The following is a 144,179-nucleotide window of genomic DNA, read 5'->3' as shown; positions in this document are numbered from 1 at the left end:
TATAGCCGATATGTTCCGTACTGATATAGTGGCCTTGTTCCAACACTGTCTATCCTCGACCTATTTTCAGTACAATGGTGAATTTTATAAAACAGATTGATGGGGTAGCCATGGGAAGCCCCCTAAGCCCCGGAATTGCGAATTTATTCATGGAATATTTTGAACATCAAGCACTGCAGTCGGCCAAAAAAAGCCCCTCGAAGTGGTATCGGTATGTTGATGATACCTTTGTAATATGGAATCATGAGGAAGAAGACTTGAATGATTTCCTGGTGCACTTAAATAGCATCAACCCAAAGATCAAATTTACTATGGAAAAAGATAAGAACGGACAACTTAACTTTTTGGATGTATCAGTAATCAAACGGGCGGATGGGACCTTAGGCCATAAGGTCTACAGGAAAGGTACACATACTGATCGCTACCTCCATTAGAACTCAAACCACCACCCTAGGCAAAAGAGGGGGGTCATAAAAACACTAGTGGATAGGGCCAATAATATTTGTTAACCAGGCTACTTACAAGAAGAACTAAATCATTTACGAATGGCTTTTGCGAAAAATGGTTATACGAAAAACGAGATTAACCGAGCACTTCACCGAAGCAGAAAAATGCCTAAAAATTGGAGACAGCAACAACCATCAGCTGGAAAAGTATTTCTTCCGTTCATCCATAACATCACTGATCCCATTGGAAAAGTACTAGCCAAGTTTCAGGTGGAGACTATTTTCAGACCTACTAAGAAAATTAGTGAATGCCTGAGATCAACAAAAGATGCTCGTCACCCCCTAGCCACCCCAGGGGTATATAAAATTCCGTGTAGTTGTGGCAGGGTCTACACAGGAACTACAAAAAGAAGCAGCAATACACAGTTGACGGAGCACAAAAGAAACTGTCGCTTGGGACATATCGACAAATCAGCGGTAGCGGAACATGTTTTTAAGGATGGAGATCACGAAATAAAATTTGGTGAGACAAGCGTGCTAGCGAGGACATCGCACTATTATACACGTATGTACAGAGAGGCAATTGAAATCCATAAACATCAATACAATTTTAATCGTAAAGAAGAAGAATTAAAATTGAACAATATATGGCGGTCGACGTTGCATCAATCACGTGACAATCGATTGCCTGCAATCGAGAGAACGGACAATAGCCAGAGATAGCCACACATCGACACCACGTGACGTGCGGTGGCGCCCTCTACGATCTCCATATAAGCGGCAGCCCCAGCTCCTAGCAGCCAGTCGTCGACTCACATCGGAAGATGTTCTCCGTAGTTGAGAACGAAACGTCAGGGAGAAGAATTTCTACAGATCGACCATGGCAACTTAGCCCGGAAGTGTTTACTGATATATACAGAATGAACTGATTGTATAAATGAGGAGATTTGTGAACATATATATTCAAGTTTGGATAGAACCTCATTTTTATGGCTGCATTGTGGGTGAAGGAAAAGACGTTTCAGACAAATCACAATGCTTTATTGTTGTGAGGCTAGAGGACTCCAATGGCGAGATTCAAGTACATTTTCTATGTTTTCATGATGTTAGTCAAGCTAGAACTGCTGCTGCTTTATTCTCTGTGCTGAGTGGCAGGTTTCAGAATTACGATATGAAGAACGAACTAGTGGCCCAAACCTATGATGGTGCTTCCGTTCTGGTGAGGGAATTAAATAGCCTGCAAGCTAAGGTGCGTGAAATATGGGCATCCCCCCAAGCTCTTTTTTCTCACTGTTCCACACAGATTTTAAACTTACTTTTGCAGCAGAGCTGTTCTTGTAAAAAAACCAGTAAGAGTTTTTTTCTCCACACTTCAGCTGCTTTCACACTGGCGATTTCGTCACCGCGATTCAGCCACGCGATTCAATCGCTGCAATGCGCGACTATCGCGCTGCTGAACCGTGCGACAGAATCGCCAGGCACGCGGCTCAACCGTGCGGCAGGAGCTCTGTGGTGGGAGCTGCCTGTGTGCTTGTGCCAGCCAGTTCCGAAATGGATTATGACGACGAAGTGTTGCTTTTCGCTCTGTTGTTGAAAAGGAAATACAGACGCCGCCGACATCAAAGAAAATACTAGATTCATCCTCTACTGAATACTCAAGAGAAACATGAACATTTTTTTACAATTTATTATGAATTAAGAGAAAACTCTGCAAAATTCATAAACTATTTCAGAATGTCTGTGACATCTTTTGATGAATTATGTGCTATGCTGAGACGAAATCTCACACAGCAAAATACGCTAATGGGGAACAGTATTTCACCAGAGGAAAGACTAATGATTACTTTAAGGTAAATAAAATGCTTATTTTACATATACCTTGAAACACGTATGTTGTGTGGCGGCGATGGCGAGGCATTGCAGAGTCTCTGACCAGAGAGCCATTTATCGTGGCTAGTCTGCGCTTGACCACGCGAGAGTTGCGAGCGGTACTCTGTCAGTAGTAGTCGTGCAGTACAGTTGCGAGCAGCAGTCTGTCCGTAGTAGCAGCCCAGTGCAGTTGTGTGATGTAGTCTGTCGGCAGTAGTGGTCTAGTCCTATCACGGTCGCGAGCGGGACACAGTTGCAGGCGTCGACATGGCACTCTGGTCAAGATTCGGGATGAGGTATATTATTTTTAAATGTGCTCAGCTAATAATGTAAATTAACTGTAACTAATTTGTGCAATAATCGCCCCAATAATAATTTTGATTTCAAAGCAATATTTTTAACAAACGAACTATTTAATTGAACGAACGATTCCCTTCCATTTCCTTTAAAGAAAAGTTTCAGTTAAATTTCAAAAAAATATATATAAATATTACTTGCGATGCAGTTCCTCCAAGCCATGGCCAACAATAAGAGCAGAAATTTGACATGCAGTTTCAATGAGGTAAGAAATTAATTATGATTTTTTGTACAGGGCCAAAGACCAATAGTTCGGTTTAATTGAGTTATCATTATCACTGAGATTTTATTATCACTGAATTGACTTTCATTTTTTTTGTGAGGAACTTATACTTGGGTCAGATTGCTAATTTTTGTTTAATTGTCATTGTGATTGAATTTATTTGCTGGGAGGTTACGTTAGGTTGTATTCTTGTTAACATTCAACTATTGTGTTTCAAAATTTCTCTGGGGAGCTTACACTTAGCACAATGTCCATTATCATTTATAATAATATCTTTTAAATTTCTGCGGGGAGGTTACACTTGGCGACCCTGCCAGGATCGTATTTCGTTGAGAATCTTTTGAAAAACAGTCAGATATCTGCACTTATTTGCTTAGATATAATTAGGATTTGGTGCAACGCTTTTACTAATCTTGTGACTTTCTTTCTACAGGTCAACGGCAATTCGTTGCTCTGTTGTATTTGTGTGTGTTGCTTTTGCATTTGTGCTTATTTGTTTTGTGAATAATTGTGACTATTGTAAAAATGCCGCAAAAGACTGTGAATAGTGTATCGCGAGGTATTATGAATGAAATTACCGACTCAAACAACTTTACCGATAGGACATGTGACATGCAGTGTAATGATGACAATCCTGCGTTCACTAACAATCAGTGCATTCCAACCGCTAATGATGATATTTATCTTAATGATGAACAAACGAACTCGGTTATGTCCTGTGTTGATTTGACGACAATCGATGACGCGGGACGCTCTATTGTAATGAGCGCTGCCCAGCCTAACAGACCCGGTTTACTAAATTTACGTGATGAACACACAAATTTGTCTAATGAAAATGAACAGGATACACAAGATACGACGGATTTATTTAATTCCGAAATAGTGACTGACAGTGTACGTTTGACTGACAAATCCTTTTGCAAATTGCAGAATGACCAAATGGTCACACAAAGCGCAACAATTGCGGGTACACCACTAAACAGCACTGAGAATAGAAATGCTAATTTTGGCTCAGATCAAATTATGGCACTATTGCTGCAACGAGTTAACCAAATTATTGAAAAACAAGACAACCTTAGTGACGGTAACAAACAACAGAGTGAAGATCTCAAACAACTTAGTGAACAGGTCAAACAATAGAACGAAAAACAAGACAAGCTAAATGAAAAATTAGGCAACAGTTCCAAAAAGCTAAATGATAAATTAGACAACAGTTCCAAACAGCTTAATGAAAAATTAGACAACAGTTCCAAACAGCTAAATGATAAATTAGACAACAGTTCCAGACAGCTTAGTGAACAAATTAGAGACGTTGCCGCACAATGTCATGACACTAAGGAACAGTTACGCGAGGAAATTGAAGCTTGTTCAAGAAAAAGTAGCGAAGAAATTAAATCTGTTGCTCAAGAATTAAGGGAAATGCAAACAGCCGCAACAGAAACACTTAGAGCGGAAATTAGTACAGTCGCTAAACAGTGCTCTGAAAGAGCTACACAATTACGCGACGAGTGTAAAGCAATGACAGCAGAACTTTCGCGCACAATGGATGAAAAGATTGACGCGAAATTCGAACAACAGAACACTCAAATTAACGAACGTCTTAGTCTTCACATACAAAAGAGTGATACGCGTTTCCGCAAATTTATTCAGGATCAAAATAAAGTCAAACGTCAAGTCATGGAAACAATCACTGCTCAGAGACAAGAAGACAAACGTAAAATGTTTGCGAAGGCAAAAATGTATGTAGACAATAATATTGCCACAGTGTCCGACGAAATTAATACCATCAAACAGTCGAACACAGAATTACGTGACGAAATTTCGGATCTTAAATCGAAAACAGACACATACACAACCGATTTTCAAGCAGTGACCGACAGACTCGAACAATTAGAACTAACAGAGGATTCTGATGTCGTCAAAGCTGACGTTAAAAAACTGAATGAAACTACACGTAAATTGCAGATACAGATTAATGCCACTGACACTAAAACTGATGATCAGGTAAAAATACTGACTGAAAAATGTGATGAACTGGCCAGTCGTATTGACGTCATTGAAGGTAATAATGACAGCAAATCAGACGATACTTCACTGGTTTCATTTAATCAAACACCTGAATTTCAAAATTTACAGCAGACAATTAATGAGATCGATTCGTCTAACAACACCTTGCGTAGAAAATTGTCAAGCTTACAGCAAGAGGTAACAGAGATGAAAAATATTTCAGTTAATAATACATCACAGCAGACGCCACTTTGCGAACATTTGTCAGACTCGCGCAGCGCGTATAATTTGGGTAATCTACAGAGAGTACAGGACTTAGATTCCGAACAATCACAGTTCAATAGATTTTCTTACAATCCTGATCCTGTTCCATCATACAGAGACGATAATTTCGATTACGAACATTTTCTGTCAGTGAGAAAATTTAAAGTGTTTAAAAATGATAGAACACAGATTCATCCACTGGATTGGATACAACAGTTTAGCTTTGCTTTTCCACCGACTTGGCCCGTAACGCACAAACTCGAATTTATTTGCAGTTTTTTGGAAGGCGAACCGGCAACTCGTATGAGACCGATCGCGAGACAGTGCTATTCGGTAGAAGAGTTTCAGAATGCTTTTCTATCAGCGTACTGGTCGAAGACGACACAGCGCGGAATTAAAGATCAACTAATTAGTTTGCCAAATTATGAGAACTCCAATTTTCCCAGTGTCACGCAATTTTTTGAGCATATGGTCCAACAAAACCAGTACTTAAGTGAACCGTACAGTGAATCTGCACTTATTCAATTATGCATCTCTAAATTACCACGGTCATTAAGAGTGTCGCTTCTGACGGGTCAACAAAAAGAAAATATTTCGGCGTTCAGGGATCTGTTGCAGCTTTTAGAAGTGCAGCAATCCGATTATTCTTTTGTAAGCAAAAACTTTTCGTATAATAACCAAGGTCAACAAACTTACAGTAATTATGATCAGGGACGTAATTTCAATAGGAAAAGTAACAGACGCTTTAGGAACGACAACTACCAGAACTTAAATCACAGACAAAATTCTGATTATCAATATCGTCAAAATTTTCGGCAACAGGAAGCACATTTTGGTAACAATAGTCGTTTTCCACCACAACAGCATGAAAGTCAGCCGGTTAGCATACCTAACCAACAATGGAATGCACAAGGTCAACCTAACTTTAATGTTTCGCCGCGTGGACGTATAGTCCCTGGTCCAATAAATAGTAACGCACGGCAGCAAAGCAACAACTACGTACAGAAAACACAGTATTTCAATTCCTATCGCAATGCACCGTATAGGAATGACCATTACGACAGACATAAAAATAATGAGGACAATTTTCAGCGTACATCTAACAACAGTCGGTCATACCAACAGCAGAATTATCCGCAAGAACCTATTCTCATGAATGAACCCGACAGTAGGTATCATCCAGAGCGTAATACGTCTGGAAGAAGTAATAGAACTGTTCAAATAGTAGAAATGCCACAACATCCAGCTGAAAATAGTAACACATCAGATAGAATCTGACTAGATACTGTACAGGTCGCATCTTCCAATAATACAAGCACTACTTTAGACACGCAAAATGTTGTTCACGAAAATGTAATTACTTTTGACGATATCAGAGACACTCTCTTGCAGGAAAGACCATTTGTTCAAAAAACCATTTCACATCCTGTCATCGAAATTAAAATTGGTTCATCGAAATTTTCAGCAGTAATTGATTCCGGATCACCTATGTCAGTTAGAAATGAGGAAACTTTTAACGAGTGTAACAAAGAGAATACCTATCCCACATTACCATTAGGCAAAACAAAAGTGAAAGGAGCGGTACCGAGTAAAGGAGTAGACGTTAAATTACAGACGCATTTATCATTTTGTATTGCAGGTCATACTTTCCACTCAAATTTTTGGATTGTTCCTTTATTGACAACAGACGTTATTTTAGGTACGAATTTTTTGGTACAATACGACGCAGTCATTGATTTTCAGAATTCTTATTTAATGTTAAAGGATGAAAATGTACAACTTGCTTTAGAATTTCAGCACTCACTATCTGCGGAAGAGCAAACAATTAACCGCACAGAGGTCATTTCCGCAACACGTAACACTGACTGTAATTCCACATTGTTCACCAGACGACGAACGCACGCAACTACGCAAAATTCTTTTACAGCAAGCTCCAGTTTTCGACAACATTCCTAGTACTATGTCCGGCTTTATGTATGAATTTCAAGTCAAACAGCACGACACATTTAAAGCAAAGCATTATCCCATTCCATATATTCACAGAGAACAAGTTAAAAAGGAATTGCAGGATATGCTTGACCAAGGAATTATAGAACCGGCAGTTAGTCGGTACATAAACCCGCTACATATTGTTAAGAAAAAAGATGGCTCACTTCGCCTTGTACTTGATTCACGTCACATTAATGACATTATTATTAATGAAACAGACCGACCACAGAGACTAGAGGAACTTTTACAGAAATTTCACGGTACTGCTATTTATTCTACACTAGATTTGAAATCGGGATTTTGGCAAATACAACTTCATCCGAATTGCAGAAAATACACAGCTTTTCTCTGTTTTGGCGACTGTTATCAATTTTGTAAATTACCATTCGGCTTAACTATGTCTTCAGCAGCTTTTATTCGCGGTTTGAATACAATACTTCCGACAGAACTTAAAAACAGAATTACGACGTACGTAGACGATATTCTTATTGCAGAAGCTAACTGGTCTGAACACAATGTGATTTTAGAACAACTGTTGCAAACTTTTCATGCACAAGGACTCACAGTTAACCTCAGTAAATCGCACTTTGGCAAAACTTCTATAAAATTTCTTGGACACGTAATTTCAGCAGAAGGCATTGCGCCTGATCCGGAAAAACTTCAAGCTCTACGTGACATTACTATTCCTACAACGAAAAAGCAACTACGCAGTTTTTGGGCTTAATTAATTTTTTTCGTAAATTTATTCATCACTCCGCTTTAGACACGCCTAGATTATGCCAATTAACAGGTAAAAACAGTATTTGGTCTTGGGATAAGCAAGCACATTCTGAATTCATGAACCTGAAACATGCTTTGTTGAATGCACCACTTTTATCGCACCCAGACCTTACCAGAAATTTTTCCATTGCCACCGACAGTTCTAACACCGCTTTAGGCGTACATATTTTTCAGGAAATAGAAGAAGATGGGTCTACAGTAATTAAAAACATCGCATTTGCAAGCCGCATTCTGTCACCTGCTGAACGAAGTTATTCCGTTACAGAATTGGAAACATTATGTGTTGTATCGGCTTTTACGAGATTTAGGCACTTTCTTTATGGCAGACATACCACCGTCTACACAGACCACAGAGCGATACAATTTTTACTTTCGGCTAAATTCACTCACGACAGATTAAGCAGATGGAAACTTTATTTACAGGAATTTAATTTTACGATTGTTCACATTCCCGGCACACAAAATGTTATAGCAGACGCACTATCGCGTTCTCCGAGCAACAATCAGCAAGACATAGCAACCAACTTCTGCAAAGCAAATTTCAGTGTCATGTACATTCAGCAAGTAGCATTTGAAAATTTTATTTCATCGTCATTACAGGACATAGCAAAAGAACAAAATAAAGACAACGTGTGGAAAGAAATTAAACACGTCTGGCAAGATAAGAATAATGTTACGATTAGGAACCACTACACTGTACGCAATGACATTCTGTTTCGCCGCTCTCATCCTGACAGCAACAACTGGTTATTATGCATTCCTGACGAACTGGTTAACAAATTAATCTGGTACACTCATTTAAGTTACGCACATTACGGACCCAGAAAGTGTTTTCTTATACTGAGACAGAACTGTTATTTTACCAACATGGAGAAACGTATACGACGAGTTTTAGCGTCTTGTAAAATTTGCCAGAAAGTTAAGTCAGACACCACTTCACATATTCCTCCTTTATATCCCATCGTACCTGTTAAATTAAGACACATGGCCGCTGTAGACATTTTTGGTCCGATTCCGAGAACTAACAGAGGTTTTTGCTACATATTTGTCGCTATTGAGCTCACTTCAAAATTTGTTACTTTCACTCCGTTACGCAAAGCTACAGCTAAAACTGTTTCGAAAGCATTTGTAAAACATTTTCTGTTTCATGTAGGGCATGTGATGAAAGTAATTTCTGACAATGGATCACAATTTCGTTCTGCTACATGGACACGTACGTTACGAGCTAGAAACATTTCTCCGATCTATATATCCAAGTACCATGCTTCTTCGAACCCCTGTGAAAGATTAATGAAAGAAATTGGTAAGCTGTGTAGAATATACTGCCACAAAAGACATATTGATTGGGATACACACATACTCTCATTCCAAGATGTAATTAATTCCATTCCAAATGAATCCACTATGCTATCTCCGTCTGTTATACTGAAAAACGTTGAACCACCAAACAAAATTAAAGAATTAGTAAACTTCCCTACCTGTCGTCGACTAAGACACCACGAAATAATTGACATTGCGCTGAACAACATCAAACGTGCCGCAGAGCGCCGGAGAAGACAGCAAAAACAGGTTTGTGCACGCCGCGACTTTCACATTGGACAGAAGATATTAGTGCGTACACACTATTTATCCAACAAAATAAAAGGTAGGTGCAGTAAATTTGAACTTCTATACGCAGGTCCATATCGGATTCGCAGCATTCCTCATCCCAATGTGGTACACGTCGAAACTTTGAGAACCAGAAAATCGAAAGGCAACCACCATTGGTCAAATATTAAACCCTTTATTGAATGAAGACACTTTATGATTCAACACACTATGATGCCATTTACTAATTTTTTTATGACCACTTATGCAATTATATTCACATGACTAATTACTGATGATTATCGTATTTTTTCTTGGCAAGTGCCCGACAAGGTAAGGTTAGCAGGTCGCTCTTCTTGTCGTTACACATCAGACCGTGCACATTTTCCATTTTTTTGTGTGTATGATTGTATTCCAGTTTTGTTTGTGTGCACTGTGAAATAGTTAAGATATAACACACACCAGTTGACTTTGACATTTTTGTTGCCCTATGACATCTCAAGATCGTGACTGTTTTACATTTTTTGCTGCTACATTGTATTATTCTGTGTACATTTTTGCATCTGAACACTGTCTATGCTATTGACATATTACGTTTTCTGTCATGTTATGCTGTACGCTTAATTGTGTCACCATTAACCAGTCATTATATAGTGGGTATATGATTTAAATGCAAGGCATTAATCTCTGTTCATCAATTTCAGAAAGAAATGATGCGTGTAAGAAATAAATTCAACAGAAATGGGAATTTCACCTACGGAATAAACGAAAGAAGATGCAATAACTTTATGAGCAAGAGTAAATGGATCAGAATTAACAAGCATTAACAAGAATATACTATACACATCGTAGAATAGCAGTCTTAACTAATTTTTTCTTTCAGAATACAAGGCGATTGATGCAGGCTGTCAGACAGAACTACACATCTTAGTTTTAAGTGCTGAAATATGGTAGAGATAAGGAATAGTTGTGTAATGAATAATGAAGTGATTTTTGCAGATGATAATGAATGCTGATGAAGAGTAATGATGAAGAATATGCTACTATGAATAATGAAGTTTTTCTTTACAGGTGATGATGATAATGGAGTTTTTGATGATAGGGATAATGAAGTTTTCTGTGGAGATGAGGATAATGTTGAAGTTATATTTAGGCTATGTAGTTATTTAAGTATTTGTTGCAGTTTGTTTTGACAGCAGGTGTTATATTGCACAGTATAATGACTGAAGGTTTTGGAAAGGACAGCTATGGAACACATTTTTATACACATTTCACTACCTGTTAATTCGAAGTTCACTACTTTTCAGCATAAAATGCATTTCTCTTTTCAGCTTAATAATCCATTTTTATATATTTTTTGCAGGAGAAATTATTTATGAGATTAATGTACTATAAGCAGTTGTTCATTAAATCTATGAATGTGGTTACATATACTCTACTTGTTTCATAATCTTGCCACAGTTGACTTATGACGAATGACGTTACACATTTTTCATTTATACCAATAACCCAGAAGCAAATTCTTCTCTCTTGCTTTCCCCTATAATTACCCTAAGCAACGCATTGCTAACAAAAAAATGTATTACCAGTCCCAAATAATGTTACTAGTTTAAGAGAATTCTGAATAATACTGATCAGCTCTGAACAGTATGTCACTTCAGTAATGACTTCTTAATGATACAAAAAAAATATATATATACAATAATGCTTTGTAACTGGCAAATAACTGCCACTGTTTATTGTAATGAGACTACTTATAATGCCCATGATTATTAATACTATGACTGTAATTAACTGATTTTTAATCATGACTTCTTAATGGTGTGTATCACCAGTTTCAAATAATGCTACTCATTTAAGAGAGTTCTGAATAATACTGAATGATGAACAATGTTTTATAATATTCAATACTTACTGGCCACTGAGTGCCAATAATTAATCTAATTAAATGAATTATGACCTTTCATGTTTTGGTAACTGGCCAATGAGTGCCAATAATTAATGTCACTAAATGACTTATGTTATTAATTATGCCATTAATTAGCTCCTGTTTTCAATGATGATTTTTCATGTTTTGGTATCTGGCCAATGAGTGCCAATAATTTGTGTCACTCAATGTATTATGTTAATGCTAGGCCAATAATTGACTCTCCTTTTCAATTAAGACTTCTGATGAACATTATTCTGTCATACTAAATATGCTTTGTAACTGGCCAAGGACTGCCACTGTTTATTGTAATACGATTACCCATGATGCCAATAATTTAATTTTATGAACATTATTCTGTAATACTACATACTTGGTACAGAAATGTTCAATAACTGGGCTATGAATGCCACAAACTACTACTATAATTCTCAATGAAGCCTATTATGTGACTTAATGTCCTTCACCTTATGAGCTAACTACCCTGAATCACTGCAATGTCCATTTGTCCTGTCCATCCTCATGATCATGGAGCACTATATTTGGTTTTTGCACTAATTCTACGTTGGTGTGCATTGTAAGAGCGTGGTGTTGACACGACATGCTGTCCACCACCGTGACCGATGAAGACGTTATTATGGTCCCACTGTTTGGTGTACCTAATGTACTGCCAAAATGAAAACATGGAATATTACTACGACAGTTCAGTGTCTTGGCTACGCTGATAAATTCTGATGGGAAAAGAACTTCAAATTGTGTCACTTGGTGTTGTACTTCTGTGGAAAGATATGGACTTTCAGAACAGCTGTGTGCAATCTAAAGTGCTACAACCATGATGCAATCCTTCCCTTTCCTATCCTAATTCTTGTCACATAGTGAAAACATTTTTTGCTAACATCATTTATGTTCATGGGATATACATTTTTTTCGATTTGCTGAACTCCAGTGCGAGTACAAAATGGTTCAAATGGCTCTGAGCACTATGGGACTCAACTGCTGAGGTCATTAGTCCCCTAGAACTTAGAACTAGTTAAACCTAACTAACCTAAGGACATCACAAACATCCATGCCCGAGGCAGGATTCGAACCTGCGACCGTAGCGGTCTTGCGGTTCCAGACTGCAGCGCCTTTAACCGCACGGCCACTTCGGCCGGCAGTGCGAGTACACTTATGTCACTTGTCGACATGATTTTTTTTGCCATTATGTTTATTTGTTGTGAAAATGCTAAAGACATTTTCGATTTGTTCTGAAGTACAGTATATGTGCACTCTTGTCTTTTATATTGTATATACATTTTTATTTTGATGATATGTTCTGAACTACAGTGCATGTGCACTTATGTTATGTGTTAATATGTTTTCTACTGAACTTCAGTGCCTGTGCACTTTTCTCATTTTTCAATATAATTTGTACTCATTCTGTATGTTCAATACTTCAGTGCGTATGCACTTATGTCATTTGTTACTCATTGTATATACACTCCTGGAAATGGAAAAAAGAACACATTGACTTCGGTGTGTCAGACCCACCATACTTGCTCCGGACACTGCGAGAGGGCTGTACAAGCAATGATCACACGCACGGCACAGCGGACACACCAGGAACCGCGGTGTTGGCCGTCGAATGGCGCTAGCTGCGCAGCATTTGTGCACCGCCGCCGTCAGTGTCAGCCAGTTTGCCGTGGCATACGGAGCTCCATTGCAGTCTTTAACACTGGTAGTATGCCGCGACAGTGTGGACGTGAACCGTATGTGCAGTTGACGGACTTTGAGCGAGGGCGTATAGTGGGCATGCGGGAGGCCGGGTGGACGTACCGCCTAATTGCTCAACACGTGGGGCGTGAGGTCTCCACAGTACATCGATGTTGTCGCCAGTGGTCGGCGGAAGATGCACGTGCCCGTCGACCTGGGACCGGACCGCAGCGACGCACGGATGCACGCCAAGACCGTAGGATCCTACGCAGTGCCGTAGGGGACCGCACCGCCACTTCCCAGCAAATTAGGGACACTGTTGCTCCTGGGGTATCGGCGAGGACCATTCGCAACCGTCTCCATGAAGCTGGGCTACGGTCCCGCACACCGTTAGGCCGTCTTCCGCTCACGCCCCAACATCGTGCAGCCCGCCTCCAGTGGTGTCGCGACAGGCGTGAATGGAGGGACGAATGGAGACGTGTCGTCTTCAGCCATGAGAGTCGCTTCTGCCTTGGTGCCAATGATGGTCGTATGCGTGTTTAGCGCCGTGCAGGTGAGCGCCACAATCAGGACTGCATACGACCGAGGCACACAGGGCCAACACCCGGCATCATGGTGTGGGGAGCGATCTCCTACACTGGCCGTACACCACTGGTGATCGTCGAGGGGACACTGAATAGTGCACGGTACATCCAAACCGTCATTGAACCCATCGTTCTACCATTCCTAGACCGGCAAGGGAACTTGCTGTTCCAACAGGACAATGCATGTCCGCATGTATCCCGTGCCACCCAACGTGCTCTAGAAGGTGTAAGTCAACTACCCTGGCCAGCAAGATCTCCGGATCTGTCCCCCATTGAGCATGTTTGGGACTGGATGAAGCGTCGTCTCACGCAGTCTGCATGTCCAGCACGAACGCTGGTCCAACTGAGGCGCCAGGTGGAAATGGCATGGCAAGCCGTTCCACAGGACTACATCCAGCATCTCTACGATCTTCTCCATGGGAGAATAGCAGCCTGCATTGCTGCGAAAGGTGGATATACACTGTACTAGTGCCGACATTGTGCATGCTCTGTTGCCTATGTCTATGTGCCTGTGGTTCTGTCAGTGTGATCATGTGATGTATCTGACCCCAGGAATGTGTCAATAAAGTTTCCCCTTCCTGGGACAATGAATTCACGGTGTTCTTATTTCAATTTCCAGGAGTGTACATTTCATCATTTGCTGATATGTTCTCAACTGCAGTGCATGTGCACTCATGTCACTTGTCAACATGATTTTTTGCCACTCTGTTTATTTGTTCTGAAAATGCTAAAGAATTTTTTCAGTGCGTGTGCACTTTGTTATCTGTCAAATAATTTGTATATACATTTTTCTGATCTGCGAATATGTTTTGTACTCATATCTTGTCTTTGTCTGAAATGTTTTGTACTCGGTGCATGTAATTCATATACTACATCTAAATATTCCGTAAATTGTAGAAGTTGATTAATTAAAAAAATAAATTTTGCGTGCTTGGCAAGTCCAAATGACTCACCATCGCTGCCAAATTTTTGCCCCCCCAGTGGAGGGTTATGAAACACGTATGTTGTGTGGCGACGATGGCGAGGCATTGCAGAGTCTCTGACCAGAGAGCCATTTATCGTGGCTAGTCTGCGCTTGACCGCGCGAGAGTTGCGAGCGGTACTCTGTCAGTAGTAGTCGTGCAGTACAGTTGCGAGCAGCAGTCTGTCCCTGTCCGTAGTAGCAGCCCAGTGCAGTTGTGTGATGTAGTCTGTCGGCAGTAGTGGTCTAGTCCTATCACGGTCGCGAGCGGGACACAGTTGCAGGCGTCGACATGGCACTCTGGTCAAGATTCGGGATGAGGTATATTATTTTTAAATGTGCTCAGCTAATAATGTAAATTAACTGTAACTAATTTGTGCAATAATCGCCCCAATAATAATTTTGATTTCAAAGCAATATATATATATATATTACTTGCGATGCAGTTCCTCCAAGCCGTGGCCAACAATAAGAGCAGAAATTTGACATGCAGTTTCAATGAGGTAAAAAATTAATTATGATTTTTTGTACAGGGCCAAAGACCGATATTTCGGTTTAATTGATTTATCATTATCACTGAGATTTTATTATCACTGAATTGACTTTCATTTTTTTGTGAGGAACTTATACTTGGGTCAGATTGCTAATTTTTGTTTAATTGTCATTGTGATTGAATTTATTTGCTGGGAGGTTACGTTAGATTGTATTCTTGTTAACATTCAACTATTGTGTGTCAAAATTTCTCTGGGGAGCTTAGACTTAGCACAATGTCCATTATCGTTTATAATAATATCTTTTAAATTTCTGCGGGGAGGTTACAACCTTTATTTTTAAAGTAGGTTTAACAGTAATTTGCTCCAATGTGTAACATTAAAATAGAGTAAGCCAAAACTGTGATATTTCGCTACCCAGAGAATAAATCAGTAACAACTGATGAATCAGATGATACAGGTGGACGTGTGGCATCACAGTTTCATGAAGATGGGCTTTGATTAGATGCCGGTACAGTTATGGGTGAATTTGAGTATACAGGCATTGGTATTTGTGAATTGAACTTAAAATTATAGTTGTCTAGTCAACTGTAAGAACTGCTGCACTTCCCCAAAACTGACATTATTTCAAATTTAGCGTCCATTTTCAAATGTTGTGGCACAGATTTCAAATTGTCTAATAATGATAGTAGAAAATGTATGTCAGGGTCATCTGCTTCAGCCATTGATCGTTTTTTTCTTGATGTTTGCTGCAAGTACCTGAAATAACTTCTCCTCGTCTGTCATCTTTTGTCTCTTATGGGAATTGGAGGTAACTCCATCCTGTACATCAGAATTATTTGCCTCTTCAGTATGTGCATCAGCTTCATCCATCTCTGGTGGTTTAGTGGCAGTTACAGGTGATAGGAAATTACGCATATCGAAATATACATATTTTTTGTGGGTTTCTGCAGGAGAACCACTGTTTGAGGCTTTTCTCTTGTTGAGTTCTCTTGTGTAACCGTCACGAATGTTCTTCCACTTCTTCTGTAACTGAGTTGCTGCAAAAAATTAAACTCTCTGATTTCAGGTACCTTGCTACAGGCTGTACGTTTACAGAGCTACATTATTCTTCCAAATGTGGCATTTCAACTATATCCAAAATCGTGCAAGACACTTGTCAGGAGATATGGGAAAATCTACAAAGCATATGCATGCCACCCGCATCAGAAGAAGGTTGGATTAATAAAGCAGAAAAATTTAAAGTGTATGCTGATTTACCGAACTGTCATGGTGCTATTGACGGAAAGCATGTAAGAATTGTTAAACCTGAACACAGTGTCTCTTTATACCATAACTATAAACACTTTTTCTCAATAGTGTAACTAGTAGTTTGTGATGCTGATTATTACTTTACATTCATAGACGTAGGTTCATATGGCAAAAGTGGGGACTCATAAATTTACAAAGTCAGTGAGCTTTACAAAAGAATGAAAGACAATAATTTAAATTTGCCAGGGTGTCGACCTTTGACTGACTCAGGTGAGTCTCTTTCATTCTGCTTTGTTGGAGATGAAGCATTTGCACTTGAAGGAAACATGCAACATCCGCACAGTGGAACAAATTTGACAGAGAAAAGAAAGGTTTATAATTACAGGTTATCGAGGGCGCGATGTTACATTGAGGGCACTTTTGGAATCCTGTCCAACAAACGGCGAATTTTTCATCGCCCTTTAAATGTGGATGAGGTCTACTGTGCAGTAATAATTAAAGCGTGTTGCCCTCTGCACAACTACGTTCACAAAAGAGATGGGTTCAAACTGGATGAAACTTTAGAAATAATTGGGTTGGACGATGTACAGAGCATCATGCCTGTAAGAAGCCACTATGCCATGAGTGCACGAGACAAATTTGCTGATTGTTTTGTCAGCAGTGAAGGTGCTCTTACTTGTCAAATGAGCAAGATATAAAATGTATTCTAATTTTTATAATAAAAAAAACAGTCTAGAGCGCAAACTTTTGAATTTATTAGCAACTACTGACTAAGCCAGAGATTGTACAGAGTTTCAGGGAGAGCATAAGGGGACAATTGACAGGAATGGGGGAAAGAAATACACTAGAAGAAGAATGGGTAGCTCTGAGGGATGAAGTAGCGAAGGCAGCAGAGGGTCAAGTAGGTAAAAAGACGAGGTCTAGTAAAAATCCTTGAGTAACAGAAGAAATATTGACTTTAATTGATGAAAGGAGAAAATATAAAAATGCAGTAAATGAAGCAAACAAAAAGGAATACAAACATCTCAAAAATGAGATCGACGCGAAGTGCAAAATGGCTAAGCAGGGATGGCTAGAGGACAAATGTAAGGATGTAGAGGTGTGTATCACTAAAGGTAAGATAGATACTGCCTACAAGAAAATGAAAGAGACCTATGGAGAAACGAGAGCCACTTGTATGAATATCAAGAGCTCAGATGGAAACCCAGTTCTAAGCAAAGAAGGGAAAGCAAAAAGGTGGAAGGAGCATATAGAGGGTATATACAAGGGCGATGGACTTGAGGGCAGCATTATGGAAATGGAAGAGGATGTAGATGAAGATGAAATGGGAGATACGACACTGTGTGAAGAGTTTGACAGAGCACTGAAAGACCTAAGTCGAAACAAGGCCCACGGAGTAGACAACATTCCATTAGAACCACTGACAGCCTTGGGAGAGTCAGTCCTGACAAAACACTACCATCTGGTGAGCAAAATGTATGAGACAGGCGAAATACCCTCAGACTTCAAGAAGAATATAATAATTCCAATCCTAAAGAAAGCAGGCGTTGACGGATGTGAAAATTACCGAGCTATCAGTTTAATAAGTCACAGCTGCAAAATACTAACGCGAATTCTGTACAGACGAATGCAAAAACTGGTAGAATCCGACCTCGGGGAAGATCAGTTTGGATTCCGTAGAAATGTGGGAACACGTGAGGCAATACTGACCTTATGAATTCTCTTAGAAGAAAGATTAAGGAAAGGGAAACCTACGTTTCTAGCATTTGTGAACTTAGAGAAAGCTTTTGACAATGTTGACTGGAATACTCTCTTTCAAATTCTAAAGCTGGCAGGGGAAAAATACAGGGAGCAAAAGGCTATTTACAATTTGTACAGAAACCAGATGGCAGTTATGAGTCGAGAGGCATGAAAGGGAAGCAGTGGTTGGGAAGGGAGTGAGACAGGGTTGTTATTCAATCTGTATATTGAGCAAGCAGTAAAGGAAACAAAGGAAAAATTCGGAGTAGATATTAAAATCCATGGAGAAGAAATAAAAACTTTCAGGTGTGCCGATGACATTGTAATTCTGTCAGAGACAGCAAAGGACTTGGAAGAGCAGTTGAACGGAATGGACAGTGTCTTGAAAGGAGGGTATAAGATGAACATCAGCAAAAGCAAAACAAGGATAATGGAATGTAGTCGAATTAAGTTGGGTGATGCTGAGGGAATTAGATTAGGAAATGAGACACTTAAAGTAGTAAAAGAGTTTTGCTATTTGGGGAGCAAAATAACTGATGATGATCGAAGTAGAGAGGATATAAAATGTAGACTGACAATGGCAAAGAAAGCGTTTCTAAAGAAGAGAAATTTGCTAACATCAAGTATAGATTTAAGTATCAGGAAGTCGTTTCTGAAAGTATTTGTGTGGAGTGTAGCCATGTATGGAAGTGAAATATGGACGATAAATATTTTGGACAAGAAGAGAATAGAAGCTTTCGAAATGTGGCTCTACAGAAGAATGCTGACGATTAGATGGGTAGATCATAAACTAATGAGGAAGTATTGAACAAGATTGGGGAAAAGAGACATTTGTGGCACAACTTGACTAGAAGAAGGTATTGGTTGGTAGGACATGTTCTGAGGCATCAAGGGATCACCAATTTAGTACTGGAGGGCTGCATGGAGGGTACAAATCGTAGAGGGAGACCAAGAGATGAATATACTAAGCAGATTCAGGAGGATGAAGGCTGCAGTAAGTACTGGGAGATGAAGAAGCTTGCACAGGATAGAGTAGCATGGAGAGCTACATCAAACCAGTCTCAGGACTGAAGACCACAACAACAACAACAGTTTCAGTCCGTAGGTGGATCATCTTCAGGCAATACCACAGTTGGGATGGAGCGGAGAAGGTGCTACGGATGCCTCCAGGTGCTGTTACAACTTATGAAAACTGAAACAAGGTTTTCGCTCTAGACTGTATAAAAATTGTGAGAGGAAAAGAGCACAGTTTACCCAAAATGTTCCCAAGAATATAATATGTATTCTAATGAGAAATGAACAGAATAATACATACCACTTTCCTTTTTCTCCGATACTATTTTATTTTCAAAGTCAGGAACAAATTTCTTACACTTCTCCTCCCTAGCATTACGTTTTTCGACCTTATTACTGTATTCGTTGCTTCTTGAATCCCAAGTTGCAGGGCGATGTTCTACTTCTATGATGAAAAGTTCCACGGTGAAAGTCATTTTTGTAGCAAAAATAGCACAATAGCATGCAAGTCAACAATCACACTGGCGTGGCGAGGCGTCAGCTGTTTACCCCATCCCCAGCTGCGCAGCGGCGCTGGCAGATGGCCGCATGTGAAAGGCTCAAACGCGCCTGAATCATGCGACCAGTCGCGGCGACCAGCGGGCGCACAGCGGGTGCGCAGCGATATCGCCAGTGTGAGGGGCCTTATGGGAACTGCGTGTTAAAGGACGGACATGGCTCCACCTAGCGGGCAGGTCGCTCGACCAAATCGCCAGTGTGTAAGGAGCCTCAGGGTATTTTTGCATCCTTCCACTAGTCTTTCAAACACACAGCAATTCTCCACAGTATTGTTGGTAAACACATTCCTTCAAACAGTGAAACAAGATGGAACTGTAACACCATAATCATATCAGCCATTCGTCTGGGGTAATTGCGGTTTTAAATGAAATACACACTAAGACAAAGATGCACCATGAAGGAATTACCTGAATTGGGTTGTGTTATTTGGGGGAGGAGACCAAACAGCGCAGTCACTGGTCTCATCGGATTAGGGAAGGATGGGGAAGGAATCGACCGTGTCCTTTCAAAGGAACCATCCTGGCATTTGCCTCGAGCGATTTAGGGAAATCACGGAAAACCTAAATCAGGATCAGGATGGCTGAATGTGGGATTGAACCGTCATCCTCCCAAATGCGAGTCCAGTGTTTCTCTGAATTGGATGCAAATTGCCAGATGTGATTTGCATGTGCAGACAAACAAATAATTACAACTTCAGAAAGACTGAATGATGTATTAACGAGAGCTTAAAAAAATTGAGCAAGTCAAAAACGAGTTGGTCCATCTCTGGCCCATATTAAAACAGTTGTCCGGCTTGGTATTGATTGATAGAGTTGTAGGATTTTCTTCTGCCAGACATCGTGCCACATTCTGTTCACTCGAAGTGTTAGATCATCAAAATCCAGAGCTGGTTGGGAGACCCAGAACTGGTTGGAGGGCCCTATCCATAATGTTCCAACAGTTCTCAATTGTAGACAATCTGGTGACTTTGCTGGACAAGGTGGGGTTTGGAAAAAACGAAGACAAACAGTACAAAACTCTCAACATGTGTGGGTGTGCATTATCTTGCTGAAATGTAAGTCCAGAAGGCACTGCCATAAGGGACAAGAAGACGGGATGTAGAATATCGTCGACGTAACGCTGTGCTGAAAGGATGCTGCTAATGACAACCAAAGGGGTCTACTATGAAAAGAAATAGCATCCCAGACCATCACTCCTGGTTGTCAGGCCATATGGCAGGTGGTAGACAGATTTGTATCCCATCACTGTCCAGGGTGTCCTCATACACATGTTCGTTGATCATCGGGACTCAACTCGAAGTGGGGCTCATTACTGAAGAAATTCTACTCCAGTCAATGAGATTCCAGGCTGAGGACGTGTCTGGAGACGCCTCGGACGGTGGTGGGGTACCAACCTGACTGTAGCCTGCCATACAGCCCGACAATCAGGAGTGATGGTCTGCACTGCCATTTCTTTTCACAGCAGTAGCCCTTTGTTTGTCACCCATGGCACCATTACAGAACAGCGGTATGATGACAAAATTCTATGCCCCAATTTGTTGTCCTTCATGGGAAGCCATCCTGGGCTTACATTTCAGCAAGATAATGCCCATATGTACAGACCGAAGATTCTACTGCTTGTCTTTGAACTTGCCAAACCCTACCTTGGCCAGCAAGTCCACCAGATCTCTCCCAAAGTGAGAACTTTTGGAGCATTATGGACAGGGCTCTCCAACCATCTCGGCATTTTGACGATGTAGCGCACCGATAGGACAGAGTTTGGCATGGTATTCCTCAAGAGGACATCCAAAAATTCTGTCAATCAACACCAAGTCAAATACTTGCTTGTACAGGAGCCAAAGGTGGACCGACGCATTATTGCTGTGCCTAGTTTGTGAAGCTCTATCTATTGAATTAATCATCCAATTTTTCTGAAAATGTAATCATTTGTTTGTTTGCACATGCACATCACGTCTACAGATTTCCGTCCCAGCCCAAAGTGTTGTGCAGTGACTACACTTTCAAAAATAGCTCCTAGACCCTTACTTTGTTTTCTTCCCTCTGTTTTTCAAAGCATAGTTTTAAAGAGAGAACTGCCTTTAACATGTTTGAGGAAAGAACAAACGATGCACAATTTTGCAACAATGTTGTTTGCATGAAAAAGTTGAGAATGAAGATAAACTGATCGACTTTTTAAATTCCACGAAACGCTCGACTAACTCACAACCTGAAGCTTCCTTGAATAGATCTGAAATGATGGATACATACATTGACAATCCATTGATGTTCAAATACAAACAGGTGTTCTTCGAGGTATTGGATAACATTGTTAACACAACTGGAAACATGATGATCATACTGGGATAAACTGCTCTTATTAAATTAAGCAATACTACCCAGTTCGCCAGTTGTTCTCAGTATATCCTTGTAGACAGTGAGCATCCATTACTACAATCGTTTGGTACTTCTTTCAGTCACTTGGAGTTTCGTAGAGAACTGGGGACTGTATTTTCAGCCAGCACAAAAAAATGTCACTCTGTCAGTTTGGGAGACATAATCAAAAGAATGACTGACAATGAAACGGAACAAATTCTTTCAGAAGCTTTCAAACTTTCCTGTCTAATTTCTATCATTCCTACAACAACTGCTTCAGTTGAACGGAGTTATTCTTGTCTTACGCGTGAAAACGTATTTGAGGAAGAGTATGGTCCAGGATAGCTTATCAACTCTTGCTCTACTTCGATTGTAAATCCAGTACTGCGAATACTTGGAAGATAACTCATGTGGTATAACGATATCACTGAAAAATTCGGGAAGAAGAAGGATCGTTGAATTCATTTATTTTACAAGTGAGAACTCTCAAACGCCGAACCTACTACTTTGTTTGTAAATACAAGTGAGTTTAATTATTATTATTATTACTATTATTAGCAGCAGTAGTATTAGTGGTAGCAATAGTAACATTAGTAACGTCTTAGTAGATGTTGTATTGTGACAACGGTGGCAACGCTGAAAATACAGCATTTCATTACACAATGTATACCACAGCTATTGGGCGAAGGGAATTAAGGGAAAAGAAGGAGAAAGCGGGAAATGATGTGGAGAGAATATTCCGGTGAAGCATCGAAAATGAAGGAGAGCAAATTTTCGACAACACAGGTTGTTTATTAATGTAGACACTACAACATTTCATTTAACAAAAACAAAATGAGGAATATGCGATCTGTACAAAATTTACTAGTGACTTACACAGCAAAGGTTCTCAATTTATCAGTGCACAAGGCCAACTCACCCAATCTGCCCTCAAATGGTCGTTGTGCGACGGTCCTTGAGTACTCGTTGAAAGGGCTAGTCCAAAACGAAAGCACTTTTTCACAAATGACGAACTGGTTCACATAATGACAGCAGTGGTTCACAACGAAAAGAGGAGCATTCAGACAGGTGCTGCGCTGACTGTTCATTACTTGCGCACACTGAATAATGCTTGCTTTTCATGCAGCTGGGAATTCTGGATGGAACCACCCATAGGCAGATTGCAGTAGTGGGGGAAAGGTGTTCTAGGCAGTAGGTGTCCACTATGGCATGAATGCTCTGGAGAGCATCTCGGTATGGCTTTAAGAAGAGAGTCTCGTCTGCTGGGGCAGACTGTGAGACTCATGAAATTTTAGAATTTAAGGAGTTGCTACCAGCAGTATTAGCGGTGATAGTAGTGGTAGTGGTGGTGGTGGTGATCATTAGGTACACTAAGCATTTGTACATTCAAAGTGTCGTAAAGGGGATTTCCTGATACGTTTCCTGGCCTTCCCAAAATTTAGGCCGATGATGCGCCACACAATTTGTGTACAGTGAAAAATTTTATTGAAAGCGAAAATGGATGTACAAAATTTTTTCGAGTTTTCCATTATAATTGTCTTTCAAATGATGTGTCGCACTGCCTCTTTGGTAAGACATTGACTGAGCCTGGGCCAGCATAGTACCAGATGTTTAGTGTAACATCTGTGCTCAATCTATGTGAACATTATCTCAGGGTTATACTGCTGACACTATGTTCAGTATGCTGAAAGAGGGATGTCCATTGAAATACTCTCTGCTCACCAATAGGACTGACTGGGGGGGGGGGGGGGGGAGGGGGGACAGTCACATGGGCAGCACCATAGAGGTTAGTGAGAGTGTATCGGTATTCAGAGCACTCTTACCTGCCAGCTTGGTTCGCAACCAGATGTTTCCACTAGTTCCTCGCTTTTGGAGTGCAGAGCGTCTTGATTTAATTGTGGCGACCTGTTGCTGTAGCGAGTTTGAGTTCACTGTACCCCTTAGGCGTAGGCTTTCGCATGAGTAAAACCTCCATCAGTGACTGGAAACAGTCTTTTCTTTCGAAGGTTTTCTCCCAACTCCACCGGACTCCCCACTTGCAGCTCATTTTCCCATCCTGACCAATTCCAGCATGCACAAATTTTGGGAATAATAAATAGCGACTTAAATTGAGTGCAAACTCGACTAAATTTGCTGGATGAAGTAATGGTTGCAGGCAGGTTACTACACTCACTGGGGAATAGTTTGAGCAATGCAAAAGCTGAAGTAGCAACGTTGCAAGAGGCAGTTCGTCACGCAATACATGAACCATTAAGTTATACATTGCTACCACAAAAACAACTCCTAACTGGAGCGGCCAGATTTAGTGTTCACATGTACAAGAGATGTAGTTGCTTGTGCGGATGTGTGGGTGAGTGTGTGTGTGTGTTTTCCTTTCAGAGGAAGGCTCTGGCTGAAAGCTCTATGTATAAGTATTTTCGTTGTGCCTATATTCAACTTAACATGCCATATTTATTATGAGTAGCAATCTGTCCTTTTTATAATAACCGAGCGAGGTGGCGCAGTGGTTAGCACACTGGACTCGCATTCGGGAGGACGACGGTTCAATCCCGCGTCCAGCCATCCTGATTTAGGTTTTCCGTGATTTCCCTAGATCATTTCAGGCAAATGCCGGGATGGTTCCTTTCAAAGGGCACGGCCGATTTCCTTCCCCATCCTTCCCTAATCCGAGCTTGTGCTCCGTCTCTAATGACCTCGTTGTCGACGGGACGTTAAACACTAATCTCCTCCTCCTCCTCCTTTTCATAATATTGTTGACACTCCAACGTGGACATCCCATTGTTTGATTCTCACTGTAAAAAGTACAGCAATGCTTAGCTGCAAAGCTACAACATGTACTGGTACCGAGTGAACTAAGTTCTGTCGCTCCTCTACCGCATGTTAATGGATGGAATTGGCACACATGGGGCAAGATGACATTGACTGGTGCGATTCCAAGTGGTGAGCATGGATGTACACTACCAATGCTTCTCAATACATCCCTACCCAATGAATTGGAAAGCTAAAAGACAATTGGTATGGGTGAAGACAGTGACTGGTGGCAGTGTTTCCTGCATGTAGTCTACAGCGTGATGATGAGCACACTGGTCCCCCACTTTGGAAGCCACTTTGCGCAGTGCAGACAATACTGCACACTTCTGGTGCATGGCTGTAGGCCTCGTGACGTCACTCGAACTGATCCCACTGCTATGCACCACATCTACATTAGCATATACCAGACAGGTACACCAACGCTAGCTGCCTGGTATGTCAATACTTCGACCATTGTATTGTCTGAACAATATATGCTTGTTGTTTTAAATTTTTTTATCTAACATCCTGAGGCAGCAGACAGGAATCAGCTCATCAATCTGCTACCAACCCACATCTGGGATGGTGGTTGGACGGCCTCCTTACCTCGACCTGCTTCAACTGCCCAACGCAATTTCTGGAGCCAATGGCGTTACACTAAAAACTCAGCATCTGGGAATGTGCTTTAATTCCTGACTGAAACCTGAGTATTTGTTATTCATAGATGCAACCATGGAGGTAAGAATAAGGGGAGATGGCGCTACGTGTCCCAGCCGTACTACGTTTTGAAGCCATGGGGGCGTGGCTCGCTGCCATGACACTCTGACCAAAACATTGCCAGTGTGCTATAGCGCTGCGTGCATTACAGTCGCTAATTGCACCATATACGCATGTAACGTCATCAGATTGGTTGTTTCAAAGTTTTTGTTTAAAATAAAATCTCGTAAAGGCGAAATTCCGTGTTTCTTCTGATTAAAAATAGTTTTTAATGTAATATTACGAATAGCTAGCCTTCAATGTAAACGATACGATTTTGTTAATTCAGTAATAAACGTGTATCACAAACTAAACAATAGAAACTGAAAACTAAGTTAGCTATACCCTCCCTCCAAAGCCCCATAAATACACCTTGTTTGTAATACGTACTGGGACATTTCAGTTACGTTACACTACTGGGAAACACTGTTCATTACCACCAATATTTACTGAAACACCGTACATAGAATGGCAAATCTACACAGTGTCCTGTTTAGGCTTATACTTTACGCCAGTTAATGTAGTGTTAGCTTTTAATTTGGTATGTGATGAAGACAAAGTGAGTTACTCAACACTTCGATTATCGACGATACGTACGTATTATACTGAAACGTGAACTTGAAAACTAAGAATTTAATTCTTTGAATTAACATAACTTTTGCAAATGTTTTGGGTGTGTAGGGAAAACTGATGGTACAGCATTTTCTCGGAGCCTTACTGTTCAGTCTATGTCCTCTTCTCGGAAATGCTAAGAACATATAGTGCTCCATTTAGACGCACGCCAATTCTTCCTCCTCATGGCATTCTCCCACAGAGCTTTCCGACTTTCATTTTTAGGAAATCTAAAATCATACAACACGCTATAGTACAAGTACCGATGTAGCACACGTTCATTCACAATGAAGTTGTAAAATCACACTTAACGAGACAACTTACACATGAAATGTTATTCCCTTCGATTTCGCATCACAATCAGAACGATTCGTACATCCGAACACCACACAAGTCACCATAATAGCGCAAAATCCTTCCAAAAGCGAGCGACAAGCCTATGCACACAAGCTTACAGCAGCAATGTTTCGGTCGGATTGAGATGGCTACCCTCGGCTTCACATAGCTTCACAGCTGTGACGTCACGGCGTCTCCCTCTATTCTTACCTCCATGGATGCAACACCATCGTATACATGACCTCTGCACCTATCCAGTTGTACACTGATCAACCAGAACATCATGGCCACCGACCTACTATCGATATAAACCCGTTCAGGTTATAGCAGCGTCACCTGACGAGGAATGACTGCTATAAACCGTTCATCATAAGAATAAACCTGATGTAAACATTGCACTGTGTATTCTTCCGCATTTGCTGTAACCTCATTGGATTTCAGTTTCACGTGGGACTGCAGCCAAGCTGTCGCGAGTAGTGTCAAGTACGATAACAAGGGTGTTTTGTGCTGTGCGTTATGCGCACATCTACTTAGCATGATACGGGACAACAGCTTTACCGGTGCATTTAACTTAGCACTGGCCGGTCAGCTGATTACAGCTAGCCTGCAGTGACATGGCCAGCTGCAGTTCACACATAAAACGAGACGAGCAGAGGAGCAATACAGCTTCGAATGCCATTTAATTTTTGAGCAGTATGAAATAATACACTGCAAATCTCCCACAATACGCTCCTTAGACGACTGGTCGAAAACTGCAACACGTTATCGTTTTTAGCTAACGTACTATTGTAACTAAAAACAAGAATGATGAAAATTCCTGACTTAACCACAGGGTAATTTTTCTGCATAAGCTGTGTGTAATGTAAGAGAGTATTCAAGGACTTCCCCGTATAGTTAAATATTGAAGCCACTGAAGGTATTCCTTATCCGAATCCGAGAAATACATTTCAATTCTGGAAGTGTCACCTGCTACGTGGATAACGAGCCTATCAACAACAGAATCCAAGAAGCCAACCAGGCGCAGAATTTTCTCTTCTTCTTTTATGACGAGCCGCTCTACATCCCACCAGCGTTCGGCAGTGACGTGTGAAAAAGCTGCGTGCGTTAGTTCCAATACGTCTGGCAGATTGTCTTGTTACTTCTCGGGCCAAATACCGCTTCTTGGCTCCAGATCAGTTCTGTTGGGTTCATATTGTAATGGTACAGTAGCAAATGTAAAAATGCAGCGCTTGTATGATGTGCTTGACACTGTGAAAATGATTGTTTTTCATGTTTCTATGATAGTTATCTACTCCTGTGTTATAAAACGATGGACATAGTCCAAATAAAGAGGATTTAGTTTTTCATTTTTGCCTTAAAAATTAATTTTTTTTTAATTTAACCAACTTTTATGAACAGTCTTTCATAAAACATCGATAATTAAGAATTTATATTTGAAACGGAATAAGGAATTTCGCGTCTAATATGTAATTAGAAGCAAGAAGACGTGCATTATTCATAAAAAATGATGATGAGTTTCATAATTACGCGGGCCGGGGTGGCCGAGCAGTTCTAGGCCTTACAGTCTGCAACCGTGCGACCGCTACGGTCGCAAGTTCGAATCCTGCTTCGGGCATGGGGGTGTGTGATGTCTTTAGGTTACTTAAGGTTTAAGTAGATCTAAGTTCTAGGGGACTGATGACCTCAGCAGTTGAGTCCCATAGTGCTCAGAGCCATTTAAGTTGGCAAAAATTCAAAGCCGATTGTCTCCGTAAATTTATGGAAAACATTAAGAACAGCCTATTTCTCGGCACTTTTTAATCGCGTTCCACGTGCATGTTTCACTATGGAACAGAAAGCAGTCTCAGCCATTTTCATAATACGCATTAACAGAGCGACAATTAAAGTACAGCACTGTAGAGGCTGTGACTGTACACGATTTTTGAAATAAAAACTATGTGACTAAAGTGTGATCAAGAAAATCATTGATGGCTTTTAAAACATTTGAATATCTTAAAGTTTCATTTGTTGTTGTTGTGGTCTTCAGTCCGAAGACTGGTTTGATGCAGCTCTTCATGCTACTCTATCCTGTGCAAGCTTCTTCATCTCCCAGTACCTACTGCAACCTACATCATTCTGTATCTGTTTAGTGTATTCATCTCTTGGTCTCCCTCTACGATTTTTACCCTCCACGCTCCCCTCCAATATTAAATTCGTGATCCCTCGATGCCTCAGAACATGTCCTACCAACCGATCCCTTCTTCTAGTCAAGTTGTGCCACAAACTTCTCTTCTCCCCAATCCTGTTCAATACCTCCTCATTAGTTATATGATCTACCCACCTAATCTTCAGCATTTTTCTGTAGCACCACATTTCAAAAGCTTCTATTCTCTTCTTGTCCAAACTATTTATCGTCCATGTTTCACTTCCATACATGGCTACACTCCATACAAATACTTTCAGAAACGACTTCCTGATGCTTAAATCTATACTCGATGTTAACAAATTTCTCTTCTTCAGAAACGCTTTCCTTCCCATTGCCAGTCTACATTTTATATCCTCTCTACTTCGACCATCATCAGTTATTTTGCTCCCCAAATAGCAAAACTCCTTTACTACTTTAAGTCTCTCATCTCCTAATCTAATTCCTTCAGCATCACCCGACTTAATTTGACTACATTCCATTATCCTCGTTTTGCTCTTGTTGATGTTCACCTTATATCCTCCTTTCAAGACACTATCCATTCCGTTCAACTGCTCTTCTAAGTCCTTTGCTGTCTCTGATAGAATTACAATGTCATTGGCGAACCTCAAAGTTTTTATTTCTTCTCCATGGATTTTAATACCTACTCCGAATTTTTCTTTTGTTTCCTTCACTGCTTGCTCAATATACAGATTGAATAACATCGGGGAGAGGCTACAACTCTGTCTCACTCCCTTCCCAACCACTGCTTCCCTTTCGTGCCCCTCGACTCTTATAACTGCCATCTGGTTTCTGTACAAATTGTAAATAGCCTTTCGCTCACTGTATTTTACCCCTGCCACCTTTAGAATTTGAAAGAGAGTATTCCAGTCAACTTTGTCAAAAGCTTTCTCTAAGTCTACAAATGCTAGAAACGTAGGTTTGCCTTTCCTTAATCTTTCTTCTAAGATAAGTCATAGGCTCAGCATTGCCTCACGTGTTCCAATATTTCTACGGAATCCAAACTGATCTTCCCCGAGGTCAGCTTCTACCAGTTTTTCCATTTGTCTGTAAAGAATTTGCGTTAGTATTTTGCATCCATGACTTATTAAACTGATTTTTCGCTAATTTTCACATCTGTCAGCACCTACTTTTTTTGGGATTGGAATTATTATATTCTTCTTGAAATCTGAGGGAATTTCGCCTGTCTCATACATTTTGCTCACCAGATGGTAGAGTTTTGTCAGGACTGGCTCTCCCAAGGCCGTCAGTAGTTCTAATGGAATGTTGTCTACTCCCGGGGCCTTGTTTCGACTCAGGTCTGTCAGTGGTCTGTCAAACTCTTCACGCAGTATCGTACCTCGCATTTCATCTTCATCTACATCCTCTTCCATTTCCATTATATTGTCCTCAAGTACATCGCCCTTGTATAGACCCACTATCTACTCCTTCCACCTTTTTGCTTTCCCTTCTTTGCTTAGAACTTTGTTTCCATCTGAGCTCTTGATATTCATACAAGTGGTTCTCTTTTCTCCAAAGGTCTGTTTAATTTTCCTGTAGGCAGTATCTATCTTACCCCTAGTGAGATAAGCCTCTACATCCTTACATTTGTCCTCTATCCATCCCTGCTTAGCCATTTTGCACTTCGCGTCGATCTCATTTTTGAGATGTTTGTATTCCTTTTTGCCTGCTTCATTTACTGCATTTTCATTTTTTCTCCTTTCATCAATTAAATTCAATATTTCTTCTGTTACCCAAGGATTTCTACTAGCCCTCGTCTTTTTACCTACTTGATCCTCTGCTGCCTTCACTACTTCTAGCTACCCATTCTTCTTCTACTGTATTTCTTTCCCCCATTCCTGTCAATTGTTCCCTTATGCTCTCCCTGAAACTCTGTACAACCTCTGGTTTAGTCAGTTTATCAAGGTCCCATCTTCTTAAATTCCCACCTTTTGCAGTTTCTTCAGTTTTAATCTACAGAGAGTCCACATCTGCCCATGGAAATGTCTTACAATTTAAAACCTGGTTCCTAAATCTCTGTCTTACCATTATATAATCTATCTGAAACCTGTCAGTTTCATTTAATGTAGCTTAATAATAAGATATCCAGTACATAAGTAGGATCTAATTCCAGGAGTGTAACAATACCAGTGTGCATGTGCTATGGCTTCTGACCAATCATCGCGTTTGTGTTTGTTTACATCAGGTTTACTCTTATGATGAGCGGATTATAGTCATGTAGCATCAGTGAGTGTGTTGCCTGTGTGTACAATGTGAAATGTGTGCGATCTACCTGAGAGCAGATTGTAATGGTCCAGAGGCTCAGCCTGAGTATTTCAGAAACTACACAATTTGTCATGTGTTCGAGAGAGCTGTGGGGAGTGTTTTCAACACGTGGTGAAACCAAGGTGAAACCAGACCCAGACGTCCTGGGGTTGGGTGGCTACCCCTCATTACAGACATCGGACGTCGTAGACTGGGCAGTTGGATAAAACAGGGCAGGCAGCGAACTGTGGCAGAACTAACATCCGACTTTAATGCAGGGCATAGTACAAGTGTGTCTGAATACACAGTGCACCAAACACTCCTAACGATGGGCCTCTAAAGCCAACGACCCAGGCATGTGCCAATGTTAACACCATGGCATCAGCAGTTAAGACTGGGCATATGACCATTGACACTGGACGCTGGTGCAGTGACAAAGCAGCAAATGGTCTGACGAATCCTGATACCTTCTTCGTAATGTCAATGGGAGGGAGTGTGTCCGTAATCTTCCAGGGGCGCAGCTCCTTGAAACCCGCACTGCAGGACAGAAACAAGCTGGCAGCAAGTCGACTATGATCTGGGTAACATTCATGTGAGCATCCGTAGGTCCAGTGGAACTCATGCAAGCACAAAGACACAAAGGAGTATCGTACAATGGTTGCAGATCATGTACACCCCTTCACGATGATCATGTTTTCTGACAGCAGTGACATTTTTCAGTAAGATAATGAGCTATGTCGCAACGCCAGGAGTGTTATGCAGTGGTTCAAGGAACACAATGGAGAGTTCCACTTCATGTGGTGGCCCCGCAAGATACCGTATCTCAGTCCAACCGAACACATCTGGGACGTGATTGAACGTGGTGTCAGGTCTCATCGCTCTCCTTTCGTGAATTTATGGGAATTAGGTGACCTGTGTGTGCAGATGTGGTGCCATCTCTCTCCAGCGATCTACCAAGGCCTCACTTCTTCCTTGCCATGATGCTTCGCTACTGTTATCCTTGCCAAAGGTGGACATACCATCTGTTTGGTAGGTGGTCATAATGTTCTGGCTGGTCAATGTAGCTCGTGTTGTGTCCCCTATGAACTTACAAACTGTCACAGTCTTCCCCCTTTTCGTTTTTGCGACTGTATTGACTTCCTCTTTCAACTCTTAAATCGTCAGACGTCACTCCAACTTAACTTCCGTTACTAATTCTAGTATTTTCCTGTTCAGAGTGTGTAGTTGTTCACTAGAAGATTTTATCTATGCTCATTGTTTTTTAAGTTTTTCGTCCCTGCAAGCTTTTATTTTCCTCTTCTTAATACCGCATAAATATTATCTATTTGACTTACTGATAACGTTTAAGGTGCGCCCATATAAGAAACACCAGCAATACGTTTTCATTCATGCAAGCACAGCTAAGATGAAGACGAAATAAACTGCATTATGCCGATAACTGATGTGCACAATTGCAATGTCCGAGGTATTATCAATCAGCACTCTCCTTGTACTAAAACACTGTCCTTCACAATAAACAAAAAAACTTAAGGGATTGTTGGTAGCAGAGCCTATTGTTGTTAATACAAATTGAAGGAAACGGCTTCCAGAGCACTCACTGGCGTACCGTCCATTGTTAGTGTAAAAAGTGGAACTGAATCTGTGCGCTGTGTGCAATGCTGGTAGTTCACATTAAACAAGAAAGGGTACGACATGCTTACTTGCACGCTTCTGTTCGCTTCTCCTTAAAATGTTTCCATGGATAAATGAATAGACCTATAAGAATACATTTTTCAGTAAATCATTAAAATTAGTTTTGAGCATCCCCACAATACGGGGGCGGGGATTAGCATGGCTCACCACCACAATGAGTAGGCTTCCTCGCCATCATTTACGCAACTGGTTGCGTCAGATTTGGACTAACTAGTGAGCTAGTCTCATTTTTCAGATCGACCATAAGACACATTATGAACCATAAATTAGTAAAATACCTGGTTGTATGTTATAAGTGACACAGTTAAAACCTTCAATAACGCACAGTATATACAAACTGAGTTTACTGAAATGATGGTAGAGTGGTGACAGTCAATTGGCACCAACAATAAGTGTCTAAAGCATTTCACTTTTACAGCGTATGATGCAGATACAGTTCTCTTTCAGTTAATTGACTTTGGCCATGTGATATGTGTTTATTTTCATGAGATATGGATCGGGATTGAGTGTTTTGCTAGATGGATCTGCTGGTGAAAGCGGTTTTGTATTGTTCTTTTGCGAGAATCATGTCAGTAAATTGTATATACGATGCTAATAAATGAAATGGAATTCCAACCAGAAAGTGACATTATCTTTCATTTGGAAACTGTTGTTTCTAATTTTCGAGATGATCCCGAATGCAGATTCTATTCTATGAAGCATATACATTTATTGTTGAGTCATAAATGATGGGGAAGGATTTTATCAAGCCTAAGAGGAGACATGTTGAAGATAGGTGATGTATATTGCAGATAATTTTTAAAATACATGCAAGCAATACTTGTTATGTTGTACTGATACCATGTACCGCGCTACAATGTAGGGGGATACATGCAATGGAACTACTGATATTAGAATATAGCCCGTCAGATATGATCAATTGGACTAATGTACAATCACAGGTATTTTTAACTTTACCTCTGTTTCCTATTATCGGGACCCTCATTGGAATATAGAGCTTTTGCGTGGGTATGTAGTCGTTATTAACGCCTTTAAACAAATTGAAGACTTTTAATCAGACCACAGTGAGAAAATCGGTTTCTCGATTTAACAACAGATTGCAGTTACATCTAAAAAAAAATTGTCATAACATACTCATTGGCTTCACTGGTAAAACTTCAGTAATAGACCCCCTTGCATTTCTTTAGTTTATTTGCTATATTCATACATAACACGTTTGTTGATAGTTCGTCAAGTTTGAAGGATCACTGTGAAATTCTGTACAGCAGTCTTTCTGTGAAAGCTGTTTTCTGCACCAGTTTTGTCTTTAGTAGTGGGCATTGTATGATAATTCCAGCTGTCTTGTTTGGAATGATGGCAAGTTATTCTCCATGTACCATACAGATATACCGTGTCACACGATGGAATAATGCAGGCTATGTACAGCTGTGCTAATTAAGGTGATGCTGTTGACATGATGTAGTACTCTCTCTCATGTGGTGGGAACAAGGCCCAAGTCTCCTTCTGGTCTTCCAGATTGAGGGTATTTTGGTGGCCTTGAAGCAGTTAATAGAGAATTCCAGAACAGTTCCTGTGTAAAGGACGCTGCCAATTTCATTTTCCATATTTTTAAGTTCTTAAGTTGTGATATGTCACTAATTGAAGGTACATTAACTATTGTTTGGCTTCCTTTGTTTGTGCAAATACCCACACACCACATCCTCCCCGTTTTTGGTTGATTGCCCACTGAAAGTTGTCAGTTTCTTGATGATTCTATTTGGTGTATAAGTGGTGGTGTTTAAAAGTGAAGATAGATTTTTCTAGCCTTGGCTACTGTTTAAGTATGATGTAATACCATTACAAGTTTAAGGACTTCTTGTTTTCTAAAGGCACAAAAGCATATTATTTGGCATGTAGACCTCATACTATGATATAAAATGAAAGGTTTTTGAGAAATTTTTCCTATTGGTTGTAGAAAACCCCCATTTTTTTAGCACAAAGTATGTGATAGAAAGGTAGTATTATTGTCATCACCTTAATGACAGCCAAAAGTCTTGTTTGTATTTTCGTTGCATGCAGTGTCAAGTGATGAGATATGATAGAATAATGTAACATTAGTTTTGATATTATTTACCAACTTTTTCAGAAGTACGTGTGTAAAAATAAGCATGTGTACAGCATATAAATCCTTGTCAAACATTGTCTGTAGTTCTTTGCTTCTGTGTGTGAATTAATTAGCACATGTAGCTAATAACATATTGATGAATGAACACCTAACTAAGGTTCCATCTCCTTATTTGCCATATTGTCATTCCCTTATGTCTACAGTGATGATCTTGGTGGTTGTGACTGATCTGTAGCACAGCCCAAAGTCTAGGTTAGGTTGGCAGGTGACAGTTTCATTGTGACTTCACAAAGCCAACAAATGTGAAAGGAGAATATCTGGACGTGTTAACAAATTGACCGGTCGTGAACCATAATTTTTATGTCCATCCCATACTGAAAAATGCATGGGGGGAGGAGGGTCCAAATGTAACTTTGCAGCTTATAAACTTAGAATTATGGATTAAAGTGTCTATAAAAAAGTGGAATCATCTGAGCCTACAGTGATAAGGTACAGGCTTTTTATTGTTAGTTGTATGCCTGACAAGTTTGAAACTGTTACAACTGATGGACATGAATATTGCTCTGAATTAACAAAAATCAGGAAATGGAGGTAACACACTTGCAAAGTTGATGTGTGAGTTTCAGAAGCTGCAGTTTCTCTGCAGGCTTTGGAAACTGATTGTGTAGGAGTTTACACAGCTGCTCTGTTGGTGCATTTGCTATATCTGATATTAAACTTGCTGGTATTGTCATTTCTGTATTCATTGTTGCTTCTGTTGTGTCTGTAGCTGTTTTTTAAGCATTTACTGCTGGAACGACAGTAGACACATGAATAGATGGATCCATCGTTGTGTAATGAACTCATAAATTGTTAAGCCCTTATGATCGGTTTTCTGGTGTATGTGGAACTGGAAGACTGGTACAGGTCCGGTGAACAACTTTATTCCATCCCAAACATGTTTTCATTTAATAGCTGTTACACAGCTACACTGCAGTGAGTCCACATGGATGGTTTCAGTAATCCATTGCATACTGTTAACCAATCTTAGAGGAATGGTGGCAATACCTATAACATCAGCAAGGGTACCTAAGCATCAGTCTTGTAGTGTTGAATGAAGTTTCAGGATTACTGTAGCAAAAATGATTCAACAGTGGCTTTGGCAGAGCTGTAGAGGCATTGTGAGTATCACTATAAAGCCTAAAGGGAGTTGTCCCACTTTGTGTCACATGGCTTTAGTCTCTAGTTGCCATCTTCATTTGGCAACATCTCACTATCTGTGTATACTGTTCTGCTGCTATTAGACTATTTTTTAAGCAAGTTACATTTGAAATAACATCTGAAAAATTTATATTTAAAAACATTCTTAACCTCCATCACAATGAGATACTGCTCATGTATACTAAGTTGCTACTCAGTGCAGTGGCTGATGGTAGTAACTGAAAATGGGAAATGCCTTTGCGGTCACTCCCGTCAGCCAATGCGCCAAGTGTCAGCTTGGTTTGTGCTGACTGTAAAATTCATTTGGATTTCAAAATGACTTTCTATCAGAACTGATAGTTGGACATTCATTAGCCACATAATGTAAATTTTAAATGACAAAATGTCACCTTTGTATTGGTTTTAGCCAACATACCTGATTGTGTGAATCATCATTCCCAAGGATTACATATATTTTCATGGGACTAACAGTTAAGCGTATGGCCACCTGAATCATATAGTTAAATGGTACAGTGATCAGTCAGATTGATCTGGCTGTAAAACTAGCTAGATTGTGGCATCACCCACATATATATATCAAAACAAGAAATGAGCATTGTGTATAAAAATTACTTCAGGTAAAATATCAAAGAGCAGAAATGAATGTATATCAGGAGCAGAAATCATAAGTAATGAGACAGCTTGACAGGACCTGGGGTCAGAACCAGCTGCAGGTAAAATTAGTGACTACCCTAACACTTGGCATAGACATATGCAAAGACAGACAGAGTAATTTGTACCTCTCGAATATCTGCACCTAACACATCCACCCCTTACATAATATCCATGATGTACTCACTAGAATCTCCCAGAAAGAAACTGTGACTGGCTAAACACCGAGACTTCAAACACATTAATTTATCTGAATTGCAACTGAGGTGCAAGAAATAGTTCGGGGGGGGGGGGGGCCATTATCTATTCCCATCTCGCACATAAATGATAAACTTCATGGATTTACTAACAGACTTATTCAACTATATGACAAATATACTCTACTAAAGACCAAAAATTGAAGAAGGAAACCTGAGGCTTGGCTAACTGAAGAACTAAAACAGATCATGAATAATCAGAAACACTGCACAATGTGCTTACAAACTACACCCCGTACCTGAAAATCATACCGTTTACAAGCAGAAATGGACCAGAGTCAGTCAAGCTGTGAGAAATGCAAAACTCAGGGATGCCCATACATTAATTGACAACAGAAACAGACTGGCTATCCTATAGAGACCGCTGTGTGGTCTTGGTGTAAGCAAAGTAAAAGCTCAGATGATCCCATTATCCCATCTGGAGAACTAAACAACTGCATACATCACCTACAACCACAAATGAAACAGAAACCCATTGATTACTTCATGGGGATAACTACCTGTAGCCATAAAAAAAATTCAGTCTAAAGCATGTTACTTCAAATCCCTGGGAAAAAACCATCATGCATATCGGACCAGCATCACAGTGCAAATGATGAAGCTTATTAGTGGCCCACTATAATTGTATCTTCAATCACTCCTTAACCACAAGTGTTTTCCCAGAGACCTGGAAGCAATGACTAGTTAAGTCACTGCCTGAAAAGGACATTGACACAGCACCCTCTGCATACTGACATATTTGCATTCTTTCTGCTCTGTCCAAGGTCTTATAATACATAGTCCAATCAACTAACAAACCACCTAATCACAAACAATCTACTAGATGAATACCAGCTAGGTTTCCATAAACATCTTTGCACATCATTGCCTTAATAAAGCTAATAATGATAACAGATGACCTGAAGCTTGCCATGTATGCGCAAGAGACAACTATCATTTTCTTCTTAGACTTCAGCAAACCCTTTGCATTTTACTTGCCAAACTTAGCAGCCTAAATTTCTCACCAAGAGCATTGCAATGGTTTGATTCATGCCCGACATCTTCCCGGCAATATGTCATGTCCAGCACCATAAAGTCACAAAAGAGGCAGGTAATTTCAGTGTCTTTGGGGTTTAGTATTAAGTCCTATATTCTTCTCATTGTATGTAAATGAGTCACGATCAGTTTTGCCCTGCTGCAAATACCACACAAAGGCAGCTGACATTTGGTTCTATCTAAGTTCAAAACCAATAAACCTGAGGACAGCTATCGGGAACCTCATCCTATGTGCGGTATCAAAGTGGGTGCAGGATATAGGGTTGAAGCTCAACCCATCCAAAACGCTAACCATACTGATTAGCCCAGAATATCATCTTTAACCCTAAATGGGACAAGTATCAACGTCTCTTCATCAGCAGAGGATCTAGGAGTAATAACAGATGAAAATCTAAATTGGACTGAGCACTGCAGTGTGCAAGAAGGCATACGCATCTCTCCAAGCTCTACAAAAGTATAAAAAGCTCTCCCATCTTGACCTGAAGAAGAAACTTATACAAACACTTATACATCCAATTATTGATTACAGTGATGTTATCCTCCAGTGCCTTTCTCAGGAAAGCTCACCGTATCTGGAACGGGTTATGAATGCCCGTGTTTCTTATATCTTTGATGCTCAACTCTTTGATCATGTTTCACCATCATATGCACAGTTATCTTGGTTGCGAACAAGCACAGAGATTTCCACACCCTCCATGTTCTTGTCTTTCTTACCAACAGACGCTGTTCCTCCTATCTCTCGTCAGTCTTAACACTCCTGTCTGAAAAACATGATAGAAACACCCATTCCCATCAAAGTAAAATCCTTTCTGTCCCACTCCATCACTCAATTCAGCCACTTTCTTGCAGTCCTTCTCAGCATCAAGAACCTGATTCTGGAGTAACCTCCCACATTATATTAGAGAACTGAATAACATCTCCAGCTTCAGAAGATATATAATGACATATCTACCAAAGCAACATTGAGGATTACCATTGTCCTTGTACACACTCGTTCCCCTTGTACACTCCTGGAAATGGAAAAAAGAACACATTGACACCGGTGTGTCAGACCCACCATACTTGCTCCGGACACTGCGAGAGGGCTGTACAAGCAATGATCACACGCACGGCACAGCGGACACACCAGGAACCGCGGTGTTGGCCGTCGAATGGCGCTAGCTGCGCAGCATTTGTGCACCGCCGCCGTCAGTGTCAGCCAGTTTGCCGTGGCATACGGAGCTCCATCGCAGTCTTTAACACTGGTAGCATGCCGCGACAGCGTGGACGTGAACCGTATGTGCAGTTGACAGACTTTGAGTGAGGGCGTATAGTGGGCATGCGGGAGGCCGGGTGGACGTACCGCCGAATTACTCAACACGTGGGGCGTGAGGTCTCCACAGTACATCGATGTTGTCGCCAGTGGTCGGCGGAAGGTGCACGTGCCCGTCGACCTGGGACCGGACCGCAGCGACGCACGGATGCACGCCAAGACCGTAGGATCCTACGCAGTGCCGTAGGGGACCGCACCGCCACTTCCCAGCAAATTAGGGACACTGTTGCGCCTGGGGTATCGGCGAAGACCATTCGCAACCGTCTCCATGAAGCTGGGCTACGGTCCCGCACACCGTTAGGCCGTCTTCCGCTCACGCCCCAACATCGTGCAGCCCGCCTCCAGTGGTGTCGCGACAGGCGTGAATGGAGGGACGAATGGAGACGTGTCGTCTTCAGCGATGAGAGTCGCTTCTGCCTTGGTGCCAATGATGGTCGTATTCGTGTTTGGCGCCGTGCAGGTGAGCGCCACAATCAGGACTGCATACGACCGAGGCACACAGGGCCAACACCCGGCATCATGGTGTGGGGAGCGATCTCCTACACTGGCCGTACACCACTGGTGATCGTCGAGGGGACACTGAATAGTGCACGGTACATCCAAACCGTCATCGAACCCATCGTTCTACCATTCCTAGACCGGCAAGGGAACTTGCTGTTCCAACAGGACAATGCACGTCCGCATGTATCCCGTGCCACCCAACGTGCTCTAGAAGGTGTAAGTCAACTACCCTGGCCAGCAAGATCTCCTGATCTGTCCCCCATTGAGCATGTTTGGGACTGGATGAAGCGTCGTCTCACCCGGTCTGCACGTCCAGCACGAACGCTGGTCCAACTGAGGCGCCAGGTGGAAATGGCATGGCAAGCCGTTCCACAGGACTACATCTAGCATCTCTACGATCGTCTCCATGGGAGAATAGCAGCCTGCATTGCTGCGAAAGGTGGATATACACTGTACTAGTGCCGACATTGTGCATGCTGTGTTGCCTGTGTCTATGTGCCTGTGGTTCTGTCAGTGTGATCATGTGATGTATCTGACCCCAGGAATGTGTCAATAAAGTTTCCCCTTCCTGGGACAATGAATTCACGGTGTTCTTATTTCAATTTCCAGGAGTGTACATCCTTTTTTTCAACCAGAACTTCATCATTTCCCAGTATTCTTAGGTGATGCACTCTCCTTAAATTTCCTATCCCCAGAACTCACTATATCAGAAAACGTATCTTGTATACCTAAAAATTCTTTCTATATCTGCCACTATTATTATTATTATTATTCTTTCTTTCTTTTCTCAGACGTTATGTCTGGTCAAAAATGGAAAGTGATGCGGACCTTGATCAAGCGTGACTTCCTTTTAACTGTACGGTGTATGTTATATTGCATTTATGAACTTTTCGGGTAATTGAACATGTATCAATAATTGCGGATTTCTGTAGCTGTATATATAAGTTTGGATGTAGCTGTATTGCATTGATGTACTGGTGGATATTGTGTGGTATGACTCCTGTAGTTGATAATATAATTGGTATAATGTCAACTTTATCCTGATGCCACATGTCCTTGACTTCCTCAGACAGTTGGATGTATTTTTCAATTTTTCCTCCTGTTTTCTTTTGTATATTTGTTGTATTGGGTATGCATATTTCGATTAGTTGTGTTAATTTCTTCTTTTTATTGGTGAGTATGATGTCAGGTTTGTTATGTGGTGTTGTTCTATCTGTTATAATGGTTCTGTTCCAGTATAATTTGTATTCATCGTTCTCCAGTACATTTTGTTGTGCATACTTGTATGTGGGAACGTGTTGTTTTATAAGTTTATGTTGTAAGGCAAGCTGTTGATGTATTATTTTTGCTACATTGTCATGTCTTCTGGGGTATTCTGTATTTGCTAGTATTGTACACCCGCTTGTGATGTGATCTACTGTTTCTATTTGTTGTTTGCAAAGTCTGCATTTATCTGTTGTGGTATTGGGATCTTTAATAATATGCTTGCTGTAATATCTGGTGTTTATTGTTTGATCCTGTATTGCAATCATGAATCCTTCTGTCTCACTGTATATATTGCCTTTTCTTAGCTACGTGTTGGATGCGTCTTGATCGATGTGTGGCTGTGTTAGATGATACGGGTGCTTGCCATGTAGTCTTTCCTTTTTCCAATTTACTTTCTTCGTATCTGTTGATGTTATGTGATCTAAAGGGTTGTGGAAGTGGTTATGAAATTGCAGTGATGTAGCCTATGTATTTATATGAGTGATTGCTTTGTGTATTTTGCTAGTTTCTGCTCGTTCTAGAAAGAATTTTCTTAAATTGTCTACCTGTTCATAATGTAGGTTTTTTATGTCGATAAATCCCTTTCCTCCTCCCTTTCTGCTTAATGTGAATCTTTTAGTTGCTGAATGTATGTGATGTATTCTGTATTTGTGGCATTGTGATCGTGTAAGTGTATTGAGTGCTTCTAGGTCTGTGTTACTCCATTTCACTACTCCAAATGAGTAGGTCAATATTGGTATAGCGTAAGTATTTATAGCTTTTGTCTTGTTTCTTGCTGTCAATTCTGTTTTCAGTATTTTTGTTAGTCTTTGTCTATATTTTTCTTTTAGTTCTTCATTAATATTTGTATTATCTATTCCTATTTTTTGTCTGTATCCTAGATATTTATAGGAATCTGTTTTTTCCATTGCTTCTATGCAGTCGCTGTGGTTATCCAATATGTAATCTTCCGGTTTAGTGTGTTTTCCCTTGACTATGCTATTTTTCTTACATTTGTCTGTTCCAAAAGCCATATTTATATCATTGCTGAATACTTCTGTTATCTTTAGTAATTGGTTGAGTTGTTGATTTGTTGCTGCCAGTAGTTTTTGCTCATCCATGTATAGCAAATGTGTGATTTTGTGTGGGTATGTTCCAGTAATATTGTATCCATAATTTGTATTATTTAGCATGTTGGATAGTGGGTTCAGAGCAAGGCAGAACCAGAAAGGGCTTAATGAGTCTCCTTGGTATATTCCACGCTTAATCTGTATTGGCTGTGATGTGGTATTATTTGAATTTGTTTGGATATTAAGTGTGGTTTTCCAATTTTTCATTACTATGTTTAGGAACTGTATCAATTTAGGATCTACTTTGTATATTTCCAATATTTGTAGTAACCGTGAGTGGGGTACACTATCAAAAGCTTTTTGGTAATCAATGTATGCGTAGTGTAGCGACCTTTGTTTAGTGTTAGCTTGATATGTCACCTCTGCTCTTTACATCCTCCTGCTCCTGTGCAACAGTCTTTTTGTTCTTCATTTATAATTTTGTTCTGTGTTGTATGTGTCATTAATTTCTGTGTAATGACTGAAGTTAATATTTTGTATATTGTTGGTAGGCATGTTATGGGGCGATATTTTGCTGGGTTTGCTGTGTCTGCTTGATCTTTAGGTTTCAGATAAGTTATTCCATGTGTAAGTGTATCAGGGAATGTGTATGGGTCTGCAGTGTAACTGTTAAATAATTTATAAAAACAAAGATGAGGTGACTTACCGAACAAAAGCGCTGGCAGGTCGATAGACACACAAACAAACACAAACATACACACAAAATTCAAGCTTTCGCAACAAACTGTTGCCTCATCAGGAAAGAGGGAAGGAGAGGGGAAGACGAAAGGAAGTGGGTTTTAAGGGAGAGGGTAAGGAGTCATTCCAATCCCGGGAGCGGAAAGACTTACCTTAGGGGGAAAAAAGGACAGGTATACACTCGCACACACGCACATATCCATCCACACATACAGACACAAGCAGACATATTTAAAGACAAAGAGTTTGGGCAGAGATGTCAGTCGAGGTAGAAGTGTAGAGGCAAAGAAGTTGTTGAAAGACAGGTGAGGTATGAGTGGCGGCAACTTGAAATTAGCGGAGATTGAGGCCTGGCGGATGACGAGAAGAGAGGATATACTGAAGGGCAAGTTCCCATCTCCGGAGTTCGGATAGGTTGGTGTTGGTGGGAAGTATCCAGATAACCCGGACGGTGTAACACTGTGCCAAGATGTGCTGGCTGTGCACCAAGGCATGTTTAGCCACAGGGTGATCCTCATTACCAACAAACACTGTCTGCCTGTGTCCATTCATGCGAATGGACAGTTTGTTGCTGGTCATTCCCACATAGAATGCATCACAGTGTAGGCAGGTCAGTTGGTAAATCACGTGGGTGCTTTCACACGTGGCTCTGCCTCTGATCGTGTACACCTTCCGGGTTACAGGACTGGAGTAGGTGGTGGTGGGAGGGTGCATGGGACAGGTTTTGCATCGGGGGCGGTTACAAGGATAGGAGCCAGAGGGTAGGGAAGGTGGTTTGGGGATTTCGTAGGGATGAACTAACAGGTTACGAAGGTTAGGTGGACGGCGGAAAGACACTCTTGGCGGAGTGGGGAGGATTTCATGAAGGATGGATCTCATTTCAGGGCATGATTTGAGGAAGTCGTATCCCTGCTGGAGAGCCACATTCAGAGTCTGGTCCAGTCCTGGAAAGTATCCTGTCACAAGTGGGGCACTTTTGTGGTTCTTCTGTGGGGGATTCTGGGTTTGAGGGGACGAGGAAGTGGCTCTGGTTATTTGCTTTTGTACCAGGTCGGGAGGGTAGTTGCGGGATGCGAAAGCTGTTTTCAGGTTGTTGGTGTAATGATTCAGGGATTCCGGACTGGAGCAGATTCGTTTGCCACGAAGACCTAGGCTGTAGGGAAGGGACCGTTTGATGTGGAATGGGTGGCAGCTGTCATAATGGAGGTACTGTTGCTTGTTGGTGGGTTTGATGTGGACGGACGTGTGAAGTTGGCCATTGGACAGGTGGAGGTCAACGTCAAGGAAAGTAGCATGGGATTTGGAGTAGGACCAGGTGAAACTGATGGAACAAAAGGAGTTGAGGTTGGAGAGGAAATTCTGGAGTTCTTCTTCACTGTGAGTCCAGATCATGAAGATGTCATCAATAAATCTGTACCAAACTTTGGGTTGGCAGACTTGGGTAACCAAGAAGGCTTCCTGTAACCCGGAAGGTGTACACGATCAGAGGCAGAGCCACGTGTGAAAGCACCCACGTGATTTACCAACTGACCTGCCTACACTGTGATGCATTCTATGTGGGAATGACCAGCAACAAACTGTCCATTCGCATGAATGGACACAGGCAGACAGTGTTTGTTGGTAATGAGGATCACCCTGTGGCTAAACATGCCTTGATGCACAGCCAGCACATCTTGGCACAGTGTTACACCGTCCGGGTTATCTGGATACTTCCCACCAACACCAACCTATCCGAACTCCGGAGATGGGAACTTGCCCTTCAGTATATCCTCTCTTCTCGTCATCCGCCAGGCCTCAATCTCCGCTAATTTCAAGTTGCCGCCACTCATACCTCACCTGTCTTTCAACAACTTCTTTGCCTCTACACTTCTACCTCGACTGACATCTCTGCCCAAACTCTTTGTCTTTAAATATGTCTGCTTGTGTCTGTATGTGTGGATGGATATGTGCGTGTGTGCGAGTGTATACCTGTCCTTTTTTCCCCCTAAGGTAAGTCTTTCCGCTCCCGGGATTGGAATGACTCCTTACCCTCTCCCTTAAAACCCACTTCCTTTCGTCTTCCCCTCTCCTTCCCTCTTTCCTGATGAGGCAACAGTTTGTTGCGAAAGCTTGAATTTTGTGTGTATGTTTGTGTTTGTTTGTGTGTCTATCGACCTGCCAGCGCTTTTGTTCGGTAAGTCACCTCATCTTTGTTTTTATATATAATTTTTCCCACGTGGAATGTTTCTTTCCATTATATTGTTAAATAATTTAGTTAGATGTGAATGTGTTGAGGTGAACTTCTTTAGCCAGAAATTTGCTATTTTAACTTTTCCAGGGGCTTTCCAATTGTGAGTAGAATTAATTGCTTGGGTGACTTCATGTTGCAAAATTATCACTTCAGGCATTTGTGGTATCGTCTTGTATGTATCTGTTTCTGCTTGTATCCACCGTGCATGCCTGTTATGTTGTACCGGGTTTGACCATATGTTGCTTCAGAAGTGTTCCATGTCTGCTATGTTTGGTGGATTGTCTATTTTAATGTGTGTGTTATCTATTGTCTGGTAAAATTTCTTTTGGTTTGTGTTGAATGTTTGGTTTTGTTTTCTTCTATTTTCACTTTTTTGTATCTTCTAAGTCGTTTGGTCAAAGCTTGTAATTTCTGCTTCTTTTCATCTAATTGCTCTATCACTTCTTGTTGTGAGATTTTACCTTTTTCGTTTTTTTTTTTTCTGACATTTCATTTCTTATAAATTGTGTTCTGGCCGATGTCTTTTCTCAGTTTTTCTATTCTGATCTGTAGCCTGTGTTGCCATGCTGGTTTTGTGGGTTTTTTCTGTGTGTTGGTTGGTTCTGATCTCTGCCTAGTGTGTATATTTAGTGTAGTGAGTGCTCCTATATAAACCAGTAGTTGTAACTCCTCCATAGTTGTGTTTTCATTTATTTTGTTGTGTATGATTGTGTTGATAGTTTTTATTGTTGTTTCGACTTGTGGGTTATTTGGCGGTCTATGCAAGAATGGTCTGAAGTCTGTATTTCTGTCTTTGTATTCTATATATGTCAGCTGAAATTTTTCTTCTATATCTAACATGTGTGTTACTTTGAGTTCTATTTGTGCTTGTTCTGGTGGCTGTCTTAAGATTTTGTTTTCCTCTGATTGTTTAATTGATGCGTGTTGTTCTTCGTTTGTTTGCTGTGGGATGTTTGAGTCCATTACTGTATTTTCTTCTTCTTCTTCTGATTGCACATTATTTTGTTCCAGTATTTGTTGTTTGATGTTTTCTAATTCTGACTGGGGTATCTTGTTATTTTTGATTATTACACGGATCTGATCAGCTAGTCGTTGTTCTGTTAAAAATTTTAATTCTGGGTATCTGGTAATAAATGTTGTGTATACTTGTGATCTGTATCCAGTTGTGTTGGTTCCTAGGTTTGTTGCTTGGTAATAACAGAACATGAGGTGTCGATTAACTTCATCTGACCATCTCATCCTCTGTCTTTGTTTTCCTTCTAGGGTGGTTGCAGGAAGCATATCCTGCAAAACACCCCTATTTGGATTTAAATCATTTTCCAGTTGGCTAGCAGTGTCGTTACCATTGTGGGCGGGCATAGGGTTCAAACGTCGTCCACGACCATGACGGCGCTTGTCTGAGGCTTCTTTAGTTCTGTCCTGAACCAACTAATCACACTAAAAGGGGGGTTGGCCCTATTAGTGGTTTGTTCTTTTCGTCGCCTTTTACGACTGGCAGAACATACCGGAGGCCTATTCTTTTCCGGGACCAACACGGGGTTTATTATTATTATTATTATTATTGGTCAAGTTGTGCCATGAATTTCTTGTCTCCTCAATTCTCTTCTGTAACTCCTCATTAGTCAAGTCATCTACCCATCTAATCTTCAACATTCTCTTGTAGCACCACATTTCGAAAGCTTCTATTCTCTTTTTATCTAAACTCGTTATTGTCCATGTTTCACTTCCATATGTGGCTACATTCCAGACAGATACTTTCAGAAAACTTTGTGACAACGCTCGCCTAATTTGTCCGTTCGTTTTTTGTCCTCAGTGTCAACGTACTAGCTGCTACACTGGCTGAAAAGTGGGTTGTGGAAGTACAACTACTGTCTACTGTAAATGATGTAGCCAACAGCTGCACAATTGCGTTTCACAGTCTTTCACTTCCACTGTTCACAGCCCCTTCCTTTAACGATACTGTTAGTTCATCTCCCAAATGTTTATAATTAATACGGAATTTATATTTGTTTATATATCAACAATAGCATTTAAGTTACAAAGCAATTACTGATTTCACCCTATAACAAAAAATACTAACTAGGAGTAGTCAAAATAAATTAGGAAAGCAATTACATACATAAACCTAAGCACAATATTAGTTCTGGCGTTATATTCTTTGAAACTGAGCACCAACCCTTCTCTTTTATGGAAATGCAGATTATACTCGTGTATGTTAATAGTAATCAGTTATAATGACAAAAACGAATGTAAGGAGACAGATGGCAAAACAAGAGGGGAAGTAAAAGTACCCCAGCTTGCTTCGTCTCAACTTCCTAAAACTTACATCTGTAGTTGATGTTAACAAATTTTTTTTCTTCAGAAATGTTTTCTTGCTGTCGCCTGTCTACATTTTATATCGTCTTACTTTGGCCATCACCAGTTATTTTACTGCCCAAATAACAAAACTCATATTCTACTTTAAGTGGCTCATTTCGTAATCTAATTTCCTTAGCATTACCTGAATTAATTCGACTGCATTCCATTATCCTTGTTTTACTTCCAATGATGTTCATCTTGAATGAGATTTTCACTCTGCAGCGGAAAGTGCACTGATATGAAACTTCCTGGCAGATTAAAACTGTGTGCCCGACCGAGACTCGAGTTCGAGTCTCGGTCGGGCACACAGTTTTAATCTGCCAGGAAGTTTCATGTTCATCTTATATCATCCTTTCAAGACATTGTCCATTCCTTTCAACTCCTCTTCCAAGTCCTTTGCTGTCTCTGACAGAATTACAGTGTCATCTGCAAACCCTCCCCCTGCGGGTCAAGAAGTTAGAATAGGCTCGAGGTATCCCTGCCTGTCATAAGAAGCAACTAAAAGAACTCTCACACTTTTTGGCCCTGTAGGTTCAGGTCCCATTTTATGGTTTGACCTGCCACTCTACAGAAGTGCAGGCCATATGGGGAAGGAAGCCTTACATGGTGCATGAGTTAACAATTGTACCCTTAGATTTGATCTCTTGAACATCTTGTCGTGGCTTTACTTCTCCACCTGCAATTCAACTATTTGGGCGAGGACACTTTCTGGGTTATGTCATCTTCTTCCGTTGTCTCCTGTCGTCTTTCGCGCCCATGACAGCATTGGATTTCTCTGCGCCCAATATCCAGCATGGTAGCCAGTCCGTTGTGGTGGGGCTGTCATATACCCATTTGGTGGTAGCCCCCTGACAACACAGGGATCGCGCTGCTGTTGCCTGAGCTGTAAACTCCCCACGTATGCCAAGGAGTAGATGCCTGTCTTCCTGGGGCATCAGGACTCCCAGCAACAGCCATCATGCCAGGTGGCCTTTGGTGTGGCCGGATGGTGCCCGTGGAGAGAGTCCCTGATCGGAGTGGGTGGCATCAGGGTAGACGACCAACAATGAAGCAGCCTACGTCATCTCTTGCTGGTGACCGTATGGCACCAGCAGTCTCTAAGAAGGGCAAGATAGAGTACAATGCTGACAGATATGAACCTAAATCGTTTCTGTCCCGCACTACACCATGGGAGGAATGTAGGGCTACAGAAAGAAGAGAGCAATGTTCACCTCGGTATTTAGTTTGTAGCAGAATGGATGGGGACTCATTTCGACCTATGAAGCCTCAGTTTTGAATATCTTCAGGATAAGTTTGGGGAAGTGACAGTGCTGTCCAAGATGAGAAGTGGTGCAGTCTTGATTCAGACAGCATCCCCAGCCAAATCCCGGATGTTACTCGCTTGTGATCGGCTGGGTGATTTTCCTGTTTCTGTCACTCCCCATAAAAGCCTCAACATGGTCCAGTGGATTATTTTCCATCGCAACCTCCTCTTGCAATCTGATGACGAGCTCCGCACCAATCTAGAATGGCGGGGTGTCCATTTCATGCAGCGTAATTACAGGGGACCCAAAGACAACAGGGTTGCTACTGGTGCCTTCATCTTGGCTTTTGAGGGTGAGTCATTGCCTGAAAAGCTCAAGGTGATGGTTTATCGCTGTGACGTTAAACCATACGTCCCTCCCACTATGCAGTGCTTTAAGTGCTGGAAATTCGGGCACGTCTTCCCGCTGAACTTCCAACGCCACATGTCAAGACTGTGGACGTCCACTGCATCTAGATGCTCCTTGTGCGCCTCTTCCCACTTGTATCAACTGCGGAGAGCAGCACTTCCACTGCTCGCCAGACTGCACGGTACTCCAAAAGGAGCAAAAAATCATGGAGTACAAGACCCTGGACTGGTTGACTTACCAAGAGGCTAAACATAAATTTGAATGATAAGACCCCATTCGGTTGACGTCCGCATATGCTGCAGCTACATTATCGCCACCTTCACGCGTACCAGTCATAGCACACTCTGTGCTATGATCCCTTGTTCTTTAGGGTGTCCCTTGTGAAGGTCAGTACCTTGGTGGTCGCCAGAAATCGCTGAGGACATTATAGAACATTGGCGAGATCTACAGTGACATAAGTGGCACCCATCCCTACAACACCTAATAGCTTTTAAACAGCTCCATGCCGGCATTCGCCAACTTATAAAAAAAAAGAAACAGGAGTGTTGGGAGAGGTACTTCTCGACCAGTGCGTGCCATACATCACCTTCCCAAGTCTGGACGAAGGTCAGACTTGTTTGTGGGTACCAGACCATGACAGATGTTTTAATGGCATGTTATCTACCAACAAACGCAATTGCTGAACACTTTGCTGAGAACTCTGCTCGAGCCTCCATGTCAGAGAATTATCGCCCAGCATTTCGCACCCTCAAACAGCGGGTGGAAAGCAAAGCCCTCTTGTTCACTGAACATCACAGTGAACCCTATAATGCTCCACTTACAGAGTGAGAACAGCATCCTTGCACATTGCCCCAACACAGCTCCTGGGCCAGATCGGGTCCACAGTCAGATGATTTAACATCTCTCGTTTGACTACAAGCGACATCCCCTCATCATCTTCAACTGGATCTGGTGCATTGGTGTTTTTCCATCACAATGGCTGGAGAGCACCATCATTCCAGTGCTCAGACACAGTAAAAACCCGCTTGATATGGATAGCTACCGGCATATCAGCCTCACCAACGTTCTTTGTAAGCTGTTAGAAAGTAGGGTAAGTCGGCGGTTGTGTTGGGTCCTGGAATCATGAGGCTTACTGGCTCCATGCTAGGGCGGTTTCCACCAGGGTCACTCTACCGTTGATAATCTAGTTTCCTTTGAGTTTGCCATGTGAACAGTCTTTTCTAGATGCCAACACATGGTTGCCATTTTTTTGATTTACGAAAAGCTTATGACACAACCTGGCGACATCATATCCTTGCTGCTTCCTGTTTTCAGCCTTGAAGTCGTGTGTCGTGCACTTCTGTCAGATATGTACTGTTCATCCGGAACCAGAACTTTACCTTAATGATGATCCACTCACTGTAGTGGAGACATATCGATTCTTAGTGACGGTTTTCGATGCCTGATTGACGTGGCTTCCTCATGTTCATCAGTTGAAGCGGAAGTACTGGCAGCACCTCAATGCCCTCCGCTGCCTGAGCAACACCAACTGGGATGCAGATCGCTCTACACTGCTGCAGCTCTACAGAGCCCTTGTTCAACCCCACCTTGATTATGGGACTCTGGTTTATGGTTCGGTGGTGCCCTCAGCATTGCGTTTACTTGACCCAGTGCACCACTGTGGCATTCGACTGGCAACAGGAGCTTTTAGGGCGAGTCCGGTGATGAGCATCCTGGTGGAGGCTGGAGTCCCTCCATGCACAACTGCTCGCCAGTTACGCTGTACACATTTGTATATCTCCTGAGCATCCAAATTACAGTCTCCTTTTCCCATCCACAGTGATTCATTTCCTGCATGGGAGGTCCAGGTCAGGGCTTATGGTTGCGGTTCGCGTCCAATCTCTTCTGTCTGAAGTGGAGTCCTTGCCTTTACCACCTATACTCGAGGTCCACTCACATACACCTCCATGGTGTACACCTAGGCCGAAGCTTCGCCTGGACCTTTCACATGGTCCTAAGGACTCAGTTAACACTGCGGCTCTCCGCTGTCACTTTGTCTCAATGCTTGACATGTACCGGAACCATGAAGTGGTTTACACTGATGGTCACGTTGGCTTCGCATATGTTCATGGAGGACATATTGAACAGCACTTCTTGCCAGATGGCTGCAGTGTTTTCACTGCAGAGCTGGCGGCCATTTCTCGTGCTCTTGAGCGCATCTGCTCATGCCCTGGCAAGTCGTTTCTCCTCTGTACTGACTCCTTGAGCAGCCTACAAGCTATCGACCAGTGCTACCCCCCGCCATCCTTTGGTAGCGACCATCCAGGAGTCCATCTATGCCCTGGAATGGTCCAGTCATTCCGTGGTGTTTGTATGGAGCCCAGGCCTCATCGGAATCCAAGGAAATGTACTTGCCGATAGGCTGGCCAAACGGCCTACACGGAAACCTCTTTTGGGGGTCAGCATCCCTGTAACTGACCTGCAATCATTATTACGCCACAAGGTTTTTCGGCTTTGGGAGACGGAATGGCATAACCTCAACATGCACAACAAACTGCATGCCGTTAAGGAGATACGAATGTGTGGAAGACCTCCATGCGTGCCTCTCACAGGGACTCTGTGGTACTCTGCCAGCTGCGCATCAGTTATATGTGGCTAATACATTAGTACCTCCTCCATCGCGAGGACTCACCTCGGTGTCACTGTGGCTCACATATGACTGTAGTCCACATCTTGCCGGACTGCCCACTTTTAGCCACTCTGTGGCTGCCTATTAACCTTCCCATCGCCCTACCTTCGGTGTTGGGCGACAGTGCCTCAACAGCAGATTTAGTTTTACATTTTATTCGTGACAGGGGTTTTATCGTACCATCTAAGGGTGGGCATTTAGCCTTCTCTCTGAGATTGCCACCCTCCCTCCATTTTAACTCTGTCGCACTTTCTTTGCATTTGTTTGTCTTGTTGGTTGTCTTTTGTGTACATGTGTTCATCTCGCCTTGTCTTTCTGGGGTGGACATTTTAATGTGTTTCAGAGAGACTGGCTCATCTTCTTTTGTTATTGTGATCAGCCAGCCCAAACCATATGCTCTATGGTTTTAATACCTTCTTCTACTTTTCCTTGTGGTGTATGTTTTTCCCATTTTTTGTTCATTCCATTCGTTTTCTTTTTAGGTGTGGTGTTGGGTGTTTTTGTACGTTTAGCCTTGCTTGTATCAGGAAAAAGGGACTGATGACCCTGTAGTTGGTTCCCTTTACACCCCAAACTAACCAACCAACCATCACCAGCTTATTTCCTCGTGTTCTTTGATCTGTTATGGTCTTCAAGAAACACATTTCACTGATACTCATTTCCATACCTTTGAAGTTATTGTGCATTGTATCAAAACAGTAGTGGCCCCAGAGGAACTGTGGACATGTATGTACATTGGGTCACAATGATTTCAGTGAATGGATTCTCCTGTACACCAAATTGAAAGCAATAGCAGTGTTGAGTGCAAAACACCCCAATTACCACCATTTGTAACAATGATTTACCTCCAGGCAGATTGATTACCAACTGAGCTCTTTGAAGAGCCAACTGGCAGTCATATACCTCTGTTGTCACCTTTGTCGCCACTGTCAAATTGTATTGATGAAGTTGTGGGAGACATATCCAACACTATCACGCCGCCCTTTCTACAGGTCTCCTCTGCTGTTGACTGGTCCCATCGAGGGTCAAAGACATTGCAGCAGCTATTCAGGATCATTGAACTGACACACTTCACAGACCACTCTCATCACTTTTAAGTGGTTTGGTGCAAAGGTTTGCTAGCTGATTAATCTATGGTAGGAATGCTTATCTCCTCCTGTGGAAGAGATGTATAGCACTCTCTCTTTGTTCCAGGTGTGTACCAAGTTCCATAGTCTACTAGGCCACCAAAGGGCAAAAACTGTTCCAAATGTCCTCCTTTGTGGTAGTATTTCTACCAATGTGAAAACTGTTCCAAATGTCCTCCTTTGTGGTAGTATTTCTACCAATGTGTTGGTTCTTGCTGAACACCTTGTGACCCATTTTGTAACTGTGTTGGCAACCTTGTCTTACCTTTCTACCGTTCAAATGCATAAAAGACTCAGATGATGCAGCACCAGGTCCTGATTTGATTCATCATCAGGTGACCCAACATCTGAGTGTAGATTCCATCTACACAGCCTTCAACTGCATTTTGCTCAAAGATGTTTTCCCATCACAGTGGCAAGATAATATCACTATCCCAATCCTTGAACCAGGCAAAAACCCAATGTCCATCGACAGCTACCTCCAAGTAGTGCTCATGCTCTGCAAACTGTTTTGAAAGGGTGGTAGCCCAATGATTATACTGGGATGTGGAATCACGGGACCATTCTCTCTCTGTCAGTGTGATTTCTGTGAGGAATGATCCACAATCAACCATCTGATTTAGCTGGAAACTTCAATCTGACAGGCTTTTTCTAAGCCAGCCTCTCATTGCAGTCATTTTTTACCTAAATAAAGCATACGACAGTGCATGGGACTATCACATTTTTCTTACTCCCACTCCTGTCATCTTACCAGAGTCCATTCTGAACCAGAACTCTACTTGGATAACCAGTACTTGGATGTTGTTGCACAGTTTCAATTTTTGGGACTGCTCTTTGATAAAGAGCTGACATGGCCGCCCCACATTCATCAACTAAAGACTAGCTGCATGCAAAAGGTAAATGCTCTCTATTTTCTTGCCCGCACCTCTTGTGATTCAGATCACCCAACTCTAATTCATATTTACTGGGCCCTGTTCTTGTCACCACTAGACTATGGTTGTCAGGGTTATGGTTCAACAGCTTCTTCAGCTTTGAAATTACTGGACCCAGTCCATCATTGTAAAGTAAGACTGGCTGCAGGTCATTTTCCAGACTAGTCCCATAGAAAATTCCCTTGCAGATTCTGGCATCTTACCTCATTAATTCTGATGGTGCCAACTCCTGCTCATTTAGGCAATCACCATGTAACATACAATATAGCAGTTCTTTTTGCAAACAGGAGGCATCGGTCCCCTGTCATCTACCCTCAGATTGGATTAGTCATTGGTATCTGTGTTGAGGCCCACTGCTGGAACCTGTGTGTAACCTCCTTACAATTTTCTCCTCGTGTTTCAGCCCCCCCCCCCCCCCCCCACCTACCTCCCCTCCAGGAACTAAGACTGATCTATTATTTCAAGGGCTTAAAGTTTCAGCCACCCTTAAGCATTTGCTCCTCTTAGTTGTTCAAGAATATTAGGGGGCTACTGCCATTTACACTGAAAGCTGTAAAACAGTTAATAGGATGGGATATGCTTTTACATCTGCTGCTGGCCAGAACAACATTTGTTGCTGGGAACATGTAGTGTTTCTACAGCAGTATTGACAGCTGTGCACAGGCCCTACATTTTATTAAACAGGCAACCCTCAACCATATTTTAATTTGTAGTGACTCAGTGACTAGTCTCCTAGCTATCGATCAGGGTTACTGCTACCCTCGACCATATTTTAATTTGTAGTGACTCAGTGACTAGTCTCCTAGCTATTGATCAGGGTTACTGTTGTCATCGTGTGATATATGCCGTTCGTGAGCTTCTCTGTGATCTGTCTTACTACATGCTCAGCTGTCTTTCCCTGGGTTCCAAGTCTTGTGGTTATCCCAGAGAATGAACTGGCTGTCTGTCTGGCTAGAGAACCAGTTACTTGCTCAGTGTTCATTGTGTTGATCCCAGATGCAGCTTTGCTGATGCAAATAAGATCTCTCCTCACTCGAAGATGAAATACCGTCTTGTGGACTACTGCCCTTTCTAATAAACTCTGCACTATCAAGGAGACTGCTGCTGCTTGGTGCTCCTCTCCTTTTTTCTCCTGGAAGACATCAACCATTCTGTTGCCCTCTTACTGGTAGTACCAGATTAATCCTTAGGTTTCTATTATGTAATGAGCCACCCCCACATTGTGGTTGCAGAGCCACACTGACAGTAGCTCACATCCTGGTGAAATTCCCCCCCTTTCTGGCTCTCCATACTAAGCAAGCATTGTCTTCTAGATTCTTGGCCTCTAATATTGATGGTTGGCTTACGGACAGTTTAACAGGTTCCTCATTTTCTCCAAGAATATGATTCTTATTTCAGATACAATGTTTCAGACTACTTTTTGGAGCAGGGACAAGGTGGGTGGAGTTCGGGCGCCTCCCATTGCATGCGTAGGCTGGGGGACTCTTGATTCTACTTCCTCCGCCAGCTGCCTCGATCATCCCTCTTTTACTGTGTTCTAATTGCTTTTGCATGCAGTTAGCTCTTTTTTTGTAGTGGATGATGTTCCCATATTTATCATTTGAACTGGAACAGTTTGGAACAGTTGTGGGAGGGTCACACCCCACTGCATGTTAAGCCCCAGAGCCACACCCCACCCACCTACTGACCTGATTATTTCTTGTCGTACTTTACTACTGTAGGTCCAACTGCTGTCCATTACGATTTGAGTCTTCTCACTTTCACTCTTAAGAATTTTCCGGCTAGAAGAGATTCTGTACTCCATAACTGTCTTAGCTCTTAATCATGTTGGCGGGAGGGGGGGGGGGGGGTGGAGATGCAAGTGGTGAAGTTTCTCTCGCCATAGGTAAGCTGGCACTGTTATGACGGTGCTTTCAGTGCCTTGATTTTACTACTCCTACATACTTCCACAATTCAATCAAATTTGTGTGTAACGTCATAACACCAGATGACCTTTTGCTTAGCTAAGGAACCAATGACCTCGCTGCTTATTCCCTTAAGCCCCAAACCAACTGACCCAGATGTACTGTCTTCACTCCATATTCGATCATTTCATTGGATCCTAAACAGTCTCTTGTAATGGCATATTTGAAAGTAATTTCTTTCTTCTCTGTTTACATTTTTTTGCATTCAAAACATAGCTTTCCATGAAACCTTCTATCGGAAGCTCTTTGCCCTTTGCGACACTTGCTGCTTTCCTACACCTTTCTTCTATATGTTTGAGTTCCAAACAATTGTTCACTCCTCAAAGAGCCAAGTTAAGAAATAGCCATTCAATATGTACACCTGTGACGCACATCCTTACCATAGATTCATGTGTGTTGATGTGCATATTGTAGCCATCAACTAGTGTAGGTTTCATTTCATCAGCCAAATGACTCAGTGTCTTTTCAGTTTCATCTTGTGTACCTTTCCATTCACTAATGAGTTACAGAGCTGTATTTGGTGTAAACTCAACTTACAGTGATATTATTTTCAGAATACAAAAACCTATTATAAGAATTACTAGGGTTGTTTTTTAAGTAAGGGCCATTTGTGCGTATAGTCCCGTAGTTCGCGTGGATGCCGCAACAAGCCACCGCGCCACTTGCTGGCATCCTTCCCGTTCACGCTGATGCAAGTTGCAGCTCTGTGACTGACGTGTACGCATCGCTGTGCTACTTTATAATGTTTACGATTATTGAATCGCCTGCCGCGTGTGAGATACGGTCAGTGAAACGTTTTTTGACCACGAGAAGCCTATCAGCTGCAGAAATTCATCGTCAGTTAACAGAAGTTTATGGCTTGAATGCAATGAGTGAAGGTAAAGTGCGTCAGTGGGTTAGAGAGTTTAAAAATGGCCGTCAAAACGTCCATGATGAAGAACACTCAGGCCGGCCCTCTGTGATCACTGATGATTTGGTGGCTGCAGTCGAAACAAAGATTTGTGAGGACAGAAGATTCACAATTTCCACTCTTTCTTTGGAATTTCCACAAGTTTCAAGATCGGTTTTGTAGAAAATTGTGTCTGAAAACCTAAACTTTAAGAAACTGCGTTCTCGGTGGTTACCCAGACTCCTCACAGAGGACCACAAAGGGAAGAGATTTGTCACTTCATTGGACTTTTTGATGCGTTACAAGGAAGAAGGGGATGACATGTTGAGTCAAATTGTCACTGGAGATGAAACATGGGTATCCCATATCACTCTCGAAAGCAAGCGACAATCGATGGAATGGCGACACACAACCTCACCCGTCAAGGTCAAAACCAAACAGACGCTGTCAAAGCGCAAGATTATGGCAGCTGTGTTCTGGCACCGGCGCAGTGTTTTGCTAGTGGACTTTATGCCACGAGGAACGACAATCAACTCAGATGCCTACTGTGCAACCCTAAAGAAGCTCCGCAGAGCAATTCAAAACAAAAGGCGCGGCATGCTGACAAAAGGAGTTTTGCTCCTGTACGATAACGCTAGGCCTCACACCTCTCAAAAGACTCTGGATTTGATTGATTCTTTTGGCTGGGAAGTTTTGGACCATGCACAATACAGCCCCGATGTTGCTCCTAGCGATTTTCACCTTTTCCGGTACCTGAAACACCATCTTGGCGGGCAGCGCTTCAATGATGACGATGAAGTGAAAGCGGCCGTGAACTCTTGGCTGTCGGAGCAGGCGGCCGAATTCTTTGAAGAGGAAATTAAAAACTTTGTTGTACGGTATGAAAAGTGCTTCAGTAAACAAGGCAACTATGTAGAAAAATAGGTAAGAGTGTGTAGAATCAGAAAATAAAAGTTTTTTTACAAAAGTATTTGTATCTTTTTTTTAAAAATGAAAACGGCCCTTACTTAAAAAACAACCCTCGTATAGCTGGTTGTGTCTCATTCTGGCCTGTATGATCAGCTTTGCCATTTTAATCATCTCACTGAGGGAGGAAATTATCATCTTATTTAATGTAATATGATTGCACATAGCCTTATGAAGCAGTCATATTGTGTTGTATATTGTGTATTGACGACCCTTTTTAATTTCAGCCAAGCACAGATAACTCCACATACTAGACTGTACATTGAAATTCGGCATAACCAATGGCCTATTGTTTATAGGAAAGAATACAATGTCCATTTTCTTGGTGTAGAAAAACTTCATCCATTTGATGCTAATAAATGGGGTAATATATTCCAGGTATTATACTGTCTGTGTATTAGCTTTGAAACATGGTGTTAAATGTAACTATTGAAGAGTACAACTCGTCAGTGCTTTATCAGAATTTGATGTTATATTTTTATCTGTGTAGTACCTGAAAGATGAGCTGCACCTATCAGAGGATAAGGTGCTACAACCAAATGAAGCTTCACAAGAGGACCTCTTGGTAGTACATACTGCACGGTATCTTCAGAGTTTGAAGGTACATAATTTGAATTTTAAATCTCATTCTTCACCACTTACATTGGATTTTAGTTTCATTGGATACATGTCTATGTTTCATGTGGAATGCTTTATAACAGTGTAACAGTCTTTTTTTTCTCTGTTATATGTTGATATTTTTTGCTGACTACTTACAGCACTGTGTTTATGGAGTGTGTACATGTTTGAGATGTTGTCAGATGTGTGAATGAAATGCAAATTCTGAACTTAATCATGTGCCTCTGAAAAGAGTTAAACATTAGTTTAGCTGCCAAGGTCCACATCAAAATAGTTTATAAATGCTTTATAGTTGTGTAAGTTTTATGATTTTGGACCTGAATGTGATGTTTTAAAGTTGAATGAGATAACGTGATGAAAGTATTAACAGTAGCTGTTTAGAGAACAGCCGCCATAGCAACAACCAATGGGGAAAGGTACTTAGTCACACTTACTGTTGTGTTCACTGTTGTCATGTCACTCTATTAACCTCAGCTGTAGGTTGCTCCAGTCACTTGCTGACCAAATACTACACACATCACCATGTTTTCATTTTCTCTTTCTGAAAGCTCATTAGTTTTCTTACCAGTATCAATATAACCATGAACTGATATGTGATTTGTAAGAAGTTACCATATGGTATGCTCCGTGGATGCCCCACGATATTCTTCCATACTGTTGCAGAACCCTGGAAGTAAGTGGCAGGAATCTGCATGTTTGCATCAAAACTCTTAATAATTCAGTTGATTCCTCTCAGCATTATAATCTATTCTTTTCACTTATTATTTCTGCAATACCTCTTGTCACAGATTCTTATGAGTATCATAATGATTTTCTGTTTCTCAGAAAATTTTATTTCCAAGGGATTCTTTCCTGCTCATATCCACTTGTGACCTAGTTACTTTTCTCATATTTTTCATTTTATTACTATTTTTTTTGTGTTTTCCTTCTTATTGCTAAGAAATCAAATGTGAGTTATGGAATTAAATTCTGTAAACTTTCTACTGTTTATTCCAGCTCTGAATCTGTGTGTGACTAGACTAAGTACAACTAATTCCTCTGGTTTGATTGCTTTGCTTTTTTCCATGTCAGATTCCTTGTCGTGAGAGATCTTGGTGTGTTATGTATATTTTGACATAAAATGTCAGCATATTTAATTTGAAATAATCACTGTATCTCTATGTAAAAATGACTAATGAAGAGTTTTAGTGGCACATATTGTAATACAAATATTAGTAGGTCTGAATGATTCATTTGACTAACATTACAGCTTAATTTCTCATAAAAATAAAAAAAAGTGAATGTCTCAAAGAGCTTTTAGAAGTTAGGATTATTAATTGCTCATTTTTCATATCATGGAGTGTAACCTTTTATCTTTCATGTTTACAGTTCAGTTTTAATGTAGCAGCAGTAGCTGAGATTCCACTGCTAGCTTTGGTACCCAACTTTTTTGTCCAGTCACATTACTTGCGACCTATGAGGTATGATAAATATAGTCTTAGTTTATCATATTTTCAGATTTTTGTAGTGAAAGTATTGGATACTCTTGACACATTTGTTGTTAGTATTTTGTTTATTGTAAACTAGCGTATTTCTTATTATATATGAGAAACAGGGAGAGTTGTACATTTCCTAAGGCTTGCTCAGTTTTTGGTTGTGATCAACAACAAAGAAATGGATACCGTATTTACTCGAATCTAAGCCGCACTCAAATCTAAGCCGCACATGAAAAATGAGACTCGAAATCACGGAAAAAAAAAATTCCCAAATCTAAGCCGCACCTGAAATTTGAGACTCGAAATTCAAGGCGAGAGAAAAGTTTTAGGCCGCATCTCCAAATCGAAACAAAGTTGGTCCATTGTAATACGAGACACAATTTAGGTTGAATGAATGACGCTACAGTAGTTTGGTTCGAGTCGTAAGCTTAGCAGTTAAGCTTTACCAGGTAGCCATTGCTATGCGTCAGGCGCTCCGTCCGTATTTATACGGGTACCCTTCCTTATTCACATGCTTCGTCTGGTTTGAATTGATTGCTTATTTTTCTTTGATCTGATAAGTTCCGTTTTCTTTGTTATTGGTGTTTATGTCACTCTAAGCTGAAAAATCATTAATGAACTGTGTCATGCATTGTTTGTCGCATTCTGATAGTGCGTGTTTGCGGCCTGTCGCCGCTCGCGACATGGCTTGCTTTTGTACGCGCTACCGCCGCTTTTTTTTAAAAAAAAAAAAAAAAAAAAAAAAAAAAGAGTGAGAGAGAGAGAGAGAGAGAGAGAGAGAGAGAGAGAGAGAGAGATCGTCTCATTAGCGAAACAATGGCAAGAGACTGTCATTTGTTGCTACTTACACCGCAGCTTTCTTTGATAATGATCAACAAGAACCAAATAATAGACTGCGTATGATAGATGTTCTGAACGAGAGTTTAGCGAAAATTTTTCTCCGTTTGAAAATCTTTGCAGGCGCCTCTTTAGTACATTACATTCTGCACAGAAATTAGTCATCTTAGATTTAAAAATCTAGTCAATTGCTGTGCTTCATTTCTGACTGTATCACTATTAGGCATAAGAAAAATACGAATATAAACATGACATGTATATTCTTCCGCGTTTGCTGTTGTCTCACCCTAGTTTCGTAGTTTATTAGGCAGACAGGATTTAAATGAGATAGCAGCAAACACGAAACAATACATGGCAAAATGTTTATATTCGTATTATTCTTACGGTGAAGAGAATACTGCATGTGATTCACAATTCATAAAAGTTCCTATTAGCAACCATCTCTTCCCACAGGTAGGAAAAAATTCAGAACGTAGAGTTGGCCATATTGACGAGTAGAGTTGGCCATTTTGACAAACATCCCAAACAGTCTTGCCAGTCGGATTTTTGTAGTACATTAAAATGCTGCTTCATTCAAAGATGAACGATACGCAATTTGTTTTTACTTCGTTGGATAATGTATGAAAATGCAGTGGTCGAAACTCTGGGCGGAGAAAAAAAGCTTGTCTTCCACCTTTTTTTTTTTTTTTTTTTTTTTTTAATTTATATACTGACGCAGAGGATTTGGTGCCAGTATTTAGCTTTGTGCCTACAAAGCATGCCTGTGTTGCGCTACATACATTCGACGGTAGAAGTTAGTTGTGGCGGCAGCCACCAACATTTTTTAGAACTTCCGATTGCTTTGCATTCGATTCTAAGCCGCAGGCGGTTTTTTGGATTACAAAAACCGGAAAAAAGTGCGACTTAGATTCGAGTAAATACGGTACTCAGGGTGGAGTATAGGTCAAGTTACGGCTAAGAGACAACATAAGACATACATTTTATTTAATATCAATAAAACTTTTTAATATTTGTTTACATTTTATTATGTTATCAGTATAAGACTTTTGACCCACTCTTGTAGGGAAAACAGATAACCTGTATTTGTATACCTATTAATTTCCATCTCTTACACTCTACATAAACTTGAGTGATATAGGCACGAAACACGCATACTGCTGTGTGATATGAAAATTATGTAGCCTTATTACAGTTGTATTTTCTGCTTGTTTTCAATATTTATGGCAGAAATAGCAAGCCATTTCAAAATTAACAGAGTGAATGAAAGAAAGTCTGTGATCCATAAAGCAGTCATTATATATACTCATCTGCTCAACTTGGGATTACATTGGATGTGGAATTGTAAAAACTTCAATTTTTTTTTATTACTACACTGAGAAATTAATCTTTTATATTGTATGTCAGAAGATAAACAATACAACCAATAGTTTTGGTCCTTTTGCTGTTCCATTTAAGGCTAATGCATGGAAACAAAGACTAGCTGTAAGCCTCTCTGCATTTTCTATGATTTTACCACTGGGCACCGAGCGAGGGAAAAATCCAGGAATTTTTTTTCTCCTTGTCCTCATATACACTCTGAGTGTGTTCGGGAGATTGCTGCAGCATTTAAATGCTGCAGAAGGGCACTCCAACAGTGAAAGCACCATCCATCGGAAGATGCTCTTCTTGCCTTCAAATGTGTCAGAAGCTGCAGCCATATAAAAGCACAAAAGCAGCAGCACTGGGAAAGCTTCCTATCCACCATCAAAACTTGTACCTCTCTCACAGGCGAGGACAAAATTATGGTGTATTTGTGATCAACAACAATAATAATAATAATAATAATAATAATAATAACAATAAAACAATTGATATTGCAGTCCTCTGTAAGGATTGGATAGTGAAACATGACTCCACTGTCTTTGCTGACCATATGGTGAAGCTCTGAGAAGAAGTGCCTGACAACAGCCCACCCCCTTCCATCCTTGACTTCTGTCTCCACAGAAAGTGAGCGGAATGTCACCCTGTACTTCAGTGTATGTTTGGAATCCTACAACACAACTTTTTCTGAGTGGTTACCCCTCAGCATACTTACAATGTGCCAAAATGGATCAAATACAGGGTGCTTATAATTAAAGTTCCAGTTTCAAAATACTGTAGAGAGAGAGAGACCTATTGCTTAGAATGACAATGAATTTGAACAGCATATTATTAACACAGGGGGAAGCATCATGGAAAAAAACAAAAGTTAATGAACATTTGATCAATAGATGACCCTGTAAACAACAGTATGCAAGCCAACAGATACGCAGTGCATGGCTGTTCCTTAGTTTGCATCTGAGATGCCCAACATGACAGTCTCCTTGAAGGATCACACACTGCTGGTAAAGCTCTTTTACAAGAATGGTGACTGTGCACCAGAAGTCGTGCAGAAGTTCAGGACACTCAAAGGTAAAAAAAAAGGTATTGGTCTCATTTTTGCTAAGGGCCTGGACAAAATGATAACAAAATTCGAAAAGACAAGTTCTTTTGAAGTTTAACGTGGGGGATTGTGGGGTGGGGATTGGGAAAGCAGTTGGTCCAACATCTGTTGAAGATGTGGCCACAGCATTGCAGGAGGGGTCAAGCAATGACATGAGAACATGCTGCGCATGGGAAATTACCCAGACGTTGGACATGCCTGCGAGCTTGTACATAAAATCCTACAAAACACCCTGCATTGCTATCTGCACAATTACCCATCTTCAGGAGTTGCTCCATGTTGACCTGCCAGCAAGACAAACATTCACTCTGGAATTTTGTGCTCGCATGAAAATGGACAGCGAATGGCTATTGAACATTCTGTGAACAGACAAAGCCCGTTTCCATCTCCGAGGTCATGTCTATAGGCAGAACTGAAGAATATGGGCAATGGAAAATGTACATGCACATCCACTGTTACAACTTCATTCTGTAAAGGTGACTGTGTGGTACAACTTGACAGCACTGCTTATCATAGGGCCATATTTTTTCAAAGAGGTGAGTCCCGGGGGTTGTGTTACTCGTACTGTCGCTGGTAAATGCTATGAGAATGTTTTGCCCACTAACAATGTTACAAATCTTCAATGACGTGAATGTGAGAGTAGGATCATTTTAATGCAAAATGGCACTCCACTGCTAATTGTAGATCCAGTGAAGTGGCTGCTACAGATATATTTTCGAAGTGCTAGAATTATCAACCATCTAGATTACCTGATATTAATCTGTGTGACTTCTGGCTGTATCGTTATCTGAAAGATGTTGTGTTCAGTGCTCCAGTTATGAATGCAGCTGAATTGAAAGTATGCAGGGCACAAAAGTTTCTGAACATGAGCACTGAGACACTCTGATCTGTTGTGGAACATACACTGTTCCTCGGTTTTTTCTTGTGGCAGAAAATGGTGGAGAGCGTACTGAAAATGTCTTATGTCAATCTCACAGCATTTAGAATTCAATCGCTGTTGATCCATTGTGGATATGGGACAGTGCCTGGAGCCTGAAGATGGCATTGATGAGGTGCCGAAACTGGTTGTCTAAATAAAAGTCTCAGCTTAAGAGTGCCGGGAATTTATACTATTCCTTGTGAATGCGGCAAGAATTACGTGGGCCAGTCTGTAAGAACCGTTGCCGACCGCTGCATCGAGCACCAACGCCACCTGAAATACAGGTATTTGGAAAAATCAGCGGTGGCTGAACATAGCCTGCTTAACAAGCATAAGATTTTATTTGAAGAAACCAGAGTAATAGCCCACGCATCGAATTACTGGGACTCTGTGATCCGGGTAGCAGTCGAAATTAGACTTAGCGATAACAACTTTAACAGAGACAACGGCTATGCACTTAGCAACACTTGGAAGAGTGCACTGGATAAAGAAAAATCGCAGAGAAAAACTTCTCGCACTTTACCTCCTGATTCAAGGGATGGTGCTGCAAGCAACACGGGATAGTAACTACATCTATGGAAGTAGAGGGCACCACTTCATTACGCGCCATATCGCTGCTGCTATGACGTATTCCAGCCAATCAGAAGCCGTCTTTTGCATATAAAAGTGGGAACCTCGCTAGTTCACGACAGTCAGTTTTAGCCCTGACGACGACCATGGAGGTAGTGGTCGAAAGCTTGGAGTTTTATCCTGAATTGACGCGGCATGTACACCGAGAGATTTTTACTCAAGAAATACGTTGCGAAAGACTTCGTAGCCATACCAGCTATTCTGGATTGCACAGGTGATAACACTCTCTCTGCAATATATCCTACATTACCGTAACCCTCCTGGCCTCATTCTTCATTACTCATTTTCCTTCACCCACATATCCCCTTGCCTGTTCCCACTCCAAAAACTACACTGCCTGCTGTTCCACAAGTGCATCCACAGTCTTTTTACTTCTAGCCTTCTCTCCCCTCCCCCCCCCCCCCCCCCCTCCTCCTCTGTGCCGCTCCGTGTAACCTCACAATCTAGCTGTCCTACCCTCTCTCCACCTCGTCCCTGTATGCTCACGCAAACAGCACTTCACCCTCCTCCACCCATACCCTGCTATCCCCCCCCCACCTCCCCCCCCCCAAAAACACCACCTTACCACTACCATCCATGCTGCTTCTTCCATCACGCACAGTTTCTCTCAGACTGGTCTCTGCAGCTAGAAACAGTGGTCATGTGTATGTGAATGCGTGTGCTTTTGTTGTCTGTTTCAGAAGAATGCCTTCTGACTGAAAGCTTATGCGCTTAATAGTCTTTTTGTTGTTCCTACGTGCAATTTAACATCTCTACTATATGGTGAGTAGTAATCCATCCTTTTCATAATATTGTCATTTTTCCATCCTGGATTTTCCATTGTTTGACATACAGAAAACAGTATGTTTAAAAGAAATAATCAAATTTCTTACCTAATCTTTAAACTTTTAGTGACAAGTATAAATTATGTATATGTCAGTTTTAGTGACAAGTATATGATTATTTTTTTAATAATGCATTATTTGTTACAGGTATCAGGTGGGTGGGAGTATCCTGGCTGGAAAATTAGCACTGGAACGTGGATGGGCCATAAACATAGGTGGTGGTTTTCATCACTGCTGTGGACAGAAAGGTGGTGGGTTTTGTCCATATGCTGACATTACTCTTCTCATACGTTTCTTATTTCGGCATGGGCGAGCCAGAACAGCTATGATTGTTGACCTGGATGCACACCAGGTATATTGTATTGTACAGTATATTGGCTTCTGCGATGCTCTTTTATCACTTATTTTCTCCTTCTTTCTTCTTCTTTTCAGTCTAGCTTCCTTTACTATTTTTATTTAATTTTCAAAAGTCAGGGATATGAAGAGATCAGAGATACACTTGATACAATGATTGATTTTCTGTCTCTTCTTAGTAGAGGTTGATTGGAGTACATGGACAACAAAAGGCATGGTCAGATCTACAAACAAGGGGGCAGAAAAATTGAAGCTACCACAAAAATCAAGCAATAAACAGAAAGTGACAAGCATAAAAGTCCAAAGTCATATTAATATCGGTAAATAGAAAATGTTCATTAGATGCAGAGGAGGATGTAGGACAGGGCTAGAAAGACTGAAGTAGAGAGGTGGTGGACATTTGTGTGGTGTGTTGATGCCCATCACACTCCACGAACAGCTTTTGATTTGAGAGATACCCCACTCACTTGCCACCAAACATACCCATGTCCTAAAAGGTTTTCTGTCAAAGCAGTTACATCATGCAAGAAATTTGTTGCAGTCACTGAGTAACAGTCTATGTGGACATAGTTGCAATCAGTTTTCTACTTGAATAGTTCTTCTTTTCTGTTTCGGTATTACAGTTATTAATAAATGTTGGCTACCTTAGCGGGCCATGTGAATAAAAAAAGGGAACATTCTCCGAAGAATTTTCTCAAAGCAAAAGAACATTCCCTAAGAAAGTTCTCAATTTCATATGAATAAAAAATTCAAAGTGTATTCTATGATGAGGAAGTTCTTTCTTGTGTCATCTGTTGCGTCTGGCATAGAACATATGTGTAATCTTACATTTCATTCATCTCACTCAAACAGGTAAACTATTCATTGTATAAATATGGAACTGGCATCAGTGTGTGCTGCAAGACACATTTCGATTTTTCTTTTATGTGCAGCAACAAATTATTAAGGCAATTATGGACAGTGTACAAAAATGCATTTTCTGACAATGTTATTGAATTTTTGACATGCAGGTAACTTTTTTTGTAATTGAAGTTAGGTGAACACATTATGCAAACAAAATTTTAAGAATACATCACATTTTCATGTACTCCAAATTTGAACAATGGTCTGCTAAATAACACAAAAACATTTTCATTTTAACATCATTTAAAAGGTTGCCTACTTCTTTCATGATTTTTGGGAGGAAAGTTCACAAGCCAAGTAATGTTTTTATTGTTGAACCTCTATAAACTTCTACAGTTTCTCTCTTCAGTATGTCTTTGGGGTAGGTATGTCCTTTTTTGCATGTACCATAAGTTCTGAAACTTAGCCTCAATAGAACTTACTCATCTCTGAATATACTACAGAGCTTCCTTTAAAAAATGAGAAATGTTCTCTGCTTGTGAGAAATTTATCTAAGAAACTTATCTAGTTTGAATATGAAATCAAAAAAATGTTCTTTGGGTTTAGCAACTTCCTCCACCCTTTCACTCAAGCTAAGAAAATTCTCAAGTGAAGTATATTGTCTGACTCACTTTGTTCATGCAAACCTGAGAATGTTCAAAATTCCAGTTATAAAGTACATTCTCCATTTTATTCATAGGACCCAAAGTTCCTCCATTCATCTCTGTTTCACCTCTTCCATTATATCCTCTGTATTTGTTGTCCTTTTTCTTCTCTTGGCTGTGTATTGTCTACCAGTTACTGTGAGATATTTGGTCTTACTTGGCATTCCATTTATTCTCAAAGTATTCGGCCCAACTCTAATTGTGTTTATTCTCCCTTAATTATTCTACTTTCTCTGTTCTGGCTTGCTGTCAGTCATTATTTTTTCCTTTTTTATGCTTTCAAACGATACAGTTTTTGTTGTATATTGTTGTTTTAGATTTTGCGTCTCACAAAGTAGTGCTCTCATTCATCCCTGTATGTGCATGTATTTCATTCTTGTTATTTTACCCGACTTATGTAGATAGTTTACATTCTTTGTCAAATCATTCTTTGGCATTTATACTTAAGAATAATAGTGATCATTCTTCTCAGTACAATATAAACAGCTTGTTGAATCATGCTATATAACCTTACATATTGAGTATTGGTTCTTCTGATTGTGTGTTAAGAATGGTCTTTCATCCCCTTTGGTGGCCTGAATAGCCATTAGATCTATGTTTCTGTATGTGCCCGTTCATCATTTGCCTTTCCTGTTATTGTTTCCTTAGTCTTTTATACAACCCCAGAGGATATGAAACAACGTATTGTGGCAGCCTGCGGCGACATTACACCAGATGTACTGTGGCGTGTACGACATTCATTACGCCAGAGATTGCAATTGTGTGCAGCAAATGATGGCCACCACATTGAACATCTATTGGCCTGACATGTCGGGACACACTCTATTCCACTCCGTAATTGAAAATGGAAACCATGTGTGTACGTGTACCTCATCCCTCATGGTAATGTACATGTGCGTCAGTGAAAAAGACCAATAAAAAGGTGTTAGCATGTGGACATAATGTGCTGTTCCAGTCTCTTCTGTACCTAAGGTCCATCACCGTTCCCTTTGGATCCCTACTTAATTCGGTGCTCTCCGATACACACGATCGAACAGCGGAGGAGTGGAACTCAAGCATCAACTTTAGGTTACAATATGTCCGGATGTAATTAACATTTTACAATGCAACAAACGGCACTGATTACGTATTTGTTTATATGTTCAGATGTGCTAACAAAACTAATGGGGTTCCATTTAAAGAAACGCAGGTTTGTGTTAAAAAACATGCTTCCGTGCATTTGTTTATGGTTTGTATTAACAAATTACGCTAGCCCCTCTCCTCACGTTCGGTCTGTGGAATCGATTCCTCAGTATTTGATGTGGTTTATGAAATATATCCTGCGGTAATGTTAGGTGACTCACCCTGTATACACACAATTCATTTTTTTCAATTTTCATTTTACTTACTTTGCTCAACTTTTTCATTCTTTTTTTTCCATTTAAGACCTCCATTGTTTTCCATCTCTCTTATCCTGCTTCTTACTTTTATTTACTTTTCTGTCTCTTTATCTTCTCTTGTCTCTATGTGCTCCCTGAAGGATTTACAACTGCTGACAGCCAATTCTTGGAGCCTGCTTGATATTCATTTCACACATGCACCTTGACCAGTTCCTTTGCCTCTCCCAGTGGAATCTCTTCCCTTGATACATCAAGAATTTGAGAGGATTGGAAGTTTAATCCCTGATCTGCTACCCTGATATAAATTGTTCACAGTTTTCCTAAATGACTTTAGGATCATCCCTTCTCCATCATTGCTCAATCAAAGCTTGTTCTTCATTTTAATGACCTCGATGTCAGTATAATGTTAAACCTCAACATTTCTCCCTTCCTGCTTCCTTGACTCTGGGTAGAAATTTGATTTATGGGTATTGTTCAGTGTTTGTTTGGTTTTTTTGTTTTGTTTTGTTTATTTACGATGTACTCCATTACCACTTTTTGTTATACTGTGTGTGTGTGTGTGTGTGTGTGTGTGTGTGTGTGTGTTGTCGACTGTGATCGTTTGTGTTCCATGATGCTGACAACGATGATGATGGAAAGGATAGGGTGAAAACTGGTGCCAGCACATAGCTTACTACTAATGAATAGCACCAGGAGGGCCACCTAGCTTAACTTCCTCATCCAATTCACCATCAGCAGTGTCACGTGCCCTAACTTTGTGAGACATTGCTGCAGAGAGGTTTCGTATTTAAACCAGGACATTGGCGTAAAGACTGGTGGTCAGGGTTCTTATGCCACCACCTCTCCTCCCCTTGCCAGGAAAATAGTAGAGGTGAAAATTTTTCCACCACCAAGATTCAAACCAGATTACCCCCAGGTAGAGCACCACCACACAAGCATGCTTTAGCAGAGATTGTTCAGTGTGGAACTTATCCCTAATGCTATTCAAAGTTGGCTTTTCCTTTGCACATTTTCGTCGTTTAATAATGTACCCAGTTTCTGATGGCAGGTTCTAGGATCAAACGTTAAGAAAGCAAATCGGACAACCACAAAATTTGCATCTTTGTCATCTCTAAGCTAAGAAAGAATTTAATAATTTTTAATGATAATCACTGTATTATGAATGCATAAACTACCAGAGGTGTAATGTAGGAAGGTGACAAATGCCAACCAGAATGGATTTAGAAGTCACAGAGCATGCGAAAGCCAACATTTGATTTTTCACATGATGTCATTTTTAAAGCAATAGACGAATGGCACCAGGTATATGCAATATTTATTGGCTTCTGAAAAGTACTTAGTACCACACTGGCACTCATTAGCAAAAGTGTGATCATAAGGGCTACCAAGGGAAATTTTTGACTGGATTGAGGATTTAAGGAGCAGCAGGTTATTTTGGATTGAATGACATCAACAGCACTAAAGAGGAGATAAGAAAAATGTCTACAGCCTAGGGAATATCACTATTGCCCATTTCATGCAAGGTCCTCCTTGAAAGTAACCAATACTGAACTGACTGTTATCTTGATATGAAGATTGAAAAGTCCTATGTTAGGTTCACCAAAGTAAAGCGGAAGTTTCAAATTTCGCATTTAAAAAATCATTCACACAGGAAGATTGTACAAACATTCTGTCGTTTCACTGTCATAGACACTCCCACTTGAAGGACATACTAATAGACATCCCTGGCATAGAGAAGCATCTGAAAGATGGAGTCCCGATTCATTTTTACAGAGAGTAGTCTATGGCATGGCATCATACATGGGTTGCATTTACCATAAATCTCCCACCCATCACAAAGTCCCAAATGACTGGAAAGAAGCACAGGTGACTCGTTATATAAAAGGATAAAAGAAAGGACTTCCCCCCATGAACCATGCACCTTGCCGTTGGTGGGGAGGCTTGCGTGCCTCAATGATGCAGATAGCCGTACTGTAAGTGCAACCACAATGGAGGGGTATCTGTTGAGAGGCCAGACAAACGTGTGGTTCCTGAAGAGGGGCAGCAGCCATTTCAGTAGTCGCAGGGGCAACAGTCTGTATGATTGACTGATCTGGCCCTGTAACACTAACCAAAACGGCCTTGCTGTTTTGGTACTGCGAACGGCTGAAAGCAAGGGGAAACTCCAGCCGTAATTTTTCCCAAGGGCATGCAGCTTTACTGTATGATTAAATGATGATGGCGTCCTCTTGGGTAAAATATTCCGGAGGTAAAATAGTCCCCCATTCGGATCTCCGGGCGGGGCGTACTCAAAAGGACATCGTTATCAGGAGAAAGAAAACTGGCAATATACGGATCCCTTAATTGGGAAGGTAGGTTAGAAAATTTAAAAAGGGAAATGGATAGGTTAAAGCTAGATATAGTGGGAATTAGTGAAGTTCGGTGGCAGGAGGAACAAGACTTTTGGTCAGGTGAATACAGGGTTATAAATACAAAATCAAATAGGGGTAATGCAGGAGTACGTTTAATAATGAATAAAAAAATAGGAGTGCGGGTAGCTGCTACAAACAGCATAGTGAACGCATTATTGTGGCCGAGATAGACATGAAGCCCATTCCTACTACAGTAGTACAAATTTATATGCCAACTAGCTCTGCAGATGATGAAGAAGTTGATGAAATGTATGATGAGATAAAAGAAATTATTCAGGTAGTGAAGGGAGATGAAAATTTAATAGTCATGGGTGACTGGAACTCGATAGTAGGAAAAGGAAGAGAAGGAAACGTAGTAGGTGAATATGGACTGGGGCTAAGAAGTGAAAGAGGAAGCCGCATGGTAGAATTTTGCACCGAGCATAACTTAATCGTAGCTAACACTTGGTTCAAGAATTATGAAAAAGGTTGTATACATGGAAGAACCCTGGAGATACTAAAAGGTTTCAGATAGATTATATAATGGTAAGACAGAGATTTAGGAACCAGATTTTAAATTGTAAGACATTTCCAGGGGCAGATGTGGACTCTGACCACAATCTATTGGTTACAAACTGTAGATTAAAACTGAAGAAACTGCAAAGAGGTGGGAATTTAAGGAGATGGGAATTTAAGGAGATGGGACCTCGATAAACTTACTAAGCCAATTGTTGTACAGAGTTTCAGGAGAGCAAAAGGAAACAATTGACAGGAATGGGGGAAAGAAATACTGTAGAAGAAGAATGGGTAGCTTTGAGGAATGAAATAGTGAAGGCAGCAGAGGATCAAGTAGGTAAAAAGACAAGGGCTAATCTTAGAAGAACGATTAAGGAAAGGCAAACCTACGTTTCTAGCATTTGTAGATTTAGGGAAAGCTTTTGACAATGTTGACTGGAATACTCTCTTTCAAATTCTGAAGGTGGCAGGGGTAAAATACAGGGAGCGAAAGGCTATTTACAATTTGTACAGAAACCAGATGGCAGATATAAGAGTCAAGGGGCATGAAAGGGAAGCAGTGGTTGGGAAGGGTGTGAGACAGGGTTGTAGCCTCTCCCCGATGCTATTCAATCTGTATATTGAGCATGCAGTAAAGGAAACGAAAGAAAAGTTAGGTATTAAAATCCATGGAGAAGAAATAAAAACTTTGAGGTTCGCCGATGACATTGTAATTCTGTCAGACACAGCAAGGGACTTGGAAGAGCAGTTGAACGGAATGGACAGTGTCTTGAAAGGAGGGTATAAGATGAACATCAACAAAAGCAAAACGAGGATAATGGAATGTAATCGAAATAAGTCGGGTGTTGCTGCAGGAATTAGATTAGGAAATCAGACACGTAAAGTAGTAAAGGAGTTTTGCTATTTGGGGAGCAAAATAACTGATGATGGTCGAAGCAGAGAGGATATAAAATGTAGACTGGCAATGGCAAGGAACTCGTTTCTGAAGAAGAGAAATTTGTTAACATCGAGTATAGATTTAAGTGTCAGGAAGTCGTTTCTGAAAGTATTTGTATGGAGTGTAACCATGTATGGAAGTGAAACGTGGACATAAATAGTTTGGCCAAGAAGAGAATAGAAGCTTTCGAAATGTGGTGCTACAGAAGAATGCTGAAGATTAGATGGGTAGATCACATAACTAATGAGGAGGTATTGAATAGAATTGGGGAGAAGAGGAGCTTGTGGCACAACTTGACTAGAAGAAGGGATCGGTTGGTAGGACATGTGCTGAGGCATCAAGGGATCACGAATTTAGTACTGGAGGGCAGCGTGGAGGGTAAAAATCATAGAGGGAGACCAAGAGATGAATTCACTAAGCAGATTCAGAAGGATGTAGGCTGCAGTAGGTACTGGGGGATGAAGAGGCTTGCACAGGATAGAGTAGCATAGAGAGCTGCATGAAACCAGTCTCAGGACTGAAGACCACAACAACAACAACAACACTGGGAAAATGCAACTAGTCTACAAAAGAAATTGCTTACAAAACACTTGTCCAACATGTCCTAGGCCATTGCCCAATTGTGTGGGAACCCTTCCAAATAAGACTAACAGGAGATATTGAACATATACAAAAAAGCACAGCTTGATGGTCACCAGGGAGAGCATCACGGACGTGTTGAATAAAGTTGAACTAGCAGATGATTGAAAGTAGACAACTACAAGTATTCCATGAAAATGAATTTATGAAGTTTCAATGCCTAGCCTTAAACAGGGCATCTACCAGCATACCACAACCCGTCACTTCCTTAGAGGTGACAAACATAGAAGTATTTAATCAGTCATTCTTTGCATGCTCCATATGTGAATGGAACAGGAAGAAGCCCTAAACAATGTTACATGCTTTCTGTTATGCACTTCACAGTGGTTTACAGAGTATAATGATGAAGTCCCATACTCCTCAACAGAGCATAGGGGAAGGATGCGGGAGACCTGCACCAGTGTACTAGGCAAGGTCCTAGTGGAGGTGGTTTGCCATTGCCTTCCTCCAATTGTAACGGGGATGAATGATGACAATGATAAAGATGACACAACACCCAGTCATCTCGAGGCAGGTGAAAATCACTGACCCCACCGGGAATCGAACCCAGGACCCCATGCATGGGAAGCGAGAACACTGCCGCGAGACCACAAGCTGCGGACTTACAGAGTATAGATGTAAAAAGTACTGCATGATAATGGTTGATCCAATAGCAATAACTTTAAATAGGATCACATAATGTTCACCTTGAAGGTGGAATAAAATGCTAACCTGTGCTGTCTTTACATCTGTCTCCAACGAAAATCTGAAGAGCACAGTTAATCAGTTCGCACAAAATTTCATCTGCATGCTCTGAGCAACCAGAGACTGGCATAGGAGCCTGTTATGTTAATGACTTAGAAGTATCGGAAACCTGCCTCTAGAAATGAGGCACATACAAAAAAGTTCAAAACAAAAAGTTATTGGCACCTGCAGATGTTTCAGGTCATCTCAGAAATGACTCTAGGAAGAGCACTTTTGGAGAATACAGCAAGAACCTTGGATTTCTTAAGTTTCACAGCTCAGTGATATATAAGATTATCTGACTTCAGGTAGCCATTGTATTAAGTCAGTTGACAGAACTCTTTCACAAGTATTGTGAGATTTGTTGAGAGTATAATACAAGATTCAGGAGTCTGATTGTATACAGAACACAGTGCAAGTGCAGATGGTGTTTCACCTGGTACACGGTGCAGCAATGCTCGTAGGAAACTGCTACCTCAAAATTGTGCATTTTATTTTCATTGGAACATGAAAGCTTTTGTTAATGTGCTGTCAGATATGTGACAGGAATTAAAATGATGACAGCCAAGCATTCCCCAGCAAGCTCTAAAACCCACGGAGGTGCTGAGACGTGTTTGGGTAAAAAGAAAAATACAGCATGTTTGCAAAAAAGACGGAACCCATATACCCTAATGACAGATACATTCTGTAGAAATGACAATATGTAGCTGTGAGAGATATGTGGCACAGCTGTTGCAAAGTTGAAGTATGATGATTAGGCACAAGTGGGGAAAATATAGCAAAATAACTGGGAAGAGAACACCACCAAAATATTCTGTACATTAATCTTTCTGATATGCCTGAAAAGAGAAAAATACATTCTTGTATTATGTGACCACAAAATTGCATTCATAAGCTAATAATATTCAGTTAGTTTTATTCACCTTGGCATACAATCTAGAACTTATAACATCAGTATGCTCAAATAGTTATGTTAGTCCATATCTTGGTGAATTTCCATGAGCTGTAGAAGCTGACAACTTCTTGACATTGTAGAAGTGGATAAATTTTTGCACAGAGTTTTTAAGCCTGTTCACTTATAAATTTAAGTGATGATAGAACATCAGTAGCAAAAGTGTTTTGGTGCTATGTGCGAATTACAGCCAATAATTTGTTGGAGTCATCCTAATGTACTAGATTCTGATCACATTTTTTAAAGTTGGCTCAAAGACTTGTGATACCAGACATAAGGGGACAAGGGGATTGAATAGTGGCAGCTCTTTCTTTTTGTGGATATGAAACACTTGTAGAATTTGCAGAGCTGCACGTTTTAGGTAGTCCATCTCATCTGCTTTATTCTTATGGTGCTGTATATGCCTCCACAAAGACACTCAGTGCAGTGGATGATGAGAGAAGTGGAACTGATAGAAGATGCAAAAAGTTATAAGTCTTCAGAGTGATGTTCACGTGTATTGGGTCACAAATAATGCTTAGCCTAGCATATAATGCTGTGTACACTGCCACTGTTGTTGCGATTCTACGTTTCCTTGACTGTATAATGTTTTGTGATTGATTACTGTTCTTTAGTTGTTCAAGAAAATGAATAATGAGGTAGATAAAGCAATCATTAACCCAACTTGCCACATATATTTTCATATACAAAAGTGGATGATGCACAAAACTCAGTGCTATATACTAACAAGGGTAGGCTAGGTTGCTAGCAACCAGAAAACTGGTTGAACTGCTTCAGTTTGCATTTAACAGCCTCCATCACCCACCACAAACTTTTTGGAGCGTAATTACAGAACACTCTCATTCGTGTATATTTTCAACTTGAATAACTTGCACACAATGAAATTTGCAAGTGCATTCTTACTTTTACTTCTGCACTGACACTCTTACTTAACATTGTTTCTTGTTATCGCTTGAAAGTAGGCATGTGATCTTCTTACGCTGTCTGGGATCAGTAACACATGTGTTTCCATATTGCGCACATCATGTTCATGTTCACCATAGGATCCATAGTATAAGTGTTCTAAAAATAAGTAAAAAAGGAATTACACAATTTTATATTGATGACATTATCAAGGATTCCTTGAGCCAACACACAATCATCTGAAGTTTATAATGGGAAGTGGGGCTTCTTTTAAATTGCATACACACAGGCCAGTTTGCAGCTAGATAACTGCATAACTGATTGATTTCATGTTCAGTATTTGGTGCTGACTGGGAAGGTAACTATGAACTGCCTAGGACTTTACATAAAATTTGTCACATTTGCTATCATTGAAAGATGTGACATTCTGCAGTCATTACAAATGTGCTTCATGTTGTTTCAGTGTGGAAATACACAGAATATTTCTTTTTTCATTCTTTTGAGTCACTAGCTAATGTGAATTTTGCAATTACGCTGTTTTTCTTTCTCTTGCCATGACTTTTAAAATGTATCATTAGCTGAATGTTTCACTACACTAATTAAACCTTGTTTTTCTCCCAAAGAAGAAAAATATCACACTGTCACCCATGATATGTTATGATCCATAAGTGTAAATTGAGTATATTGTATCGATAATGCTTTGAGGAATTTTTATTAATACATGTTTGAAATGTCTTAGTGGAGGCTAAATTATTATTTTCACGTGGAAATTTGAAAGTAATGTTTGAATATAAATAGACCAACAAGTGAAGAATTTTGCAAAACATACAATATATGTTTACATGGAAAACGGACAGTCTAGATAAACAAGGAGAATGTTCCCCATGTGTAGCATCTTCAAATTAAGAACGTTTGTTAATTAAAATGTTGTGGTTCTGACTGATGACAGTGATCAAGGAAGTACTTAATATTCTTCGTAAAAATACTGACAAGAACATTTGGTTGCAGTTTCTTGAGTAATGCATTGCGACATAACTTAAGAAAAGCGCTATTAATAATATTCCAGTAATCAGAGTTATTAATGAAATCTTGATGATGTAAAATTTCAGTGCTTTTCTGGCAGGTCAAAAGTCAATGATTTTCTTCCTGAATGATGGTTTGAAGAAAAGAAAGGAAATAGTTCTCAGAAATGTTTGTGGTGAAAGGCTATAGTGAGTGAGATTACTTGGAGTCTTCTCCCATAATAATTATTGCTTTTTATAAAATATATAATGCCCCACTAACTGAAGGCCTCTTTGATTGCTATTGTTAAACACCAGTATAAGTAAGGTGATAAGCATTGTTAATAACTTCTGTTCTCTTTCATTCTCACCATCATTTTGTGAAGTATTGAGGAAGTAATGTACAGTAGACTATTGCTCCTCTTCAGTAATAATAATAATAGCACTAGTAATAGATTTAGTAAATCACTATTTGATAATTAGAAGGGCAGCTCAACTCTGAATATACTGGGTGTACCACATAAAACCGCTACACAACGCACCTGAGATTCAAGTAACAGTGAACTAATTAAAAAAGTGTAGATAATACTAACATTAAAAAAAAACATGTACTTACCTTTTCATAAGAGATGCTGGAAGTGTTGGCCATGGGCATCCGGGCATCCCTGACTTTGTGTGGCGACATTATCAGCAACATGTTGTTATTCTGCTGGCATGATGTTTTTAATTTCCCTAGTAATATTCTGTTTAAAATTGTCTATTATGTGAAGATTGTCAGCATACACTTTGCTTTTTAGTTTGTCTCATAAATAAAAATCACACAGTGGTTAAGTCTGGGGACCTTGGAAGCCAGAGGCTTCTGCTGAAGTCTGTCTTCGTGGAAAACATGGGTGATGTGGGCTATACTTTGGTTGGATGTGAGGGGTTGCTCCATCTTGTTGGAATACTGCATGCAGCTTCCTTGGCTCTGATGCATAAAAATAGTCAAAGATCCCTTGCTATGTGCCACTGTGGCCGTGCGGTTCTAGGCGCTTCAGTCTGGAACCGTGTGACCGCTACGGTCGCAGGTTCGAATCCTGCCTTGGGCATGGATGTGTGTGATGTCCTTAGGTTAGTTAGGTTTAAGTTCTAGGGAACTGATGACCTCAGCTGTTAAGTCCCATAGTGGTCAGAGCCATTTTATGTAGCACTGTTTAAGCTGTAATTGAAAAATATGGGGCCAATAACGCACGAGCCAGACAGCACATACCAAACATCTTTCTTCTCTGAGTGGAGAGATTCTTCACACAGAATATATGTGTTGTCCTGTGAACAGTATCAGCAATTTTGTGAGTTTACATAACCTGACAAATGAAACCAGGCATCACCTAATGTGAAGTAAAGCAGGGGGTCCAACAAGTAACCATTAGCATTGATGTTAACAGCCAGTTACAGTAAAGGACCTTTTTTATTTTTTTTCCCCCTTCAAATTTCAACTCTTGCTGGGGACTTCTCAAAATGTCCATGCGAATCCTGTCTGTGGTTTCAAGGTTCCTCACTGTCGGTCGCCTATGCTTCTACACATTCTAAACAGATCCCAACTCTCAATTTCTTGTACAGATCTTGAATAGTGCTGGCTGTGGGAAGTTTCATACCAGGACACTTTATATTCCTTGATGGAGGCTGTCTCTATATAACACTCCACAATATCAATTTGCTGTTCTAAGGCAAACTGCCCCCTGTCTGTAACAACTCAATAATACGAGCTTCTCACAACTACTGACGCACAAACACTTTCCGATAAAATGCACTGTAGCCAACTTTTGACAGTGTTGCCACTTCACGTGCAATTTGACTAGAAATGATTAACTGTTATGAGAGGCATACTGGTTTTATGTGGGACATCCTGTCATAGCAGTCTGTATTTTTGTGACCAATGTAAGACATTTGATTGTGCACATCACAACATTTTGTTAGAAAAATTAGCGTTTCATAGAGTTAATGATGTAGGTAATGAGTAGCTAATGACCTACTGATAATGAGTTTGCCTTTTGCTGCTGACTATGCATGAGTGTAGATTCTGTGTTAGTAAGACATAAAATAAAAAAACAGAATAAGGAAGCAGGTGGAATATCTTTAGAAGTAGTTGTAGCAGCATTTTGGTAGTACAGTGTTTTCTTGTGTTACTATCATGTTATTTTTGCTTTGCTATATATTTATTGAAAAAAAAACTAACAGTAAAAGGCTGAAATAAAATAAGTCATAGATTGTATAGTGGTTTAGGTTATGTATAATACTGTTTTTAATGTAACCCTTTGAGGTGATGTAAAAAGGTAACATGAATAAATAAACAGCTAAGTGGACTTAAAATCTCCTTTCTCATTGTATCATCATCATCATCCTGTACTAATTTCAGTGTTGGTGAGACACCTTCAATCCTCAAGTGTTTGTTGGATAAAGCTTTTCATTTGATGATGAAAATGCCATAACTGGATGATTCAGCAGAGATAACCAATATCTCTGCCTGTTGTCCCGTGTGAACTGAAAAAGCTGACAGACAGTTGATGGAGGAAGACACCAAAAGAAAACTAATAATAGTTACTGACACATGTAAACTACACACCAGATTTAAAACTGTAGAGTGCATTAGAATTATTTGAATGCTACATCAGTGTCATTAAACATTCTAGATGTTATATAAAGTTTTCTCAATTTAATTTATGTCTTGGTATTTAAAAGACCAAACAGTTCTTTATAAACAGCATACCACAGACTGTCAGCATACATAAAAGTAATACTAATTAATATGCTTCTCCTGTAATTTAATAATTGAAAGTGCATTAAATTTAACAAAATGGAAAACATTAACAAACCAATCAGCGTGAAGCTAAAAAATTAGAACTGAGATTGAACGAAAATCATTAAAATGAAAAGTACCATCAATTCACTTCAAAATATCATGTGAAGTTGGTGACAGAACATGTATTAGCTATCCCTTTTCCATCTTGGAGAGTAAATATCAGATGAAAGTGAGTTTGGAAATACTGTAGGGAAGAATTACAAATGGGGAAGTTGGAAGTATCCATCACTTTTTTTGATAACTTTTTTATTTTAATAAATATTACGAAATGCAGTAGAGGAAGCCAATTAAAGTGGTAAATCTTCCATATGAAAAGATTGATTGAATTGGCCCTTTTTTACAAATTATTGCTCATAGATGCTACACAGCCCATTGTTTATTTAGAGTTTACGTATCACATCTAGAGTTCCTAAATTTATAATCTACACATATTTTATTGTAGCCAGAAATTAAGCACACCTGTAGTTATAACAAGTTCTTCCTGAACACAAGTGTGCGGACAGTAGTAAGTGATTTATGCAGTTCTGGACTCTCTAAAGACAAGAAGCCAGATAATTTAGACTCTACTTCCCCAAGTTTGTATATTTTTGTAAATAACCTAGCGAACCTGGCAATGCTTCACAATTATTAAATATGTATGGGAATTATGTATCTGCCCTAACCTCTTTCTCTCCCATCTGTCTCTCTGTCCATTCCTCCTCCCCCTCTCTTTGTTCATTTCCTGAGCCTGCCTCTCTCTCTCTCTCTCTCTCTCTCTCTCTCTCTCTCTCTCTCTCTCTCTCTCCACTACCCCCTCCTTCCTCTCTCTCCATCTCCTCCGTCCCGCTCTCTATGTCCTTTTGCTCCCTCTACCCCCCTCTCTCTACTCCTCCCCCTCTGCCTGATCTTGAGCCTTGTTTATTGTTACTGAAAATTCAGGTTCCATAGTAGTATCCTAATAACGAGCTGATAGGCCATAAATACAACTTTCCTGTGTTTTGTGAAACCTCCTTTGAGGAAGAAAACCAAACAGCACATTATTGTCATTATTGTGTGTACAATTGCTCTTTAAAAATGTACAGGTTGATTATAATTAAACTTTCACAATTTCAGAGGGCCTCCACAAAAAAGTGATCATTGGACAGTGAAACTTGGGAAAACATTTGACGACACATGAGAAAGAGAAATAATGAATAAACCATTGAAAGACACATGTTTTAACACATTTTAATTTCCACATGAGAGGGTAATGTTTGTTAAATTGTGTACCATGTTGACACTCAGTGTTACAAATGACGTTCATTATGATGACCAACTACATCCACAACAGCCTGGAACCACACTAGAGATTGCTATACTGCTGCTCGAAACATCTCAGGTAGACCACGGAATGTTCAGCTGTGTGACACAGCACTTGCACTGCTGGAAGATCACAAATTGTGTCCATCATTCTCCGCTATGGCAACAGTAATGTCTTAAACAATTTGTGTCGGAACTGACTGTCAGCCTCTCCTAGCAGCAATTCCGAAATCGCCAGTAAATTTGAGCTTCCGAATCATATACTTCAACCCCAATGTAGAATGAGGACCTCTCCGTCCACCTTGTCCGGACCCACAGTGACTGCAACTGTAATGCACACTGATGCTTGCATTTCAACCTTATGTCGCCATACCAGTATCAGTACCTAATGGTAAGTCATGACACTAACAGTATTAACAATACAAACCCTGTAGCACACAGTCTGAAAATTGTACATACAAAGTTGAGTACCCATATGGTAAATAGTTTTCTGTCTACACTCACTCAAGCAGTGGAAGTTTGATTATAACTACCCTATATATAATGGTAAAGACTATGTATCGGAGAAACAATTTTTCTGATTGTTTAAATGCCCTACTATTATAGTTAAAACTGATTTTGAGAAAGAAAAGTCCATAGAGGAATATGTACCATTGAGTTTTGCAATGTCTGACTCCAGCCATTTACTTATGTACCTATAGCTGTTGTTTTGATGTTATTATGTTATATTGCAACCATTGTCGGTGACTCAGTACAATATCTTCAGGCCATATCCATAAGAAGTAAGGATAACATCAACAACTTACCTACCATGCAATTACAAAGACAGATTAAATGTAGAATAAAAATCAAGGACAATACTATATAAGGGAATTTACAGTAATCATTTGATAAAAACCACCTGTTACATACTCTGTCACATACATGAAATAGAATTTATAGATGTGCTATTCATTAATAAAATCATTAGTTAAATATTCCATTATTAAAAATTTGGTCAGTTAGATGATACATTAAACTGCAAAATCCTGAAGTAGCCTACCAAGCCACTAAAATGATTGCTTTATGAAAGAAACAACAACAACAACCATAACAACAACATCAGCAGCAGCAGCAGCAGCAGCAGACAGAAGTAAACCAAAGAAATATGCTGCTGTGTGCAAGTAGTCACTGCAAAAGAACTGCATCAACAATATCAAAGTGTCAGTACACCTAAAGGTATCAAAATGACAATATAAATATATCAATAGGTCACCTTGAAGTTATAAATTGCTGCAGTGAAAACTGTATGTGAGCATATTTGTTGTATGCATAAAATGAGTGTCAAAAGACCAAACGTAGAAAAGCACCTATATCTTAGCATATACAGAATATATGAAAGCTCATTTACTTAAGACTGCTTCCAAATATCATGTACTGTCATAAAACAAACAAGGACTACTATCTAACTCGTGTAAATAGCAGAAATTAATAATATACATCCACATAATATTTAGTATCTTTAGTATACGAATGCATAGTTTTGCAGCGATAGATACTGATAAAATTTTCTCAGGCTTCCAGTTGTGTCCAGTGGTTTAAAATCCCTGAGCTTTCGGTGAATTCTCCTTGGCCATTGTCAAGTGATGACTGTCAAATGATTGTTCCTGCCATCCTTATATAGCTGAGATGCCTTCAGTGACGTCACTAGTGCTCGCTCCAGCACCATATATGATAATGTTTTCAATGCGCGCTTGCTGTGCCTGCTTCAACTTTGTGATGGCCAGGTTCCAAGCTGTGCATAGCTGCAGGCTGCCGTCTTTATTGAGGGTGTTGTCAGAAATTTTTATCTCGATCGCTTCTCTTATAACACTGTCAAAAAAGCTAGTAATCGACATAATAACAGACGTATCGGCAAATGCAATACGATGTCCATTTTCTAAAACATTTTTGACCACTGCTGATTTCTCAGGATACTGTAGGCGAAAACATCTCTCATGTTCCACAAGACGCCATTCAATAGTACGTACAGTCTGATACAGAACTGTCCACACCCACACAGTATTTTATACACTCCTGGTGTTCCGAGTCCAACATCGTCTTTCACAGGCCTCATTGGCTGCTGAATTTTAGCTGGTGCCCTAAAAACCATATGGATTTTATGCTTCTTTAGAAGTCGACAAATTTTTCTTGTTATTGAGCCACAGAACGGCAAGAATGCAAGCTGCTTCGTGCTCTCCTAGGAGGCCTTTTTTGGCAAAATGGCTTGCAAAATCTGGCAGTTGTTGTAGCCGTTTTCTTTGAAGACTTTCAGTTCATTCGGAAGGCTTTCAGCATATGAAAAGGCTTCCGCTCGATGTACCAATGTCCTCAGAACAGAACTTCTCTACAAAGTGTGGTGATATATAGTAGCATGCAGATATTGGTCTGTGTGTGTGGGTTTCTGATAAACATTGTGGCTGAGACACCCTTTTTCTTTCTGGCAGACAAGGACATCTAGAAAAGGCAAGGCAACATTGTGAATCTGACATCATGGATGAGCCCAGACAACAAATGTGTCATTGATGTAACGATAAAAGCAACTAGGCTTTGCTGGAGCTATCTCCACAGCAATGTTCCCAAAGTACTCCATGAAGAGGTTAGCTATAACTGGAGCTAATGGGCTTCCCATCAAGACGCCACCCATCTGGTTAAAATTTTCTGACAACACCCTCAATAAAGATGGTGGTCTGCAGCTAGGCACAGCTTGGAACCCGGCCAATGCAAAGTTAAAGTGGGCGCAGCAAGTACGCAATGAAAACATTACCATATATGGTGCTGCAGTGAGCACCGTCACTGAAGACAATGCGGCTATATAAGGATGGTAACAACAATCATTCGACAGTCACCACTTGACAATGGCTGAGTAGAAATTGGCCAAAAGATCGTGGATTTTTAAACCACTGGATGCGGCTGGAAGTCCGAGAAAATTTTATAAATGTTGTTCGCCCTCAATAGTATCTTGTAGAGGCTTTCGTATATTCTGCACGTGTAATGACATAGGTGGTTTTCTAACTTCGGTCTTTTGACACATTTTGAACAATTTATATTATCATTTTGATTTGGAGAAAAGAGAACCACTTGTATGAATATCAAGAGCTCAGATGAAAACCCAGTTCTAAGCAAAGAAGGGAAAGCAGAAAGGTGGAAGGAGTATATAGAGGGTCTATACAAGGGCGATGTACTTGAGGACAATATTATGGAAATGGAAGAGGATGCAGATGAAGATGAAATGGGAGATATGATACTGCGTGAAGAGTTTGCAGAGTACTGAAAGACCCAAGTCGAAACAAGGCCCCGGGAGTAGACAACATTCCATTAGAACTACTGACGGCCTTGGGAAAGCCAGTCCTGACAAAACTCTACCATCTGGTGAGCAAGATGTATGAGACAGGTGAAATACCCTCAGACTTCAAGAAGAATATAATAATTCCAATCCCAAAGAAAGCAGGTGTTGACAGATGTGAAAATTACCGAACTATCAGTTTAATAAGTCACAGCTGCCAAATACTAATGCGAATTCTTTATAGACGAATGGAAAAACTGGTAAAGTTGACCTCGGGGAAGATCAGTTTGGATTCCGTAAAAATGTTGGAAAATGTGAGGCAATACTGACCTTACGCCTTATCTTAGAAGAAAGATTAAGGAAAGGCAAACCTACGTTTCTAGCATTTGTAGACTTAGAGAAAGCTTTTGACAAAGTTGACTGGAATACTCTCTTTCAAATTCTAAAGGTGGCAGGGGTAAAATACAGGGAGCGAAGGGCTATTTACAATTTGTATAGAAACCAGATGGCAGTTATAAGAGTTGAGAGGCATGAAAGGGAAGAAGTGGTTGGGAAGCGAGTGAGACAGGGTTGCAGCCTCTCCCCGATGTTATTCAATCTGTATATTGAGCAAGCAGTAAAGGAAACAAAAGAAAAATTCGGAGTAGGTATTAAAATCCATGGAGAAGAAATAAAAACTTTGAGGTTCGCCGATGACATTGTAATTCTGTCAGAGACAGCAAAGGATTTGGAAGAGCAGTTGAACAGAATGGACAGTGTCTTGAAAGGAGGATATAAGATGCACATCAACAAAAGCAAAACGAGGATAATGGAATGTTGTCGAATTAAGTCGTGTGATGTTGAGGGAATTAGATTAGGAAATGAGACGCTGAAAGTAGTAAATGAGTTTTGCTATTTGGGGAGCAAAATAACTGATGATGGTCGAAGTAGAGAGGATATAAAATGTAGACTGGCAATGGCAAGGAATGCGTTTCAGAAGAAGAGGAATTTGTTAACATCGAGTATAGATTTAAGTGTCAGGAAGTCGTTTCTGAAAGTATTTGTATGGAGTGTAGCCATGTATGGAAGTGAAACGTGGACGATAAATAGTTTGGACAAGAAGAGAATAGAAGCTTTCGAAATGTGGTGCTACAGAAGAATGCTGGAGATTAGATGGGTAGACCACATAACTAATGAGGAGGTATTGAATAGGATTGGGGAGAAGAGAAGTTTGTGGCAAAACCTGACTAGAAGAAAGGATCGGTTGGTAGGACATGTTCAGAGTGTCAAGGGATCACCAATTTAGTATTGGAGGGCACCGTGGAGGGTAAAAATCGTAGAGGGAGATGAAGAGATGAATACACTAAGCAGATTCAGAATGGTGTAGGTTGCAGTAGGTACTGGGAGATGAAGAAGCTTGCACAGGATAGAGTAGCATGGAGAGCTGCATCAAACCAGTCTCATGACTGAAGACCACAACAACAACAACATATTATCATTTTGATAGCTTTACCTATATTGACACTTGATATTGTTGATGCTGTCCTTTTGCAAGGACTACTTGCATATAGACGCATACTTCTTTGGTTTGCATATTTCTGAAATTGTTGCAGTTTCTTTCATACATCTCCCATTTTCTACAGTTGTTTTTGTAGCTAGGTGGGGTAGGTTACTTCAGGATTTTGTAGTTTAGTGTATCATCTCACTGGCCAAATTTTAATCATGAAATATTTAATTGATGATTTTATTAAAAAATAGTTCGTATATAAATAATATTTTGGGTATGTGACAATCTGTTGGTTTTTATCAAATGATTACTGTAAATCCCCTTATATAGAATTTTCCTCAATTTTTATTCTGTTTTCAATCTGTCTTTGTATTTGCATGGTTGATAACTTGTTGATGCTATCATTACTGTTTACGCATCAGGCCTGAGGATGGTGTATTGAGCCACTGGTTGTAGTGCAATAAAATAACATCAAAACAACGGCTGTAGCTGTTTCATTTTATTGCATAAGTGACAGAATTTGGTATCCTCCACTACCCACTGAATGCATTATATTAAGAACAATAAAGATATTGCCAGAAAAGTTGTACATATTACAGATAATTGTTCAGTGTGATAATTAAAAAGAATAAGACTAATATAGATGAAAATCAGCTCATCACCACCATTGAAGTTGGAGAATTCAATTATTGGAGAGAAAGGAGGTAAAAGCAGTTTATCTTGAGTTTTGAGAACCCAATGTTACTTTCTTTAGGTGTGAAGGAAACCAAATGGAAAGAAAGTAAGTTGAAAAATTTGGCAGAGAATGGCATTTGAAAGAGAGAGTGAAGATTTCTAGCAAAATGGAAACTACTTCCCAAATGTTACCAATGATTTTTTGAATAGTGAGACCTTAACAATTCTCTAAAAATCACTGTTCAACCTGGTATTCAAGATATACAAGGCTGGTGAAATACCCTCAGACTTCAAGAAGAACATAATTATTCCAATTCCAAAGAAAGCAAGTGCTGACAAGTGTGAATATTACTGAATTATCAGTTTACTTATTCATGTTTGCAAAATTTTAACAATATTTATTTACAGAGGAATGGGAGAAACTGACGTTGGGGAGGATCAGTTTGAGTTCCAAAGAAATGTAGGAATATCTGAGGCAATACTAATCCTTAGACTTATCTTAGAAGATAGGTTAAGGAAAGACAAACCTATGTTTATAGTTTTTGTAGATTTGGAGAATGCTTTTGACAGTGTCGACTGGAATACACTCTTTGAAATTCTGAAGGTAGCAAGGGTAAAGTACAGGGAGAGGAAGGTCATATACAACTTGTATAGAAACCAGGTTGCAGTTTTAAGAGTTGATGTGCATGAAAGGGAAGCAGTGGTTGAGAAAGGGAGTGAGACAGTGTTGTACCCCATCCCCCATATTATGCAATCTGTATATTGAGCAAGCAGTAAATGAATTCAAAGAAAAATTTAGAGAAGGAATTCAAGTTCAGAGAGAAAAAAAATAAAAACTTTTAAGTTTGCTGATGACATTGTAATTCTGTCAGAGATAGCAAAGGACTTGGAAGAGTAGTTGAACAGAATAGACAGAGTCTTGAAAGAAGGATTTATGATAAATATAAAGAAGAGAAAAACAAATAGACAGAATATAAAATGTAGACTGGCAGTGGCAAGAAATGCATTTATGAAGAAGAGGAATTTCTTAAAATTGAATACAGATTTAGTGGTAGTAAGCCTTTTCTTAAGATATTTGTCTGGAGTGTAGCCTTGTATGGAAGCGATGCATGGGCAATCAGAAGATAGTAGAAGCTTTTGAAATGTGGTGCTACAGAAGGATGCTGAAGATTAGGTTGGTAGATCATGTAACCAATTAGAAGGTCAGGAATGTAATTAGGGAGAATAGAAATTTGTGGCATAACATGACTAAAAGAAGGGATTGATTGGTAGGACACATTTTGAGACATCAAGTGATCAGAAGTTTAGTATTTGAGGGAAGTGGGAGTTAAAATTGTAGAGGGAGGCCAAGTAATAAATACAGTAAATAGGTTTAAAAGGATGTAAGTTGCAGTAGATATTCGGAGATGAAGGGGGCTTGCACAGGATAGGGTAGCATGGAGAGCTGCGTCAAACCAGTCTTTGGACCCAAGGCAGCAACAACTGATTAGCCAAATGTAGATTGTCTCTTGAAAATTCCAAGTATAAAAGAACATATTTGAACTCAAATTCTCAAGTTTCTGCTTTTTAATTTAGGAAATTTAACTAGAAGTTAAATCCCCCCCCTCCCCCCAATAAACCCCACAGATATCTCTGTTGTCACATTTCATACATTCAGAAAAGAAATCACAGTTTTTAATTTCATTTGGGGGCTATTAAATTCTGTTGGTTCTTATAGACACACCTGTCACTCATTGTGCACAGCTTACAATTATATAAAAATGCTGTCAAGTATGAAGCATAATGTACATGTGAAGAATTACTTGGACTGCTAAGAGATTAAACAAAAAATCTGTAAATGCTTAGTGCTGGTGGAGACTTTTTAAAAAATTACATATTGTAAGGAAAGGAAATTTGATCTTATACCTTATGACAAATACATGTGTCAGGTCAGAAAGGCATAAAATTATATATAGAATTTGTAAACTATTATAGAAGTGTGCATGACAGCTAACCCATCTAACTAGGACACTGTGGTGGTCCCTACTATTGCTGTGAGTATTGCAAAGCCATCTGACTGATGTAGTTTGATATGCAACTGTTGTAGCTAGCATGGACATGAATAAGTTAGGTCCTCTGTTTAATTGTTAGTATTGTAATTTTCATTTTATACTTCTTACTTTAGTGATGATTGATAGTGTAAAATATATGTATATATATGTAGATAATTTATTATCAGCCTAAACCTGGCCATTAAAAAGTATTCACGCAATCAGTACTGAACAAACATGACGTATTCAAGGACTGTTAAAAACTGTTGTGTTTGCTTTTGATCAAGCAGTACTAAAAAATGATCCAAACTCCATCACATCAGATACTCCCAGTTGGTAACACAACATGCAAACAACTGGTCCACAGCAAACAGTTTTTGAGTATTCTCTCACAAAAACTCATGTTTTGCAATTTCAAATATACAAAGTATTTTTGTGTGCAGTTTGATCACAGCCTACAGTGGAATCACAGATAACATAATGAAGAAATTTAGTTTGGCATTTGTTGCATTCTCTCATTGTGCTCACTTTACTGCATGTCATTTTTACATCATTGTAGCTAAGGTAAAGTCTAACTTGGCAAAATGAGTAATGTTAAATTTTAGAGGCTTTTTTAGGTATTGGACAGTTCTTATGCATTCTGTCCACTGCATTTATCCCTTTATTGATCTGGTGTCTAATAAACACACAATGCCTAAATTAATTGCTTTTCACATAACAAAAGAAAAAGAACCAAAATAATTGCCATATGTAACTTGGTCTCACCTTGTTGCCGATTAAGAGTGGGTTTTGTATTCTGGTACAATGGTCTTTAACAAAATACTACCAGGCATGAAACAAGAAATTGGGAACCTGCATATTTAAAAGATAAACATGATTTATGAGGCATTGCTATAAATTATTTATATTCAACAACTTAAAACTACTGCACGGTAATGTGAACACTTTTGTCAGTGGTATTCCTGTTGACATCATGACAATTAACAATGTCCATTGCAAACATTCTGTTCTTACATTATCTTGGTAAATTATTACTTGATAATCACTACTGTAGTTCTGCAAATATTGCACAAACCACAGTAGATGAACAGCAGGCCCCTAGTATAACTCAAGAAGCAGCAAAAATTTTCAAATATGGTTCCATTTACAATTATTTGACTATAAATAAATTAATGCAGTATAATTCATTTCTGAAAGTTGTTTTGTTTATTGGGTGTATACCTTGACCGATTCCACCATGCAGCACGATTACTGAGAGAATGAAAACTTTTCTCTTTCTTAAATGGATACCTTTAAATAACTGTTTTGCAGGGATTCTCACATTTAATTTGAAGCTGTTCAAATTCCTTGTAGTGTTCTGGTATTAAAATAGAAATTTTGTTTTTGTGCACAAGACTTAGTAAGTCCACACAGTATCATCATTATTTACAGTTTGCCACCAGTGGAAGGAACTCCATTGAACATGGCCTCTCGAAGACCACATAGTCTTTGGTCATTCATACAGGCATAGAAAAAGTACTTATAAATCTTTCACATAATCAAAATTGAAGGTTTTAAGTTGGCCTCATTCAGTACCTTGAGCTGAAATAGTGTCCAAATAATCTTACCGAACTTAGTTGCTCTCACCTAGGCATATGAGATCTTGAAGAATAGTAAATAGTACTGTGCAGAATGCTTAATTCAAAGATGTCTTAATTGGCTTTGTTTTGGAAGTATTTTTTTTGCATCTGGTTATGTCGGTAGCTAAAGCATGTCACATGAAATAATGTAATAAATAAAAAATCATTAAGCGCTGTAAACAGCATCCTTTATAAAGTTCATAATGATCATGGACTCATACAAGGAATTTATTTCTGTCATTAATAACATATGATGTATGTCTAAAAAGCATCATACTGGAAAAGTATATTGCATGCCACCTTAATACTCTTCAAACTAGGTCTCTTGCACCATCACACATTTAAAGCACTGATTCTTCCATTATTGAGAACTCCATTTGAATTGCCTGCAGCTTTGCTTTTTCATTACACATTCTTTCTTTGCTGCTCCCAAAACAGGTTTCTTGCATTCGTACCTTTTAATTTTGTAAAGAAGTAGAAGCCAAGGAACTCAGTGTAAAGAGGATTGAGTTTGGGATCATGAATTTGGTTTTCCCAAGGAGAAAGTCTGGATCAAGAGTCATGAATGAGCTGGAGAATTGTTCTGAGGTGCATCACAGAGAGAACACAGAATTTCTTGATGGTATCCATTTGTCACTCTTCGCCCTGGCTCATAATGGTCAGTCATATACACTATGTGATCAAAACTATTTGGACACCCCCAAAAAACATGCATTTTTCATATTAGGTGCATTGTGCTGCCACCTAATGCCAGGTACTCCATATCAGTGACCTAAGTAGTCATTAGACATCATGAGGGATCAGAATAGGGCAATCCGCAGAACTCACGGATTTCGAACATGGTCAGGTGATTGGGTGCCACTTCTATCATAGTGTGTAAGTGAGACTTCCACACTCCTAACATACCTAGGTCCACTGTTTCCAATGTGATAGTGAAGTGGAAACATGAAGGGACACATACAGCACAAAAATGTGCAGGCCAACCTTGTCTGTTGACTGAAAGAGACCACAGACAATTGAAGAGGGTCGTAATGTGTAATAGGAAGACACCTATCCAGACCATCGCACAGGAATTCCAAACTGCATCAAGAGCCACTGCCTATGACAGTTAGGCAGGAAGTGAGAAAACTTGGATTTCATGGTCAAGCTCCTGCTCATAAGCCACACATCACACCAGTAAATGCCAAACGACGCCTCGCTTGGTCTAAGGAGCATAAACATTGAACGATTGAAAAGTGGAAAAACATTGTGTGGAGTCACGAATCACGGTACACAATGTGGCGATCCGATGGCAGGGTGTGGGTATGGCGAATGGCCAGTGAACATCATCTGCCAGTGTGTGTAGTGCCAACAGTAATATTCAGAGGCAGTGGTTTTCATGGAGGGGGCTTGCACCCCTTGTTGTTTTGCGTGGCACTATCACAGCATAGGCCTACACTGATGTTCTAAGCATGTTCTTGCTTCCCACTGTTGAAGAGCGATTTGGGGATAGCGGTTGCATCTTTCAACACGATCGAGCACCTGCTCATAATGCACAGCCTATGGTGGAGTGCTTACATGACAATAACATCCCTGTAATAGACTGGCTTGCACAGAGTCCTGACCTGAATCCTATTGAACATCTTTAGGATGTTTTGAAATGACGACTTGTGCCAGGCCTCACCGACCAACATCGATACCTCTCCTCAGTGCAGCACTCCGTGAAGAGTGGGCTGCCATTTCCCAAGAAACCTTCCAACACCCCAGCACCTCATTGAACATATGCCTGTGAGAGTGGAAGCTGTCATCAAGGCTAAGGGTGGCCCAACACCATATTGAATTCCAGCATTACTGATGGAGGGTGCCACCAACTTGTAAGTAATTTTCAGCCAGTCTCCGGATACTTTTGACCACATAGTGTAGCTATCAGAGTCAACACTTGGCTCTCCCTAGATTTTTATTTGCATCAGTTGCAAATCTTTTGTTCTTAATATTGAGAAAGGCTTCCAGTGTAATGAATGTGCTTTAGCTTCGGGATTATGCTCTGTATCCAAGACTTGTCTCCAGTTATCACAGTGTTCATGAACACAAAATCAGGGTGGGCAGTGTCCAGTGAAACATCAGGATGGTGTTATTTCTGTTATGCCGGCAGTGACTTGAGAAGAAATTATGCAGATAGACTGAACTTGTTGAAATCCTTACCTAAAACTGCATACACGGAATCATCATAGATTATAACTGTCAAATGATCTCTCATTACCAGATTTCACATACTTGCAACAAGAGCTGCACTGAGTACAGCTTTTCCACATCCACAAATTGGATGCACGGAATCATCATCGATTGTAACTGGTCAAATGATCTCTCATTACCAGATTTCACATACTTGCAACAAGAGCTGTACTGAGTACAGATTTTCCACATCCACAGTGCTTGTCATTCTCCACTGATACCTGGTTCTCTTGAAACTAGCTGTACCACTTCTGTATTTGTGTTTTCCTAAGGAGTCCCCTCCATCTGTCTCTCAAATCTTACAAAATGTGTCATTTTGAGCTTCACCGCTTTCTGACAAAACTTTTTCAATTCATTGTCACCTCAAACAACCTGGAACTCCCTCAAAAATGTGGTACAGCTGTTCGAGTAACTTTCACCAAGTAATGGATGACACAACCGATATTGGCTGGATCATAAATTCAAACATTTGAATGTAGATGTCCCCTCCCTTGTGAAAATTCATACCACCTTTTTGCCAGAACTTTGATTGAGAAAATTTAAGTTTGTTTAGTTATTAGACATGCATCATATTACACTTATAAAACAAAAGCTATTTAATAGTACCAGGGAGAAGTATGAGCATGTGATATTGATAATATGATACAAGCTTGCATAGTTATAACAGGTGTCCAACAACTTCACATCATGTTTCCTGAGCTGGGAGGATATTTAGAAAGCTTCAGTATCTGTGTCCCCTGAGCAATGTACAAGCCATATCAACTAATGTGGCAGCAAAATGTGGGGCAGTAGTTACCAGACATTTGTAAACCTTCTACTTCTTTCCTAATAAGTGTGTCTGATTACTAGAATGACTCTCTTTCTTTATTTTCAGAAATGTAATATTTTACACTTCACAAAATGAAAAATCACAGTACCCTATGACTGTAATGTTAGTGAGGCACAGTTGGAGTCAGTATACTCATTACAAATGCCTGAGTTTTGCACTTTGTAGGGGTATGAAATGTAATGATCACATAGGCTCAGCCACAGGTAAAGCGGATGGCAGACTTCATTTTATTGGTAGAAAACTGGGGAAATGCAATCAGTCTACAAAGGAGATAGCTAACAAATCACTTGTGTAACCCATTCTGAAATACTGATCAGATGTGTGAGACCTGTACCAAATAGGACTAACAGAGGATATTGAACAAATACAGAGAAGGCCAGCACAAATGGTCAGAGGCTTGTTTGCCCTATGGGAGAGTGTCACAGAGATGCTGAAGAAACTAAACTGGCTGACTCTTGTAGATTGACATAAACTATCCTGAGAAAGCCTGCTTATAATGTTTTAATAATCAGCTTTAAATGATGACTCTAGGAATATACTACAACCCCTATGTATCATTCCCATAGGGATTGTGAGGGCAGGTTTATATTAGCAGCAGCATGCACAAAGCATTTAAACAATCATCCTTCCTTTGTTTCATTTGTGAATGGAGCAGGAAAAAATCCTGATAAATGGTACAATGGGACGTATCCTCTGCTGTGCACTGCACAGTGGTTTGCACAATATAGATGTAGACTGATAGATTGCTCATTTACATCCTAAGTTTAGGTTTGGCTATGTAGACAACAATAACAAGCTATGGTTCAATGTGTCCAACAGCATCGGGGAGCTGCCTTGTCCACAGCATCATTGTCGGTTCACAAAAATGTGTAGTATGCTCAACACATCCAATCTCTTTCTGTGCCCATTAGAATACATAGGGAAGTACATCTGATGGATAGGGCATAGTGTCACATTAAGACATGTTCATTAGTGGCATCATGTTCATTAGAAGTGAAAAATTCTGTATGACTGAACAATCAGGGTACCTCATTCTCTGTGGGCAAGATTGTGTGCTGGGTGCTATGCAGAAAGTGTCTTGACGCCTGTGCTGGGATGTCATTTTCCAGGAGTACTGCAGTTCATATGAAAGTAGTTTTTATGTTGTTCACTGTTCCTTGTGGTATTGCAAGGTTTCATGTCACTGAGTATCCAAAATAATTCCACACAAACATCTCGAGCATTATATGCAGGGGGACGAAAGGTCTATCATCACCTCGTCACCAGACAAAGTAGCTTTGCATTCTACTCCAGAATCCAAGAAAAATAAACATAACTGTGCAACAGTGAAAACTCTAGGTTGTAATATCAACAATATAAGGGAAAGATAGATTGCTACTCACAGTAAAGCTGACACATTGAGTTGCAGAATGAAAAATCATTAAGCACTATTGCCTGCCTTTTCCTTATATTGTTGTGAACATAACTGTCTGTCTGTCATGAACAAATTCCATCCATTGGGAAATTAATGTTGATATGCTTCTGGGATCACCAGGAAAGTCTCAGTTTCCTGTAATTTCCAATTTGAACAGTTATGACAGCAGTCTTGTCTGTCTGCAACATGTTTCAGAAAGTATAGTGTCTGGGAATTCGAGTGGTCATTGTGATTATACTTTTCTGGAAACCCAAACTTGATAGTTTGGGCCTACACCATTTCCAGATACGAAGACGAGTGAAAACTAGAAAATTTCAATCACAGTTCATGAAAGTTCAAATAACAACTTAGCTGCTCCAGCTGATGAGATACTCAACTTTGATATCCTTGAGGGTTGTTGCTTCAGAAAGTTCCAGAGTTTGGCATCACTGTTGTACTAATTTTTAAATAAAACACAGAGTATATTGATTTTCTTGTCTTATATTGTGACCGATTATTATGTACACTGGTGGAATATACATCTGGCCATCTGACAGCCTCCGAAAGACAATAATGCAGACTGACTTTGTGGCTCATGCACCGCTTTCTTTTATATAAAACCAAACAATTGAATACATTGTTAACTGTAAGATTTACAAGATTAGATGAATTTAGTTAGTTACACCACAAAGTGGACCACATATTGCCCTACATGTTCTGATATTCAATTTGGAAAAGTTTACTTAATTTCTTGTTTAATTTCAATAAAATTTACTGTACAACAATTTAAATTACATTTTAGTTAATTATAAACAAATCACTCTGAATAAAATATTGTTAACAATATTTTGGTTTGTTCTCAAGTAGAGTAATTATTTTAAATAATCATAATGAATAAACATCTAGCTTTTCAGAAATAGGGGAGAAGTGAATTTTCAAGAATATGTGGTGCAACATGACTGCACAGTTCATATCACAAAATTTCAAAGTTGGATTAATCACAAACAGTTTACTCTGCCTAGTAGCTAATATAAATCGGGTAGTATATTAATGTGAAATTTAATCTGAGATCATAAATTCCTTTGTACTAGTAAGGGCAGTTTATTGCTGGAACATAACAGTATAAAGTCCAGAAAGTTAGAAATTCAAGCTAAAATTACCTCTTCAGAAAATATTGACATGAGGAGAAGACCTGATTTAAAGATGTACATCACATAACCCCATAAATCCACATGGCGCATTGCGATATACACCGGTTTATGAGCCTATAGGATTCTCCACACCAACCAAAAATTTGCAGTGACTTATCTAGTGATTCACAAATTATATTTTCTGTGTAGAATCAGGACAAGGTCACTCCTCTCCTAGATTTCGAAAACTAACCGCCATGTAAGTAGTGGTACGTATAGACATGAGAAGACATGCAGAGAAAGTGAACAATGGAGTAAGTGACTCCTGTTGAAAAGCGTATCAGTGAAGTAAGAGGGAGAACAACTATTTTCATCTCAAAAACTCTTCACACTGTGTGTGTGTGGGGGGAGGAGTAAAATAGTTTATACTGTCTTACCTTGTAGCGGAGGTTATTTGGAACAAATGATGCTGTGATTGCTTGATAGCCTCAAGATAGAATGATTTCATCATTGGAATGTTGGAATGGAAAGCAAACAAGCTAGCAAAGAGAACAATAACTGCATTAGAATCAACAAACAGAAAACATGCACACTAAATTATGACATTATGGGTGAATGAAACAAACTATTATGTGGTGTACATAAATCAGATCCTTTCCCTTCCCCCCATTCTTCTTTTTGAGTACATGATACATTTTTGCATAATCTGCAAAAATAATTTGCAGTCCTTTAAATTGGTTTGTAGTTGGTATTCTCATCCAAAGTTAATCTTACATGAATGTTGGTTCATGAGCTATCTTATTTAAATAATTAACAACAATTAATATTCTGAAACATGGAAACTGCTTTATACCCACAAATTACACTTTTGCCAAACACATATTCTTGTTTACTGACAAAAATGTCCTTTTGGCAGGGAAATGGCCATGAGAGAGATTTCTTTGGTGATTCCAGTGTTTATATTCTTGATATATACAACAAAGGCATTTATCCAAATGATGGTGAAGCTAAGAAAGCCATTAGAAGAGCAGTTCAGCTGGAACATTTCACTGAGGATGCTGAGTACCTTGATCTTGTAGAGCAGTAAGTATAGACTGTTGTGCTTCTGTTACATTGCTGGAGAGAGACATAGATATGATTTTTTTATAAGCAATTTGTTGAGAAAAATAAGTTGTACAGCAGTAAATAAAGTCACCGTACGGAATTCACTTTGTGACAGGACTGACATGAATTCTATAGTCTCTCCTCAATAGCACCTGTCCCAATCACTGCAAAGCTGAATATGTAATTGAGTGTGTGATGATGATTGTTCAATTATGCACACAACACTTATTTTAGATGACATTAAAACACACATTTTATTCTATGCGAAGTAAACGGGACCAGCTTATACATTACAAAAAATCATCAGGACAGTTGAGCACTATCCACTCCCACAATGCTTAACAGTCAGTCCAGTGGTGAAGTATTCAATTGTGGCACAAAATAAACAGAAGTCTGATGAGAACTGGGTCCACAACATTTGTGAAATTTTTAAACTAAATCATTTCCGTTTTTGGCTGTTAAAACATTATTTATTGCAATTACAATTTCAACACAATGTCATTCTCAAGCTTTGTGGGATGCAATAACCCACTCAGTAATATAAAGCTCTGCCATGCTGTGTAAGAGCAGTTGCACGAGATTTTCATGAAATTTCAACTTCAGTGTTTACATCAATATTTCACCTATTCCGTAACGTATATAGTATATGTAACAGCCAATAAATTCACAACACCTCATGCAACTGCTCTTACACAGCATGACACAGGTTATATTACTGAATGGGTTACAACGTCCCACAATGCTTGAAAATGACATCATTTCATAATTGCAGTCACAATAAATCATGTTTTAACAGCCAAAGCAGAAGTGATATCATTTGCAAAATAAGCTGCCCACATTTATACATAACTGTAACAGTTCTCCCATATCACAATGCCTGTTACAGGCAGTTGCACTCTGGTAGTTCATTTAAATCAGTCTATAACATAAATCACTGAGACCAACAACAGTTCACGTATATTACATTTAACACTCTTGGTAATTATAACACAGTTAATTAATTTAGCCCACAAAGATTACTTGAAAGTAACTGAACATTACAGTAATGGAGTCTCGCAGTTCCTAGTGCATTTATTTTTTGCATATAAAATGTGTATAACTTAGGCATGAATCCACAATAAGCTAATGTCCAGCACAGGTGTTACTCCTTTACTTTCAAACTGCAGACTGGCAATTTTGGGTGATGTCTGGCTGCTTATAAATGGACATATGCTTTGAAATTTTTTGTTAAACTACAAGAACTCGTACGATTTTTATATGTAGAAACTATTGCTAGTCAGAAATTAAAAAAAAAATACATGGGCACTATTTTTCTGCATTGTGGATCCTGTCATTTACTTGTATGAGTGCCATATTACAAATAATACTAAATTTCACGAAATTTTTAATTAGTGCTTTAATTAATCAATTCTGTACATCAAACTGTACCAAAAAAAATTAAGATTACAAAAGTATATCATTGAAGTACGGAATTTAACAGTAGTTATTACAAAATCTGCTCTGTAAAATGGTACGGGTTATGAACTTTTAAGTTAATTATTCCAGAGGATAATTAGTTATGTATTACTTAAGGTACTTTACAAGAAAGTAGGAATGGTTAATTTTTGAATGGTGTAGGTCACCCTTCTCGAATATGAGGATTAGCTCATGTAGTGCTTACTTTAATTAACTGTAATTTTAATTAACTGTGGCCTAATGAAAGTTAATTACACAAATGAATCAGAGCACTTGAAATAACAATCTGTTTAATAAATTTAAGTGAAAAATCTAAATAGGATATTGAGATTTTTAGGTAAATATTACATGTAGGCTTACCGTATGTCCTGGATTAGCCTGGACATTCATGGATTTTTAGTGCTGTTTGGGCTTTGAGAATGTTACGACTGGTAATGATTTTTCTAAAACCTTTGACCCAAATGTTCAACATTGTGTTTTTAAACATTGTTATGTGGCTGTCATCTCCCAGCAGACCTTGGAGCAAGCACTGACATTGAGGGGGAGGCGTGGCTACAGGTTCTGCCAGTCAGTCATTTGGCAACACAACAGAGGCAATGTGTTTATGTGTTGTCTTTGCATGTGAAGTAACTTGTGTCCACATTTTTTATCATTTTATCACTTTTTGTTTTTTGTCTCTTCATTTAGCAATGGGCAAAACAAAGTTTGCACTTAGTATTAATGTACATCTGGGAACAAATTTTTGGAAGTGCATAATCACAGTACCACTGAATCTTTTTATTGCACACTATTTACTGGAGAATTTTCTGTTGCAATAAAGGGAAAGATGATATTAAACACTGGGTGAAAACAGCTAAACATAATGATGCTATTAATGCTTCTGCTTCGTCAAACATAAAGATATATTTTTAAAGTAAAAGATGGGAATAACAGTGATCTAAGCTGTTCTGTTAAAGAGGCTACATTTTCATGCCATGCAACTAGACATGAATGCAGTTGCAAAATATCAGGGTGCACATCTAAACTGGTTAAAAAGTTATGTTACCCAAAACTTTCATCTGCTGGAACCAAATGTGAGGCAATTATTGTTAACATTATTTCACCATTTATTTTTGTTAATGGGTTGTGATCTTTGGAAAACATTAATTATGTAACAGTAATGATGGATAGCTCAAACAGAAGTGAAGTAAAACCTGTTCTGATTTTTGTAAACTATTTCAGTCTGGAGGAGCAAATTCAAGTTAAACTTTAAATTTTGATGAAGACTCTGGCAAACCTGTTCAAATTTTGACTAACTATCTTGTGCAGTCTGTGAAAAATACAGACTCAAAGAAGAGTTGGTTTGTTATATTGCTGATAACAGTTATGAGGAACATTTGATCTGCAGGAAGGAGTAGACTTTCAGTAGCTTCTGTTAAACATCTGCTAAATGTTAAAGTTAATTCAGAACTTCTTTGTTGTGATTTTGTGATGTAATTAAAACAAACAAACCATTTCTGAAAAAAGTGCTATCTGCTTAAAAATTCCACTGCATAATTAAAGTTTAATGTTTCTGTGAACTGGTTAGATTTTAAGGAAGTTTGAAATATGTCCTGGATTGGACACAATAAATATGATAACATGTCCACAGTTGGGCCCAAACAAATTTGGTAAGCCTAACTACATGTCAATAAAGAAACTTATTGCAAATGAGAGTAAACTTGAAGAAAAAAAAAGGGTTATTTATGGGGGAGAAGGATCCACCAGCTTCGTCATGCAGTGACATGAAGGGTTGAGATCAATATTCAAGAGTTACAGCTCTATGTTTCATCGCAGAACAAAACCATAATTTCAGAATAAAAAAAGTTATCTAATGTATATACTGGAAATATCCATAAATTTCACATTATCTGGGTCAACTGAAGTTAGATCATCATGAATCTTTTTAGGAACATTTTCAGAGGTCCACGTAAACAGAAGAATCCTGTGTAAAATTTAGACAACTTGCTGCAGATTACCTCATCCTGAATTAGAAGTATATTTAAATCTCCACATAAAAGACTGCTTTTACTGTACTGAGAAAACCACTGTCCCCAGTGTAAGTGGAAAAATACAATGCAAAATATGAGCTATACTAAAACAGATAGCAATTGTTACTCCTAAACTGCAATTTATTCCTCATGCCATCATAACAGTCTGGTAAGGTAAATATAATAATTTTGGAAGTAAACCAAATAATGGAGAGTAAACAGAAAATGTACAAAATAAATAAGATATTTCAGAGGAATTCTTGTTTTTGTATGTCCTAGAGATGCTCTAGTGCAAGATTATACATCCCCTGGCTAAAACAGTATTCGACGTATATGTGTTTAAGATATGTAAAACTGGAAAAAGTACAACATACAGGTTGTCCTAGAAGGAATCGTCAATATTCAGAGATATGACAGGGACAGTAATTTGAAGCAAAAAGGTCTAGTACAAATGGGCTCTAAAATGAATATCTTAAGAGCTTTGAACACTGTGAAACACATTTCTTCAACTGAACAGATGCTCTTGTTTACTAGATAGTTTTTTTCTTATTTTGGTCCATGCTACCACCTTCAACAGTCTGGAAAGCTAAGAGCTTGCAGTAGAAGAAGTTAGTTTCACAGTATTGAAGATGAGGAAAGGCTTGTACCTTTTAAGACACGCATTTTAGAGCCCATACTTGCTGGAATTTTTAGCCTGAAATGATTGTTCCTCTCATATTACTGAACACTGACAATTCCTCTGTGTCCACCCTGTATACAAACAGTCAAACTCAAACTTGCAACCAAGATTAACAGAGTTATGCTAAAGTAACAGGAAATAGTGGCCAGCTTATCTTGTACTAAAAACTTACTTGAACCAGGCAGACTGACAACTCTTAATAATTTAAGAAGCAAGTGAAATATTTCACAAAATTGTGAAATTCGTGCCACATTTTTGTATACATGTACTAAACTCTGATGGAAAAACAGCTATGGAAATTGTCTGCTGTGAGTAATAAGTGTAATGGGCAGGGGCACTACGAATGTACTGTGTGGACATACAAGGTGAGAATGTGGGTCTCGTGGGAGGCGTGCATGAAATAGTCCCTGCAGTCACACTATCTTCTGTGCCCTCGGTGGCTCAGATGGATAAAGCGTCTGCCATGTAAGCAGAAGATCCCGGGTTCGAGTCCCGGTCAGGGCACGCATTTTCACCTGTCCCTGTTGATATATATCAACGCCCATTAGCAGCTGAAGGTATTAATATAATTCTACTTTGGTCTAGACAAATGCAGGTCATCAATGGTGTCTGTTCTTTCGGACATGTCCGAAAAAACAGACACGATATCCCTATAAGTACATCAAAAGTTTGGTTTTGAAAACCCTTTTTAATTTACTGAATGTTTTTGAGGTCGTTTTTACAATTATTATTATTTCTTTCTTTGCATATCTAGTTGTTTTCTTCAACTGCCATAAATACTCATTACCTAGTTCTGTGGCTTCCACATTAATTTGTACTATTTTCTTTTTGATATGTTGACTGCATGTTATTTTAATTTTATTGTAATTGATTTCCAGTCCTACTTTCTAACTTGGTCTTGTAAGTTTTATCTTGCATTGCTGAAGTTTGAAAGCAAAGCTTTTATCAACCTGAATGTTGGTTTCAATAGTACAGTGCTTTATGAGGCATGTACATCTGGTTCTAATACATTTTCCACAGTCCACTATACTGTGCACAGCAGAGGGTACCTTTTGCTGCTTCTGATCATTTCCTTTCATGTTTCACCCCTGAATAGAGCAAGGGAAAAACGACTGTCTATATGCCTTCTTATGGCCTCTAATTTCTTTTATATTATCTTCGTGGTCCTTATGCGAAATGTATGTTGGCACCACTAGAATCGTTCTGCAGGCACCTTCGAGTGCCGGTTCTCTAAACTTACTCTATTGTGTTTCATGAAAAGAACATCATCTTCCCTTCTGGGTTTCCCACATGAGTTCAAGAAACATCTCCTTAATACTCAAGTGTTTATTGAACCTACCAATAACAAATCTAGCAGCATAACTCTGAATTGCTTTGATGTCTTTCTTAAATACAACCTGGTGGGGATCCCAAACACTCAAGCAGTATTCATGAATGGGTCACACTAGTGTTCAACACATGGTCTCCTTTATGGATAAGTTATGCTCCCCTAAAAGTCACCCAATAAATTAGAATCAACAATTCGTCTCCCCTATTACCATCCTTACATGTTTGTTCCTTTTCATATCACTTTGCAATGCACTAAAGCTGTATTTGAACATTTTGGGATTATTTTTCCTACTCATCTGCGTTAACTTACATTTTTCTACATTTAGAGCAAGCTACCATTTATCACACCAACTAGAAATTTTGCCTAAGTCATCTTGTTTCCTTCTACTCTAACGATGTTGACAATAAGAAGTGATGTGAAGTTGGATTGCAAAACTAACACCTCTCTCCCATAGGTTGACTCACTTGGTATGTACAGTTGATCTTGTTCTCTTGAATTACGGCTAAGTCGATCTCCAAAAACTACTTCTCTGAAGAATACTGCTGGTTGTTGTTGTTGTTGTGGTCTTCAGTCCTGAGACTGGTTTGATGCAGCTCTCCATGCTACTCTATCCTGTGCAAGCTTCTTCATCTCCCAGTACCTACTGCAACCTACATCCTTCTGAATCTGCTTAGTGTATTGATCTCTTGGTCTCCCTCTACGATTTTTACCCTCCACGCTGCCCTCCAGTACTAAATTTGTGATCCCTTGATGCCTCAAAACATGTCCTACCAACCGATCCCTTCTTCTGGTCAAGTTGTGCCACAAACTTCTCTTCTCCCCAATCCTATTCAATACCTCCTCATTAGTTATGTGATCTACCCACCTTATCTTCAGCATTCTTCTGTAGCACCACATTTTGAAAGCTTCTATTCTCTTCTTGTCCAAACTGGTTATCGTCCATGTTTCACTTCCATACATGGCTACACTCCATACAAATACTTTCAGAAACGACTTCCTGACACTTAAATCTATACACGATGTTAACAAATTTCTCTTCTTCAGAAACGATTTCCTTGCCATTGCCAGTCTACATTTTATATCCTCTCTACTTCGACCATCATCAGTTATTTTACTTCCTAAATAGCAAAACTCCTTTACTACTGTAAGTGTTTCATTTCCTAATCTAATCCCCTCAGCATCACCCGATTTAATTTGACTACATTCCATTATCCTCGTTTTCCTTTTGTTGATGTTCATCTTATATCCTCCTTTCAAGACACTGTCCATTCCGTTCAACTGCTCTTCCAAGTCCTTTGCTGTCTCTGACAGAATTACAATGTCATCGGCGAACCTCAAAGTTTTTACTTCTTCTCCATGAATTTTAATACCTACTCCGAATTTTTCTTTTGTTTCCTTTACTGCTTGCTCAATATACAGATTGAATAACATCGGGGAGAGGCTACAACCCTGTCTCACTCCTTTCCCAACCACTGCTTCCCTTTCATGCCCCTCGACTCTTATAACTGCCATCTGGTTTCTGTACAAATTGTAAATAGCCTTTCGCTCCCTGTATTTTACCCCTGCCACCTTCAGAATTTGAAAGAGAGTATACCATTGTCAAAAGCTTTCTCTAAGTCTACAAATGCTAGAAACGTAGGTTTGCCTTTTCTTAATCTTTCTTCTAAGATAAGTCGTAAGGTTAGTATTGCCTCATGTGTTCCAACATTTCTACGGAATCCAAACTGATCTTCCCCGAGGTCGGCTTCTACCAGTTTTTCCATTCGTCTGTGAAGAATTCGCGTTAGTATTTTGCAGCTGTGACTTATTAAACTGATAGTTCGGTAATTTTCACATCTGTCAACACCTGCATTCTTTGGGATTGGAATTATTATATTCTTCTTGATGTCTGTGGGTATTTCGCCTGTCTCATACATCTTGCTCACCAGATGGTAGAGTTTTGTCATGACTGGCTCTCCCAAGGCCATCAGTAGTTCTAATGGAATGTTGTCTACTCCTGGGGCCTTGTTTCGACTCAGGTCTTTCTGTGCTCTGTCTAACTCTTCACGCAGTGTCTTATCTCCCAGTTCTTCTTCATCTACATCCTCTTCCATTTCCATAATATTGTCCTCAAGTACATCACCCTTGTATAAACCCTCTATATACTCCTTCCACCTTTCTGCCTTCCCTTCTTTGCTTAGAACTGGGTTGCCATCTGAGCTCTTGATATTCATACAAGTGGTTCTCTTCTCTCCAAAGGTCTCTTTAATTTTCCTGTAGGCAGTATCTATCTTACCTCTCGTGAGATAAGCCTCTACATCCTTACATTTGTCCTCTAGCCATCCCTGCTTAGCCATTTTGCACTTCCTGTCGATCTCATTTTTGAGACGTTTGTATTCCTTTTTGCCTGCTTCATTTACTGCATTTTTATATTTTCTCCTTCCGTCAATTAAATTCAATATTTCTTCTGTTACCCAAGGATTTCTATTAGCCCTTGTCTTTTTACCTACTTGATCCTCTGCTGCCTTCACTACTTCATCCCTTAAAGCTACCCATTCTTCTTCTACTGTGTTTCTTTCCTCCATTCCTGTCAATTGTTCCCTTATGCTCTCCCTGAAACTCTCTGCAACCTCTGGTTCTTTCAGTTTATCCAGGTCCCATCTCCTTAAATTCCCCCCTTTTTGCAGTTTCTTCAGTTTCAATCTGCAGTTCATAACCAATAGATTGTGGTCAGAATCCACATCTGCCCCTGGAAATGTCTTACAATTTAAAACCTAGTTCCTAAATCTCTGTCTTACCATTATGTAATCTATCTGATACCTTTTAGTATCTCCAGGATTCTTCCAGGAATACAACCTTCTTTCATGATTCTTGAACCAAGTGTTAGCTATGATTAAGTTATGCTCTGTGCAAAATTCTACAAGGCGGCTTCCTCTTTCATTTCTTCCCCCCAATCCATATTCACCTACTATGTTTCCTTCTCTTCCTTTTCCTACTGACGAATTCCAGTCACCCATGACTATTAAATTTTCGTCTCCCTTCACTACCTGAATAATTTCTTTTATCTCGTCATACATTTCATCAATTTCTTCATCATCTGCAGAGCTAGTTGGCATATAAACTTGTACTACTGTAGTAGGCATGGGCTTTGTGTCTATCTTGGCCACAATAATGTGTTCACTATGCTGTTTGTAGTAGCTAACCCGCACTCCTATTTTTTTATTCATTATTAAACCTACTCCTGCATTACCCCTATTTGATTTTGTATTTATAACCCTGTAATCACCTGACCAAAAGTCTTGTTCCTCCTTCCACCAAACTTCACTAATTCCCACTATATCTAACTTTAACCTATCCATTTCCCTTTTTAAATTTTCTAACCTACCTGCCCGATTAAGGGATCTGACATTCCACGCTCCGATCCGTAGAATGCCAATTTTCTTTCTCCTGATAACGACGTCCTCTTGAGTAGTCCCCGCCCGGAGATCCGAATGGGGGACTATTTTACCTCCGGAATATTTTACCCAAGAGGACGCCATCATCATTTATTCATACAGTAAAGCTGCATGTCCTCGGGAAAAATTACGGCTGTAGTTTCCCCTTGCTTTCAGCCGTTCGCAGTACCAGCACAGCAAGGCCGTTTTGGTTAATGTTACAAGGTCAGATTAGTCAATTATCCAGACTGTTGCCCCTGCAACTACTGAAAAGGCTGCTGCCCCTCTTCAGGAACCACATGTTTGTCTGGCCTCTCAACAGATACCCCTCCGTTGTGGTTGCACCTATGGTACGGCCATCTGTATCGCTGAGGCACGCAAGCCTCCCCACAAACGGCAAGGTCCATGGTTCATGGGGGGGTACTGCTGGTTAACAGGAATTTATAAGATCTGTCTCTCTACTTTTGAAATAATTTAGTACTCGTAGAATACTTTTAGTTCAGTCTTGGTATATTTCAACTTCTACAAATAATATATTCACCATTTCTCACATCAGTATTTGAATGTATACAAATCAACCGATTCATCTTGCATTAGACTTGATAAAATACATCTGCAATAAAGTATGTTTAACAACTACATAATTTATGAATCCCGTCTTGCCCCTAGTGAGTCCAATACGTGAAGTACATTTAACAATGTTTCAACTGTTCATCTTTTTTCTCAACGATATAAAACACTATAAGATACATAAACAGTCCTTGTTCTTCCAATACAACTTCCATGGCATGAGCGGCAAGCACTTGTCAATGCTGTTCAACTGTCGGGTCTCCGTTAAGCTCATGACTCCTTTCGAGCCTGCACACACAAACATGTGTCGCACAGTATGTACGTTCTCTCTCACTTATTTTTAAAAATATCATGTGCTCGAGACGGTAGAAGGGCAAGTGATTCTAGAATTTACGCAGTAATTCTTGAATCACTACCTATACATACTCATTACCTATACATACTCATTATGCACATTAGTATACATTCCACATTTTTTTATTATCCATGCATTATCCTTTTATTTACTATTTAACTCTTCTTTTTTCATTCAACTTTGATAATAACAACTTGAGCATTTCACCTAATTTTGGAGTCAGTTCTTTTATATCTAAGAATCGTGCGGACAACATTTCTGATTTTCAATCGTAAACTCCAGGTGTTATATACACTTGATTATTTCATCCTTTATTCTAATTCTTTGTACTATTTTTTCTTTAGCTCATACTAGTTTCATTATTCACAGTAATTTGTAGTCTGGAGGAACTCTGGGCAAATGAAAGTGTTCTTTCCGACACTCATGACACATAATAATGCTAGTGGTATACAGAATTCAAACTTACCAGAATAATTCCTATATAATGTGTGACTTCTGTCATGAATACTGTCCTTTTCCCCTAGGATCAGTACCTATACCTTACATGTGGGTTGATCCTATGAGTGCACTTCCTCCTTACGTTCCAGTAGGGACACCCCTTTATAACAAATCGCTAGTCTTCAGGCCACAGGTCATCCTATCTCTAAGTAGGTACGGCTGCCCTATATTCTTAGCAAATGCCCACCTTATCCTTTGTGAGTAGGCCTCGTGGTTCATTGCCCTAGTATATATCTTTATGTATACTATAATTAAATATTTCCTAGTAAAAATAAAAATCTATTTTACTCTTCACTCTCACTTCTTAATACTTCATTTAGTCCCTGGAGTCATCTACTTTTCGACTTCTTTACTCTTAACAGATACTATGTCTACCTATGCTTAAACTTGACATTCCTTAATAATTATCACAATTGATTCTTCTCAGGTTTATGCTCTCTTTCCTTACTCACACCTCCTCCTTATATACTCGATGTGGAATCCTTCTAGTTTTTTTATATGTACATATAAATGTGATACTGAATCATCTTAGTTCTTTTATGTATATGTACATTTTCCTATATATACGTGCGATGTAGAATTGTCACAGTAAACAACAATGTGTGCATATTTCCCGATGTACATAAACCTTCCCCCTCCAACACTTGACGGTTCTCACCTTTTGACAGGTTTCTAGTCAGTAGTTTCATTGTTTGCATACCCGTGTATCTTAGTGTGTATGCTGATGCGTGTTTGTGCAGCCTGATTCTTCAGTCTGCTTATCTGAAGATAAGTTGTAGGTTATTGGAAACTATGGAAACCAGGAAGGAATTCTGCGATAGAAGTAGATGAATATGGAAAGAGGGAGAAATAGATAGGTCCACGAACGAAAACTAAAAAAGGAAAAAAATAGATGTGGTTGCAAAGATCGAAGAAGAGAAAGAAGACAGCCCCAAAGCCAGGAGACACTTCCCACCCACCCCCTTCCCCAGGACCTCTACCTTACCGGTACTTGAGTGAGAAGCTGGAAGAGGTATGGTGTTAAATCATCTCCTACAGAATGAACATTTCCACCTTTACCTTTGAGGTCCCCGAAGAAAATCTTAGCAACCCTATGGAAAGGGCAAATGGTGAAGAATCAGACACACTTGTTTGCGAGGGTTGTTTGAAAGGTGTGATGTGTTTTTGTGTTAGTCATGATTTATCTGTTAGTGTAAATCATGCTTTTACCTACACTACCCACCCCCTTTCAAAATCGATACAAACCCTTCCGTCTACGTCACATCCCATGAAGTATTCTGTACCAAATATAAAATTATATATACCTTTATCACAGTCATTTAACTAGTCATATAATATTATGTTTTCCACAAATATAATAGTCCATTCAGTTTACTAGAAAAATTATGCTTCAATGACTTTAACTCGATTATCTTACATTCAGTGTGAGAATGGTATTCTCACGAAATCGGAAATTATTTCAAAAGTTATGTGCCAGGTATGGTTCTCCCTATTTACTTAGGACTAGGATTACCAGGCAGCTTTCAAGAAAACTATTTTTTAGAATCATTCATAGTAATAGATTTACTGACGTTGACTTTAACCAGACTTCTGTTGACAGATCTGTACAGAAGCTGGTGAATCGATTACTTACAAAGACTAATTCGGGCAAAAATAAAACCTAACTATATGTGGAGAGCGGGAGAGACTGGTTGGCCAGGCAGATTTAGTCCATCTTACCTCAGGGGTAATGTGTGCACCAATTCCCATCTCATGTCGCCGTCTAGCAAGTCAGAACAAGTTTGGATAAGATGGGACGAGTCATGAGGACAGGTAGGGGCACCCCTGGAATAACCAAGGATGATGCAATCAAAATTCCTAGCAGGCACAGCTCTCTAACAGCTGTTTTGATCAGCATGATAAGCTATGTTAAGGACTTGTTCCAAGAATTCATAGACAGCTGTTTCAAGTTCAACAGTTTTTTCTGAATCATTCAGACCAATAATGAGTATTGTGTTGTTGAAGCTCCCAGGTGTTGAGTTTGCTGATGTCACAGAAGCTTTCCCATATTTTCATGGAGCATCTGTTCACCTCCAGGCAATGATATTTATTTTTGCTGGAAGATCCCATCATGCTGCTTTGGTCTACCTATACATCCAATATTTTCACATAAAAGTGACAGACATGATTAAAAATCCTTAAACACCACAACAAAATTCTTATTCAGGAGTTAAAACATTATTTCATACATGTCTCCTTCATGTACTTTAAAAAAGCTATATATTAACTACCCTGCTGCTCAGTTGTATATGTCATCCTGTCTATAAAATGATTTTTATATTGCTGAAACAGTAATAGAATTTCCAAGTTCAAGGCCAATATTTATGATTCAGTGAGCTGAATCGGTGTTGTCTTATCTTTGTTTAGTGGTTGTGTACGGGAAATCATCACGGCAGTGGGATATTAATTAGTGCAAAATTGCAGCAGCTATTTAAAGACACTTAGAAGTGCAATCTTGAATGTAACAAAGAAGTGAGCAAAAGCATCTCAGTAACTTTGCCAAAGAATGTAAGCTAGCCCAATTGTTGTTCTGGACAATACTATAGCTTAAAGCTGATTGAACACAGCAGAAATGTAATTAAGAGAATCTCACTCCCTTATTTAGAAATAAATCACACTCTCCTGGCCATTTATACTTAAAAAACTGGACAAAAAATTATCCAAGGAAGTCTGAAAACTTGTTTCCAAGTTTTCAGAATGAGGTAAAAGGTCCTACTGTGCACGTGTCAACTGCTTGAAGACATGTATATGAAGAAGTAAAAGTTATTGTGGTTACTATGTAACACAACTGTCTACTTCCTTTTCACACTATTGGTACCTGAAGAAAAACAAGTGAGTTAATTCCAGTGATAACAGATACCCTAAAAAAGTAATAGTAAGAGAGGAATTATTGTCTGTTTCTTATGTTCTTCTCTCTTGATAGCTTCTGAGCTCCTTTCATTGGTTCTTCTTTCTCTTTCTATGTACATAACTTTGAATACTCCAAAATGTACAGAAAAGCCATTCTACAAGTATTAACGTACTAGAAACTACTAAACAAAATAATGTAATCAGTTTAATTGTGAATAATTTTTTCCCATGAAAAATCTTGCTTTACTGTAGATGAAGATTTGTCCTTTCTGCACATATTGGTGTTTGTAAAAAATTTCGGTGTTAATTTAATCTATGTTGCTTTATAATAGTTGACCATTAAAGAATGTGCACACAACTTATTGTGTCATGTGAAATGTGCAACAGTTTGAAATCCTGTGCAGTCTCAATGAACAAAACCAGATATCAGTCTATAAGTTGCTTCATTTTTATTTGTTTACTTACACATGTCTAGAACAAACTATATTACAAAATAGATATACATAATTACATTCCATGTGGTGCCCAGAATACCGCTGTATGAACTACCTTGTCATTGGAGACAACAGTTCATCCATCGAGACAAGTTGTGCCAGTTCGGTGCAGTTGAGTAGGTGCTGGTGGTGTTGAGGTTCACCACACTCACATAGCTCATCCTCTGATATACAGGGTGTTACAAAAAGGTACGGCCAAACTTTCAGGAAACATTCCTCACACACAAATAAAGAAAAGATGTTATGAGAACATGTGTCCGGAAACGCTTAATTTCCATGTTAGAGCTCATTTTAGTTTTGTCAGTCAGTACTGTACTTCCTCGATTCACCGCCAGTTGGCCCAATTGGAGGAAGGTAATGTTGACTTCGGTGCTCGTGTTGACATGCGACTCATTGCTCTACAGTACTAGCATCATGCACATCAGTACGTAGCATCAACATGTTAGTGTTCATCACGAACCTGGTTTTGCAGCCAGTGCAATGTTTACAAATGTGGAGTTTGCAGATGCCCATTTGATGTATGGATTAGCACGGGGCAATAGCCGTGGCACGGTACGTTTGTATCGAGACAGATTTCCAGAACGAAGGTGTCCCGACAGGAAGACGTTCGAAGCACTTGATCGGCGTCTTAGGGAGCACGGAACATTCCAGCCTATGACTCGCGACTGGGGAAGACCTAGAACGGCGAGGACACCTGCAATGGACGAGGCAATTCTTCGTGCAGTTGACGATAACCCTAATGTCAGCATCAGAGAAGTTGCTGCTGTACAAGGTAACGTTGACCACGTCACTGTATGGAGAGTGCTACGGGAGAACCAGTTGTTTCCGTACCATGTACAGCGTGTGCAGGCACTATCAGCAGCTGATTGGCCTCCACGAGTACACTTCTGCGAATGGTTCATCCTCATTTCAGTGCAAATGTTCTCTTTATGGATGAGGTTTCCTTCCAACGTGATCAAATTGTAAATTTTCACAATCAACATGTGTGGGCTGACGAGAATCCGCACGCAACTGTGCAATCACGTCATCAACACAGATTTTCTGTGAACGTTTGGGCAGGCATTGTTGGTGATGTCTTGATTGGTCCCCATGTTCTTCCACCTATGCTCAATGGAGCACGTTATCATGATTTCATACGGGATACTCTACCTGTGCTGCTAGAACATGTGCCTTTACAAGCACGACACAACATGTGGTTCATGCACGATGGAGCTCCTGCACATTTCAGTCGAAGTGTTCGTACGCTTCTCAACAACAGATTCGGTTTACGCTTCTCAACAACAGATTCGGTTACCGATGGATTGGTAGAGGCGGACCAATTGTGTAGCCTCCAAGGTCTCCTGACCTCAACCCTCTTGACTTTCATTGGTGGGGGCATTTGAAAGCTCTTGTCTACGCAACCCCGGTACCAAATGTAGAGACTCTTCGTGCTCGTATTGTGGATGGCTGTGATACAATACGCCATTCTCCAGGGCTGCATCAGCGCATCAGGGATTCCGTGTGATGGAGGGTGGATGCATGTATCCTCGCTAACAGAGGACATTTTGAACATTTCCTGTAACAAAGTTTTTGAAGTCACGCTGGAACGTTCTGTTGCCGTGTGTTTCCATTCCATGATTAATGTGGTTCGAAGAGAAGTAATAAAATGTGCTCTAATGTGGAAAGTAAGCGTTTCCGGACACATGTCCACATAACATATTTTCTTTCTTTGTGTGTGAGGAATGTTTCCTGAAAATTTGGCCGTATCTTTTTGTAACACCCTGTATATTCCCATTTATTCATGTTTACCTTACACCGAAATGTTCCAGTTCTCAGACTATTGAAGACCTTCCATGTCTTGCTTCACTGAAAACGTTAGATATTGATCCCATTTTATACTCAGCCCACAGAGGGGGTAAAATGCTTTTCAGAGGAGGAGTGTATATAGTTTTAAGAAAACCTATTCAGTTATCAAACTTTGTGAGCTTCTTTGAAACATACTACTGTTTGGTCAAAACTGGCTGTTAGGTATGCACTTTTAGTAGCCTGGGAATTACATGTTTTAGGCAGACAGCACGAAGACTTTATGTGGAAAGAGACTAAGATCCACAAATAAATAAAGTTAGAAGATAATAAGCTAGTTTCTGAGTTTGATGAGAAACTAGTTAGCAGTCATAAAACAGCTAGCTTTAGTGATATAAAGGTGGAGAAAATAAACAAATCTGGAAAAGTAACACATTAATACACTACAACAGATAGCCCCTTAATAATGTGAGCAGTCTTGTTTCTTTTGTGTGGAAGTGGTATATTTAATTCCTCGGTACACTGACTGTGTATGACAGCAACTGACATTACTGTCCATTTCTCTTATTAGTATTCAAATTTCATATGCAGTCTTCTTGTACACAAAGTACCTCTGGTACTCTCAGAATGACACAGCACACTAGATGTAAAGTTTAATAGAGTTCTGTTGTTCAGAGGATTTATCTAAATGACATTCCATATCTCTTTGCAGTAATCTGGAGGAAGCACTCAGAGAATTTCATCCAGACATAATAGTTTATAATGCAGGAACAGATATCCTTGATGGAGATAGGCTTGGTCTTCTGTCTGTTTCTTCACAGGTAAGGTAAAGTGAATGGAGCAGTAATTTATTTAGTTTTTAGCTGTTGCTGCAAATATCTTTCTACAGTGTAGACGTCAGGGGACACACATCTTGGAAATTTAAAACTTCAAGTGACCCAACAGGTGGAGTGACAAAGCATCAAAATTTGGCAGACTAGAAATGGTCAATAATTTTGTGGTAATAGGAGGCACATACTTCTGTGAAGCACTGTACTAGTTATCAAATTAGAATTAATATGATTAATGCACTGACAGTTTCAGCGACAATTCACTATATATTGAATGCGTGCAACCCAAGAATTCTTCAGAAGAATTCGGATTCAAGGTTCATTTTTGTTAGCCGTTGTAGGGGAAGGAATCTGTTCTGAAACTCACAGCAGTTATCCATTAATGTTCAGGTTAGCTTATAATGGACTACAGAAGGTGTGGCACCTCATTCTCATACTTAAAAATAATGACCGAACAGAAGTCATACATGAAATGATGCTAAACTGTTTTTGAGTGTTTTTGAGGATTATTTCTCTAACATGGAGCAATAACTGTCCCTTAAGATACACCTTGTCAAATTCATTGTCAACCATCTGCGAACTTATGCTTAGGTCATGTGAATCCCATGTCAAGAATTATTTTAAACAGATGCAGAATGCACTTTGTGGTGTTCAATTACTCTCCATTTCAGTATGCACTCTGTTGCTGCCACAATTATATCACTTGTATAGCAGACTTTTAAATTTAATTCAAGGCAATCAAGGTATGCACAGAAAGAATGTCTTCTTCGTATACTACCCTGAGGCAGGTGTTTAATACTTCATTAATTAAATGTATGTCAGTACTTGGCTACCAAACTTGTCTCGTGTAAAATCTCTTTGATATTTCATGTAAGGCTTATTTGTCATTTAGGAATTCTAACTTACACTGGTCAGTTTGTTTGATGATAACAGTACAGCTGATGTATCTTACAGACTCCTATTTGTCAATATTTTTTGTGTGTACTACCAGCGGTTCTTCTGCCAAGTTTGCACTACTAACCTGGAAAAGGAGGGGGATGGGGGTGGAGGCACTATGTGGCAGAGATTGGCTTAATACAAACTAAGGGTTTAGTGTTAGTTCTAGAGCTTTTTCTATCAAACAAAGTGTGAACTTAACCAAACCATTATGCAAGGTTGTAATGGTTTGCAGGATGTGAGCAAAAACAATTTCAGAATGTCTGAGGCTATATGGATGTTTAACATGTAAATATCTGTCACAGCAGATGTTTTGATGCTTTGTCTCATTTCTGGAAATGTATTCTTTATTTCAAAGAGAAAAAACAAAAATATGGTTGTCCCTCTTTTTCTTTTTCCTCAGCTATATTTATTGCTGACAAGTTTACAGGGAGAAAAACACTTTTTGCATTTTTTGCAACAAAAATTTTAAAAAAATGAGTGAAACAAGAGGCAGAAGTTGGGTTTTCCTGTAATTATGTTTCACTGAAACATGCCAGATTTACTTGCTATGAATATGAATATTACAGACACCTTGCTCCTTGCTTGGAAGGTTGAATGAATAAAACTGTGTGTGTGTACACATATGATAGGAAGGAGAGAGGGGGAGGGAGGGGGGGGGGGGGGGTTTGAAAAAGAAGAAATTGAACATAAGTATAAATCACTGTACACCATCTGATCAAAAGTATCCAGACACCTATTAGTGGACATTAATATGAGCTGTATCCACCATTTGCCCTTTTGGTGGCTTGAACTCTGCCTGGGACACTTTCAATGAGGTGTCGGTGTCTGGAGGAATGGCAGGCTGATACAAACAGTCAGTCATCATCTCAGAACTGTTTCTCTACTGTTTGTGGTATACAGTTTCTCAAATGTGTTCACATCTTTATGCATTTAATGCTTTTTTTTTTTAAGCACAACAAGGTAACAACATTCATAACCATGAAAACCACCCCTGTACTGTAACACGACCATCTCTGTAGCACATTCTAAATTTAGATGAACAAAAAAATTCTACAGCCACTAGTAATATTAGATTTAGGCACACTTCATCAGTTGTTGCTGTGGGTGTTGTGCTTCTTCATTGAATAAGGTCACTGGCTCCAATGATAGTTTTAATCACATATGTTTATCGTAGTCCTTTTTTATACTATGTGGTCAGAAACAGTCTGAAAAGCTTGTAAGAGTATTGCAGGATAGGTTGTGCTGAGAAATAATTGTTAAGAAAAAAATTGATACATTGTGCCATTTTTTGAATTAATTAGCATTGAAGTCAGCCATTCCGGCTGCTGCGCGTGCATATTCAAGCAACCTGCCAGAGGCAATTTTGTAACACATTCTTTGTCTGGTTTCCTAAAACTGAACAAGAGAGTGATACAAAAATTGGACATGGTATGGTAGGAAGAATCAAACATGAGCTAAAGGCTGAGCAGTTTCATGGGTTATCATCATACTGCGTGAACAACTGACAGGAATTGCATCTGGCGGGCCACTTGAATTTGCACACACAACAGCCTGATTGGCTAACTTTGTTGCTAATTAACTCAGAAATAGTGAAATGTGTTGGATTTATTTTTCATGCCACTTATTTCTCAGCAGAGTCTACCTTGTAACACTCTTACAAGCTTCAGGACTGTTCCTGATCACCGTATATTTCTCCAATGCCATAGTGAAAATCACTTTCTTACTTCATTGAACTTCCAGTGGAATAGTGGTGTGCATACACCAGCACTATTTTGTGAAAGAACACATTAATCTCAGATGCAGTGAGACTAGACACCGTATTTATAATCCTGTTTGGTAATCATTTGCAAGTATTCCAATGTTCTTGATGAATTATGTATGCAGTAAGTGACACTCAGTCTCTTTTTGCAGGGTATTATACGCAGAGATGAACTGGTATTCATGAAGGCTAATGAGCGTCACATACCTGTTGTAATGCTGACGAGTGGTGGTTACCTCAAGAGAACTGCTCGTATCATAGCTGAATCCATTATCAATCTCTATGATAAAGGCCTTATTTCAGGGCCTACTGTGTAATTTTTGTCCCCCACTGTCTTCATTCTGTTGTTCAATTATGCTTGTAATTAATGTGCCAAAGTCCGTACCTTCAAAAAAGTGCAGGGGGCTCATTAATATTCACCTATTACATATTGGTGTCAACAACTCACTCTTGCACAGATATATTAACTAATGTTTATAGAATTGTTTACAAGAATTTATTGAAGGATATAAAAGCTTTATCATCCAAAAGAATTAGTTGTTTATTGAATATAAAAGAGTAAGTGTTCTGCCATCTACATCAGGGTTGTGAAATTTCATAAATGTAGTAGATATTTTCACAATAAATAGTTTGTTAACATAATGTTTGCTCATGGCTGGAATGGCCAACCTGTAGTTGACATGATGCCTTATATATTTTCAGTATTTAGTGTTTCAAACACAAAGAAAACTAATTGGTGATGGGCCTAACAAATTAGGACAAAACTTTAATTGCACATTATAGACTGTATCAACAGATAATTTTATAAAACCTTATGTGTGAAATAGCCATAGCATTCTTGCCCAGATTTTTAAATCCTTGTATTTTTATTGTAATAAATAAAATGTTGGTAGATTGCATAACCTGTTTTTCTTATCTGTTAAGAACCTATTTCCTGATTGATCATTCTACGAGGGCCAACGGAAATACAAAACAACTAATTAATTGTAGAGGTTGTCTGATATGTCCCACTTTGGTATCTTGTTTTTGTTTGAGGTAATCAAAAAAGTTCCATAAGTGATTTTATTCCTGGTATATAAGTGATGTCGGTGCAGTAACTATGGTGGCAGCTTGAACTAAAAACTGTAAATAGCAGATGTGCATTCAACCAGTCAGTTGCAGCAGACAGTGTTAAGCAGTGGACATGTGACCATTGTGTGTTAATGTTCTATCATAAATCACAATGAAGCAACATTTCTGAATCAAGTGTTCAGGACATTCTCCAGAATATTTTGAAAAAGCGTAAATTGTATGCAAAGTTTGCCCTGTACACCTTGACTCCCAAACAAAAACAATATGCAGACACCTGTCGTGACTTGATTGAAATGCAAAACATAGACAGTTCTTTTCTTGTTAAAAATCAGCATGGGTGATGAGCATGCCAGGCTGGTCCCGGCGGAGATTCGAATCCTCCCTTGGGCATGGCTGTGTGTGTTTGTCCTTAGGATAATTTAGGTTAAGTAGTGTGTAAGCTTAGGAACTGATGACCTTAGCAGTTAAGTCCCATAAGATTTCACACACTTTTGAACATTTGATGAGCATGCCACAAAATGACAAAATGTGGACATTCACATTAAAGTGTCTGACAACATAACTGACATTCAAGCCATTGTGACATGCGAACCGAGTAACATTACAAAAAGGAGTTTTAACATCTCACTTACACAGTGAATTGACATCACTTAGTTCCAGTACTACGGATGGAGAGAAATTATGGGCAAAGTTTAAGCACATTATAAAACGTGGTTTGGAGAGTTATGTGCCTAATAACTGGATAAAGGATGGAAAAGATTTGCCATGGTTTAATAATGAAATTCAGAAGATGCTGAGGAAGCAGAAAGTGTTGCGCTCTCAGCTCAAAGAGAATGCACAAAAGACGATAAGCAAAGGTTAGTAGAGATTTGTGCATATGTGAAAAGATCTATGCGTGAAGCATACAACTACCACCATCACACCAGAGCAAAAGATGTGGAGAGAATGCGAGAAAATTCTGATCCTATGTAAAATTGTTAAGCAGATCTAAAGCTTCCATTCAGTCCCTTGTTGACCAGTTTGGTGTGACAGTTGAAGATAGCAAAACAAACACTGGAGTTTTAAATTTCACATTCAAAAAATCGTTCACACAGAAAAATCGTGCGAACATACGCCATTTGACCACCAGACAGACTCCCATATGGATGACATAGTAATAAGCATTCTTGTGTACACAAGCAGCTGAAAGATTTGAAAGCAAATAAATCACCAGGTCCGGATGGGATCTCAATTAAGTTTTACAAATAGTACTCAAAGGCATTGGCCCCTTACCTTGCCGGCATTATCGTGAATCTCTCGCCTAGCACAAAGTCCCAAGAGACTGGAAAAAACCATAGGTGACTCCAGTATATAAGAAGGGTAAAAGAAGAGACAAACAAAATACAGATCAGTATTCCTAACTTCGGTTTGCTGCAAAATCCTTGAACATACTCTAACTTCCAATACATTAAACTTTCTTCAGATTGAGACACTTATCTCCATGAATCAGCATGGTTTTAGAAAGCATCGCTCACGCAAAATTTAGCTTGCCCTTTTGTCACGATATGCTGCAAACTATGGATGGAGGGCAACAGGCAGATTCCATATTTCTAGATTTCCGAAAGCATTTGACACAGTGTCCCACCACAGGTAGTTAATGAAGGTACAAGCATATGGAGTAAGTTCACAGACATGTGAGTGGCTCGAAGACTTCTTAAGTAATAGAACCCAGTAAGTTATCCTCAACGGCGAGTGTTCACCAGAGACAAGGGTATCATCAGGAGAGCCCCCGGGAAGTGTGATAGGACCGGTGTTATTCTCTATATACATAAATGTTAATGGTATTGTCAGTACATTAGATAATGAACAATTACTGGATAACAAACACTTCATCACATGGTAGAGACTACTAAGAAACACTAACAGTATGAACAGTATTGTGCAGAGTGCAAAGCATATTTTTAATTTGTTTAAATTTGTTGCAATATCATTTGTATTGTAATTTACTTATATTGTAAATTTGACACAGTTTGTCCAGCCACACCTGGTGAATGACACAGACCAGGTACTAAATGGCAAATGTAGATAAGTAAGGGTTGAACTGAATTGGATTGGATTGAATTTTATTTGATTCTATGCCATTGTATTGTGTTCAATAAATGTACATGTAATATAGGACACATCAAAAATAGAAAACATTCATTAGTATTTATTTCCTAAGGAGCCACCATTTTCATCACTCTCTCTAACACAACTCATTATAAAGAGCAATACATACAAATTTAACACTTTAAAATTGCTTTCCAGCAGATGGTCTCTTAATTTCTTTGTGAAGTTCATGTCATGCATATTATCACTCACAGGTTGTTTGTTTTTAGTAGCTTCATAGCCAAGTATTGAGATCCTTTCCCAATGTTTGTCAGTCGGTGGGTTATGCTTTGTATCTTGTTCTTCCTCAACTGCCTGTGGGTGTAAAGAATACCATTGTAATCCTCTCCCAACAATCTTGTGTGATGCATGTTATCGTTGCCGGTACAGTTCAAAGAGTCCATGGTACACTGTGCACAGAAGCTGTCCATCATAGTGTGATAGCTGCTTCATTATGAATATGACCAAGTTGAGTTTCTTAAAGACAGAATTAAAATATATTGTTTCCATTTCGGCTCATTATCCACAGTAATACCCAAGAATCTAGTGGATTCTAGTTCTTCCAGCTTTGTATCACCCACCTCGTAATCCACATGCTGAGACATCTCTCTTTTTCTAAACATCACATACATAGTCTTACAGGTGCAGAATAATTTCATTTTTCATGGCCCACTGAGTTGCAACATTTGTAGAAATACGTGCTCTTCTCTCAAGCTGTTACACATTTTTGTCACTGTTCAGTATTGTCATGACATCTATATACAATATTTTAATCTCTTTCTCTTTGACACCCATATCATTTATAAAAAGGTTGAATAGCAATGGCACTGTTTGTGAACCCTGAAACACTGCATATTTGGTAGCTTTCATTTCTGATTGGTATGAGTTCCTTATTGACATATAGAGTTTCCTGTTGCACAGGTATGATAGTATCCACACTCCTATTTGCCCTCAAATGCCGAGTTTTCCAGTTTTTGTATCAGTATTTTGTGGGCTGTGATGTCAAATGCTTTTGAGAGATCCTAAAATATTGCAGATATAAAATTTTTTTCATCTAATGATTGTAGAACATGAAAAGGTTTATCAGTGACCACCAGCAATCACAAATTTTTGGTGAGTTACTTAAATTATCTAATAACGTAATGTGTTTTGAGGTACAAACCTCAGTTGTCGTCGTTCATTTGAAATGGGTGTCTTCTAGTCACGTGTTCAGAATCACCATTGGCCTTAGGATGAGTATTATTTTATTAAATAATTTAAATATGTCAACGAAAAATTTGTGACTGGTAGCAGTTTGTAAAATAAACCTTTTCATATCTTTCAAACAGTCACAGTCAACTGACAGTTAGTATGGTGTTAGACTGTATAACATATTCTGTCAGATTGGCAATTGCTGAGTTTGTAGATTTACCCTTTCAGAAACCATGATGTGATGGTACAAGCAGTGCCAGTTTAAGGCCCAAAAGACACAACCCACCGCTTGGAACGCCACACGGAGAGGGGTGCCACAACTGTAAGATTTCTGTGCGGGGTGTACCACAATAGTAGTGGCCACTTGGAGTGTCAAACTGACGGGGGGACTTGGGGTGCCCAAGTGCAAGATTTGTATACAAGGTGTATCACCACTAGTGGGCAAGTGGCAGAGTGAAAATGTACAATGGAAATAGTGGGAGGGAGGGGCAGGAGGACAGCCAAACAATGAGGCATTTGTGTGGCAAATCGTTTCTCAAATAGGCCATGTGTACAAGAATGTTGTGTTTGTCCAGAAAGACAAGAAATAAATTATACATAAGCATTTCCAGGATTTTAGAGAAACTTCATATCAGTGAAACTGTTCTGTAGTTGTGAAACTGGTCTGTAGTTGTTCGGGTCATTGTTATATTGTAACATGCTTACATGTGTGTGCATACACTTTCTTTTAACATATGAGTATGTTGTTTTTATATATACCTGTGTAGGAATATACTGAACTCATTGACAAGTCATTAACATTTCAATCAAACAAGGATGGAATTCAACAATACTATGAAAAGCATAGTTGCTACTCATGATGTAGCAGAGATGCTGAGTTACAGATAGGCACACCAAAAAGACTGTCAGAAAGTGAGCTTCAACCGCCTGAGATTGTGATCATGTGCGTGTGTTTGACAAAAGCCTTGTTGGCTGATAGCTCACTTTCTGACAGTCTTTTTGTTGTGCCTATCTGTGACTCCTCATGTCCGCTATATGGTGAATAGCAACTATCCTTTTCATAATGTTTCAGTCAAATGATTGTACATGGGATGTCACGTGACAATAAAGAATCTGTACTGTTGTACTCTATTCTGTTCCCCTTCCTTGTACAAAGGCAAAACCCTGCTTTTTCTGCCAAAATTGTATCTCTGAAACACCTGTTTGCTACATCCAGCAATGGTGTGATTATTTGCTCACTTACTGACCATATTATGCGATTTGATTTTTCATAATCACCAGCTGACCTTTTTTTCTCTTTAGTTTCTGTACAATTTTATTCAGTCCATCTTTTGTGACAAGTTCTGAGAACATGGCACTGTATGATTTTTTTTATATCCTAGTATCCTTTGTTTTTGGACTTTTTCTTTCCAGTTGTCTACCACATTTACATAATTATTATTGAGCATGTTTGCTTTCTATACCATCTGTAAACGTTGAGTTGCCTATTTTCACTGACCTTACCCCTGTCTCTTTGTTTGATACATCTTTTTGTTTTCTTTCGGCATTAATTTTATCCCAAGCAGCCTTTATCTTATTTCTTGGGTTCATTATATTGGTGTTAATTTTTCTTACTTTTGCCTCTGTTTGTTCTGCACTTTTTTGTAACATTTTATAGTTTTCACCTATACCTATTCATTTCATTTCCTACAGCTTCCTGAGCTGTTCCAATGCTTCATTGCTCATCCATTCTGTTTGATCCTACAGCTTTTCTTGTCCCTCTACTATGGGGAATGCTATGACATTCAAATTATATTTAATTATTGTAATAGGAGATTCTCTATTTTAATATCCAGTATACACAAAATCCACCATCTTAATGTTTAGATCTAAAGAAATGACTGAATAACATAAAGTCCTTCATTGATGATGATGTTTTGGACTGTGGGGTGCTCAACTGCACGGTTAACAGCGCTCGTGCAAATTCCCAACCTTTTCTCAGTCCAATCTTGCCACTTGCATGAATGATGATGAAATGATGAGGACAACACAAACACCCAGTCATCTCATGGCAGGACCTTCGTTGTCAAATTACCTATCTGACTCTCAGTTAGACCAGGTTCAATGGCGCATAATGTCTTGTATTTCACATAGGAATACTGCTTTTCGTTTCTTGTTACCAACGTACTGGATATACTGATAAACTTTTATGTAATTTTACTTTTGCTTACTTACATGTTGTGCACAGTGTTATAATGCATATCGTGTAGTGCATGTTCTTCGGAGGTTCTTATATTTGCCTTTTTCAGTTATAACATCTGAGTTTTCAAATGTATCATGCCATATAACGAATAATGTTTCTAATGATTTTGCAGATATCTGTAAACATTTTGCTGAGTCCTGAGCTCTCGTTTAGGCAAGTTACCTTAACACTGATTATCCATCACGGAGACGGTAATTACTGTAGTGTTCACCGTAATCGGAATATTGCTTACTAGAATCTGTTAATAGACGAACAGTACAGAGTGCCGTTTATTATTTTCAGGAGCTGCCTTGATGATGCACGTATTATGGGATAATTAAACTTCCAGTAATCGTATTTTACTTACGATTATCTAAAGTGCATTTATTTATCGCAGACATCCCGCCATTAATCCCGTGTATTTTGTTTACTACAGAACCGCGTAACTCTGCAATTATAACATTTTTCTTTCGCGCCGAAAACAGCTGCTGCAGTTTTTGCAATATTCTCGACAGATTGAGACGGTCAGTGACAACAGCGGTTTGTGTTGGCAGCACTGCAGAGCAGAAAACAGAAGCATGTAGCCAGCGCTGGGGCTCGCAGACAGTGTTGCGTTTTCGCTGGAAGCGCGTGTTAGGTTAATTTACTCGTTCACCGTTAACGACGCAAGACGTGGTAACGCGGCGCTATTGTTTGTGAGTGAACGTGTTATGTTTTAAGAGAAGTCTGTGTGATAATGACTTCTAAGAAAACATTTGGGAATAGAAGATTTTATTCTTTGCCGGAAGAATATCCGTTGCGTGCTAGAAAGATTAGCTCCACCACCCCACCAAAGAAAACTGAAGAGACATCGAAGTTAATAAAATACATCGATGAAAATGTTATTGGGAAGAATACGACGTTTGCCGGGCCCTACGGACGAAGAAAAGGTAACTATCTCTCTTCTGCTGTTGCGTTTTTGTTTAGAAAGTGGCACGAGTTTGCTGTTTTACTATTCACTTCAAAAATCCATGGTATTATTATTATAAAATCCATGGTATTATTATTATATTAACTAATGAACAGTTACTGGATAACAAACGATTCATCATTTCATAAACATGACTAAGAAACACTGATAGTACGACTCGTGTCGCGCAGAGCATATCATAACAGTTCTCATGTTTCCGCCTTTATTAGTGTCAGAAGAATTTTATTAGTCAGGATTGAGTAGAATTTGTGTCATGTTTTGTAATAAAGCTGGTTGTCATCTTTTTCTACTGACGCGCTATGATTCCAATGCTGATACGACGAACTCCCGCCCACGGTTCCCGTACTTTAGAAGAACAAATTGCATGTTATAATGCCGCTTTGCCCTGCTGTACCTTAAAAGTGTTCAGTGACTGCAACAATGTGTCTTTCATCCAAAATACAGACTTGCCGGTAGCTGCGCGCTCGCAGGGCCACCTGCGCTCTCTGTCACACAAATTTTAGTGGTCCGCAAACCTATACGGTGCGTGTAGAAGCGCCTTTGTAGTCGAGGTTTGCAATTCATATTCCTAAAAACAAGAAACACCTTTCGTGACACACTCATAATCCTAAATCTTTTTGATTTTGTGTGGTTACCGTATAGTGCCGCGTTAGCCGCCAGTAATGCGGTGCGCCACCTGAGAAACTTTTTTGCTGGATCTTCTAAGTAGTAAAATGATCTTACCAATTTTTGCTTTTTTACACTTGGATATATATAATCCTTAATCGTGTGGATAGTGACTTTGATACGACATGATGACCGCATCACCGCTGAGACCGCTAATCATCGTACGACACAGGGCATTGTATATCGGACATGCAACACATAGCCAAGAAAAAGACATGCCGTTTGCATGAGATTGTATCAAGCTACAGCGAATAACACAACGTCGAATTTAATGTGAAACGAAACCAACAACACACCTTTCTATGGTTGTAATCCACATGTAATAATCCACATGGAATTTATTTACCTTTCAACATATTTACTTGTGTCGTCACTGAAGAGTATGCAAGGAGACTCAGCTGCCCCTAGCGATGTCGATTTATGCAGTCCACAATGTTACATCTGGCCTTCAAAAACCAAGCGCGAGATTTTCGTATTCATTCGTGCGCTACGTGCTAAGAGTTAGTCTTGCAGAAAAATTAGGAAATTTAATGTACTTAATTTTGTACTGGGAGACTTTTTCGCTAGAGGCGTAGTTTTTTAGTTAACTTAACGAAAGTTATCTTCAGACGCACTCCTAATCCAACACAAAGCCTCCACCGGTCAGGGTTTCTAGTAAGTTGCTCATGGCGCTCCCTCCTACCACTCTCCAAAAAATGTTCGACTGCACGAATTATTTCCCCACATTCCACCTTTTTTGGTCTTCATTGATTGCCCGTACTACGCCACTGACTTAATCGAGCACTTGCAAATTGTAAAATTAAATTGCATTGTTGTATTCGTCAGGCCTTCTGACTTCGAATCTTCTATGCTTGTAAGGGTTAATTTTGGACGAATAGTCAACGTAATTAGTTTCAACTTAACGTTTACAAAAGTCTTTTTTTTTTCATTACCCTCACGGACACGTTTAAATTAATAATGTTAACGAAATAGCCGACTATGCTGGTGGCGTAATAGCCCAATCAATAGAGACCAAAAAAGGTTGAATATCGGGAATAGTTAGCGTAGTCAGAAATATTTGTACTGTGGTAGAAGGGAGTGCTACCAACATGCTACAAATTTTGACTTGTGAGGGATGAATATGGGGTGGAGATGCGTTTGAAGGTCGCTTTTGTACTTCGGCCTCTAGCGGAAACGTATCCCAAACAAAATTTAACTACATAAAATTTGCTGCAAAAAGGCCTTGTTTATTTTCAGAACGACTAAAAGTTTGCACGTACCAACCGCTCGCGTGTGGTTTTTGGTGACTTTAACATTGCGGGTTGCATGAAACGGCATAGAGAGGGGCGGCTGAATTACCCTCTACACATCCCTAAATTTAGTAACAGAGTACACGTAAATATGACATTACGTAATATAAAAGCTTAAAACAGTGAGTTCACCTTAGATTGTATATCCATTGATTGCAGACCCATAAATGACATTGAATGGTCCGGTACTTTGTTCACTACGTTGCAGGTAGAGAGCGAAAGAAATTTGCCCAAGAGATGTATACAGGCCTGCATTTTGTTGGCGAACGATTAATAAATGAAAAGAGTAGGTCTACATTAAAGAAAAAATAAAAAAAGAATATGGGAAATTTTGAGGGTAACGGTTTCGTAATTCAGTGTCGTTTATTGTATCAAAATAATATCCACTTCACTTTTATAGACCACTCAGGAGAATTTTTTTCTGATGCTTGTGCAGTCTAAAATCTTGCGCTGCAGAAGCCCTCTCTAAGCAGAAAGCCCAATCCAGTTTAGGAAATTTTCTAAACTAAGCTCCGTCCGAACAGAGGGGTGGGGGGGGGGGGGGGGGGTAACGGTACCGACCGGCCGCCGTGTCGTCCTTAGACTTCACTCATCCTCAGGCTTCACTAGATGCAGAAATGGAGAGGCATGTGGTTAGCACACCGCTCTCCCGGCCGTATGTCAGTTTACGAGACCAGAGCCGCTACTTCTCAATCAAGTAGCTTCTCAGTTTGACTCACAAGGGCTGAGTGCACCCCAAGTGCTAGCCCTGCCCGACAGCGCTTAACTTTGGAGATCTGACGGGAACCAGTGTTACCACTAGCAAACTTTCACTTGTTGAAAAACAAGGCAAACGGAAATACGAGAGGATAAACACTGTAGCCAGAGTTGGTCTAGTCGAGTATGAAGCTGAAAAGTGCTAAAATGATACAAAAAGCTAAGTGTTCCTGTTTTTTTTCAACAAATTATGAGTCCTGCTGTTAATCTTCGATAGCTGGTTTTAAATGTACACTCCTGGAAATTGAAATAAGAACACCGTGAATTCATTGTCCCAGGAAGGGGAAACTTTATTGACACATTCCTGGGGTCAGATACATCACATGATCACACTGACAGAACCACAGGCACATAGACACAGGCAACAGAGCATGCACAATGTCGGCACTAGTACAGTGTATATCCACCTTTCGCAGCAATGCAGGCTGCTATTCTCCCATGGAGACGATCGTAGAGATGCTGGATGTAGTCCTGTGGAACGGCTTGCCATGCCATTTCCACCTGGCGCCTCAGTTGGACCAGCGTTCGTGCTGGACGTGCAGACCGCGTGAGACGACGCTTCATCCAGTCCCAAACATGCTCAATGGGGGACAGATCCGGAGATCTTGCTGGCCAGGGTAGTTGACTTACACCTTCTAGAGCACGTTGGGTGGCACGGGATACATGCGGACGTGCATTGTCCTGTTGGAACAGCAAGTTCCCTTGCCGGTCTAGGAATGGTAGAACGATGGGTTCGATGACGGTTTGGATGTACCGTGCACTATTCAGTGTCCCCTCGACGATCACCAGTGGTGTACGGCCAGTGTAGGAGATCGCTCCCCACACCATGAGGCCGGGTGTTGGCCCTGTGTGCCTCGGTCGTATGCAGTCCTGATTGTGGCGCTCACCTGCACGGCGCCAAACACGCATACGACCATCATTGGCACCAAGGCAGAAGCGACTCTCATCGCTGAAGACGACACGTCTCCATTCGTCCCTCCATTCACGCCTGTCGCGACACCACTGGAGGCGGGCTACACGATGTTGGGGCGTGAGCGGAAGACGGCCTAACGGTGTGCGGGACCGTAGCCCAGCTTCATGGAGACGGTTGCGAATGGTCCTCGCCGATACCCCAGGAGCAACAGTGTCCCTAATTTGCTGGGAAGTGGCGGTGCGGTCCCCTACGGCACTGCGTAGGATCCTACGGTCTTCGCGTGCATCCGTACGTCGCTGCGGTCCGGTCCCAGGTCGACGGGCACGTGCACCTTCCGCCGACCACTGGCGACAACATCGATGTACTGTGGAGACCTCACGCCCCACGTGTTGAGCAATTCGGCGGTACGTCCACCCGGCCTCCCGCATGCCCACTATACGCCCTCGCTCAAAGTCCGTCAACTGCACATACGGTTCACGTCCACGCTGTCGCGGCATGCTACCAGTGTTAAAGACTGCGATGGAGCTCCGTATGCCACGGCAAACTGGCTGACACTGACGGCGGCGGTGCAAAAATGCTGCGCAGCTAGCGCCATTCGACGGCCAACACCGCGGTTCCAAGTGTGTCCGCTGTGCCGTGCGTGTGATCATTGCTTGTACAGCCCTCTCGCAGTGTCCGGAGCAAGTATGGTGGGTCTGACACACCGGTGTCAATGTGTTCTTTTTTCCATTTCCAGGAGTGTACATTCTGAATGAAAGCAGATGTACTCTAAATATTTTGTTTTTATCTCACGTAGCAATTGAAGTGGTGCTGTAACTTTGTACAATGGACTTTTATTCAGGAGTAGTGGTGTTCGTACCCCTTCGGCGATCCATATTTATGTTTATCGTGGTTTCTGTAAATCACTTGAGATTTGCACTGTGGTTCCGGACAGATCACATCCGACTTTTTACTCTCACCCCACCGCTTGTTTCCTTCTTGAAACTTACTCATATACACTGCTGACCAGTAAAATTGTACCGCTACATTCGCGCCGCGCAAGAAACGTTAAAATTGACTTAGTTTTGTATATAAATAATTCGTATTGCAGTGCAACCGGGCGCTATGAACATTCTGTTTGTGTAGAAAGATTATCGTAAGCAAAGTGTTTCTCATTCAGGAATTGCATTTGAATGTTGGTTAGTTGTGAGGAGATTGTGTTATGACCCATGTGTGGAGGAAAAACTTGTCAGAATTCGACAGCGGCAGAATCTTAGTATATTGCTAAGTAGACTGCTCTGGTCTGGATCCTGCAACTGCGATGTAAATATTGAATAGATCTGGGGTCCATACTCAGTGTCATGTAGGATCGCAGCAGCCCGTATGACTAGCGCTCGAGAGGACAGACTTTGTTTGCTCGCCCGTGCAGCATCCTACCACAATGTCACTAGTTGAGCAACTGAAACAAAATTTGCAATAAATGTTTAGTTATTTGATGACCAAGATTCTGATTAAACTGTGTTACAACTAGGCACTGTTTATTAACAGGTCAGTGTTTCATTTATATAAGGTGTGATCAGAAAGTACCTGTTTGAGTGTGTTGCTGCAGTTTGTATGCAGTGTAGCGCGAATCCGATGCAGGTGTATAAGCACGAACATGTAGGATTATTGTGGCACTCATGTATTTCCGACGTGCGTGTGGTAAATGCGGAAACGTGAACTGTGGCAATGTTATTACCAAATGCGTCGAAACAGGACCAACGTGCTGTTATTCTTTTCTTGGCTGCCGAAGGACAAACACTGTAGACATACATCAGAGAATGAAGAATGCGTATGGGGCAACATGTCTGTTAAAATCCACTGTTGTGGAATGGTGCACCAAGTTCCATGCTGGTCGCGATTCGACACAAAACGGCAGTCAATCTGAGAATCAGCCTTCTCGTTCTCCATTACTGGGAACGGTACTGCGCAATGCTGGAGAAAGTAATGCATGCAGTTATGGAAAAACTGTGCTGCAGCTTCATGATAACCCGCGTCCTCATATCGCAAATGTCGTAATGCAGAACTACACGCCGGCCGCTGTGGCCGAGCGGTTCTAGGCGTTTCAGTCTGGAACCGCGCGACCGCTACGGTCGCAGGTTCGAGTCCTGCCTCGGGCATGGATGTGTGTGATGTCCTTAGGTTAATTAAGTTTAAGCAGTTCTAAGTTCTAGAGAACTGATGACCTCAGATGTTAAGTCCCATAGTGCTCAGAGCCATTTTTTTTAGAAGCTACATCGACTTGAGTGGGAGACACTCGAGTGCCTGCCCTATAGTCCTGATCTTTCCTCATTGGATTATCATGCCTGGGTCCTTTAGAAAAGGCCATGAAGCGCCGATGATTCCTGTCTGTCAAGTATGAGCAACAGCGGTTACTGACTTCTTCACACATCTGTACATGCTGTTTCACTTATCAAACAGGTATCAACCAGGTGAGTTGCTGAGATTATTGCCTCCGTGCTCATGGCGATTTTCCCCGATTGACATACCAATTCTGGTCTATATGACCTTCAAATGGAAAGTTTTTGATCATCCTGTTATAATTCAAATTAACACTGACGAGCCAAAACATTATGACCACCTGCTTACCAGCATATTCGTCCACATTTGAAACGAAATGCAGCAGCGATTCTCTGTGGCATGGTTCTACAAGTTCTTGGCAGCTTGTCCGGAGGTGTGTGGCAACAGATGTCTATGCACAAGCTACACCGTTTCCACATATTATGGGCGTGTGGTTCGTAGGTACAGAGGTGGCGCCCATTGGCGTCCCAGTTAAGATTAAGCGAATTTGGTGAGGTGACATGAACAGTCATCCTGCTGGAATACACCATCGCCATTGAGGAAGACCTCAAGCATCAAGGGTTGCAGGTGTCCACAGTAATGTTCACGTAGCCCACAGTTTTTATGGTGCCTGCAATTACTACCACAGATCTCATGAAGCCCAGGTGAATGCCCCCCACCAACCTGCGTCAGTGGTATGGTCCATGTTTCGCGCAGCTGTTCGCCTGCATCATGATGTATCTGGACACAACTGTCAACATGATGTAACAAGGTATGGGATTCAACCAACCAGGGGACATGACTCCATTGATACACAGTCCAGTCTCGATGATCTTGTGCCCACTGCAATAGTTATTGACTATGTCTTTGGATCATCATGGGAATACGTAGGGATTGTCTGTTGCAGGCTCAATGTTCAACAATGAGCACACGACGGTGTGGTCCAAAGCACGTGGGCAAGCCTTCAACCTCCACTGTCTATGACAAGGCATGTGGACAAACAAAACCTGGTCTCCTACTCGTGGTTTCATTGTGGTTCAGTCATTTTCAGAGATGCTCAAGACAGTAGCACGTGAATAGCCAACCAGTTTTGGCATTCCCAGAAGCCAAGCCGTAACATTTTGCGCCAAGTCAAAGTCACTTATATCTGCAGATTTCCCCTTTGAGTCCCACGTTATCACTAGAATAATTTACCAATGGCTTCTGATCGGGTTATATACCGGATGATCACAAAATCCCATTAGGTAACCCCTGTATCATGTCCACATATTCATACATGGCTGCATTGTATTAATGTGAGATAATGGCAGTAGCTTGACGACTCTTTAATATTTATTCCAATTTGTGTGTACACCGCCGTATGATTCTCCTCCATGTACAATGTGAAATTTTCCTCAAAATAGTGCTTGTGATCGGTAGATGCACCTCGAGCAGCATACTTTACCTTTAGTTCGTCAACTCTCTCTTGATGTGTGGCAGCAACCTTTTGTTTAATGAACCCCATAATGCTTTCTCACAAGATCACCAATTAGGACTTTGGGGGGTGGGGGCACTCTAAAAGTTTAGGCAAATGGCCTCAACAACGTCAAATCCATTTAACAGGAAATATCAGATTGAGAGTAACATTGTGAGATACGCATCAAGGAAATATGGACCTCCCAAGTGGGTTGCAGACACTGTAACCCAGATCACGACATGTGGTGGGAAGTGTCCAAGTTTTTCATAAAACTGTGGGTTTTCCGTACTCCAAAAACAAACGTTTCTCGCTTTTGCACAAGATATATCGCAGACTTGTCCGAGAAAAACACTTCCCCCTTGAAAGAAGAGTTGTAAAGACATTGGGCATTCTCCCACAAGCCTGATGACGTTTTCTTATGTCATTATCACTCATTTATTTTACAAAGGAAGGTTTAAAGGCATTTAACTTCAAATCATTCTTCATATGTTTTTGTAATGTCGAGTATGGAGTCCCCAATTCCTGTGACCACTTACGAATTGACTTTTTGGCGAACGTTCGACAGGCACTGCTACTCCCAGACAGATTTCTAGTCGTCTTGGTGGTCGTCGTGAGCGGAGCTTATCTTTTAAGTAAAACTTTTTCTCCCACCAAAAAGTTGTTGGTTTCGATGGGAAAGGTTTCCGAAACGTTATAGTGAAATCATGCTGAATACCTCTCATTGATTTACCCATAAAGGATCATCTACGAGGGCAGTTCAATAAGTAATGCAACACATTTTTTTTTCTGAAACAGGGGTTGTTTTATTCAGCATTGAAATACATCAGGTTATTCCCCAATCTTTTAGCTACACAACACTATTTTTCAACGTAATCTCCATTCAATGCTACGGCCTTACGCCACCTTGAAATGAGGGCCTGTATGCCTGCACGGTACCATTCCACTGGTCGATGTCGGAGCCAACGTCGTACTGCATCAATAACTTCTTCATCATCCGCGTAGTGCCTCCCACGGATTGCGTCCTTCATTGGGCCAAACATACGGAAATCCGACGGTGCGAGATCGGGGCTGTAGGGTGCATGAGGAAGAACAGTCCACTGAAGTTTTGTGAGCTCCTCTCGGGTGCGAAGACTTGTGTGAGGTCTTGCGTTGTCATGAAGAAGGAGAAGTTCGTTCAGATTTTTGTGCCTACGAACACGCTGAAGTCGTTTCTTCAATTTCTGAAGAGTAGCACAATACACTTCAGAGTTGATCGTTTGACCATGGGGAAGGACATCGAACAGAATAACCCCTTCAGCGTCCCAGAAGATTGTAACCATGACTTTACCGGCTGAGGGTATGGCTTTAAACTTTTTCTTGGTAGGGGAGTGGGTGTGGCGCCACTCCATTGATTGCCGTTTTGTTTCAGGTTCGAAGTGATGAACCCATGTTTCATCGCCTGTAACAATCTTTGACAAGAAATTGTCACCCTCAGCCACATGACGAGCAAGCAATTCCGCACAGATGGTTCTCTTTTGCTCTTTATGGTGTTCGGTTAGACAACGAGGGACCCAGCGGGAACAAACCTTTGAATATCCCAACTGGTGAACAATTGTGACAGCACTACCAACAGAGATGTCAAGTTGAGCACTGAGTTGTTTGATGGTGATCCGTCGATCATCTCGAACGAGTGTGTTCACACGCTCCGCTATTGCAGGAGTCACAGCTGTGCACGGCCGGCCCGCACGCGGGAGATCAGACAGTCTTGCTTGACCTTGCGGCGATGATGACACACGCTTTGCCCAACGACTCACCGTGCTTTTGTCCACTGCCAGATCACCGTAGACATTCTGCAAGCGCCTATGAATATCTGAGATGCCCTGGTTTTCCGCCAAAAGAAACTCGATCACTGCCCGTTGTTTGCAACGCACATCCGTTACAGACGCCATTTTAACAGCTCCGTACAGCGCTGCCACCTGTCGGAAGTCAATGAAACTATACGAGACGAAGCGGGAATGTTTGAAAATATTCCACAAGAAATTTCCAGTTTTTTCAACCAAAATTGGCCGAGAACAAAAATGTGTTGCATTACTTATTGAACTGCCCTCGTATGAGCATACGAGCTCATTACGATCTGTTCCCCCATCGTGTAAGATTACTCATCAGCCATGATTTTGATGTATGGAAGATTTCACTTCTGGGTGTAAAAAAAGTTCCAATAACAGAGATGAGGTGGTTGTGGGCAGGCAGTACTTTATTGCGATCGAACGATGTAACAGCGTGACTGCATGTGTCACGGCACACGGAATTCTTTGTTTACTGCCCAGATATTCCTGTCCCTGCCAGCAATTCTTTGCCTGCAAGCAGCGCTATCGATGTTGGTATCCCCACAGATGTATATCAGACGTACACTTATTTCCCAAGCAGCAAATTCTTTCCGGGCAAAGATACTCACTGTTGCTACGAGGGAGCGAGCTGAAACCAGCCGAAATTCTGTTTTTCCAAGCAATATGGTCTTCCACTCGAAGATTCTCTTTAGGAAGAATGATCTTGAAACATGTCACGGCCTAACAGACGACGCTGATCTGAGTTGAAAAATTTGCAATAGAAATTTAATCTATCCTCTTCAAAAGGTTCCTGGATAACTACACCCTCGGAAATTGCGACATATTCGAAAATAAACAGCCAAATCTTTGTGACAAGCAGTGAATATCTGCCTAACCACACCCTCGAAAACTGCGAGATATTCAGAAGTGTACGGCCAAATATCTGTGGCAAGCAATGAATATACAGGTCACACGTGTTCGTTTCGCTCTCAGCAATTTGAGCGGTGTTCATAGGTTCCCTCGTAATCATACCTTCGGAAATCGTGACATTTTAGGTTCAAATGGCTCTGAGCACTATGGGACTTAACTTCTAAGGTCAGCAGTCCTCTAGAACTTAGAACTACTTAAACCTAACTAACCTAAGGACATCACAGACATTGAAACGTCCCCTTTTTGAAGAATTATACATGACTGTGCTTATCCTGACACACAATATTTTTAGCGCAACGCAATCTGACTTTCAAAAAATCCCTACAAAAGAATGGCCCTGACTAACATTAACCTATACCTTTCACAAATCACTTACCTCACAAAAATCTTCGTTACTGGAACTACTGCAATACAGCGAGCGCCACTACTGCCAGCTAAATAAAAGATTCAAACTACGGAAGGCACTAACTACTGATAGGCATAGTTAACAAATGAAAGATTTTAATAGAGAACAATGCAGAGTGAAAATCTCATTCTGGAAACAATGTATTTACCTTAAAAGTCATAATTTATATAGCAGTTCATGACAGTCTTACAAATTTCAAAACTCCGCCATCTCTCTCCCCACATCCACCACTGCTGGCGGCTCACCTCCAACTGCGCAACGCTACGCGCTGTTAACATCCAGCTGCCGCTGCCCAACACTACAATGGCAGACAACAATGCAAACTAGCCACAGACTGCACACAGCACAGCCAGTGATTTTCATACAGAGCGCTACATAACGTTTCCAATAAGAAAACATAAACAGCCTACTTACAACATCCATGCCCGAGGCAGGATTCGAACCTGCGACCGTAGCGGTCGCACGGTTCCAGACTGTAGTGCCTAGAACCGCTCGGCCAACACGGCCGGTTGACATTTTAAGAAAAAAACGGCAAAATATTTGTGACAAGGAAGAGTAGGAATGTCATTGCTGGTCATGTCATCTGCAGCAATTTAATCCATGATTTCTATCAGACAGAAGCTACAAAACCGTGGTAAAGAAATTCGCTAAACGTCTTACAAATGCTAAGAGGAAAACAATATTAGCATATAGCAGGAGGTGACTCTAATACCTTATACTCCATTAGACACACTCTCCAGAGCTACCCGTATCCTGTGCCGAGAACTTGCAGTCTGGAGCTTCAGTGTTGTTCATATTTGTCTGTTGAGGCTCTTACCGCTGATGCATTATTATTGACATTTTATTATAAGAAATCGAGCAGATATTGTGATAAATCTTCAGTGTGCCGTTGCCTTGAAATGGCATATTGCAGGCTATAAAACCAAAACTGTGAAATACGATAAAATATGGCGTCTAAAGCTTGGACGTTCGCACGACATGTCATTTTGACATCACTTTCTAGTAAGTCGAGCGCGGCGCTAGCTTCTCCTGCTACAGAAGCTCTTTACCTATGAAGCCACTCATTGGCTAAGAGCATAGAGTGTCTCATTGGTGGAAAGAATTTTATGCTAAGGATATAAGAACTCCTGTTTATAGAATTAAATTTTCACTCTGCAGCGGAGTGCGCGCTGATACGAAACTTTCTGGGAGATTAAAACTGTGTGCTGGACCGAGACTCGAACTCGGGACCTTTGCCTTTCGCGGGAAAGTGCTCTACCATCTGCGAACCTTGCAGTTCTGCACGACCCGTCCCCACAGCTTCAATTCTGCCAGTACCTCGTCGCCTACCTTCCAAACTTCACAGAAGCTCTTCTGCGAACCTTGCAGAACTGCAAGAATTGAAGCAGTTCTTCAAGGTTCGTAGAAGAGCTTCTGTGAAGTTTGAAAGGTAGGAGACGAGGTACTGGCAGAACTGAAGTTGTGGTGACGGGTCGTGAGTCGTGCTTGGGTAGCTCAGATGGTAGAGCACTTACTCGCGAAAGGCAAAGGTCCCGAGTTCGAGTCTGGGTCCAGCACACAGTTTTAATCTGTCAGGAAGTTTCACTCCTGTAGATGATTGACGGCGACAATAAGAAATAACGATTCATTAACGCCTGTGTAATAAATACGGGGTACTGTACTTCTCGCCGCGTCACGTACCCACAGCGTCAGCAGGCGGCATTCAGTCTAGGTGGTCAGTGGTCATTATGCTTTGGATTGTTGGTGTATACTTTTGGGCATTAACGAAATGCAAATCGATATCAAGCGTCATGCTCCAATACACCACGTAGCTTTCATAATTTTAGCGAGTAGAGAGACAGATACCCACAGTTGTCGTTCGCGAAGGCCATCAGTATACTTCCAGATGGGTCTTCCCCTTTCCGTCTTCTCGGCGAACACGTGATTCCGCGTACGTGCACCGTCAAAGCAGGCCAGCCCATACCAGCTGCGTGAGCCGCTTTGTTAAGTAGATAACAGGAAGCCATGGAACTATTTAGAAACTATTACGCATTACGTAAGTGAAAGGCTGGAAGGGGACGTGTACGAAAAGAAGTAACGTCGAACAGAGCATAAGTGAAGAGAGAGCGATGAAAGCAAAGAAAACTCTGGACTACGTACGAGTAATTTCACGCCCATGTAAGGAAACCTGGCTATGACTTTTGGCTTTTCGCCAGACAACGAGATCGACGTACTAGCAAGACAGGCGAGATGATGCTGTTGTACGAATTCATGTCTATTCGAGTACGACAGCTCCGTTTTCTTAGTCTGGTGTGTGTGTGTGTGGTCCACAACAAGATAGCACACTAATCCATATCGACAAGAAGCAATGAAGGAATTAATCGTATTCTCTATGACACAGCCAACTTGATATCGAGGCGCGGAACCAAGGTATATCAAAAATATTGGGTTGGTGCATAAATCCGTAGCGTTTCTCCATAATTTTAGTAAACGCAACAGATGTTTTATATCCCGGCGGGGTTAGGGATTTTTCTCTGCCTCGTGATGACTGGGTGTTATGTGATGCCCTTAGGTTGGTTAGGTTTAAGTAGTTCAAAGTTCTAGGGGCTGATGACCATAGATGTTAAGTCCCATAGTGCTCAGAGCCATTTTTAGATGTTTTATACGCGCAAATAAAGTTGACACTTGGCGCGGTGGCAGATGGAAGCGACTGTAAAGGCATTTCCCATTTACAGTCGCTCCCATCACCCAGCGCGCCGAGTGTCAACTTCGTTTGCACGAGTCATACATGATAAAGACTTTAGTCACCGATATTACACTACTGGCCATTAAAATTGCTACACCACGAAAATCTTTCGTTACAGACGCGAAATTTAACCGACAGGAAGAAGATGCTGTGATATGCAAATGATTAGCTTTTCAGAGCATTCACACAAGGTTGGTACCGGTGGCGACACCAACAACGTGCTGACATGACGAAAGTTTCCAACCGGTTTCTCATACACAAACAGCAGTTGACCGGCGTTGGCTGGTGAAACGTTGTTGTGATGCCTCGTGTAAGGAGGAGAAATGCGTACCATAACGTTTCCGACTGAGATAAAGGTCGGATTGTAGCCTATCGCGATTGCGGTTTATCGTATCGCGAAATTGCTGCTCGCGTTGGTCGAGATCCAATGACTTTTAGCAGAATATGGAATCGGTGGGTTCAGGAGGGTAATACGGAACGCCATGCTGGATCCCAACGGCCTCGTATCACTAGCAGTCGAGATGACAGGCATCTTATCCGCGTGTCTGTAACGGATCGTGCAGCCACGTCTCGATCCATGACTCAACATATGGGGACATTTGCAAGACAACAACCATCTGCACGAACAGTTCGAAGATGTTTGCAGCAGCACGGACTATCAGCTCGGAGGCCATGGCTGCGGTTACCCTTGACGCTGCCTCACAGACAGGAGCGCCGGCGATGGTGTACTCAACGACGAACCTGGATGCACGAATGGCAAAACGCCATTTTTTTGGATGAATCCAGGTTCTGTTTAAAGCATCATGATGGTCGCATCCGTGTTTGGCGACAACGCCGTGAACGCACATTGGAAGCGTATATTCGTCATCGCCATACTGGCGTATCACCCGGCGTGATGGTATGGGGTGCCATTGGTTGCACGTCTCGGTCACCTCTTGTTCGCATTGACGGCACTTTGAACAATGGACGTTACATTTGAGATGTGTTTTGACCCGTGGCTCTACCATTCATTCGATGCCTGCGAAACCCTACATTTTAGAAGGATAATGCGCGACCACATGTTGCAGGTCTTGTACGGGCCTCTCTGGATACAGAAAATGTTCGACTGCTGCCCTGGTCAGCACATTCTCCAGATCTCACACCAACTGAAAACGTCTGGTCAATGGTAACCGAGCAACTGGCTCGTCACAATACGCCAGTCACTACTCTTGTTGAACTGTGATATCGTGTTGAAGCCGCATGGGCAGCTGTACCTGTACACGGCATCCAAGCTCTGTTTGACTCAATGCCCCGGCGTATCAAGGCCGTTATTACGGCCAGAGGTGGTTGTTCTGGGCATGGATTTCTCAGGATCTAAGCACCCAAATTGCTTGAAAATGTAATCACATGTCAGTTCTAGTATAATACATTTGTCCAATGAATACCCGTTTATCATGTGCATTTCTTCTTGGTGTAGCAATTTTAATGGCCAGTACTGTATTATCATTCCACGATCGTGCGACATTGCCATGCAATGTGGAAGGTTCAAAAATCGCATGCTCTAAGCCAAAATCACAAAAATGAGTGGGTGGCCATATGTGCATTCTGCTTGCTCGTCATCGATTGGCTTGTGAACAACTCCGACCTTTCCAGTCCTGTATCGTTACTGTGGCGAGAAATGTGTCTTTATGCTAACATAAGAAAAAGAAAGGAATTGTTGAGCTCAAACAATGCAACAACTCCCCTGTACAAAGACCTGCACGCATCCACAAAAGATAAGCTTGGATGGCGTGTACAGGTACAGCTACCCATGCAGCTTCAACACGATACCACAGTTCATCAGTAGTAGTGACTGGCGTATTGTGGCGAGCCAATTGCTCGGCCACCATTGACCAGACGTTTTCAGTTGGTGAGAGATCTGAAGAATGTGCTGGCCAGGGCAGCAGTCGAACATTTTCTGTATCCAGAGAGACCCGTACAGCACCTGCAACATGCGGTCGTGCATTATACTGCTGAAATGTAGGGTTTCGCAGGGATCGAGTGAAGGGTAGAGCCACGGGTCGTAACACATCTGAAATATAACGTTCATTGTTCAAAGTGCCGTCAGTGCGAACTAGAGGTGACCGAGACGTGTACCCAGTGGCACCCCATACCATCACACTGGATGATACGCCAGTATGGCGATGACGAATACACGCTTCCAATGTGCGTTCACCGTCATGTCGCCAAACACGGGTGCTAGTGATACGAGGCCGTTGGGATCCAGCACGCCGTTCCGTATTACTCTCCTGAACCCACCGATTCCATATTCTGCTAACAGTCATTGGATCTCGACCAACGCGAGCAGCAATGTCGCGATACGATAAATCGCAATCGCGATAGGCTACAATCCGACCTTTATCTCAGTCGGAAACGTGATGGTACGCATTTCTCCTCCTTACACGAGGCATCACAACAACGTTTCACCAGCCAACGCCGGTCAACTGCTGTTTGTGTATGAGAAATCGGTTGGAAACTTTCGTCGTGTCAGCACGTTGTAGGTGTCGCCACCGGCGCCAACCTTGTGTGAATGCTCTGAAAAGCTAATCATTTGCATATCACAGCATCTTCTTCCTGTCGGTTAAATTTCGCGTCTGTAGCACGTCATTTTCGTGGTGTAGCAATTTTAATGGCCAGTAGTGTAGATAAAAGGTGCCTTTTGTATGTTGTTGCGTTAGTATGTTTGCTAATTAAGAAACGCAATTTTTCTATAGTCGCGAGTTTTCATTTGAAAAAAAATTGTAGTTCCCCTCTTCAACCCTTCCCCATCCATGAAGGTAATGTGGGTCCTCTTCCCGTATCTTTGATTCTTATCTTCACTTTCTTAATTTTTCTATTATTTTGTGATTTTTGGCTGTTGAACTTACATTTATGAATGAGAAGTTCTCAGAATCACAAGCTTCCACTCGATAAACTGCTACCAGAGAAAAGAGAGAGCAACATTTTTAATCTTTCGTCGATGACGTGTGAAAATGACTCGGAAGTGGGCTTTAATTATTTGTGTTGCACGGCTATTTTCTGTTTAACTTTGTGTAGCGCTGCGCGCTTCGAAAATGTTGCGCCTATTTCAGACGTGTAAACATAAAGACGTAGATATTATTTAATGATAAAGTGCCTTAGTTAATGTAAATTAACACCGTAACATAATAGCTACAACGTTGCGCAGTATACATTCGATGGAGTGGCTCTTGGATGCTGGTGAGGGGGGGGGGGGGGGGGGTGGACGTTCATTATACCTGGTGTGGAGCTCAGCAAATTTCTCTCGTCCGCTGAGGTGGAAAACACAGACTATGTGGGAGACGTGCAGGTAGTTTTGCATCAGTTACCCGTGTATTATTTCTGTGATACAATAATATGGAAATGTCAGTCGTTCACGGAGGAATTCGGCGTTCCATAGCTTCATTCGCAGTGCGTTTCCATCTGTTACTCAAGCGGTACTATTAAGGTACATTACCCTATGCCACTGTCAGTGGCCTAGGTGTATTTCACTACACAATATGTTTGTTGGTGGAAGTAAACAATACGCTCTTATAACAATATGGCGGTCTTTCAATGTGTGGATATCGACTGTCGTTTCTTTCTTCACGATATTCCTGATGGCGTTTGTTTCGTACTGGCGCGTTTTAAATCTGTCGCATCAGAATTCGCTTATGTCGATTCAACTATTCTGAGTTTTTAAATTAGGTTTCCTCATTAAGAATATTTTCATTTCCTTACTTTTTCCGATTTCATGTAATATTTCTAGGGTGTCTTCGATTTTCAAGAGTGGGCTGTGTCTTTAATATGTGTTGCTACTGCTTATTTTTACATTTCCTTGGTGTATAGCAATCCATATGTTCTTTAAATCTCGTCCAGAAATTTCTGTCAATCTGGCCCATATATTTGTTGCATTGGCTTCAGTAATTCTGTAATTATCAGATGTGTCCTGATCCGTCGGGTTTATATTGTAAATAATCTCCTGGTGGTGGTCCGAAACTGATTTTTACGTCGGTTCCTGACATTACACTAAGACATAACATTTTTACTTGCTTAATTTCTCGAGTATCATCGTATATGGGTGGGGTTTGCTTTTGTTTTATTCAGTTTTGCCGGCCGCTGTAGCCGTGCGGTTCTAGGCGCTTCAGTCGGGAACCGCGCTTCTGCTACGGTCGCAGGTTCGAATCCTGCCTCGGGCATGGATGTGTGTGATGTCCTTAGGTTAGTTAGGTTTAATTAGTTCTAAGTCTAGGGGACTGATGACTTCAGACTTTAAGTCCCATAGTTCAAAATGGTTCAAATGGCTCTGAGCACTGTGGGACTCAACTTCTGAGGTCATTAGTCCCCTAGAACTTAGAACTAGTTAAACCTAACTAACCTAAGGACATCACACATATCCATGCCCGAGGCAGGATTCGAACCTGCGACCGTAGTGGTGCCGCGGTTCCAGACTGCAGCGCCTAGAACCGCACGGCCACTTCGGCCGGCTAAGTCCCATAGTGCTTTGAGCCACTTGAACCATTTTTTATTCAGTTTATTTCCTATCTGTTTTTGCATTGTATTAACGAGTGAAAGGTCATATAAGTTGTTTACTGAAATAATGATTTGTATTTCTGTTGTTTACTGTGTGCGTGGAAATTTGTGCATTCTCTATGACATCGCTATGTAAGGACTTTTCTTGCGGGTGATGGGTTGCGTGGAAAAATGCGGTATAGTGGTATCTGTAGCAGTAGGTTTTCTGTAGTCATTGAAAGATGTCTGCTTCTTCTTTTCCATATCCTCATGTCGAGGTATATTTTACTCGGGGGAACGCATCTGCAAAATATATGAACAAAAAAAATGGTTCAAATGGCTCTGAGCACTATGGGACCTAACTTCTGAGGTCATCAGTCCCCTAGAACTTAAAACTACTTAAACCTAACTAACCTAAGGACATCACACACATCCATGCCCGAGGCGGGATTCGAACCTGCGGCCGTAGCGGTCGCGCGTCTCCAGACTGTAGCGCCTAGAACCGCTCGGCCACTACGGCCGGCAAAATATATGAACAAGAAATTAATAAACATACTACGGTATTTTTAAAATTATGGAACTAAACGTACAAAGTTATGTTGTAGATGGAAAATTTGTGCGCCCTTGCAAGGGAAACGAACTGTAAATAACACGCCACACACTCGCCGTAGTTTTGTATGCTGCGCAGCGCAGATCAGCGTTTTCAACCGCTACAGATCGCCGTTAGCAGCGCACTTGCGCCACTGTGAGTTGTTTTTGCGGTATCCGTATAGTTCAGATTTCTTGTTCACTTGCTGGAGACTGACAGCGACGCGTTGCGTACGTCAGCAGCTCAGTGGCAAGACAAAGAAACTCTAGTGCCAAGAAAACACGTGTACCGGTGATCTGAATAACAGCAGCGTGTAACACCACAATACAGCCTCGAAACTCGTCCTGAATAAAAAAAATAAACCTAATTTGACTGATTGGCTGGCTTTTCTCCAGTGATAAAAGGAATCTAGGCCGTGATGCCTGTTTTTAACCATAGCCAATGCATTCTCGACACACGACTCGTTGACTTGCTAAGGATGGCAGTAGTGTTGTGTATACACGAAAATACAAAGTTGATTTAAATTCTCTTACTTTTCTTTCTGTTCTTCTCTCGCAGTATCCGTAACGAACTGCACCCGGTCATAGTTGGCTATCCCGCTAATAAATGATTTTGGGTTGAGTCATCGATGTTCTTTGATTTAAATTCGAAGGAAGAATGTGGTTTAACGTCCAGTTGATGACAATGATTAGAGAAAGGGATGGCTGCCACTGAACTGATGGAGCAGGTAATCGGTTTTAACCATTTCAAGGTTTCATCCTGGCATTCGTATTAAGACGCTGGAAATATATTTGGGAGGAATAAAAATCAATATGAGCTTCACAAAAGATGACTCGACGACAGGCAGTTAAAGCCAAAACTACCTACATTACTTTCTTTGTTTTACGAAGCAATAACCCTGCCTATCCCCGATGTCATTCAATCTGTATATTGAGCAAGCAGTGAAGGACACAAAAGAAAAATTCAGAGTAGGTAGTAAAATCCATGGAGAAGAAATAAAAACTTTGAGGTTCGCCGATGACATTGTAATTCTGTCAGAGACAGCAAAAGACTTGGAAGAGCAGTTGAACGGAATGGACAGTGTCATGAAAGAAGGGTATAAGATGAACATCTACAAAAGCAAAACGAGGATAATGGACTGTAGTCGAATTAAGTCGGGTGATGCTGAGGGAATTAGATTAGGAAATGAGACACTTAAAGTAGTAAAGGAGTTTTGCTATTTGGGGAGCATAATAACTGATGATAGTCGAAGTAGAGAGGATATCAATTGTAGACTGGCAATGGCAAGGAAAGCGTTTCTGAAGAAGAGAAATTTGTTAACATCGAGTATACATTTAAGTGTCAGGAAGTTGTTTCTGGACGTATTTGTATGGAGTGTAGCCATGTATGGAAGTGAAACATGGACGATAAATAGTTTGGACAAGAAGAGAATAGAAGCTTTCGAAATGTGGTGCTACAGAAGAATGCTGAAGATTAGATGGATAGATCACGTAACTAATGAGGAGGCATTGAATAGAATTGGGGAGAAGAGAAGTTTGTGGCAAAACTTGACTAGAAGAAAGGATCGGTTGGTAGGACGTGTTCTGAGGCATCAAGGGATCACCAATTTAGTATTGGAGGTCAGCGTGGAGGGTAAAAATCGTAGAGGGAGACCAAGAGATGAATACACTAAGCAAATTCAGAAGGATGTAGGTTGCAGTAAGTACTGGAAGATGAAGAAGCTTGCACAGGATAGAGTAGCATGGAGAGCTGCATCAAACCAGTCTCAGGACTGAAGACCACAACAACAACAACCCTGCTATTGACATTACTTCATGCACTCCATGTCGATATGCAGCCGGACATCTTGCCGAGCGGTTCTAGGCGCTTCAGTCCGGAACCGCGCTGCTACTGCGGTCGCAGTTTCGAATCCTGTCTCGGGCATGGATGTGTGTGATGTCCTTCGGTTAGTTAGGTTTAAGTAGTTCTAAGTTCTAGGGGACTGATGACCTCAGCTGTTAAACCCCATTGTGCTCAGAGCCATTTGAACCACAAAGTCTGGGAACACTTTCAACTACTTATTGCACAAGAACTAAACATTGTACAGATGTCACACATATCGCATTTCGAAGAGAAACTCTGAAAGATTTTTTTTTACAAACATTCGATATGCGAACCATGAGTGACCCGTCAGACGTCAATACGGTAATCGAATTCTTGCCAAGCCCGTCCCAGCATGGCATCGTCGACTGTCGACTATGGCAGTGGCTTTCTGTATTCTCTCCCGCAGCTGTTAGCAGAGCATCACGTGGTAGAGGCGGTACATACACCAGATCTTTAATGTGTCCCCACAGCAGAAAGTCACACGGAGTGAGATCTGGTGATCGGGGAGGCCACTTCATGAAACAGCTGTCCCCTTCTGTAGCACGGCCGACCTATCGATGTGGCAGTTCCGTATTCAGGTGCCGACGAACTTCACGATGAAAATGGGTTGGAGTCCCATCCTGTTGAAGGATGAACAGAGATTCCGACTGCATTTGAGGCATCAGCCACTGTTGCAACATGTCCAAGTAGGAATATCTAGTGACCGTGCTCTTGCACCTGAACTCGCCGTGTTTGCGACTAAAGTGCGCGTCATTTACGACGGCGGCCGAGTTTAGGTTCGTTCTGCGCA

At 40.4% G+C, this 144,179-nt stretch overlaps 1 protein-coding gene and 1 non-coding gene across 2 annotated transcripts; both read left to right on the top strand.

The window, feature by feature from the left end:
- Positions 1-33,169: 33,169 nt before the first annotated feature.
- LOC124622050 (histone deacetylase 11) lies at positions 33,170-116,476 on the top strand. Its single transcript, XM_047147612.1, has 8 exons — positions 33,170-33,478; positions 57,830-57,980; positions 58,093-58,203; positions 59,589-59,680; positions 65,514-65,718; positions 96,418-96,584; positions 112,792-112,900; positions 115,760-116,476. The coding sequence occupies exons 1-8, from the start codon at positions 33,429-33,431 to the stop codon at positions 115,922-115,924; spliced, it is 1,050 nt and encodes a 349-aa protein (XP_047003568.1). The 5' UTR covers positions 33,170-33,428; the 3' UTR covers positions 115,925-116,476.
- Trnat-ugu lies at positions 101,178-101,252 on the top strand. The gene has a single exon. It is a non-coding gene; the product is annotated as a tRNA-Thr (tRNA).
- Positions 116,477-144,179: the final 27,703 nt, after the last annotated feature.

Source organism: Schistocerca americana, chromosome 7 (assembly GCF_021461395.2).
Source record: "Schistocerca americana isolate TAMUIC-IGC-003095 chromosome 7, iqSchAmer2.1, whole genome shotgun sequence".
NCBI lineage: Eukaryota > Metazoa > Arthropoda > Insecta > Orthoptera > Acrididae > Schistocerca > Schistocerca americana.
The sequence above is the reverse complement of the archived record's forward strand: the minus strand, read 5'-3'. Positions and strand labels throughout refer to the sequence as shown.

Coding starts and splice junctions, on each gene's coding strand:
- LOC124622050 (XM_047147612.1), top strand. CDS start 33,429: ATGATGGGGAAGGATTTTATCAAGCCTAAGAGGAGACATGTTGAAGAT. Junction 33,479..57,829: donor AGGAGACATGTTGAAGATAG/GTGATGTATATT, acceptor TTTTAATTTCAG/CCAAGCACAGATAACTCCAC. Junction 59,681..65,513: donor CATTACTTGCGACCTATGAG/GTATGATAAATA, acceptor TATTTGTTACAG/GTATCAGGTGGGTGGGAGTA.